Below are 137888 nucleotides of genomic sequence, written 5' to 3'. Positions count from 1 at the left end.
TTGCTCCTAGACGTTTCCACTTCACAATAACAGTGCTGACAGTTGACCGGGGCAGATCTAGCAGGGCAGAAATTTGATGAACTGACTTGTTGGAAAGGTGGCATCCCATGACAGTGCCACGTTGAAAGTCACTGAGCTCTTCAGTAAAGCCATTCTACTGCCAATGTTTGTCTATGGAGATTGCAGAGCTGTGTGTTCGATTTTATACAACTGTCAGCAACAGGTATGACTGAAATAGCTGAATCCACTAATTTGAAGGGGTGTCCACATACTTTTGTCTATATAGTTTATCACTCTCGCCACCGAAATAGCCAAATGGTAGAGGAATGTAACTTGAGGAGTGATTGCGGTCCTAAAATAACCTTAAAGGGGACTCACTAATTATAGACAATTTTATTTAGAAAACACTCTAATATAATATCTAATGTAATATCTTGTCATATGTTTTATACTGGTTTGAGTGGAATTTGCAAGGTAATGTTTGGTTTGATTGGAATTTGCAAGGTAAGGATATGGCATGATTGACCCGGTGTTATTTTGACCCCAACGAAGTTCACCACGCGAGCCTGCTGCCCACGACTTTCCCTGTGATCACAAAGCCGTGGAAGGAACCACACCAAACCTGTCAATCAATCCCAGTCACATCTGGGAAATTATGAGTTGAAACCAGTCAATGATATTCCAAACATTTTAACCAGTTTTGCCTGCTGGAGACAAATTACCTGGAAATACCAGGACTAAGGGTACAGGTGTCAAATGCTATGTACGTAAAACACATTGATAGTCATTATGAACTGCAATCTAAGTTTATATCCAAATCACCTGAGAAACATTTTCAATCTGTTCCCCTCTTTTGCTCAGTCAACTCCAGGGGACACTGGAATCCAACAAGAAGAGGATGTTAGACCTCAAACAGATGTCCATTCAGCTGGATCAGAAATGCCAAGATCCCTGCAAGGATACTGTGGAAATCAAACCCACTACAGGGAAAGGTAAAATCAACAGCGTTCTGCAGGTCGATCCCCATTTCATCAGAGGTTGCTCAACCCTGCTCCTGGAGAATTCACTCTACATAACAGTCATTTGTCCTTGTTGCGTGTTTAGTCAGAAGCGAATCAAAGGCATCAATCAATAGAGGCTGAGCAGATTTGTCCCAATACAGTTATTTGGATGTACTTTGTGTCACGGCTGTCGAAAGGAGCAGACCAAAGTGCAGCGTGGTTGTAGTTCCACATTTTATTAAATCCATGAAACTTTGCAATACATAAATAACTGAATTGACAAAACAACAAACCGTGACGCAGAGAGAAACAAACACTACTCAAAATATAATAACACACAAAACCCAGGAAGAAAAACCCCTACTTAAATATGATCTCCAATTAGAGACAACGAGGACCAGCTGCCTCCAATTGGAGATCAACCCAAAAAAAAAACATAGAAATAGAAAACTAGAACTAAACATAGATATAGAAAACATAGAACATAAAACAAAACACAAAACACCCCCTGTCATGCCCTGACCTACTCTACCATAGTAAATAACATCTTACTATGGTCAGGACGTGACACTTTGGAAATGGTTAATGAATTCATTTGTTAATATCATGTGTTGGCATTTATAAGTGATATTCTTTATGCAAGGGGTATCAATCCAGTTATATGGATGCACTTTAGATTAGTTCAATTCATTTGTTTATATAATTTATTGGCATTTATAAATTATTCCATAAATAGGTATAGCTTTAATTTAAATGATCAAAAAACGGCTGTTAATAAATACCACAGAGTATTACCAGGGACAAGGGACAATAATCAACAATGTGCAAGATCATAAGAACATAATCAACACAATCAGCAAGGTAATAGAGCTAGAGCTCATTTTCATCTGGAACAGGCTAAAAGCAGAATCAAAACACTACAAAACCGTTGTGCATAACGCATTGCCTTATGGGAACAGTAGTCTTTGTTATTAACATGTAACAACATGATCATGACATGTTGTTTTTCTCGTATTAGATTGCCAGGATATTGCCAACAAGGGTGCCAAAACCAGCGGTCTATACTACGTGAAGCCACTGATGGCTAAGGAGCAGTTCCTGGTCTATTGCGAGATCGACAGCTTCGGCCGCGGCTTTACCGTCCTGCAGAGGGTACGTGTGTTCATTATGATTGGCTCATGCAGGGTTCAAACCCCCAACCCCACCATGCTCCAACCCACTGAGCCATTGGAAGTTGGAACCAGGGTTGGAGACAATTCTATTTCAGGAAGTAAACATTCCAATTGGAATTTCAGTTTCCGGATTGACTAAAGTGAAATGGTATTGACCCAAACCTGGTTGTAACCACATACTGTATTATTATCATAACCACCGTCCAACATATATCTCCACAGAGACGTGATGGCAGCGTAGACTTCAACAAGGACTGGGTCCAGTATAAGGAGGGCTTCGGCTACCTGAGCCCAGATGACACCACCGAGTTCTGGCTGGGCAATGAGAAGATGCACCTGCTCTCCACCCAGTCCTCCATCCCATACGTGCTGAGGATCGAGCTCACTGACTGGGTGGGCAACAAGAAGTACGTACTACTAAATTCTCTACTAAGGCTACTACTAGTGCACGCTTAGGGCCTACATTCCCCCTCCTGAATAGAAAATGGTGTTCAAAATGTAGTGGGAACAGCTCAAAGTCTTATCCCAGCAGGTAAAACTGGTTCCAAGGATGTCACTCCAACCTGTTGTAAGAATGTTATAATGACATTGCAACCAATCCAATTATGTGGTGTCTAGGTTTCATACTTTAAAAATGCTATAAATACTGTATTTCGCTATTGTCAATTCCCCCTCAAAGTTATTGGGGGCTTGGCATCATTGGTCTTGCCTATATGACACATTTACTCGCATAATTCTCTCCACTAAATTAATGAAATATATAGGGGCAAATCTTAACTTCAGCAAGTCAAATTTTCACTTTATCATTAATGTCAATAGGAGACTAAGTTGAAATTTGACTTAGGGCGAAGTTAGGATTTGCCCCTTTAATATTTTTAGTGGTGAAATATTTAGTGCTATTTAGTACCATTTTTTATGAGGAATTGTGGAAATAAGTAGCAGTAAGCTGTTTCTTGGTGAGGTGTCTAACCTCAAAATAACATGTGTTTCCACTCATCAAATCACATTTTATTTGTCACATACAACAGGTGTAGAGTCGTGGCCAAAAGTTTTGAGAATGACACAAATATTAATTTCCACAAAGTTTGCTGCTTCAGTGTCTTTAGATATTTTTGTCAGATGTTACTATGGAATACTGAAGTATAATTACATGCATTTCATAACTGTCAAGGGCTTTTATTGACAATTACATGAAGTTGATGCAAAGAGTCAATATTTGCAGTGTTGACCCTTCTTTTTCAAGACCTCTGCAATCCGCCCTGGCATGCTGTCAATTAACTTCTGGGCCACATCCTGACTGATGGCAGCCCATTCTTGCATAATCAATGCTTGGAGTTTGTCAGAATTTGTGGGGTTTTGTTTGTCCACCCGCCTCTTGAGGATTGACCACAAGTTCTCAATAGGATTAAGGTCTGGGGAGTTTCCTGGCCATGGACCCAAAATATCAACGTTTTGTTCCCCGAGCCACTTAGTTATCACTTTTGCCTTATGGCAAGGTCCTCCATCATGCTGGAAAAGGCATTGTTCGTCACCAAACTGTTCCTGGATGGTTGGGAGAAGTTGCTCTTTGAGGATGTGTTGGTACCATTCTTTTTTCATGGTTGTGTTCTTAGGCAAAATTGTGAGTGAGCCCACTCCCTCAGCTGAGAAGCAACCCCACACATGAATGGTCTCAGGATGCTTTACTGTTGGCATGACACAGGACTGATGGTAGCGCTCACCTTGTCTTCTCCGGACAAGCTTTTTTTCCGGATGCCCCAAACAATCAGAAAGGGGATTCATCAGAGAAAACGACTTTACCCCAGTCCTCAGCAGTCCAATCCCTGTACCTTTTGCAGAATATCAGTCTGTCCCTGATGTTTTTCCTGGAGAGAAGTGGCTTCTTTGCTGCCCTTCTTGACACCAGGCCATCCTCCAAAAGTCTTTGCCTCACTGTGCGTGCAGATGCATTCACACCTGCCTGCTGCCATTCCTGAGCAAGCTCTGTACTGGTGGTGCCCCGATCCCGCAGCTGAATCAACTTTAGGAGACGGTCCTGGCGCTTGCTGGACTTTCTTGGGCGCCCTGACGCCTTCTTCACAACAATTGAACCGCTCTCCTTGAAGTTCTTGATGATCCGATAAATGGTTGATTTAGGTGCAATCTTACTGGCAGCAATATCCTTGCCTGTGAAGCCCTTTTTGTGCAAAGCAATGATGACGGCACGTGTTTCCTTGCAGGTAAACATGGTTGACAGAGGAAGAACAATGATTCCAAGCACTACCCTCCTTTTGAAGCTTCCAGTCTGTTATTTGAACTCAGTCAGCATGACAGAGTGATCTCCAGCCTTGTCCTCGTCAACACTTACACCTGTGTTAATGAGAGAACCACTGACATGATGTCAGCTGGTCCTTTTGTGACAGGGCTGAAATGCAGTGGAAATGTTTTTGGGGGATTCAGTTCATTTGCATGGCAAAGAGGGACTTTGCAATTCATCTGATCATTCTTCATAACATTCTGGAGTATATGCAAATTGCCATCATACAAACTGAGAAAGCAGACTTTGTGAAAATGTATATTGGTGTCATTCTCAAAACTTTTGGCCACGACTGTAGACCTCACAGAGAACTGCTTACTTACCAGCCCTTAATAACCAACAATGCAGTTCAAGAAAGGGTTCAGAAAATATTTACTAAATAAACTAAGGTAAAAATAGTCAAATTAAAAGTGTAAACAGTAAAAATAACAATAATTGAGGCGATATAAAGGGGGTACCGAGTCAATGTGCGGCGGTACACGTTAGTCGAGTTATTTTGTGCATTTAGATAGGGGTAAAGTGACTATGCATAGATAATAATCAGCAAGTAGCAGCAATGTAAAAAGATAGGGGGGGTCGTGTCAATGTAAATACTCCGGGTGGCCATTTGATTAATTGTTCAGCAGTCTGATGGCTTGGGGGTAGAAGCTGTTAAGGAGCCTTTTGATCCTAGACTTGGTGCTCCAGTACCGCTAGCCATGCGGCAGCAGAGAGAACAGTCTATGACTTAGGTGACTGGAGTCTTAGACAATGTTTTGGGCCTTCCTCTGACACCGTCTAGTATATACAGATGAAGTCGGAAGTTTACATACACTTAGGTTGGAGTCATTAAATCTCGTTTTTCAACCACTCAACAAATGTCTTGTTTACAAACTATAGTTTTGGCAAGTCAGTTAGGACATCTACTTTGTGTAACAATTGTTTATAGACAGATTATTTCACTTTTTCCTCCAAACATAAAGATGGTCATTATGGCCAAACAGTTCTATTTTTGTTTCATCAGACCAGAGGACATTTCTCCAAAAAGTATGATCTTTGTCCCCATGTGCAGTTGCCAACTGTAGTCTGGCTTTCTTATGGCGGTTTTGGAGCAGTGGCTTCTTCCTTGCTGAGCAGCCTTTCAGGTTATGTCGATATAGGACTCGTTTTACTGTGTATATAGATACTTTTATACCTGTTTCCTCCAGCATCTTCACAAGGTCCTTTGCTACCAAATACTAATTGAGTGCATGTAAACTTCTGACCCACTGGGAGTGTGATGAAAGAAAGAAAAGCTGAAATAAATAATTCTCTCTACTATTATTCTGACATTTCACATACTTAAAATAAAGTGGTGATCCTAACTGACCTAAGACAAGGAATTTTTACTAGGATTAAATGTCAGGAATTGTGAAAAACTGAGTTTACATGTATTTGGCTAAGGCGTATGTAAACTTCCGACTTCAACTGTAGGTCTTGGATGGCAGGAAGCTTGGCCCCAGTGACATACTGGGCCATACGCACTACCATCTGTAGCGCCTAATGGTCAGATGCCGAGCAGTTGCCATACCAGGCGGTGATGCAACTGGTCAGGATGCTCTCGATGGTGCAGCTGTAGAACTTTTTGAGGATCTGGGGACCTATGCCAAATCTTTTCAGTCTCCTGAGGGGGAAAAGGTGTTGTCATGCCTTCTTCATGACTGTCTTGGTGTGTTTCGACCATGATAGTTCGTTGGTGATGTGGACACCAAGGAACTTGAAACCCTCAACCCGCTACACTACAGCCCCGTTGATGTTAATGGGGGCCTGTTCGGCTCGCCTTTTCCTGTAGTCCACGATCAGCTCCTTTGTCTTGCTCACATTGAGGGAGAGGTTGTTGTCCTGGCACCACACTGCCAGGTCTCTGACCTCCTCCCTATAGGCTGTCTCATTGTTGCCGGTTATCAGGCCTTCCACTGTTGTGTTGTCAGCAAACTTAATGATGGTTTTGGAGTCGTGTTTGGCCACGCAGTCGTGGGTGAACAGGGAGTACAGGAGGGGACTAAGCACGCACCCCTGAGGGGCCCCAGTGTTGAGGATCAGTGTTGTAGATGTGTTGTTGCCTACCCTTAACACCTGGGGGCAGCCAGTCAGGAAGTCCAGGATCCAGTTGCCTGAGGGAGGTGTTTAGTCCCAGGTTCCTTAACTTAGTGATGACCTTTGTGGGCACTATGGTGTTGAACGCTGAGCTGTAGTCAATGAACAGAATACTCACATAGGTGTTCCTTTTGTTCAGGGGGGAAAGGGCAGTGTGGAGTGCGATTGAGTCATCTGTGGATATGTTGGGACGGTATGCGAATTGGAGTGGGTCTAGGGATTCTGGGATGATGGTGTTGATGTGAACCATGACCAGCCTTTCAAGCACTTCATGCCTACCGACGTGATTTCTACGGGGCGGTAATAATTTAGGCAGGTTACCTTCGCTTCCTTGGGCACAGGGACTATGGTGGTCTGCTTGAAACATGTACTTAGGTATTACGGACTCGGTCAGGGAGAGGTTGAAAATGTCAGTGAAGACACTTGCTAGTGTGCTTTGAGTACACGTCCTGGTAATCCATCTGGCCCAGCGGCTTTGTGAATGTTGACCTGTTTAAAGGTCTTGCTCACGTTGACCTGTTTAAAGGTCTTGCTCACATCCGGAACGGCTGGTGCTCTCATGCATGCTTCAGTGTTATTGCCTCGAAGCGAGCATAAAAGGGATTTAGCTCGTCTAGTAAGCTGGCGGCTCCATTTTTAGCCCTTAATAGTTTTCAAGCCCTGCCACATCCACTGATTGAATCCTACGACATCGGCTCTGACAATCTTAGTCCTGTATTGACGCTTTGCCTGTTTGATGGTTTGTCTGAGGGCATAGCGGGATTTCTTATAAGCGTCATGATTAGTGTCCCACTCCTTGAAAGCTGCAGGTCTAGCCTTTAGCTCAGTGTGGATGTTCCCTGTAATCCATGGCTTCTGTTTGGGATATGTACATAAAGTCACTGTGGGGACGACGTCGTCAGTGCACTTATTGATGAAGTCGGTGACTGAGGTGGTATACATAAAGTCACTGTGGGGACGACGTCGTCAGTGCACTTATTGATGAAGTCGGTGACTGAGGTGGTATACATAAAGTCACTGTGGGGACGACGTCGTCAGTGCACTTATTGATGAAGTCAGTGACTGAGGTGATATACTCCTCAATGCCATTGGATGAGACCCGGAACATATTCCAGTCTGTGCTAGCAAAACAGTCCTGTAGCATAGAATCTGGTAATCTGACCACTTCCGTATTGAGCGAGTCACTGGTACTTCCTGCTTTAGTTCTTGCTTGTAAGCAGGAATCAGGAGGATATAATTATGGTAAGATTTGCCAAGTGGAGGGCAAGGGAGAGCTTTGTATGTGTCTCTGTGTGTGGAGTAAAGGTGGTCGTAACTTTTTTCCCCTCTGGTTGCACATGTGACATGCTGGTAGAAATGTAGTAAAACAGATTTAAGTTTGCCTGCATTAAAGTCCCCTCGTCTCAAACCTCTGGATTTTAGTTTGCGGAATAAATTTTCTGGTGCCAAGTTGCATAGCTGAAAGAACTGGCCTCCACAATCAAAGCAAACAACGTATTCTACTTTGTGGCACTGGTTTTGGAAGCCAATACTGAAGCCGTCAGGCTAATATGCTGCATTTTATATGAATACTTGTCTCCTGTGTGTCTAGTGTCGTGGACACAGGCATATGCACCACAGTAGGCATGGGTTCAAATCCGACCCAATGCCTTTCTGACCTGCACCGCTCCTACCTTTGTTGTCTTCTTCTCACTGTCTTATTTATTCAATAAAACCACACACATAAAAAATAGCTAATAATGAAATGTAATTTCTTTCTCTAGGTATGCCGACTACGCCATGTTCAAAGTGGGTGCGGAAGTCGACATGTACCGCCTGACCTATGCCTACTACTACGGCGGTGACGCGGGGGACGCATTCGACGGCTTTGACTTCGGAGAAGACCCCAGCGACAAGTTCTACACGTCTCACAACGGCATGCAGTTTAGTACCAGCGACAAGGACAACGACAAGTTCCAGGGTAACTGTGCTATGCAGGACGGCTCCGGTTGGTGGATGAACCGATGCCACGCTGCCCACCTCAACGGGAAATATTACCAGGGTAAGGACACACATGTGTACACTCTCACACACAGACACATGCACATTCTTGCATTTTTCTGTTAAAGAATACTACTCTCCAAATAACATGAACCATACTACAGTTTTACATGTATGCAAATCACTACCAGCCTATACCAATGTTAGTTTTGGGGGTTCTCTGACATTTTTACTGTTACCTTTCCAAGAAGGCCACATTTATGAGTAGGCCCAACACTGTGACTTTCTTTCTTGTAACAAACTTTTCATTGACACTTCTGTCTTTCCATCCCTAGGTGGGAAGTACACGGAGAAGGACGCTGGCGAGTCAGGCTACGACAATGGCATCATCTGGGCCACGTGGCACAGCCGCTGGTACTCCATGAAAGAGACTACCATGAAGATCATCCCCACCAGCAGGATCACGGCGGGGGACGGACAGCAGACCGGAGGGGTCAAACAGTTTGGAGGCCTGTAACATTACTGAAACATATACTGCAATATTGTCTTCGCTAGAACTTTCCCGGACACAGATTAAGCCAAATCCTAAGAAGCACATGGAGAATCTCTATTAAACATGTAGTCCAGGACTAACCTTAGGCATGAAATGTGTCTTGAAAAATGGCCCTCTGTCTTGTTGTATCTTTGTTTTATTGGTTCGATCAATTTCGTTTTTTGTCCTGTTGCCCAAAATATTGTCTATGATCAAATCGCTGTTGTTGGACCTTGGAAGATTGGTTTGACGTCTTCTATTTAGCACCTGCTGTTAGAACAAACTTTATCTGGTGTCTATGGAGTTTTATTAGATCTGGTTGGTTTAACCAATTAATAAATGTTGTATTTTTCTAAATGTAGATACCCCTGCTCCGACTACATGATCTAAGACAGGGTTTGAACCTGGGTGGTCTGAAGGCCATAAGACTGTGTAAGCTCTCTGAGCTAAAAACCTAGGCAATAGCTCTGGGAGCTAACGCAAGTCTTCAAGTCTCAGGCCAAGGCACTGAATCACCTCAGTTACACAAGGGTCTAGCATTTAAAAGACCATGCCCATTTCTTTATTGTACTTTCCCTGATATTCATTCCTGGTACCGCTTGTAATTGTGCTAAATATGATAATTGATACCCACATTTATATGACATACAGAGAAGGCACTGTGCTGGGAAGACTTAACTAATCTCATTCAACTATTTTTAACTATTACAGATAACGATTTTTAGAAGCTATTTTGATACATTGGGGGAAATTCTTGGAAATCACCTATTGGAAGTTCTTTGAACCAATATTCAAATAGCCTGGGTTGAATTCTGAGAGGATATGTCAACGGGTAAGAAAGTAACGCGATTAGGTAGGAATGGGAAGTAGGAATTTACCATATTAAAGAGGGTGTGTGTGTTTTTTCCCCTCTAAGACCAAAGTGCCCACCAAAGCCAGGTTCATGTTCAGTGTGGAGAAAACTTTCTGAAACAGAATGTAACTATTAAGAAGTCTGATATGTCCTATATGCTGTTCTATTACAAAATAAATACCTACCTGAACATAAGACTTAGTCAATTAATCAATCAATCAATCAAATGTATTTATAAAGCCCTTTTTACATCAGCCGATGTCGCAAAGTTCTCTACAGAAACCCAGCCTAAAACCCCAAACAGCAAGCAATGCAGAAGCACGGTGGCTAGGAAAAACTCCCTAGAAAGGATGGAACCTAGGAAGAAACCTAGAGAGGAATCAGGCTCTGAGGGGTGGCCAGTCCTCTTCTGGTTCTGCCTGGTGGAGATAACTTCTCTAGGGCAAGTGGGACGATTTTGTCCCACCTACGTAACAGCCAGTGGAATCCCGTGGCGCGTTATTCAAATACCTTAGAAATGCTATTACTTCAATTTCTCAAACATATGACTATATTACACCACTTTAAAGACAAGACTCTCGTTAATCTAACCACACTGTCCGATTTCAAAAAGGCTTTACAACGAAAGCAAAACATTAGATTATGTCAGCAGAGTACCCAGCCAGAAATAATCAGACACCCATTTTTCAAGCTAGCATATAATGTCACATAAACCCAAATCACAGCTAAATGCAGCACTAACCTTTGATGATCTTCATCAGATGACAATCTTATGACATTATGTTATACAATACATGCATGTTTTGTTCAATCAAGTTCATATTTATATCAAAAACCAGCTTTTTACATTAGCATGTGACGTTCAGAACTAGCATACCCCCCGCAAACTTCCGGTGAATTTACTAAATTACTCACGATAAACGTTCACAAAAAGCATAACAATTATTTTAAGAATTATAGATACAGAACTCCTCTATGCACTCGCTATGTCCGATTTTAAAATAGCTTTTCGGTGAAAGCACATTTTGCAATATTCTAAGTAGATAGCCCGGCATCACAGGGCTAGCTATTTAGACACCCAACAAGTTTAGCCCTCACCAAAGTCAGATTTACTATAAGAAAAATGTTATTACCTTTTTATGCAATTTATCTCGTAAAAAAGCGATAATATTCCGACCGGGAATCTCCTTTTCGGCAAACAGAGGAAAAATCACAAAGACGGGGGCAGCCAGGGCACACGCCTAAGCCCACAGTCCCTTGATCCGCCACTTGAGAAAGGCGATAATGTGTTTCAGCCTGGGGCTGGGATGACGACATTCTGTTTTTTCCCGGGCTCTGAGCGCCTATGGAAGACGTAGGAAGTGTCACGTTAGAGCAGAGATCCTTTGTAAAAGATAGAGATGGCAAAGAAGTTCAAGAAATGGTCAGACAGGCCACTTCCTGTAAAGGAATCTCTCAGGTTTTGACCTGCCATTTGAGTTCTGTTATACTCACAGACACCATTCAAACAGTTTTAGAAACTTTAGGGTGTTTTCTATCCAAAGCCAATAATTATATGCATATTCTAGTTACTGGGCAGGAGTAGTAACCAGATTAAATCGGGTACGTTTTTTATCCAGCCGTGAAAATACTGCCCCCTAGCCATAACAGGTTAAAAGTAAAACATTTGCTTACACTTCCTTACTTCTGGAACACAAGCTTCCAGGGAGGGCAATTTTGTGGCTTCACCATGTTTCATCGAAATGTACAGCTGTGTATCGTCCACATAGTAGTGAAAGTTAACATTATGTTTTCCCGAATAACATCACCAAGAGGCAAATATATAGTGACAACAATAGTGGTCCTAAAACGGAACCTTGAGGAACACCGAAATGTACAGTTGATTTGTCAGAAGACAAACCATCCACAGAGACAAACTGATATCTTTTCCAGACAGATAAGATCTATACCAGGCCAGAACTTGTCCGTGTAGACCAATTTGGGTTTCCAATCTCTCCAAAAGAATGTGGTGATTGATGGTATCAAAAGCACCACTAAGGTCTAGGAGCATGAGGACAGATGCAGAGCCTTGGTCTGACTGCAATCTCAGTGCTATGATGGGGTCTAAAACCAGACTGAAGTGTTTCGTATACATTGTTTGTCTTCAGGAAGGCAGTGAGGTGCTGCGCAACAGCTTTTTAAATTTTCTTTGAGAGGAATGGGAGATTCGATATAGGCCGATAGTTTTTATATTTTCTGGGTCAAGGTTTGGCTTTTTCAAGAGAGGCTTTATTACTGCCACTTTTAGTGAGTTTGGTACACATCCGGTGGATAGGGAGCCGTTTATTATATTCAACATAGGAGCGCCAAGCACAGGAAGCAGCTCTTTCAGTAGTTTAGTTGGAATAGGGTCCAGTATGCAGATTGAAGGTTGAGGCCAAGACTATTTTCATCAATGTGTCAAGAGATATAATATTAAAGAACGTGAGTGTCTCCCTTAATCCTTGGTCCTGGCAGTGTTGTGCAGACTCAGGACAACTGAGCTTTGGAGAAATTTGCAGATTTAAAGAGGAGTCCGTATTTTGCTTTCTAATGATCATGATCTTTTCGTCAAAGAAGTTCATGAATTTATCTCCGCTGAAGTGAAAGCCATCCTCTCTTGGGGAGTGCTGCTTTTTAGTTAGCTTTGCGACAGTATCAAAAATAGATTTTGGATTGTTCTTATTCCTCAATTAAGTTGGAAAATAGGATGATCGAGCAGCAGTGAGGGCTCTTCGATACTGCACGGTACGGTCTTTCCAAGCTAGTCGGAAGACTTCTAGTTTGGTGTAGCGCCATTTGCGTTCCAATTTTCTGGAAGCTTGCTCAGGGCTGGGGTATTTTCTGTATACCAGGGAGCTAGTTTCTTATGAAAAATGTTTTTTTGTTTTTGGGGGTGCGACTGCATCTAGGGTATTACTTAAGGTTACATTTAGTTCCTCAGTTAGGTGGTTAAATTCTTATGGCTGGAATCCCATTAGCGGGATCGATATGACAACAGCCAGTGAAAGTGCAGGGCGCCAAATTCAAAACAACTAAAATCTCATAATTAAAATTCCTCAAACATACAAGTATTATACACCATTTTAAAGCTTTACTTCTTGTTAATCCAGCCACAGTGTCTGATTTCAAAAAGGCTTTACGGCGAAAGCAAACCATATGATTATGTTAGGTCAGCGCCTATACACAAAAAAACACAGCCATTTTCCAGCCAAAGAGAGGAGTCACAAAAAAGCAGAAATAGAGATAAAACGAATCACTAACCTTTGATGACCTTCATCAGATGACACTCATAGGACTTCATGTTACACAATACATGTATGTTTTGTTCAATAAAGTTCATATTTATATCCAAAAATCTCAGTTTACATTGGCGCGTTATGTTTAGTCATGTTTTGCCTCCAAAACACACGGTGATGTTTGCAGAGAGCCATATCAATTTACAGAAATACTCATCATAAATGTTGATGAAAATACAAGTGTTATGCATAGGATTATAGATACACTTCTCCTTAATGCAATCGCTGTGTCAGATTTCAAAAAAGCTTTACCAAAAAAGCACACCATGTAATAATCTGAGTACGGCGCTTAGACACAAAAACATGCCATACAATATATCCGCCATGTTGGAGTCAACAATAGTCAGAAATAGCATTATAAATATTCACTTACCTTTGATGATCTTCATCAGGATGCACTCCCAGGAATCCCAGTTCCACACTAAATGTTTGTTTTGTTCGATAAAGTCCATCCTTTATGTCCAAATACCTCCTTTTTGTTCACGCCTTCAGTTCACAAATTCAAATTCACGACGCGCAGGTCAGACGAAAATTCCATTATAGTTCATAGAAACATGTCAAACGATGTATAGAATCAATCTTTAGGATGTTTTTATCATAAATCTGCAATAAAGTTTCAACCGGAGAAATCCTTTGTCTTCAGAAATGCAATGGAACTGAGCTACCTCTCACATGAGCGCACATGGCTGAGGCTCATGCCCTGCTGGCAGTCCTCTCACTCAATGAGCTCTTATTCTCCCCCACTTCACAGTAGAAGCCTCAAACAAGGTTCTAAAGACTGTTGACATCTAGTGGAAGCCTTAGGAAGTGCAAAATGAACCCACAGACACTGTAGTTTGGATAGGCAATCACTTGAAAAACTACAAACCACTTCCTGTTTGGATTTTTTCTCAGGTTTTTGCCTGCCATATGAGTTCTGTTATAGTCACAGACATCATTCAAACAGTTTTAGAAACTTCAGAGTGTTTTCTATCCAAATCTACTAATAATATGCATATCTTAGTTTCTGGGAGTGAGTAGAAGGCAGTTTACTCTGGGCAAATCAGTCATCCAAGCTACTCAATACTGCCACAATCCATAAGAAGTTAACCGATTTTTGTACTCTGACGTCCTTGGGTAGGTGGAGGGAGTCTGGAAGGGCATCTAGGAATCTTTGGGTTGTCCGAGAATTTATAGCACGGCTTTTGATGATCCTTGGTTGGGGTCTGAGCAGATTATTCATTGCGATTGCAAACGTAATAGAATGGTAGTCCGATAGTCCAGGATTATGAGGAAAAACATTAAGATCCACAATATTTATTCCACGGGACAAAACTAGGTCCAGAGTATGACTGTAACAGTGAGAAGGTCTGGAGACATGTTGGACAAAACCCACTGATGATGGCTCCAAAAGCCTTTTGGAGTGGGACTGTGGACTTTTCCATGTGAATATTAAAGTCACCAAAAATTTGAATATTATCTGCCATGACTACAACTCAGTCAATCCTTTATTTCCTACAATACTAACAGTACAGGAGTTAGAACCCATACTGTTGTTGTCCCATTGGTGCATGGCCTTATCAAGACAAATGTTCTCCATACATGTTTTGAGAACAACATTTGTAATCGTTGTCACATGATCTATTAGACTGTGCATGGACAAAACCATGTTTGGATGTCATTCGGTAGATGTGACACTATGACCAAAAATACTCTCTCTCTCCCAATCTCTCTCTCTTTCTCCCGTCTAATCATATTGATCTCAGAAAGGCCTTGTGTGTGAGCACGTTTACATGTGTGAGTGGGCGTGTGTGTCTGTGTGGGTCGATGCATGGGTTTCTGCTGACTGGTATGTATGCTCTGTGTGAGTGATTATTTGTCTTTGTTTGTACATTACATTGTGCAGGTCCCCTATGTAACCACTCTTTATGTCAATATTACCCAACATACATGACATTTTCCTATCAGTGTTTTTATGGGGTCAACCAAAAGCCAGAACTAGTAAATGTATGTATTTCATAACGTACTACTGCAATAGTCATCAATTGACAATCACTTTCCATCCAGTAGATAGAAAGTAGGATCAGGGAAAACTTGAATTCATCACTTTGGGATAGTAGCATTGATGTTGGTTGATTAGAAGTCCCCTGACGGACATTCCATGTTTGTATGGCAGTTACTCATATTGAGTCAAATATGTTAGCTTAATGGATAATACTCATTGCGGAAATATGATTAATCATGTTTTCCAAGTTGCATTGGACTGCAGGGAAATAACAGAAATAGGCTAGAATCTACAGGAGATATGAACAGATTTAGTTTGGTCCTTGATTGTGATCGAAATACTCATTGAAAATTGTAGAATGCAGATGTACATCTTGAATGGGGTAAACCTAACCCTAATTTAGAATTGATAGTAGTTAAATATGAATCAATGTACTTTAGTTGACAAACATGGTCCTAGTGCCGTAGTTTTCAGAGGTTTTCAAAATGCAGTGTTGTCATATTCAGGACATAAAGTCAGGATGAAATCCAAATAGACACTTTGAACTGTCCAAAAGTCTCACAAAAAAATTGAAAATAGCGGTTTTGACAGGATAGTCATCATAGCTTGTCTATCTTGAATAAAAATGTTGGGCATTATATAAACTATAAATAAGGCCTGAATGGTTATTAGTAGCACTGCACAAGTCATCATATAAAACTCAGCAAAAAAAGAAACTTCCCTTTTTCAGGACCCTGTCTTTCAAAGATAATTCGTAAATATCCAAATAACTTCACAGATCTTCATTGTAAAGGGTTTAAACACTGTTTCCCATGCTTGTTTAATGAACCATAAACAATTAATGAACATGCACCTGTGGAACAGTCATTAAGACACTAACAGCTTACAGACAGTAGGCAATTAAGGTCACAGTTATGAAAACTTAGGACACTAAAGAGGCCTTTCTACTGACTCAGAAAAACACCAAAAGAAAGATGCCCAGGGTCCCTGCTCATCTGCGTGAACGTGCCCTAGGCATGCTGCAAGGAGGCATGAGGAACTGAGATGTGGCCAGGGCAATAAATTGCAATGTCTGTACTGTGAGACGCCTAAGTGAGCGCTACAGGGAGACAGGACAGACAGCTGATCGTCCTCACAGTGGCAGACCACGTGTAACAACACCTGCACAGGATCGGTACATCCGAACATCACACCTGCCGGGACAGTTACAGGATGGCAACAACAACTGCCCGAGTTACACCAGGAACGCACAATCCCTCCATCAGTGCTCAGACTGTCCGCACTAGGCTGAGAGAGGCTGGACTGAGGGCTTGTAGGCCTGTTGTATGGCAGGTCCTCACCAGACATCACCGACAACAACGTCACCTATGGGCACAAACCCATCGTCGCTGGACCAGACAGGACTGGCAAAAAGTGCTCTTCACTGACGAGTCACGGTTCTGTCTCACCAGGGGGGATGGTCGAATTCGCGTTTATCGTCGAAGGAATGAGTGTTACACCGAGGCCTGTACTCTGGAGCGGGATCGATTTGGAGGTGGAGGGTCCATCATGGTCTGGGGCGGTGTGTCACAGCATCATCGGACTGAGCTTGTTGTCATTGCAGGCAATCTCAAAACGCTGTGCGTTACAGGGAAGACATCCTCCTCCCTCATGTGGTACCCTTCCTGCAGGCTCATCCTGACATGACCCTCCAGCATGTCAATGCCACCAGCCATACTGCTCGTTCTGTGCATGATTTCCTGCAAGACAGGAATGTCAGTGTTCTGCCATGGCCAGCGAAGAGCCCGGATCTCAATCCCATTGAGCACGTCTGGGACCTGTTGGATCAGAAGGTGAGGGCTAGGGCCATTCCCCCCAGAAATGTGAGGGAACTTGCAGGTGCCTTGTTGGAAGAGTGGGGTAACATCTCACAGCAAGAACTGGCAAATCTGGTGCAGTCCATGAGGAGGAGATGCACTGTTACTTTTGATTTTGACCCTCCCTTTGTTCAGGGACACATTATTCAATTTCTGTTACTCACATGTCTGTGGAACTTGTTCAGTTTATGTCTCAGTTGTTGAATATTGTTATGTTCATACACATATTTACACATGTTAAGTTAAATAAATTTGCTGAAAATAAACGCAGTGGACAGTGAGAGGACGTTTCTTTTTTTGCTGAGTTTACTTGTATCATAAAACTTACTAGATGTGGCCATGGGGTGGCGATAATCGTCAGCCGTAGGGGGAAATATTTGACCCGGAAATGAACTTGTGAACTGATTGTTTGTATCCGGAGCATCTGAACAGTATTTGTGCGTTTGTTTGGCAAGCGGTATCTAGTTATTCTGTTTTATCGATAGTCAAGCTATCTGGCTTAATAACATCAGAAATGACTGAGGTATGTGCTCTTTCGTGCATATTGTTGTCAGTAAAGCTGAAATAACAACAGCTGTAGCTTACGCGCCACTAGCTAACGTGATAGCTAGCTAGCAACATTAAGTTATACCTGGCCTATTTGAAATCATTCAATTTGAAAAATGAATATTAGCTAGATCAGTTGTGTAACATTATTTGCAGTTACATTCGCGAATGTGATATCGTGGAGTTGAGATGTACGTTAACGGTACTAGCTACAGTAGGTGACAGTTAGCTAGCAACGAAAATATAGTTTTTGTCGAAAGTAATATTTCCGTGTATTTCATTTTTCAGGATGTGCAGAAGCACTCTGTGCACACGCTCGTGTTCAGGTCCCTCAAGAGGACTCATGATATGTTTGTAGCTGACCATGCCAAACCAGTCTCCTTGGATGAAACAAGGTACTCATGTTTTGTATAACAATATGCTGTCGTTGTGTGAGAAAGAGAAGCTGTGTGTGGGTCCAGTCTGTCTGTGTGTTCAGCATAGACATAATAGTTAACGACCCTACACTTACTTACGGACAGGCTTCCTGTTTAAATTAAGACACCGTGACCCAGCACGGGATATGGCTCGGAAAATCTACTTTCATCCAGGGATGAGAAATGCGTTGTGCCCTGAAGTGTCCCATTATTTGTCACATGCTTCGTAAACAACCGGTGTAGTGAAATGCTTACTTACAGGTCCCTTTCCAAAACTGCAGAGTTAAATATACTATTTAAAAATATCTATATATTTGTAACTCGAGGAATTAATAAACTGAATAACAAATAAAAATAATAATATGGCTATAAACAGAGTACCAGTACCGAGTCGAATGGTGATTGAGGTAGCTATGTACATATAGGTAGGGACTAGGCAAAATGATAGATAATAGACAGTAGCAGCAGTGAATGGACTGTGAAACTGGTGTCAGTATGCATGTGTGTGTGTGTGGGCGTACGTAGTGTGTATATGTATGTGTTGGGGTGTGAGTGTGTGGATAGTCCACTGTGAGCATAGGAGAATTAGTGAAAACGTGTGTGTTGGGGTGTAAGTATGTGAATTACACTCAGTGACATCGAAGATTGAATGACACATTTGGAAGTAAACTGAAGTTTTCAACTTCATGCTAGCTAGCAGCAGCCGTTGTGGAATGGCACATCACAATTGAACAACAAAGGAGCCGATTGGCTGACACTGCCCTTCCAAAATGGCTGCGGTGGCTTCTGCTACCTAGCATGAGGACAGAAAAGGGAGTTTTCGGAAAAACTAGCAGTCGTTCAAACTTCTCAGTGTAACAGTTGGGATAATGAGACAATTGAGTACAATGCATTTCTCATCCCTGGGTTGAAGTACGTTTTCTGAGCCATATCTCGTGCAGCATCCGCATCTAAACAAGAAGCCTGTCAGATCCCAGTGCAGCTGTAAGCAAGTTTAGGGTCGGAATCTATTTTGGTTATGACTAAGGTTTAAAGGTAGGGCTGGTCAATTATATCTAATTCATTTCAATGTATGATATTCCAAATGCCTGTATCAGTCTAGTTTTTTTGTTAGCGTGTATGTCCACTTGTTGTCATGTTATCTTTTGGTCTTGTCTCCTTCGCTCCTGCTGTGACGGTGCACCTCATTTACACACACACCAAGCCCCTCGTACACCAAGCTTCTCCCCCACACGCACCAAGCTCCTGCCACTCAGAACAACAAAGATGAAAGATCACTTCTTCCTCTCTGACAAAAAGCGGATTCAACTCGCTATTTGTATTGGAGGTTTGGTCCAACAGAATTGCTCATATGAGCACTGAAACACATTGAGACATTATCTTACTGTTATAGAAAAGGTATAGTTAGAAAGTTATCCTCTATGTCTCTACTGTTGTGTGAAGAACAGACCCTACGAAAACGGGAGTGTCAATGAACATTGATTCTGGAAAATGACTGCTCAGTTTCTGTCACGCGCAACATTGCAGGACTATGCACCGCTAGCAGCATTTTAGCCACAGACTGTTACACTAGCTGTCCGGTTTGTTTTATAAATGTGCAAAGAGCTTAAAAATGCAATTGTATAATGGCAACTCATTCTGAGAAATAAGGTAGGCCACTTGATGTCAACATCTGAACGAAGTGGACAGGCTAGCGTGCTGTTCAAACAGTTGATGTACAGAAGGGTGTGTTCATCACAATTAAACTTTTCTACTTTGTTGGCTAGCAAATAGATCCAAGTTGGCTAGACCGTAAATATAAAGATTAGCTGGCTAGTCACTAGCGTGTGGGCTTGAGATTGTTTATGAGACCGGTGTTCTTTTTCCAAAATACCTGCTACAAGAGGTTGGTCATTTTTAGTGAATGCACAGTACCAGTCAAAATTTGACACCTACTCATTCCAGGATTCTTTATTTTTACTATTTTCTACATTGTAGAATCATAGTGAAGACAAACTATGAAATAACACATATGGAATCATGTAGTTACCAAAAAAGTGTTAAACAAATCAAAATACAGTTTATGTATTTTTGCCTTGATTTCAAGAAATGTGAGTTTTTTTTCAAGTGCAGTCACAAAAACCATTAAGCGTTATGATGAAACTGGCTCTCATGAAGACTGCCACAGGAAAGGAAGACCCAGAGTTACCTCTGCTGCAGAGGATAAGTTCATTAGATTTACCAGCCTTAGAAATTGCAGCCCAAATAAATGTTTCACTGAGTTCAAGTAACAGTCAGATCAGGTGAATAAGGCCTTCAAGGTTGAATTGCTGCAAAGAAACTACTACTGAAGGACACCAATAAGAAGAGCCTTGCTTGGGCCAAGAAACACAAGCAATGGACATTAGACTGGTGGAAATCTGTCCTTTTGGTCTGAGTCCAAATTTGAGATTTTTGGTTCCAACCGATGTGTCTTTGTGAGACGCAGAGTAGGTGAACGTATGATCTCCCAATGTGTGGTTCCAAGCATGGAGGAGGTGTGGGGGTGCTTTGCTGGTGACACTCTGTGATTTATTTAGAATTCATGGAACACTTAACCAGCATGGCTACCACAGAATTCTGCAGCGATACGCCGTCACATCTGGTTTGGGCTTAGTGGGACTATCATTTTTTGTTTTTCAACAGGACAATGACTCAAAACACTCCTCCAGGCTGGGTAAGGTCAATTTGACCAAAAAGCAGAGTGTTGGAGTGCTGCATCAGATGACCTGGCCTCCACAATCACCCGACCTCAACCCAATTGAGATGGTTTGGGGTGAGTTGGACCGCAGAGTGAAGGAAAAGCAGCCAACAAGTGCTCAGCATATGTGGGAGCATTCTTCATGAAGCTGGTTGAGAGAATGCCTAGAGTGTGCAAAGCTGTCATCAAGGCAAAGGGTGGCTACTTTGAAGAATCTCTAATATTAAATATATTTTGATTTAACACTTTTTTTGGTTACTACATGTTTCCATATGTTATTTCATAATTTGAATGTCTTCACTATCATTCTACAATGTGTAAAATAAAGAAAAACCCTTGAATTAGTACGTGTCCAAACTTTTGACTGGTACTGTATATTGTGAATCACCTATACATTTGAAAAGATCAAGATATCATTTTTAGGCCATATCGCCCAGCCCTACTTTCAGCCTGATGTGTTCAATTGAGTTAACTAGGGTTTCCCTTCGTAGTCACAAGGTGAAGATGGCAGCGAAGCTAAGGGCAGACTACAGTGCCGTTCTACACATGCCCGTTCTGAAAGAGGGCAAGGACAGACCACTGGGATCCAACATGCATGGCAATCAGAACTATCTCCAACCTGGTAAGAATGCCATCACGTCAACGTCAATCATTGACATATCATTATTGTTTTCATGGGCAACGAATAAGCACTATTACAAGTCAAAACTTCCAAGTATTTCTCATTACAACTCTCTGGTCTTCCAGGTGATGATCCAGAGTACTTGATCACTGGGACCCATGCATACCCCTCAGGACCTGGTAATTACAACGGTCTCACCCAGGGATCCCTTACTCTGGTTCTGGAGAGGTTCTTGGGGTGCAGGCTTTCGTTCCAGCCCTATCCTAACACACCTGATTCAGCAAATCATGGCTGAAGATCATGATTTATTTGAATCTGGCGTGTTAAATGATTGGCCGGAACCAAAACCTGCACACCCATTATCTCTCCAGGACCAGACCTGGAGAACCCTCCCTCTGCTATAACCTCAATACCCCATGCAATGCTACTGTTGCATGTAAAACCACATTCATTCATATTGTGTCCTCGGGGGGGGGGGTGTTATGTCACTTTTATAATGCTGTGTATTGTCATCCTCAGGGGTGGCTCTGACGGCGGACACTCAGATACATAGGAACCCCAGTGAGGGGGGAGTTCATGCCATGGCTCTTGCTCTGCCACCATCACAAGCCAGGTACTTACTTCAGATGATGCACGGTAGATGTTGAAGTGAAAAGACACTAGAACAAACATAATTCAGTAGTTCACGTCAGACATTCATCTGTTTGACACGATACTTCCGTAATTCTATAGCACTACAACCGCCTGTACAGACCCCCAGATGTTAGAGAAATAAGCAAAGGGTTATTGTATCCAATCAACACGAGACCCCAATCGGGGTTGCCTATCGTATGAGTGTACTTTGAGACCATCCGGCATCCATTTCGTTTTTTGGTGTAATTGCAGGCTGGACGCCAGTCGCACAGCAGCCAGTGTCGGGGACATCCACAGACACGCGGGGGGGGCAGAGAGGTCTCACGCTTCTCACTCACACGCTATGGTGGGTAACGCTCTCCGATACGCATTATTAGTACTACACCTTTTTGCGTCTGCTAACACTTCACATGTATTTCTGTGACAACAGCCTTGTATGATATAATGCCACGACTTCGAATAATCATTTTCTGTCCTCTTTCTAGTCTCTTTTGGAAGGAGGCGGCACCAAAAACTCCTCCCTCGTTGCCAGAAAAGCCCCCACTATGCCCAAGCCCCAGTGGCACGCGCCATGGAAGTTGTTTCGCGTAAGGACATTATTTTGTCACATCAAGAGCTTCTGAATACACTTACTTCCTCTCCAGTCCACATACTTTATCAATGCACTTGGCACACTTACAAAAGCTTGATGTTTTGTAAGGAACTGTCCCTAGTCCTTCAAACGTACTACCGTCATTTTAGAATATCTTTATGTAGGGCCTATGCGTTTCAGATACCTTCGGGGGTATTGACTTGCTCCCTGTTTTGTGTAGTAGCCGATACAGGTTTGCTTTATCCCTTCCAGGTCATCAGTGGTCATCTTGGCTGGGTGAGGTCCATTGCCGTAGAGCCCGGCAACCAGTGGTTTGTGACCGGCGCTGGCGACAGAACCATTAAGGTGAGTACAGAGAGAGACCGAGAGATCTATATCTTCTAAACGGCTGTTTGAAGCGGGTGTACAAAAGCAAAAGACGCAAAAATGAAACTTAAGAATGGGAAGCATAGAAATGGCGCACATAGAACAGAATACTGCTTCTTCAACTTGCTTTCAATGAGAAATCTGTAACGCGCTTTTCTATGTGCATTTGGTCAAGTCGCCCAAAAAGTTACATATTGCAGCTTTAAAGGAAGATTAAGTCCTTTGATTAATCAGTGTGTGTGATTGACAGGAGGGATGAGGGGCTAAGTTTTTACCACTATCATCACTACAGGGACTGAAGAATGTGTAGATCGTCTCTGAAAAGGTGCAACCAGTAAAAAAGATATTTGAATATTAAGTGACATCATAAGGGCATTGGGGCACCCATTTGATCTATTCAATGTCTGTCAAATGGTGGCATTTAGTCATGTATCTCTTAATAGATCAGCTATAAGTGACGTCAAATCCCCATTGTTTCTTCTTCTGACAGATCTGGGACCTGGCCAGTGGGAAGCTAAAGCTTTCCCTTACGGGACACATCAGCACGGTGCGCGGCGTGGCCGTGAGCACCCGGAGTCCCTACCTGTTCTCCTGCGGTGAGGACAAGCAGGTCAAGTGCTGGGATCTGGAGTACAACAAGGTACTGTACTAGTACCCTTTCATTTCTGCTTTACTTTATATGTTGTGTTTGAATGGACTGTAGGTCCATTATTATTTAGTTAAGTATTTAGTCTAGTTACGCCCACTCATTTCTGCTCCACTACACGTGTTTCAATGCCATATTGTTTTTTCCAATTATGATTGCTGTTTTTAGGTGATCAGGCACTACCACGGCCACCTCAGTGCCGTGTACGACTTGGACCTGCACCCAACCATCGACGTGCTGGTCACATGCAGTCGAGATGCCACGGCCAGGGTAGGTGTTGCTAATGACTAGTTGTCTTGACTTTCAAAAACGTTATTTTAGTGGAACATTTTGGAATGTATTGGGACTTCAATATACAATCTGCGCGTCTATAGGTGTGGGATATCAGGAGCAAAGCCAACGTGCACACCCTGTCCGGACACACCAACACAGTGGCCACAGTCAGATGCCAGGCCGCCGAACCTCAGATCATCACAGGTACGGATACGTTGCCAAGCTGTGTTCATATATTGGCTAGTTGACTCACTGCGAAGTACCATCAATGGCTTATTATATTGTTTTGTTCTATTATGAGCTGGCGCGAGGAGAAATCAGAATTTTGACCTTTTCTCCTGGGTCATGTTCCGTAGGGAGAAAATAGGAGATACCGCTTGAACTTGTCCAATAAGACCACAGCGTTTTGTTCGTTTCAAGATGTTTTGCTACGGCGTGACCTTCTGAACACGACCCTGCCCTTTTCTGTTCCAGGGAGCCACGACTCCACCATCAGGCTATGGGATCTGATAGCTGGGAAGACCAGAGCCACTCTCACCAACCACAAGAAGTCTGTCAGAGCACTGGCCTTACATCCCAGACAGTATGTCAATTCCTCATACGTAGCTAATAATGATGCATATGTCACACCCAAGTTGGTCAACTTCTATTAACTAGTTGTAGTAAATGATAGGATTGATAGCTGATAGGGTCGCTCACTTTATTTGTGCTTTGTATTTTGACACTGAACCATTGGTTGGCTGCACATTACAGGTATACCTTAGCCTCTGGCTCTGCCGACAACATCAAGCAGTGGACGTTCCCCGACGGCAACTTCATCCAGAACCTCTCTGGACACAACGCCATCATCAATGCAATGGCAGTCAACTCGGACGGCGTGCTGGTATCGGGAGGTATGAAAACGTCCTTCGCTTTTTCCAACTGGCCTTGTATATATGTTGCTGTTGAAAGAGACAGTTTTGAGCCTCTGTCATGATGATTGGGTCAGATTCTTTCTAATCATAGTACATTGAAGGGCATTGTTGCTTTGAAGGCGCATTACTAAAGATGGGCAACAAACAAAAGGGAAGTGATAACGGAAGAGGCTGGAAGCGAAGATATTGGAATGGCTAAGTAACAGGAAATCCTATAGGCAGCCGTGTCTAGGTCCTAGCCCTATATCTATATCCAATGTCTTGATCTACAGTACCAGTCAAAAGTTTGGACACACCTAGTCATTCTAGGGTTTTTCTTTATTACTTTTTTCTACATTGTCGAATAATAGTGAAGACATAAACTATGAAATAACACATATGGAATCATGTAGTAACCAAAATGTGTTAAACAAATCCAAATATATATTTTAGATTCTTCAAAGTAGCCACCCTTGAGGACAGCTTTGCACACTCTTGGCATTCTCTCAACCAGCTTCACCTGGAATGCTTTTCCAACATTCTTGAAGGAGTTCCCACACATACTAAGTGCTTGTTGGCTGCTTTTCCTTCACTCTGCGGTCCAACTCAACCCAATTGAGATGGTTTGGGATGAAGTCGGGTGATTGTGGAGGCCAGGTCATCTGATGCAGCACTCCGTCACTCTCCTTGGTCAAATAGCCCTTACACAGCCTGGAGGTGTATTGGGTTATTGTGCTGTTGAAAACAAATGATAGTCCCACTAAGTGCAAACCAGATGGGATGGCGTATTGCTGCAGAATGCTGTGGTAGCCATGCTGGTTAAGTGTGCGTTGAATTCTAAATAAATCGCAGACAGTGTCACCAGCAAAGCACCATCACACCACCTCTTCCATGCTTCATGGTGGGAACCATACGTGGAGATCATCCGTTCACTTACTCTGCATCTCATAAAGACACGGCGGTTGGAACTAAAAATCTCAAATTTGGACTCCAGACCAAAGGACAATTTGCACTGGTCCAATGTCCATTATTCTTGTTTCTTGACGCAAGCAAATCTCTTCTTCTTGGTGTCCTTTAGTAGTGGTTTCTTTGCAGCAATTCAACCATGAAGGCCTGATTCATGCAGTCTCCTCTGAACAGTTGATGTTGCGATGTCTGTTACTTTAACTCTGTGAAGCATTCATTTGGGCTGCAATCTGAGGTGCAGTTAATTGCTGATTTCTGAGGCTGGTAACTCTAATGAACTTAACCTCTGCAGCAGAGGTAACTCTGGGTCTTCCTTTCCTGTGGCGGGGTCCTCATGAGAGCCAATTTCAATGTAGCGCTTGATGGTTTTTGCGACTGCACTTGAAGAAACGTTCAAAGTTCTTAAAGTTTTCCCTGTTGACTGACCTTCATGTCTTGAAGTAATGCTGGATGTTTCTCTTTGCTTATTTGAGCTGTTCTTGCTATAATATGGACTTGGTCTTTTACGAAATATGGCTGTTTTCTGTATACCACCTCTACCATGTCACAACACAACTGATTGGCTCAAACCCATTAAGAAGGAAATAAATTCCCCAAATTAACTCTTAACAAGGCACACCTGTTAATTGAAATGCATTCCAGGATACAGCTAAACCTTACAGCTTTTTATTGTCTCCGTTAGCTGACAACGGCACCATTCACCTGTGGGACTGGCGGACGGGCTACAACTTCCAGCGTATCCACGCCGCCGTGCAGCCCGGCTCGCTGGACAGCGAATCGGGGATCTTCGCCTGCATGTTCGACCACTCAGAGAGCAGGCTGATCACGGCCGAGGCTGACAAGACCATCAAGGTGTACAAAGAGGACGACACTGCGGTAAGAGATACTTTCATCATGTGCTGTATATCTACATCAGTTTTTGTTTTGAGATGTAATTCAATAGTGAATTATTTTTTTTTTTTTTTTTTTTTTTTTTTTACTACCTCATCCAAAGTGGATGTTTATTCAATCAGGGAAAATGACGGTCACTAAAACATTGCTAAGCTAATGAAACTGAAGTATTCCATTGAATACTTCATAAGTTCTTGTTTCTGACTAGGGTGGGATTTTATTTTTATTTCTTTCAGACCGAGGAAAGCCACCCAATCAACTGGAAACCGGAGATTCTCAAGAGGAAGAGATTCTAGTTTTGGCCAAAGAAGTTATTACATTCATTCATTTCTGTTGTCAATATTCCCATCAATAGAAGCCCATAATTTTTGTAACAAGAATATTCACACAAAACATACTTTGAACAAGTTGGCTTTTATTTCCACTTGAATCTTTTTTGTGTTCAATGTACTCATTATTCTAAGTACCATTTTCAGTCTTCAGTGTACGATGTTAGTCCAACAAAGCAGCCGTTATGGACAGCCTTTAACCTTCCAGAATGTTTGTTCTTGATGATGACCTCTCTCGTAGCTCTGGTCATTCTCGTCCACCATGAGAAGCCACTCCTCAGCTCCGTAAGGGCTCTCCTTAGTGTGCACACAGTCCCCACTGAGATCAAATCCGATTCATGTGTAGAAAATTCAAGATTTTCTCAACTGCAGTTTGAAAAGGTCAGGTTTTATTTTTTTGTATTGATCCAACAGAATCACTGACTGCAGAACAAATTCACGTTTCTCTTGTATATACAATCTGGTGTATGAAATAAATCACTGTATGATCAACAGAACCATTAAAAAAAAAAAACATGTTGCTTCTCATTTTGAAGTTCAGCGACGCGTAACCATTGGTGACAACATTCCGGTAGTCTTTGCAACTGTTTCCCTTGATCTCCTCCCACTATCCATTGTCTCCTGGGTAGTCCTGGAGCTCCACCGTATTCCTGGTTTCACTGATAATGTGAGACTTCTGCTCACCTGTTAGACAAAGTGAAGGTACACTGTAACGTAAAACGAATTCATACGGCAATTTGGGGTATTAACTGTAAACTGCTCAAACGTTTTACTGCAGCATACTGTAAATTGTGGGGGGAAGTTTTGGGTGGGGAAATATTTGCTGTATTTTGAATGGTACTGTAATTCCACCCCACAGAATATCGTACTGTATTTTTGGGAGTGCCAACATTTTTGTTTCTGGCTTATTAACATATTTTCAGGCGTGCCTTGTAAGAGGCTATAGTGCACCTGTGAGTGAGAGCGCTGTACCAATTTAACTCCTATGTGGTTATAGTGCCCCATCAATTTAAAATGTATAGGGGACAGGTTGGAGTGGGGCAAGTCTTAAACGGTTGATTATTTTGCCATGTCCTTTTGGTCTGTTTTCCCCTGTAGTCGTTGCCAGTTTGGAAGTTTCCAGAAGTGCAAGTGTTATAAGACACCAAAAATGAATTATATGCTGTAATGTGTAAAAACCTTACCTAGCAGCCAACCTGCCTGCACCAATTCCTTGTATTTACTGTAAAATATTTTTTCCATTCATTACGATTACGGTAGGATTCACTTTTTACAGTATAATGATCAATGTTACGTATAGTACTGTCATTACACAGTACTTGCTTTGAGACTATTACAGTAGATGTACTGTAATATGAAATACAGAATGACTTGCCACAGCTGCCTGTAAGTTAGTCAAATTCTTGGCAAACCCTTTACAGTGTAAGTTAACTAGTCTGTGCATTAAAGGGGAAATCTGCGGTTTCTACATCATATGTTACACATATCCATTAATTCTTGAAGAATATAACTTATAAATGCCTTGTGAGTTTAGTTCAACTGTCATACCTGATCAGAATACAGTAAAAGTTCACATACACCTCAGCCAAATACATTTAAACTCAGTTTTTCACAATTCCTGATATTTAATCCTAGTAAAAATTCCCTGTCTTAGGTCAGTTAGGATCACTTTATTTTAAGAATGTGAAATGTCATAATAGTAGAGAGAATGATTTCAGCTTTTTTTTCATCACATTCCCAGTGGGTCAGAAGTTTACATGCACTCAATTTGTATTTGGTAGCATTACCTTTAAATTGTTTAACTTGGGTCAAATGTTTCAGGTAGCCTTCCACAAGCTTCCCACAATAAGTTGGGTGAGTTTTGGCCCATTCCTCCTGACAGAGCTGGTGTAACTGAGTCAGGTTTGTAGGCCTCTTTGCTCGCTCATGCTTTTTCAGTTCTGCCCACAAAGGATTGAGATCAGGGCTTTGTGATGGCCACTCCCAATACCTTGACTTTGTTGTCCTTAAGCCATTTTGACACAATTTTGGAAGTATGCTTGGGGTCATTGTCCATTTGGAAGACCCATTTGCGATCAAGCTTTAACTTCCTGACTGATGTCTTGAGATGTTACTTCAATATATCCACATAATTTTCCTCCCTTGTGATGCCATCTATTTTGTGAAGTGCACCAGTCCCTCCTGCAGCAAGCACCCCCGTGCTTCACGGTTGGGATGGTGCTCTTTGGCTTCCAAGCCTCTCCCTTTTTCCTCCAAAGATAACGATGGTCATTATGGCCAAACAGTTCTATTTTTGTTTCATCAGACCAGAGGACATTTCTCCAAAAGGTACGATCTTTGTCCCCATGTGCAGTTGCAAACTGTAGTGTGGCTTTTTTGGAGCAGTGGCTTCTTCCTTGCTGAGCGGCCTTTCAGGTTATGTCGATATAGGACTCGTTTACTGTGGATAAAGATATTTTATACCTGTTTCCTCCAGCATCTTCACAAGGTCCTTTGCTGTTGTTCTGGGATTGATTTATGCTTTTCACACCAAAGTACGTTCATCTCTAGGAGACAGAACGTGTCTCCTTCCTGAGTGGTAAAACGGCTGCGTGGTCCCATGGTGTTTAAACTTGCGTACTATTGTTTGTACAGATGAATGTGGTACCTTCAGGCGTTTGGAAATTGCTCCCAAGGATGAACCAGACTTGTGGAGTTAAAAAAAAAAATGTCTGAGGTCCTGGCTGATTTCATTTGATTTTCCCATGATGTCAAGCAAAGAGGCACTGAGTTTGAAGGTAGGCCTTGAAATACATCCACAGGTACACTTCTAATTGACTGAAATGATGTCAATTAGCCTATCAGAAGCTTCTAATGGCATTTTCTGGAATTTTCCAAGCTGTTTAAAGGAACAGTGAACTTAGTGCATGTAAACTTCTGACCCACTGGAATTGTGATACAGAACAAGAGCAAAATACCTTGTGAATATGTTGGAGGAAACAGGTGTAAAAGTATCTATACACAGTAAAACGAGTCCTATATCGACATAACCTGAAAGGCTGCTCAGCAAGGAAGAAGCCACTGCTCCAAAACCGCCATAAGAAAGCCAGACTACAGTTTGCAACTGCACATGGGGACAAAGATCATACTTTTTGGAGAAATGTCCTCTTTTCTGATGAAACAAAACTAAAACTGTTTGGCCATAATGACCATCGTCATGTTTGGAGGAAAAAGTGAAATAATCTGTCTATAAACAATTGTTGGAAAAATTACTTGTGTCATGCACAAAGTAGATGTCCTAACCGACTTGCCAAAACTATAGTTTGTTAACAAGACATTTGTTAAGTGGTTGAAAAACGAGATTTAATGACTCCAACCTAAGTGTATGTAAACTTCCGACTTCAACTGTATATACTAGGCGGTGTCAGAGGAAGGCCCTAAAAATTGTCTAAGACTCCAGTCACCCAAGTCATAGACTGTTCTCTCTGCTGCCGCATGGCAAGTGGTACTGGAGCACCAAGTCTAGAATCAAAAGGCTCCTTAACAGCTTCTACCCCCAAGCCATCAGACTGCTGAACAATTAATCAAATGGCCACCCGGACTATTTACATTGACACGCCCCCCCCCCCCCCTTTCTTTTTACACTGCTGCTACTTGCTGTTTATTATCTATGCATAGTCACTTTACCCCTATCTAAATGTACAAAATAACTCGACTAACGTGTACCCCCGCACATTGACTCGGTACCCCCTTTATATAGCCTCGTTATTGTTATTTTTACTGTTTTTACTTTTAATTTTACTAATTCTTACTTTAGTTTATTTAGTAAATATTTTCTGAACCCTTTCTTGAACTGCATTGTTGGTTATTAAGGGCTGGTAAGTAAGCATTTCACTGTGAGGTCTACAGTCGTGGCCAAAAGTTTTGAGAATGACACAAATGTACATTTTCACAAAGTTTGCTTTCTCAGTTTGTATGATGGCAATTTGCATGTACTCCAGAATGTTATGAAGAGTGATCAGATGAATTGCAATTAATTGCAAAATCCCTCTTTGCCATGCAAATGAACTGAATCCCCAAAAAACATTTCAACTGCATTTCAGCCCTGTCACAAAAGGACCAGCTGACATCATGTCAGTGATTCTCTCATTAACACAGGTGTAAGTGTTGACAAGGACAAGGCTGGAGATCACTCTGTCAGGCTGATTGAGTTCGAATAACAGACTGGAAGCTTCAAAAGGAGGGTAGTGCTTGGAATCATTGTTCTTCCTCTGTCAACCATGTTTACCTGCAAGGAAACACGTGCCGTCATCTTTGCTTTGCACAAAAAGGGCTTCTCAGGCAAGGATATTGCTGCCAGTAATATTGCACCTAAATCAACCATTTATCGGATCATCAAGAACTTCAAGGAGAGCGGTTCAATTGTTGTGAAGAAGGCTTCAGGGCGCCCAAGAAAGTCCAGCAAGCGCCAGGACCGTCTCCTAAAGTTGATTCAGCTGCGGGATCGGGGCACCACCAGTACAGAGCTTGCTCAGGAATGGCAGCAGGCAGGTGTGAATGCATCTGCACGCACAGTGAGGCAAAGACTTTTGGAGGGTGGCCTGGTGTCAAGAAGGGCAGCAAAGAAGCCACTTCTCTCCATGAAAAACATCAGGGACAGACTGATATTCTGCAAAAGGTACAGGGATTGGACTGCTGAGGACTGGGGTAAAGTCATTTTCTCTGATGAATCCCCTTTCCGATTGTTTGGGGCATCCGAAAAAAAGCTTGTCCGGAGAAGACAAGGTGAGCGCTATCATCAGTCCTATGTCATGCCAACAGTAAAGCATCCTGAGACCATTCATGTGTGGGGTTGCTTCTCAGCCAAGGGAGTGGGCTCACTCACAATTTTGCCTAATAACACAGCCATGAATAAAGAATAGTACCAACACATCCTCAAAGAGCAACTTCTCCCAACCATCCAGGAACAGTTTGGTGACGAACAATGCCTTTTCCAGCATGATGGAGGACCTTGCCATAAGGCAAAAGTGATAACTAAGTGGCTCAGGGAACAAAACGTCGATATTTTGGGTCCATGGCCAGGAAACTCCCCAGACCTTAATCCCATTGAGAACTTGTGGTCAATCCTCAAGAGGCGGGTGGACAAACAAAAACCCACAAATTCTGACAAACTCCAAGCATTGATTATGCAAGAATGGGCTGCCATCAGTCAGGATGTGGCCCAGAAGTTAATTGACAGCATGCCAGGGCGGATTGCAGAGGTCTTGAAAAAGAAGGGTCAACACTGCAAATATTGACTCTTTGCGTCTACTTCATGTAATTGTCAATAAAAGCCCTTGACACTTATGAAATGCTTGTAATTATACTTCAGTATTCCCTAGTAACATCTGACAAAATAATCTAAAGACACTGAAGCAGCAAACTTTGTGGAAATTAATATTTGTGTCATTCTCAAAACTTTTGGCCACGACTGTACATATGAATATACTGAGTTCACAAAACATTAGGAACAAAACACTCCTCCCCTTCATCCACATTGCTTGAAGTAGATTTAATAAGTTATATCAATAAGGGATCATAGATTTTCACCTACCCATATTGTTGACCTTCTTTGACAGAAGGAAAACTATCCCTCAAAGGGGAGCTGAACCAAAAACACGTATTCTCTGGTTGAAAGCGGCCTGTGACATTTATTATTCCAAAATGAACTAGGGTACATAAGATAATTTGTCATATAGTCAGTATCTTTCAAAACAGATTTGCGAGATTCTGTGAAATGTATGACGTTCCTTGGATATTTGACGGTTGAGTATGATTTCAATCATGCCCAGTCATGCCCACTTGGCCTCTAACACGGGATGGTAACGCCTATGGAGAATTGCAATACGGGAAGGTTGAATGGAAAAAAAGGTGTGCTGAGTGTGCTCTATCTAATCGTAGCATCAGTGTCAACCTACAGCCTGCTTATCTCTTTACAGACAGCAGAGAACTAAACATTAGCATGGCATGCCCCAGACTTGTTTACATGCATATCAGACATCGTCGCAATGGGACTCCCAAGTGGCGCAGCTGTCTGAGGCACTACATCTCAGTGCTAGAGTTGTCACTACACACACCCTGGTTTGAATCCAGGTTGTATCACAACCAGCCGTGATTGGGAGTCCCATAGGGCGGCGCACAATTGGCCAGCGTTGGCTGGGTTTGGCCGGTGTAGGCCGTCATTGTAAATAAGAATTTGTTCTTAACTGACCTGCCTAGTTAAATAAAGGTTAATTCAAAAAATGTTGAAAGAACGAGACTTGTTCATAATAAACGGCTTAGGGTTTACCACCTCAAACATCCTCACATTTGTGAGATAATGTTAGCATCACAACCACAGTTTATCGAAGCTACTCTAGAAAGGAGGCAATGTATGATTCGATTTGCGATTCTTGAACATTCATGTTCACATTGTCATGCTGCGTCACGCGGTTGCTAAGCCAATAGTCACTTCATTCAACTCAAATGAAATTAAAAAGTAATCCAAGTTATGTTGCTGTAATTCATCAAATCAAATTGTGTTTGTCACATACACGTGTTTAGCAGATGTTATTGCGGGTGTAGCGAAATGCTTGTGTTTCTAGCTCCAACAGTGCAGTAATATCTAATCATTTGACAACAACACACACAATACACACATCTAAAGGAATGGAATTAAGAATACATAAATATTTGGGCGAGCAATGTCAGAGCGGCATAGACTAAGATACAGTAGAATATGATAGAAAACAGTGTGTGTATATATATACTGCTCAAAAAAATAAAGGGAACACTTAAACAACACATCCTAGATCTGAATGAAAGAAATAATATTATTAAATACTTTTTTCTTTACATAGTTGAATGTGCTGACAACAAAATCACACAAAAATAATAAATGGAAATCCAATTTATCAACCCATGGAGGTCTGGATTTGGAGTCACACTCAAAATTAAAGTGGAAAACCACACTACAGGCTGATCCAACTTTGACGTAATGTCCTTAAAACAAGTCAACATGAGGCTCAGTAGTGTGTGTGGCCTCCATGTGCCTGTATGACCTCCCTACAACGCCTGGGCATGCTCCTGATGAGGTGGCGGATGGTCTCCTGAGGGATCTCCTCCCAGACCTGGACTAAAGCATCCGCCAACTCCTGGACAGTCTGTGGTGCAACGTGGCGTTGGTGGATGGAGCGAGACATGATGTCCCAGATGTGCTCAATTGGATTCAGGTCTGTGGAACGGGCGGGCCAGTCCATAGCATCAATGCCTTCCACTTGCAGGAACTGCTGACACACTCCAGCCACATGAGGCCTAGCATTGTCTTGCATTAGGAGGAACCCAGGGCCAACCACACCAGCATATGATCTCACAAGGGGTCTGAGAATCTCATCTCGGTACCTAATGGCAGTCAGGCTACCTCTGGCGAGCACATGGAGGGCTGTGCGGCCCCCCAAAGAAATGCCACCCCACACCATGACTGACCCACCGCCAAACCGGTCATGCTGGAGGATGTTGCAGGCAGCAGAACGTTCTCCACGGCGTCTCCAGACTCTGTCACGTCTGTCACGTGCTCAGTGTGAACCTGCTTTCATCTGTGAAGAGCACAGGGCACCAGTGGAGAATTTGCCAATCTTGGTGTTCTCTGGCAAATGTTCACAGAAGTGTGATTGACTTGGAGTTACATTGTGTTGTTTAAGTGTTCCCTTTATTTTTTTGAGCAGTGTATATATGAGATGAGTAATGCAACATATGTAAACATTATTAAAGTGACTAGTGTTCCATTACTAAAGTGGCCAATGATTTCAAGTATGTGTATATAGGGCAGCAGCTTCTAAGGTGCTAGTGATGGCTATTTAACAGTCTGATGGCCTTGAGATAGAAGCTGTTTTTCAGTCTCTCGGGTCCCAGCTTTGACGCACCCATACTGACCTTGCCTTCTGGATGATAGCGGGGTGAACAGGCAGTGGCTCGGGTGGTTGATGTCCTTGATGATCTTTTTGGCCTTCCTGTGACATCGGGTGCTGTAGGTGTCCTGGAGGGCAGGTAGTTTTCCCCCGGTGATGCGTTGAACAGACTGCACCACCCTCTGGAAAGCCCTGCGGTTGCGGGAGGTGCAGTTGCCGTACTAGGTGGTGATACAGCCCAACAGGATGCTCTCAGCATTTGCATGAATGCTGCCATCTATCCACAGTTTCTGGTTGGGGTAGGTTTTAATAGTCACAGTGGGTATAACATCTCTTATACACTTCCTGATAAACTCAGTCACTGTATAAGTGTGTTAGTCGATGTTATTCTCGGAGTCTACCCGGAACGTATCCGAGTCCGCATGATCAAAACAATCTTGAAGCGTGGATTCCGATTGGTCAGATCCTTAGCCTTTGAGAAGGAAGTGCATGTACTGTAGGTGAATGTGATAAAGGACGTACTTTTCCTTTGAGCTGGTTGTGGCTCTAGGTGAGGATGGCCACGGTACCCAGGTGGAAGTCGACCAGTCGTAGCATAGAGAACAGAATGGGGGTCATGGTCAGCTGGGATTTATTCCTGATATCCACCACAGGTTGGAGGAAAATGGAGTTAGGAAATAGTCAAACTGATACAAGACAGACCTGGATTCAAATAGTATTTGTTTTCTGTCAGATACTTTGAGCATTTGATTGAGCCTGTATATAGAGTACCAGACATAGACATTTATTAATTCCATTTATATGGTGCCAGATTGGTGGGGTTGTACTTTTGGGACTATTCTATTGGTTATAATGCACCACGTTATCAATCAAGTGCAGCTAACTTATTTGACAGAAGAAAAAATACACTTTGAACCCTGGTCTGATACAGGGTAATTTCCATTTCACCACATCCCAATCACAAGCATTTAATTTAATTCAATGTATTGTTTTATTGTTGGGTATAACATTATTGTTTTTATATTTGGGAATATTGTTTTATTGTTTCTCCATCTTATTGGATATCTTAGTGACATGCAGACACAAACAAATGTCCAAGATTGTCAGAGCTGTGGGGCAAGAGAATCAGTTCAAAGACAAGAGGACATTGATTGTTTCCTTGTATTAATCTGCATAAAAATGTTATAACAGTTCTGTGTCATAACACAAACTCATGAAGGGAATAGAGATACAGTCATAGGGAATCCCTTATTCTATGGATAGAGTACTACAAACTTAGTAAGCAGTAATGACTCAATGTTGCCAAAATTTTGGGATTGTCAGTTAAGGTCATGCATTGCCTCTGACATAAGACAACTTCAGTATTTCTAGGACCTGTATTTCATACATTAAAGTAATAGAAAACTTTCTTATTAAAGTAAATAGCTATTTCATATTTGATCCACAGTAGTAACACGATCCTGTTAACAGGCGAGGGAGAACACCTTGCACAAATTTAGAAAAAAACAATCACAAACTTTCCAAAAATGTCCGTGCTAGTCAGTTGTATTTGTCAAGGAGGAATACACCACAAGTAGCAACCATGATCATCAATCCCACAATGCAAAAAGACATTGATATGCAAACAGTAGTATTGATTAAAAAAAATAACAGTAATGACATTGAACACATTTGAATAATCTCTCACGATAACTTCACCCACAAGAGGCTAAACAAAACCAAAACTCTACAACATGTAGAATAGCACCAAACTACAATAACAGTCCCAAAAGATTTGGCATGTCAGCAGTCAAGTCTTCAAGATATTGGACTTTCAAGAAGCAAATTAGCAAAGTGTCACCTGCCACATCATGATGATGCAAAACATTCTGGGACTGTATCAACAGTGGACTAATGACAAAAATACAAAAAGATAGTTGAGTGGATTTTCCCATTTAGGCTTATATGGATAGGGCTAAATTCGAAATGTTTCTTAAAGAAGAAAAATGTTATGCATTAGCAAACGCATGGTAGCAATTGAAAAGGAAGAGTTTGGAGATTATGGGAAAATGTATTAGGCCAAAGTTGAGGACGCAACAGATCACCTGACAAGACTAAATCCAAACATTACGCTGCTGATTTTATGTGCATTTTACATGTACTGTATTTTTATCAGCATCATCATTGTGGGTATATGACTCTAGGTTATGGAGGTAAATCAATGTATTCTCTGTTGGAAAAGTTTTGTTAACTCTCACCACCGTCTCCATCTGCCTCGGGACGATTCCTTCTCGCCATTTTCTTACTGTTCTCTACAAACTCCAACAGAGAGAGGTAGAGGGAGAAAGAAGAAAGAGCATAAATGTGTGTGTTGGGTGTTGAGACAATAGGGGGCAGGTATCGCGAGTGTGGTGTAAAATGTGCATAAACGCCATTCACAATATAGAAATGGATTAAAGTGGTACTCCGTAAAACCATTCAGGTACGTTAGACACTTCTTCAGGCACCACAAGCAGCAGATGCAGGCTTTCAGCATACAGCGAGCACAGGCATTTTCCTACATTCCCATTGTCTGGCATGACTTGACGAACTGGTAGTTTGTATGAGCGAAACTGAGTATGTTTCTAGGCATAATCTGGGATATTTCGTGCTGCTTATGTACCCCGTTCCTGCAGTCAAATGACCTAGTGGCCTCATGGGTGGAATGTTATGAATATGTTCCATATTTTCATAATTAATAAAAACAATTATAAATAATTAAACAGTCGAAAATCCGGTGTTGCTATGTCAAACAGTTTTGTTATATTTCAGTCTTCTGTGATGTATATAAAGTGTAATATCGGGATGGAAACTCAAAACTGAATACATTTCAACTCTATATCTGACATGGTACAGGTGTATTCTTTTATTAAGCCCATAACCATGTGTGTGAGGTGTACACTTTTGTTTCAAGGTAGATTTGTTTAAGACTAACAAGAAACACACTGTGTGACCCTGACTTAGCCTACTGCAGTAAAATATAAATTAATGATAAAATCTAACTAGACTGACAGTATTTGTTCATCCCCTGTGAATTCTATTGTAGTCAATGTCTTTAGAAAACCTTCAATACATCTGCAGTAACTCCTGAATTAACATTTCGGATTCACACTGTTGTATCAAGAATGTATCATGAATGAAGAGAGAGATCAGACATGTGAAGGGTTAACTCTGTTCCAGAGCACAGAGCAGCACTGGGTGGGGAGCAGCATGTCAACGTCACTTGACTTCAGAGAAACTGAAGTGTATAGACATACTGTATGTTGCACACACAAGCAAACAGTCTCAAACTCTTCTGAAAAGTCTTTAAGACAGCTACGCAGTCTGTTTTTTTTTTTGTTATACTACCGTATATAGTTCCGATAAGTCTGACAACGCGCCCAAACTCTTTCACTCACACATAGATACAGGTGAGTAGAGATTTACAAGGGATGGTGAAGATACATTCTACTTTTTGAATTCTTGTATTCTTCTGTTTTATTTATCGGTTACAGTACCTATGTTTAACTTTATTTTGCAGATTGACAAATTTATACTGTATGTTGTATGCAGGTTTGGGGAGTAACGGATTACATGTAATCTGTTCAATGTAAGGGATTACAAAAAAAGGGTAACTGTTACGTTACCAGCAAAAAGATTGTAATCAGATTACCGATGCTTTTGAAAAACAAATTGATTACTTCAAGGATTACTTAGAAATTCAGAAAGGATGTTTGCAAAAAAAATCTTTGACATTCAAATCAGCATTGAAAAAAAGGCGCAAGTTTTAAGTTTGTTCTACCTGAGCGAGTCTGACCACAAGTCAGAGACCAGCTATGATGACACACCAAATGTGTTTGAAGGATCACGGGAAAAGAGCAGGAATAGGCTTTTGTAGGCTACAGTCCAATATATGTCTTCCAATGGTACGACTGCTGTTGGCATCCAAAGATTATCCAACTTGAATAAACTCTTGGAGGTAAGGATGACAGTAGTGGTGTAGTCTACGGCGATACAGATATCACTTATTATTGATATCTACATAGCGCATTGCTGTGAATCACACTGCTGCTCTCTCATTTAGCTATTTGCGTTTACGGATTGTGGTTGTTGTGGATGGCTGTTCACAAATCTAAATGTGTATTTGAATTCAAGAAGATTAAGCTGCCTATCAATCATTGTTTTTGAAACCAGTGGACAGCCAGTGAAAAATGCACTCTTGCAACAGCTGCATAGTGCAGATCCCAGCCTATGGAATAAAAGGGGGGCTTTTATTGCTCAATCTAATTCATGCTGATACAAAAAAGTTATCTATAGGCCTAATGGACACATGCTCAAACTTGTACACTTTTGAGAGACTTAAAGGGGCAATCTGTAGTTGTTACATCCATTTTTTTTCTACTGGTTTCAAAAACAATGATTCTTGAAGAATATAACTTATAAATTATATATATATATCCATATATATATCCATTGATTATTGAAGAATATAACTTATAAATGCCTCATGAGCTTAGTTCAACTGTCACACCCCATGAGAACCGAACATATAAGCTTGTTTTTCTCCAATGTTTGTGAACATTGTAAATGTAAACAAACACTGTATAGCCTCATAACATGGTTAAACAATCATTTTGATATCATGGATGGTTGGTCCTTGCATCCACAGCTCTGTCTATTAATCTGAGTGGTTACATTTCTCCAGGCCCATCCCTCAGCTTTTTACCAAAACAGAGTCGGGCAGAACGTTTCGTTATTGTTTCATCTCTGGATTTTCCCTTTAAACAGCTGCATAGTATCTAGATATCAAAGTGTCACCAACAAAAAGGTAAACAATAGGCCTATAGCAAATGCAGCATATGGCATTTGTTTTTCACATGTAAATAGCACCTTTCAGTAGTGCTCAAAGCATGCCATTCCATGAGCGCAGCATTTTTTTCCCCAACTCGAATCAATGAGCCCAATCAGTCCTCCATGACAACAAAATCATAAACAACAAAGTAGGGCTGGCTAATAAGTCCTTCGTTTTGGGGTCATGCTCAGGTAAAACAATTTGGCTAATCTCTACAAGTCCTATTCCTGACGATCAAGGGGTATAACATTTATTGGAATGACTGGAATTCTGATAGACTTTGGTTTTTAATTGTAAAGATATAATTTAATAGTATTATTATATGTAGTTGAAAGCAATGGGTTAGAAGAAGCCTACATAACCAACCCATAATGTAAATGTAACATCCATATATTGCCAGCTATGTAAATTTGAACATTGATTTGTCCTGCAATAGATGTCGTTCAATTGGTAACATACATTTTTGTTTTCTTCTAATGCCGCTTAAAATGGGGAAAGTAATCTAAAAGTAACGGAATGCAATCAGATACCGTTACTGATTTGGGGTAATCCAAAAGTTATGTAACTGATTACAATTTCGGACAGGTAACTATTAACTGTAACGGATTACATTTAGAAAGTAACCTACCCAACCCTGGTTGTATGGTTAAACAACTTTAATCAATGTGGCTTAGTGTCTCTAAATGCCGTGTTGACAATAGCACTGAAACAATCGAGAGCTGACTCATTCCAGGAAATAATTTATAGTTCTGCCTTCTTTCTAGATATGGCTTCCTCCAGCAGTCTCCTGTCTGAAGAGCAGTTCCTGTGCTCTATCTGTTTGGATGTGTTCACTGAGCCAGTCTCCACTTCATGTGGACACAACTTCTGCATGACCTGTGTCACAAAGTACTGGAATGGCAAGAACATGTGTCACTGTCCACTGTGTCAGGAGAAATTCTCGAGACGACCTAAGCTTCATATCAACACGACCTTCAGAGAAGTTGTAGAGAATTTTAAAAAGACGAGAGACAGACGTAGAGATGGGTCCCCTTCCAAACCGGAAATAGTTCCCTGTGACGTCTGTACTGGGATGAAGCACAAAGCCCTGAAGTCCTGCCTGGTGTGTCAGACGTCTTACTGTGAGACTCACCTTGAGCCTCATCAGATAGCCTCACCCTTAAAGAGACACAAACTGATCGAGCCTGTGGTGAACCTAGAAGACAGGATGTGTAAGAAGCATGACAGACTCCTGGAGCTGTTCTGTAGGACTGACCAGCTCTGTGTGTGTCAGTTCTGCACTGAGGCAGACCACAAGACTCATGACACTGTTCCTATAGAGGAAGAGTGTGGAGAGAGGATGGTTCAGCTGGGGAAAACTGAGGTAGAAGTGCAGCGGATTATCCAGGGGCGACTGAAGAAGGTTAAAGATATCAAATTCTCAGTAGATCTCAGCAAGAGAGATGCAGAGAGAGAGATCGCAGACAGCGTGCAGGTTTTCACTGCTCTGGTGCGCTCCATTGAGAAAAGCCAGGCAGAGCTAATTGAGGTAGTTGAGGAGAAGCAGAAAGCAGTAGAGAGGCAGGCTGAAGGGCTCATTAAAGAACTGGAGCAGGAAATCACTGAGCTAAAGAGGAGACGCACTGAGCTGAAGCAGCTCTCACACACTGAGGACCACCTCCAACTTCTCCAGAGCTTCCTATCCCTAGTGTGCAAACCTCCACCCACCAAGGACTGGTCTGAGATTAGTGTTCACAGTGATCTCTGTGTGGGGACTGTGAGGAGAGCTGTGTCTCAGCTGGAGGAGATACTGAATAAAGAGATGGAGAAGCTGCCTGAAGTCAAACTGAAGAGGATTCAGCAGTATGCAGTGGATGTGACTCTGGACCCTGATACAGCACATCTATATCTCATCATGTCTGAAGATGGAAAACAAGTAAGATGTGGAGACACACCACAGAATCTTCCTCCCAACTCAAAAAGGTTTTATCAGTATCCCATTGTCCTTGGAAAGGATGGCTTTTCCTCAGGGAGATTTTACTATGAGGTGACGGTTAAGCGGAAAACTGACTGGGATGTAGGTGTGGCCAGACAGCCCAAAGACAGGAAGGTTAATATCTCATCTAGCTCTGCATATAGACTCTGGACTGTGTCTCTAAGGGATGGGAATAGTTACAAAGCCTGTACCTTCCCCCCTGTCTTCCTTTCCTTGAGAGAGAAGCCCCAGAAGGTGGGGGTGTTTGTTGATTATGAGGAGGGTCAGGTCTCCTTTTATGATGTGGAGACCAGGTCTCATATCTACTCTTTCACTGGCTGCAACTTTACAGACAAGCTCTATCCATTCTTCAGCCCCTGTATGAATGCTGGTGGTAAAAACTCAGCCCCACTCATCATCTCTCCTGTCATTCACACACACTAATTTCAACAATGGAGGGACATTTTCATCTTAACATAGATAATAAATGTTTTTATTTGCTGAAAAGACTATCAACTGAAATTAACATAAAGGTGTAGTTGGTTCAACATATTAAAAAAAACCAAATACATGTACAGTACCAGTCAAATGTTTGGACACCTACTCATTCAAGGGTTTTGTTTCTTTTTACATTTTTTTTTCATTGTAGAATAATAGTGAAGACATCAAAACTATGAAATAAGAAATAGTAGTAAACAAAAAAGTGTTAAACAAATCAAAATATATTTTAGATTCTTCAAAGTAGCCACCCTTTGCCTTGATGACAGCTTTGCACACTCTAGGACCACATTTTATTTTCTTCAGGCGTTTGGAAATTGCTCCCAAGGATGAACCAGACTTGTGGAGTTCAATTTTTTTTTCTTCTGAGGTTTTGGCTGATATCTTTTGATTTTCCCATGATGTTAAGCAAAGAGGCACTGAGTTTGAAGGTAGGCCTTGAAATACATCTACAGGTACACCTCCAATTGACTCAAATTATGTCAATTAGTCTATCAGAAGCTTCTAAAGCCATAACATAATTTTCCAAACGCCTGAAGGTACCACGTTCATCTGTACAAACAATAGTACTCAAGTATAAACACCATGGGACCACGCAGTCGTCATACCGCTCAGGAAGGAGACGCGTTCTGTCTCCTAGAGATGAACGTACTTTGGTGCGAAAAGTGCAAATCAATCCCAGAACAACAGCAAAGGACCTTGTGAAGATGCTGCAGGAAACTGGTACAGAAGTATCTGTATCCACAGTAAAACGTGTCCTATATCGACATAACCTGAAAGGCCGCTCAGCAAGGAAGAAGCCACTGCTCCAAAACTGCCATAAAAAAGCCAGACTACGGTTTGCAACAGCACATAGGGACAAAGATTGTACTTCTTGGAGAAATGTCCTCTGGTCTGATGAAACAAAAATAGAACTGTTTGGCCATAATGACCATTGCTATGTTTGGAGGAAAAAGGGGGAGGCTTGCAAGCCGAAGAACACCATCCAAACTGTGAAGCACAGGGGTGGCAGAATCAAACTGAGTTACAACAGCGTATTTTAATAATAAAATCACCGTAAACAGAATAAACAATACAATAGGTACAAAACCCGTTGCACACCAGCATAACGTGCACAAGCACTTACAGTAAACAATTCCAGACAAGGACATGGGGGGAACAGAGGGTTAAATGCACAACATGTAATGATGAAATTGAAACTAGGTGTGTGGGAAGACAAGACAAAACAAATGGAAAATGAAAAGTGGATCGGCGATGGCTAGAAGACCGGTGATGTTGACCGCCAAACGCCGCCCGAACAAGGAGAGGGACCGACTTCAGCGGAAGTCGTGACACCAGCATACAAAGGTATTAAGCGAAAACAAGCATAGAAAACAGCATTGGCATTAATTAAACATTTTATAAAACGTAAGGATACTATTATATTATAAGTATTTCGGTGATAACCTGGTTAATTAACAATACTGGGTTGTTAACACATTTGTTTTTCATATAAATAAATGTGGAACACAAAAAAGGCAGTGTAGAACACCATTGCCCAAAATGCATTGCTCCAATAACTTTTAAAAGATTGTTCCGAAGTCCCCCCCCCACATTTTTTTTTTTACTTTCCTATGATTGAAGTAACACAAAAATGTGTGTATTTTCCTACGAATGAAGTCGGACAACACAATATATTTCCACACGAATTAAGTCAAACTAAAACGCACAAAATCTGCTGAATTACTTTTTGTACAGATTTGCACGAATTGAGTGTGAGATTGTGTTGCCACGGATCTCCTCTGAAATATTATAATGAAATTAAAATTAAAACCTTTCTGTACATCTTAATATACTGAGTGCACAAAATATGTTGACTCCAATGCTTCCCACAATTGTGTCAAGTTGGCTGGATGTCCTTTGGGTGGTAACCATTCTTGATAAGCGTGAAAGGCCCTGCAGCATTGCAGTTCTTAACACATTCAAACCGGTGCACCACGCACCTACTACCATACACCACTTAAAGGCACTTCAATCTTGTGTCTTGTGCATTCACCCACTGAATGGCACATATACACAATCCATGTCTCAACTGTCTCAAGGCTTAAAAATCCTTCTTTAACTTGTCTCCTCCCCTGCATCCACATTGATGAAGTGGATTTAATAAGTGATATCAATAAGGGATCATAGCTTTTCACCTACCCATAATGCTGACCTTCTTTGACAGAAGGAAAACTATCCCTCAAAAGGGAGCTGGCATTTATTATTATTCCAAAATAGTCAATTAGGGTAAATAGGATAATTTGTCATAAAGTCAGTACCTTTCAAAACAGAGATTTGCGAGATTCTGTGAAATGTATGATGTTCCTTGGATATTTGAGGGTTGAGTATGATTTCAATCATGTCCAGTCATGCCCACTTGGCCTCTAACACGGGGTGGTAATGCCTCAGACTTGTTTACATGCATACCAGACATCGTCGCCAATAAAATGTTGAAAAAATGAGACTTCTTAATTTTTGGTTTTTCCACCTCAAACATCCTCACATTTGTGAGATAACATTGGCATTAAAAACCCAACTGCCATCAAAGCTACTCTAGAAAGAAGGAGGAAATGCATAATGCAATTTGGGATTCTTGAACATTCATGTTCACTTTGTCACGCTGCGTCACGCGGTTGCTAAGCCAATATTCACTTCATTCAACTCAAATGAACTTGAACCTAATACAAGTTATGTTGCTTTAATTTAACATAATTTATGTCTAATGCTGACCTTTGACAGAAAGTTATACTATTTTTCTCTCTTAACCTCTTATTCTCTCTCAAAGACAATCTAATGATATGGCACATCCTTAGCCTTTTACCTGGTTGTGGGTGTAGATGAGGATGGCCACAGTGCCCAGGTGGAAGCGGGCCAGTCGCTGCATAGAGGAAAGGGAAAGGGGGATACCATTCAACTGAAATGTATCTTCCGCATTTAACCCAACACCTCTGAATCAGAGAAGTGCAGGGGGCTGCCTTAATTGACATCCACGTCATCGGCGACCAGGGAACAGTGGGTTAAACCTGTTAAGGTATAGGGGGCAGTATTTTACATTTACATTTACATTTAAGTCATTTAGCAGACGCTCTTATCCAGAGCGACTTACAAATTGGTGCATTCACCTTATGATATCCAGTGGAACAACCACTTTACAATAGTGCATCTAAATCTTTTAAGGGGGGGGGGGGGGGGTTAGAAGGATTACTTTATCCTATCCTAGGTATTCCTTAAAGAGGTGGGGTTTCAGGTGTCTCCGGAAGGTGGTGACTGACTCCGCTGTCCTGGCGTCGTGAGGGAGCTTGTTCCACCATTGGGGTGCCAGAGCAGCGAACAGTTTTGACTGGGCTGAGCGGGAACTGTGCTTCCTCAGAGGTAGGGGGGCCAGCAGGCCAGAGGTGGATGAACGCAGTGCCCTTGTTTGGGTGTAGGGCCTGATCAGAGCCTGAAGGTATGGAGGTGCCGTTCCCTTCACAGCTCCGTAGGCAATCACCATGGTCTTGTAGCGGATGCGAGCTTCAACTGGAAGCCAGTGGAGAAAGCGGAGGAGCGGGGTGACGTGAGAGAACTTGGGAAGGTTGAACACCAGACGGGCTGCGGCGTTCTGGATGAGTTGTAGGGGTTTAATGGCACAGGCAGGGAGCCCAGCCAACAGCGAGTTGCAGTAATCCAGACGGGAGATGACAAGTGCCTGGATTAGGACCTGCGCCGCTTCCTGTGTGAGGCAGGGTCGTACTCTGCGAATGTTGTAGAGCATGAACCTACAGGATCGGGTCACCGCCTTGATGTTAGTGGAGAATGACAGGGTGTTGTCCAGGATCACGCCAAGGTTCTTAGCACTCTGGGAGGAGGACACAAGGGAGTTGTCAACCGTGATGGCGAGATCATGGAACGGGCAGTCCTTCCCCGGGAGGAAGAGCAGCTCCGTCTTGCCGAGGTTTAGCTTGAGCTGGTGATCTGTCATCCAGACTGATATGTCTGACAGACATGCAGAGATGCGATTCGCCGCCTGGTTATCAGAAGGGGGAAAGGAGAAGATTAATTGTGTGTCGTCTGCATAGCAATGATAGGAGAGACCATGTGAAGATATGACAGAGCCAAGTGACTTGGTGTATAGCGAGAATAGGAGAGGGCCTAGAACAGAGCCCTGGGGGACACCAGTGGTGAGAGCGCATGGTGCGGAGACAGATTCTCGCCACGCCATCTGGTAGGAGCGACCTGTCAGGTAGGACGCAATCCAAGCGTGGGCCGCGCCGGAGATGCCCAACTCGGAGAGGGTGGAGAGGAGGATCTGATGGTTCACAGTATCAAAGGCAGCAGATAGGTCTACAAGGATGAGAGCAGAGGAGAGAGAGTTAGCTTTAGCAGTGCGGAGAGCCTCCGTGACACAGAGAAGAGCAGTCTCAGTTGAATGCCCAGTCTTGAAACCTGACTGATTAGGATCAAGAAGGTCATTCTGAGAGAGATAGCAGGAGAGCTGGCCAAGGACGGCACGTTCAAAAGTTTTGGAGAGAAAAGAAAGAAGGGATACTGGTCTGTAGTTGTTGACATCGGAGGGATCGAGTGTAGGTTTTTTCAGAAGGGGTGCAACTCTCGCTCTCTTGAAGACGGAAGGGACGTAGCCAGCGGTCAAGGATGAGTTGATGAGCAAGGTGAGGAAGGGGAGAAGGTCTCCGGTAATGGTCTGGAGAAGAGAGGAGGGGATAGGGTCAAGTGGGCAGGTTGTTGGGCGGCCGGCCGTCACAAGACGCAAGATTTCATCTGGAGAGAGAGGGGAGAAAGAGGTCAAAGCACAGGGTAGGGCAGTGTGAGCAGGACCAGCGGTGTCGTTTGACTTAGCAAACGAGGATCGGATATCGTCAACCTTCTTTTCAAAATGGTTGACGAAGTCATCCGCAGAGAGGGAGGAGGGGGGGGGAGGGGGAGGAGGATTCAGGAGGGAGGAGAAGGTAGCAAAGAGCTTCCTAGGGTTAGAGGCAGATGCTTGGAATTTAGAGTGGTAGAAAGTGGCTTTAGCAGCAGAGACAGAAGAGGAGAATGTAGAGAGGAGGGAGTGAAAGGATGCCAGGTCCGCGGGGAGGCGAGTTTTCCTCCATTTCCGCTCGGCTGCCCGGAGCCCTGTTCTGTGAGCTCGTAGTGAGTCGTCGAGCGACGGAGCAGGAGGGGAGGACCGAGCCGGCCTGGAGGATAGGGGACAGAGAAAATCAAAGGATGCAGAAAGGGAGGAGAGGAGGGTTGAGGAGGCAGAATCAGGAGATAGGTTGGAGAAGGTTTGAGCAGAGGGAAGAGATGATAGGATGGAAGAGGAGAGAGTAGCGGGAGAGAGAGAGCGAAGGTTGGGACGGCGCAATACCATCCGAGTAGGGGCAGAGTGAGAAGTGTTGGATGAGAGCAAGAGGGAAAAGGATACAAGGTAGTGGTCGGAGATTTGGAGGGGAGTTGCAATGAGATTAGTGGAAGAACAGCATCTAGTAAAGATGAGGTCAAGCGTATTGCCTGCCTTGTGAGTAGGGGGGGGAAGGTGAGAGGGTGAGGTCAAAGAGGAGAGGAGTGGAAAGAAGGAGGCAGAGAGGAATGAGTCAAAGGTAGACGTGGGGAGATTAAAGTCACCCAGACCTGTGAGAGGTGAGCCATCCTCAGGAAAGGAACTTATCAAGGCGTCAAGCTCATTGATGAACTCTCCAAGGGAACCTGGTGGGCGATAAATGATAAGGATGTTAACCTGTTAGGGCTAGGGGGCAGTATTGACACGGCTGGATAAAAAACATACCCGATTTAATCTGGTTACCACTCCTACCCAGTAACTAGAATATGCATATACTTATTACATATGGATAGAAAACACCCTAAATTTTCTAAAACTGTTTGAATGGTGTTTGTGAGTATAACAGAACTCAAATGGCAGGTCAAAACCTGAGAGATTCCTTTACAGGAAGTGGCCTGTCTGACCATTTCTTGAACTTCTTTTCCATCTCTATCATTTACTAAGGATCTCTGCTCTAACGTGACACTTCCCACGTCGTCCATAGGCGCTCAGAGCCCGGGAAAAAACAGAATGTCGTCATTCCAGCCCCAGGCTGAAACACATTATCGCCTTTCTCAAGTGGCCGATCAAGGGACACTGGCCTTATGCGCGTGACCCCGACCGCCCCCGCCTTTGGGATTTTTTCATCTGTTTGCCGAAAAGGAGATTCCCTGTCGGAATATTATCGCTTTTCTACGAGAAAAGTGTCATAAAAATTGATTTTAAACAGCGGTTGACATGCTTCGAAGTACGGTAATGGAATATTTAGAATTTTATTGTCACGAATTGCGCCATGCGCGCGACATTTCTTTACTATTTCGGATAGTGTCTGGAACGCACGAACAAAACGCCGCTATTCGGATATAACGATGGATTATTTTGGACCAAACCAACATTTGTTATTGAAGTAGCAGTCCTGGGTGTTTTTTCTGATGAAGACAACAAAAGGTAATCAAACTTTTATAATAGTAAATATGATTATGGTGAGTGCTAAACTTGCCGGGTGTCTAAATAGCGAGCCCGTGATGCCTGGGCTATGTACTGAGAATATTGCAAAATGTGCTTTCACCAAAAAGCTATTTTAAAATCGGACATATCGAGTGCATAGAGGAGGTCTGTATCTATAATTCTTAAAATAATTGTTATGCTTTTTGTGAACGTTTATCGTGAGTAATTTAGTAAAATGTTAGCGAATTCCCCGGAAGTTTGCGGGGGGTATGCTAGTTCTGAAAGTCACATGCTAATGTAAAAAGCTGGTTTTTGATATAAATATGAACTTGATTGAACAAAACATGCATGTATTGTATAACATAATGTCCTAGGGTTGTCATCTGATGAAGATCATCAAAGGTGAGTGCTGCATTTAGCTGTCTTCTGGGTTTTGGTGACATTATATGCTGGCTTGAAAAATGGGTGTCTGATTATTTCTGGCTTGGTACTCTGCTGACATAATCTAATGTTTTGCTTTCGTTGTAAAGCCTTTTTGAAATCGGACAGTGTGGTTAGATTAACGAGAGTCTTGTCTTTAAATGGCTGTAAAATAGTCATATGATTGAGAAATTGAAGTAATAGGATTTTTAAGGTTTTGAAAATCGCGCCACAGGCTGGCAGTGGCTGTTACGTAGGTGGGACGCAAGCGTCCCACCTAGCCCATAGAGGTTAAGCTTGAAAGGGCTGGTAACTGTGACAGCATGGAATTCAAATGAGGAGATAGACAGATGGGTCAGGGGAGAAAGAGAGAATGTCCACTTGGGAGAGATGAGGATTCCATTGCCACCACCCCGCTGGCTCGATGCTCTAGGGGTATGCGAGAACACGTGGGCAGACGAAGAGAGAGCAGTAGGAGTAGCAGTGTTATCTGTGGTAATCCATGATTCCGTCAGCGCCAGGAAGTCTAGGGACTGGAGGGTAGCATAGGCTGAGATGAACTCAGCCTTGTTGGCTGCAGACCGGCAGTTCCAGAGGCTGCCGGAGACCTGGAACTCCACGTGAGTCGTGCGTGCTGGGACCACCAGGTTAGAGTGGCAGCGGCCACGCGGTGTGAAGCGTTTGTATGGCCTGTGCAGAGAGGAGAGAACAGGGATAGACAGACACATAGTTGACAAGCTACAGAAGTGTTGTTTCTTGTATTATTGTCTCTTGTGTCTTTAGAGAACTGTTTCACTTTGATATCCTTTTTCTTCTGTCCTGATTTTCTCTTTCTTTTCTTCTGTTAACTAGATATTCTTTGTTGTTCTTCGTTAGCTAGCTAGCTTCTTCCAAAAGAGTCCCTAGCAACTGCTTAGCAACTGGTAAACAATTCAGCTAGCTAAGATAACTACAATTTTATGAAAAATAGTTATTTTTCAAAAGCCTATCTTCTTTGTTTGTTGCTTGTTTTTTCTCCTATTCAGTCTTGCAGTTTTCTTTTGCTTTTTCCGATGTACTTCACTCTAAAAACCATGTAAATTTCAATATTTGTAGGAGCTCATTTTTTCAGCTGCTGCTGCTCAAATTGGAGTTCCGGAACAAAATTTTCACGGCCTGATGAAAAACGTACCCAAATTAAACTGCCTACTGCTCGGGCCCAGAAATGAGAATATGCATATTATTAGTAGATTTGGACAGAAAACACTCTGACGTTTCTAAAACTGTTTTGAATGATGTCTGTGAGTATAACAGAACTCATATGGCAGGCAAAAACCTGAGAAAAATCCAACCAGGAAGTGGGAAGTCTGAGACTTGTAGTCTTTCAAACCATTGTCTATTGAAACTACAATGTCTGTGGGGTCATTTTGCACTTCCTAAGGCTTCCACTAGATGTCAACAGTCTTTAGAAAGTTGTTTGAGGCTTCTATGGTGAATTTTGAGGGAATAACAGCCGGTTCAAGCAGTGGACTGTCTGAGGTCATGTAGTTACTTCATGCGCATTCACTCATGGCTAGCATTTTTTATTTTTCTTCTGTAATGAATTCGCTATTGTCTGGTTGGAATAATATCAATTATTTATGTTAAAAACACCCTAAGGATTGATTGTAAACATCGTTTGACATGTTTCTACAAACGGTAATGGAACTTTTGAGCTTTTCGGCTATTGATTTGCGCTCCCGCATCGTGCCTCAGAATTACAGATTTTTACCTCGTCAGCTCGGGGATTCGATCCAGCAACGTTTTGGTTACTGGCCCAACACTCAAATCTCTGAAAGCTGAACCGTGAGGTGGACTATTGTTACAAGTATTGTTTTAGGAAATTAGGCTAAAACCTCCCCAAAAATAGGCTATAAAGTTTTGCATACGCTACACATCGAAACACAATAAATAGTGTTTTTGTAATTTGTTATAGGCTGGTTATAAGGACACGGAAATGTGGCTTATTTAGCCAACTTTCCTCATTTATTGTTGGCGCTGGCTGCGCCATGTTGCATCTGAATGCATATGGATGTCCATTACATTTCTCAAATGTCAGGTAAATTCATGTTGTATGGCGCCAATTGTTTTTGACGATTTTTTGAATATTCACATGAAAATCTGCCACCAATTGGATGCAAACCTAGCTACAGACACCCTAAAGACTCTGGCAAGTGCACTAGTCTAGTGTCACTTTGATTTTGTTTGCACATCATGGTTCACCAGCAGCCCAAAACATCTAAAGAATAAGCTACCAGCCAAACAAGCTAATAAGAACGCATCACCGAGGGCAAACTACCTGCCCTCCAGGACACCTACAGCACCCGATGTCACAGGAAGACCAAAAAGATCATCAAGGACAACAACCACCTGACCCACTGCCTGTTCACTCCGCTATCATCCAGAAGGCGAGGTCAGTACAGGTGCATCAAAGCTGGGACCGAGAGTTTGAAAAACAGCTTCTATCTCAAAGCCATCAGACTGCTAAATAGCCATCACTTGGCGACTTCCACCCAGTTATGTAACCCTGCACCTTAGTGGTTGCTGCACCATATACATAGACTTGAAATCACTGACCACTTTAATAACGGAGCACTAGTCACTTATGTTTACATATTTTTGCTTTACTCATCTCATGTGTATATACTGTATTCTATTCAACGGTATTTAGTATATGCTACTCTGACATTGCTCATCCTAATATTTATATTTTCCTTAATTCCATTCTTTTACTTTTAGGTTGTATGTCTTGTGTGTATTGTTGTGAATTGTTAGGTATTACTCCAGTGTTGGAGCTAGAAACACAAGCATTTCTCTACACCCGCAATAACATCTGCTGAACATGTGGATGTGACAAATAAAATGGGATTTGATTTGACTTAAACTCCCCCTTCATACTCATCTGGAGGTTGAGCCTTTTCCGTCTCTATCTCTGTAATTTGTCTGTAATGAATCATTCTAATTATGTATGTATTTATGTAAAAAAATAGGGACCATAATGGAAATACGTCTCTAACTTTATTGTGCAATCCCTGTCACTTACATTTTTTGGGGGTGTATTTGGTTTTTTTTACAGACAAATAAAAGCAATCAATGAATCCAAACTGTGCAGTGGCCAATTTGATGAATGGAAAGAGACATCTGTTACAAAACACCAAGAAGTTTAATGACATTCAGAGATTGTCAAGCCAAGCCTTCGATACTGGGTAAGCCCACAAGGTAGCCTCATATTCTCTCCACTTATTCTCAGATTTTAGACAGGTAGAATAGGTGAAGGTGATAAATGACCTACTTTTCCTTTGAGCTGGTTGTGGATGTGGGTTAGGATGAGGCGAGGGGTCTCCACCAGGGTGATGATGAAGGAGCCTTTGGCCACGGTTCCCAGGCGGAATCGGGCCAGACGCAGCATAGACAACCGGATGGGGTCAGGCCAGCAGAGATGTATTCCCGATGTCCATTAAAGGGTAGAGGAAAAGAGGAGTTGGAAATAGTCAGACTCATTCAGAACAGGGTTCCTGGGTTCACATATTTGTTTTCTAAAACAATACTTTGAGTGTTTGATTGAGCCGAATATGCACCGATTGCATTTTACACACATTTTTGGACAATATCACTTACGACTGACTGCATTATATATTATTGATTGATCCAAAGGGCAGTATTTACACGTCATTGATGTTCCCTGTCACCCCTCCTTCAATATCCATCCACACTGGCAGTCCGTCTTCTTAGGGATGATCGTCCCACTGGTATGACAGCATCACATGAGATGGCATCTTCTCCCCTCCAGAGAGAATGTAGTTGACACAAGCAAAGTTAGCACATTCTGGCAACGTTGGATGTAGCTCCTGATGGTTGTCTTTTAAGAGGGAGGTAGTATGAGAATGTGGCTTAGACAACGCATCCGCTTTGTGTGGCTTTGGTTTCTCAGGTAGCACAGCTCAGGTTTCATCTGTTGCCAGGTTACAGTAGGCCTACTTAGACCAATGGGAGGAGGGACACCTGCTTACTCTAGACATGCACAGTGTGTGAAATATGTATCTTTCACCTAAAGCACATTACATTTGAACATTCTCTGTGATGCCTCAACAGCATGTTAACTGATGATGGTAATGTGCACCGCAAAGGGGGAATTTGTGGCTTAGACATCCCTTTTTCTATGGAAACAGTAATACAAACTCAATAAGCAGTAATTTTGTAAATTATTTGTATTTATTTCACCTTTATTTAATTGAGTAATGACCCAATGCTGCCACAATTTAGGGATTTACTGGCCTATACAGGTCCGGAACGATGCACCCATTTGATTGTATTTTAGATCACAATGTTGATATTGTAAAGGACCAAAACTGTATTACTATTATTGCTCTTTGTTTTTGTTGTCAATTGTTTGTCGGTGTTGTTTTATCTGTTGGTGTTTATGGATGCCGTGTGGGTTGTCTGCCACCAAGTGGCATGTTTTGTGATGTCCTGCACATTTTTTTTTTTTTAACTCCAAGAAATATATGAAAGAGACAAACTTAGTAAGCAGTAATGACCCAATGTTGCCACATTTTAGAGATTGTCAGTTACGATCATGCATTGCCTTTAACATAAGACATCTTCAATATTTGTAGGACCTGCATTTCATTAGACACTTCTTCAGGCACCACAAGGAGCAGATGCAGGCTTTCAACATACAGCCAGCACAGGCATTTTCCTACAAGCAGTAAAGACATTTTCTCCTTTCACCCATTGTCTGGCTTGCCACATTTTAGGGATTGTCTGGTAGTTGGTATAAGTCAAAGTGAGTATGTTTAAAGGCACAATCTGGGATATTTCTTGCTTCTTAATTAATGGTCAAAACTTCTAAAACTGACACTACTTTTTCATTCCATGTGGAATTTTAACTGTTGTTGTTGTCTGAAAACCTTCCATACACCTGCAATAGGTCTTTATTTAACATTTCTGATTCACACTTCTTCTACCTAGATCAGTAAAACAATGAACACCCCTGTTTAAACTCCTGCTTAAACGTTGTTTGATTTTAGATGGTAAAAGAATGTCTCAAGAATGAAGAGAGATATCAGCCATGTGAAGGGTTAATTATGTCACAGAGCACAGAGCACAGAGCACAGAGCAGCACTGGGTGGGGAGGAGAATGTTCTTGTCACTTTGCTAATGTGAAACTAAGGTTGCTAGACATGCTGTATGTTGTACACATGAATAAACTCTCTTAAACTCTTCGGAAATCTATCTTAAACTGCTACACAGTCTGCTGTGTTTTTTTTAACTATGGTATATACTAGAGAAGAATCTGAGAACACGCCCACACTCTTTTACACAGACACAGGTGAGTAGAGATTTACAAGGATCGGTGAAGAAATATTACTGTGTACATTTATTTTATGGTAATATCCTGTTCTTTATCTACAGTACCTATGTTGAACTGTATTTATTAAATTGACAAATTTATACTGTATGTAGTACGGTTAAACAACTTTAAGCAAGATTGTTAATATCACTTAATGCCGTGTTGACAATGTCGCTGAAACAATCGAGAACTGACTCATTCCAGGAAATGGAAAATGATCCGTTAAAAAAACATATATATTGTATTATTGACTAATTGATTATAATCTGGAGCTGGAGTCTTACTCTTTTGATCTGAAGGTTTGCTGCAATTTTCTAAATAAAAACATTGAACTTTAACTATGCTTTACAGTTTCGACTTTGCTCTCTCTATTATATATATATATATATATATATATATATATATATGGCTTCCTCCAGCAGTCTCCTGTCTGAAGAGCAGTTCCTGTGCTCTATCTGTCTGGATGTGTTCAATGAGCCGGTCTCCACTTCCTGTGGACACAACTTCTGTATGGCCTGTGTCACAAAGTACTGGAATAGCCAGGATCTGTGTCAGTGTCCACTGTGTAAGGAGAAATTCTCCAATCAACCTAAGCTTTGTGTTAACACAACCTTCAGAGAGGTTCTAAATAACTTTAAAAGTATGAGAGACAGAGGTAAAGATAAGTCCCCTGCCAAACCTGGAAAAGTGCACCGTGATGTCTGCACTGGGACGAAGCACAAGGCCCTGAAGTCCTGCCTGGTGTGTCTGACCTCTTGAAGCCCCAGCCTTCAAGAGACACAAGCTGATCGACCCTGCTGAGAACCTGGAAGACAGGATCTGTAAGAAGCACGACAGACTCCTGGAGCTGTTCTGTAGGACTGACCAGACATGTGTGTGTCTGTTCTGCACTGAGGCAGACCACAAGACTCATGACACTGTCCCTATAGAGCAGGGGTGGGCAATTCAAGTCCTCGAGGGCCTGATTGGCAGTTTTGCCCCAGCCCCAGCTAACACACCTGACTCCAATAATCACGTAATTATGATCTTCAGTTTAGAATGCAATTTGATTAATCAGCTGTGTTTGCTAGGGATGGAGAAAAAGTGGGACACAAATCAAGCCCTCGAGGACTGGAGTTGCCCACCCCTGCTAAAGAGCAGGTATTCCCAAACTGGGGTACGTGTAACGTGTAATGCCGTCGGGGGTACGTCAAATATAAACGTGATTCACAATTTTCAACAAACAAAAAATCTTCACGTATTCAAACAGTCCATTTATATTTTCCAACGGGCTATACATTTGGGTGAGGTTTTTTTCTCGCCTGAGTAGCTTCATTTCACTGCCAAAAATCAAATTAAACCATCTAGTGTTCAGCGAAATAACAACACAATGTCAAATACAGGTAGCCTAGTCAAATAATTAACATCCAATCATATTAACCATTACTCTCTCGTGGGAATTCCACTAACGGTCCGTATGTAGCCAAACGTAGCTGCTGCTCATTCCGTTTGCTCAAAAATTGATAAATGGTTAAAAAAGTAAGGCCCGAGTCCATAGAGACACTTACCAGCTCTATTGATAGTACTGCTACTACCAGCAGTACTACACCTGCACCTGTCGACGACACAAGTTGTTCTGCTTCCACGAGCACATCCAATGCTAGCATCAGTAATTCTACATTTGTTTGGGGTTCACTTATATTGAGAGTAGTGCCTTTCCTCAGCCACAGTGTGTTATATGTGCAAAAGTACTATCTCACAACTCAATGAAACCTTCACTCATATTTAGAAACAAAACATGCCAATTTGAAAAATAAGCCACAGGTGTTTTTTGAGCGAGAATTAAGAAAACTTTTGAGTGGTAAGACATATATAAAAGCAACAGATACCATTAATAAGAAGGGGCTAGAAGCATCTTATATGGTGAGCTACTGAGTGGCTAGGACAGGCAAGCCCCATACTATTGTGGAAGACTTAATTCTTGCTGCTGCTACGGATATGGCTGGGACAATGCTGGGAGAAAATAAAAAAAATATATACAGACAATGCCTTCATCAAACAACATTGTTTCACGACGCATCAGTGACATGGCAGGAGATGCTTTGAAACAATTACTGCTTCGCATACAAGCCAGTGAATTCTATGCGTTACAGCTGGATGAGTCAACAAACGTGGCGGGCCTGGCACAGCTCCTGGTATATGTCCGTTACTTTTATGGGGTGTCAATTAAGGAAGACATCCTCTTCTGCAAACCACTGGAAACCAGGACAACAGGAGAGGATATTTTTAAAGTACTGGACAGCTTTGTGACATTAAATGGACTTTGGTGGTCAAGATGTGTTGGTATCTGTACTAATGGTGCAAAAGCCATGACAGGGAGACATAGTGGAGTGGTAAGGCACATGCAAGCAGTTGCTCCCAACGCCACTTGGGTACACTGCAGCATACACCTTGCTGCCAAGAGAATGCCTGACAGCTTGAAAGATGGTTTTGGACAGTGAAAATGGTTAACTTTGTTAAAGCAAGGCCCCTGAACTCTCATGTATTTTCTGCACTATGCAATGATATGGGCAGCGACCATGTCACGCTTTTACAACATACAGAAGTGTGCTGGTTATCAAGGGGCAAAGTTGACATGTTTTTTTAATTGAGAGACAAGCTTAAAGTTTTCTTTACTGGCCATAATTGTCACTTGTCTGACCGGTTGCATGATGACGAGTTTCTTACATGATTGGCTTATCTGCGTGATGTTTTTTCTGGCCTGAATGATCTGAATCTAGGATTACAGGGATTCTCCACAATTATATTCAATGTGCGGGACAAAATTGAGGCTATGATTATGAAGTTGGAGCTCTTCTCTGTCTGCATTAACAAGGACAACACACAGGTCTTTCCATCATTGTCTGATTTTGTGTGTGCAAATGAACTCAAGCTTACGGACAATGTCAAATGTGATATAGCGGAGCACCTGTGTAACAGTCGTCGTACGTAGTGGACCAAGGCGCAGCGGGTTGAGTGCTCATCTTAACTTTATTCGAACACGTAACAAACAAAACAAGAAAACGATCGAACGAACAGTGTTGCAGGCTAACACTCAGCAGTACAACAACAACTTCCTACAAAGGGACAGGTGAAAACAGGCTACCTAAGTATGACTCCCAATCAGAAACAACGATGTACAGCTGTTCCTGATTGAGAGCCATACCAGGCCAACAAAGAAATACACAACATAGAAAACCATAGAAATAAAAAACAAGAACATTACCCAAAAACCCGGAACACATAAATCAAACACCCCTCTTACATAAATACATATCCCATTAACCTGTTTGGGATAGGGGGCAGTATTTTCACGGCCGGATAAAAAACGTACCCGATTTAATCTGGTTACTACTCTTTCCCAGAAACTAGAATATGCATATAATTAGTAGATTTGGATAGAAAACACTCTAAAGTTTCTAAAACTATTTGAATGGTGTCTGTGAGTATAACAGAACTCATATGGCAGGCAAAAACCTGAGAAGATTCCAGGCAGGAAGTGGCCTGTCTGACAATTTGTAGTCCTTCTGTTGCATCTCTATCAAAATTACAGCATCTGAGCTGTTATGTGACACTTTCCAAGGCTTCCATTGGCTCTCTAAAGCCTTTAGAAAGCGAAATGATGCGTCTCCTGTCTCTGGGCAAAGTATAGGAGCAGAGTTTGCCAGTGGCCTGCCTGGGGACAGTGAGTCTGGAGATGCGCGTTCACGAGACCTCACCATTTTTTTCTTTCAGTCTTTGAATGAATTCAACGGTGCCCGGTTGGAATATTATCGCTATTTTACGAGAAAAATAGCATAAAAATGTATTTTAAACAGCGTTTGACATGCTTCTAAGTACGGTAATGGAATATTTTGAAAAAAAAATTGTCACGAAATGCGCTCGCGCGTTACCCTTCGGATAGTGACCTGAACGCACGAACAAAACGGAGGTATTTGGATATATCTATGGATTATTTCAAACCAAAAGAACATTTGCTGTTGAAGTAGAAGTCCTGGGAGTGCATTCTGACGAAGAACAGCAAAGGTAATCCAATTTTTCTAATAGTAATTCTGAGTTTACTGAGCCCCGACGTTGGCGGATGTCAAAATAGCTAGCCGTGATGGCCGAGCTATGTACTCAGAGTATTGCAAAATGTGCTTTCGCCGAAAAGCTATTTTAAAATCGGACATAGCGATTGCATAAAGGAGTTCTGTATCTATAATTCTTAAAAAATTGTTATGTATTTTGTCAACGTTTATCATGAGTAATTTAGTAAATTCACCGGAAGTTTTCAGTGGGTTTGCTAGTTCTGAACATCACATGGTAATGTAAAAAGCTGTTTTTTGATATAAATATGAACTTGATTGAACAAAACATGCATGTATTGTATAACATAATGTCCTAGGAGTGTCATCTGATGAAGATCATCAAAGGTTAGTGCTGCATTTAGCTGTTGTTTGGGTTTATGTGACATATATGCTTGCTTGGAAAATGGCTGTGTGATTATTTGTGTCTATGTACTCTCCTAACATAATCTAATGTTTTGCTTTCACTGTAAAGCCTTTTGGAAATTGGACAACGTGGTTCGATTCAGGAGAAGTGTATCTATAAAATGGTGTAAAATAGTCCTATGTGTCACGTCCTGACCAGTATAAGGGTTATTTGTTATTGTAGTTTGGTCAGGACGTGGCAGAGGGTATTTGTTTTATGTGGTTCGGGGTGGTGTTTTTGGTAGAGGGGTATTTGATTTATGTATTCCGGGGTTTTTGGGCACTGTTCCTTGTTTATGTATTTCTATGTTTAGTCTAGTTAGTTGTATATCTATGTTTAGGTTAATGGGGGGTTGGACTCTCAATTGGAGGCAGGTGCTTTCTCGTTGTTTCTGATTGAGAGTCCTATAATTGGGTATGTGTTTGGTTTAGTGTTTGTGGGAGATTGTCTCTTGTTTTGTGTGTGTGAGCCTTACAAGACTGTTTGGTTGTTCGTGAGTTCTTCGTCGTTTGTTATTTTGGTGTTTTCTTGGTTTCAATAAATATCAAGATGAGCATCCACATTCCTGCTGCGTTTTGGTCCTCCTTTCCCGACGACAACCGTGACAGAATCTCCCACCACAAATGGACCAAGCAGCGGAGGAAGGAGCAACAGGTGGACGTTAAGGAGCAAAGGGATTTCGAGATGGATGGGTGGGAGAAATGGACCTGGGAGGAAATTCTGGACGGGCTGGACCTGGGCACCAGGCTGGGGAATACCGTCGCCCAAGGGAGGAAATCGAGGCTGCCAAGGCGGAGAGGCGGATGTACGAGGCCTTGTACGCGCAGAGGGAGAAGCACGAGAGGCACCCCCAATAATTATTTTGGGGGGGGCACACAGGTAGTTTGGCTGGGCCAAGGGTGAGCCCTAAGCCAGCTCCCCGTGTTTATATGGAGGACCGTATGGAGTGGAGGGCGCCGTGTTTTGCTGAAGTGCACACAATCTCGCCCATACGCACGCACAGTCCAGTGCGAGTTATTCCAGCCCCTCGCAGATGCCGTGCTAGAGTGGGCATCCAGCCTGGTAGGAGGATGCCTGCGCAGCGCGTTTGGTCACCGGTGCGCCTCCTAGGACCAGGCTACCCTACACCCGCTCTACGCACGGCAACCATCAGGCCCCTGCACAGCCCAGTTCGCCCTGTACTAGCACCCTGCTCGTACAGGGCTACTAGTTCCATCCAGCCAGGACGGGTTGTGCAGGAGGTGAGATCAAGACCGCCTGTGCGCCTCCATGGCCCGGTGTTTCCAGTTCCTGTCTCTCGTGCGGACCCGGAAGAGCGAAACCCTGGTCTGGCACGTCCAGTACCAGCACCACGCACCAGGCTTCCAGTGCGTCAGCCCAGTCCGACTCGTCCTGTTCCCGCTCCCCGCACTAGCCCTGAGGTGAGTGATCCCAGGCTGATACCTCCAGTACCAGCACCACGCATCAGGCTTCCAGTGCGTCAGCCCAGTCCGACTCGTCCTGTTCCCGCTCCCCGCACTAGCCATGAGGTGCGTGTTCCCAGGCTGATACCTACAGTACCAGCACCACGCATTAGGCATCTAGTGCGTCAGCCACTCGCCAGTCAGGAGTCGCCAGAGCCGCCCGCCAGTCAGGAGTCGCCAGAGCCGCCCGCCAGTCAGGAGCTGCCAGAGTGGCCCGTCTGCCCGGATCAGCCAGAGTGGCCCGTCTGCCCGGATCAGCCAGAGTGGCCCGTCTGCCCGGATCTGCCAGAGTGGCCCGTCTGCCCAGATCTGCCAGAGTGGCCCGCCGCGCCGGATCTGCCAGAGTGGCCCGCCGCGCCGGATCTGCCAGAGTGGCCCGCCGCGCCGGATCTGCCAGAGTGGCCCGCCGCGCCGGATCTGCCAGAGTGGCCCGCCGCGCCGGATCTGCCAGAGTGGCCCGCCGCGCCGTATCTGCCAGAGTGGCCCGCCGCGCCATATCTGCCAGAGTGGCCCGCCGACCCGGATCTGCCAGAGGGGCCCGCCGACCCGGAACCGAGGGGGTCTGCCTGTGACCCGGAACCGAAGGGGTCTGCCTGTGACCCAGAACCAGGTGAGTCTGCCTATGACCCGGAACCAAAGGAGTCTAGCAGCAACCCGGAACTGAGTAAGTCTATTAATGATCCAGAACTAAATATAAGTAACTGTGTTTCAAATGAGTCTGCCGACAGTGTGGAATGGAAGAGCCTACGATCCGGAATGAGGGGAGTCTGCCTATGGCCTGCATTCTGGAGGACAGTAGGCCGGAGCCTGAACCACCACCTGTATAGGTGGGTTGGGGAGGGGGGGTGTAGCACAAGTGCCGTCGGTGACGGCAGCCACCCTCCCTTCCCTCCCTTTAGTTTAGGGGGATTTTTTTTGGTGGGGGGGGGACGTTTGTTTATTTATGAGGTGCATCCGGGATCTGCACCTTTGGGGGGGGGGGTACTGTCACGTCCTGACCAGTACAAGGGTTATTTGTTATTGTAGTTTGGTCAGGATGTGGCAGAGGGTATTTGTTTTATGTGGTTCGGGGTGGTGTTTTTGGTAGAGGGGTATTTGATTTATGTATTCCGGGGTTTTTGGGCACTGTTCCTTGTTTATGTATTTCTATGTTTAGTCTAGTTAGTTGTATATCTATGTTTAGGTTAATGGGGGGTTGGACTCTCAATTGGAGGCAGGTGCTTTCTCGTTGCCTCTGATTGAGAGTCCTATAATTGGGTATGTGTTTGGTTTAGTGTTTGTGGGAGATTGTCTCTTGTTTTGCGTGTGTGAGCATTACAAGACTGTTTGGTTGTTCGTGAGTTCTTCGTCGTTTGTTATTTTGGTGTTTTCTTGGTTTCAATAAATATCAAGATGAGCATCCACATTAGGATCTAATCAGGAAGAGGTAAACTGTACAGGGATGGGGTTGGCCAGATTAAAGAGCGCAGCCAATCCACCTCAGTTCACTCTAACTCCTGGAGAGTATCAGTGTTATAGACACAGGAATGGTGGTAGGGACTTAGGAGATTTTAATGGATGTAAGAAAGTAGTGAATGTGACAGACTTAGATTGGGAAGTGCAGGAGAAGATTCTTAACCTCACAGCACCTATAACTGATGTATGGTGGGCATGTTCCGACCAAGGACGCATAAGGCAGATGTTACCAAAAGGGTGGGTAGGTACTTGCGCCCCAGTGTTATTGGTCCAACCAGTGAGGATTAGTCATCAACGGCCAGTGGTGAGTAAAATAGTAAGAAATAAGAGAAGTCTGGTCCTAGATGAAGGTAGCCCCATATGGATGGATTCCATTGGGATCCCTAGAGGAGTACCAGATGAATACAAGGCGTTGAATCAAATAGGTGAAGGGTTCACAACTACTTTCTTTTGGTGGGTCACGATAAATAAGAATGTGGATTGGATAAACTATATCTATTATAATCAACAAAGATTTGTAAATCAGACTAGAGATGCAGTGAAGGGAATCTCTGACCAATTATCCGCCACCTCCCTCATGACTTGGCAAAATAGGTTGGCTCTTGATATGTTATTGGCAGAGAAGGGCAGGGTTTGTAGAATGGTGGGGGGTCATTGCTGTACTTTTATTCCAAATAATACATCACCAGAGGGGACTGTAACTAGAGCCTTGGCTGGGTTGACCGCACTAAGTGAAGAATGGGCTGAGAACTCAGGGGTTAATACATCTTTGACAGGGTGATTTGATGAAATGTTTGGCAAATGGAAAACCATAGTAGCTACTATTGTGGGGGCTGCTTTTGTTTGTATGGGTATGCTGGTATTATGTGGTTGTTGTTTTATTCCCTGTGTCCGAGGTTTGGTGGGTAAGGCGTTGGAGAATGCAGTGACTCAGCAGATGGTGAGGTACGGGCCTATGCCATAGTCTGATCAATGGAATGAACAATATACAGATCCAGACCTGATGGACACCGTGGAAACATAAGGTGAATGCACCAATTTGTAAGTCACTCTGGATAAGAGCGTCTGCTAAATGACGTAAATGTAAATGTAATACATTCAATCCTGAGGAGCCGGAACTTCATGAGACTATATTCAATGTTTAGAGACTGTTTATTCAATGAAGATCATGATAAGAATCCTGAACAGAAGAGTTATGATTGGAAGTAGTATTAAACAGCCATCGATGAGTAGATGATGTATATACATGTAATGGTTTGATTGGGTATGATTTTATTTTCTAATACAAAATGTATGTATCAGTGTGTAACATTTAGTCAAAGGTTGGATTGTTAGAATAATGTGTATGTGATGACTAAATTGTTCCACTCTGATATTGTAGGATAGGGGGAAATGTTTGAGAATCATGGGAAGATTAAATCAGGATGTGGGTAGATTTGGTAGTATGGTAATACTTGGATGTTATATTCTTTAGTAGGGATGTAAACAGAGTAAAGTTGTATAGTAGGTAATAGGAAATCATTAGAGGGTTTCAACCCAAGAGGGTCTCAACGGGGGAGGGGAGGTGAAAGCCTTGAAGAATGTGGCATGTTTTTATGGTTCTTTGTGGTGAGTGGAAAAGTACTGGTTGTTGAAGAAGGGAGTGGTCTAAAGATAAGAATGTGTTTGTATTATAAAAGGACTGAGTCTTGATTTTTGACTTTAGAACGTTCTCTGAATAAACTGTACAGACCTTTTGCAGAAAGCTGAGTCCTTGTCTAATTATTCTTAACCCAGTGTCTTACAAACCTTGGGGATTGGTCAAGGCTTATTGATTGTTAATTTTTATCATTGGGATTCGAAAATTCCCGTGACAGCCTCCAACTGCTCTTAAACACTAGCAAAACCAAATGCGTGCTTTTCAACCATTCGCTGCCCGCTGCCCGCTGCCCGCACCCGCCCGATTAGCATCACTACTCTGGACGGTTCTGACCTAGAATACGTGGACAACTACAAATACCTAGGTGTCTGGCTAGACTGTAGACTCTCCTTCCAGACTCATATCAAACATCTCCAATCCAAAATCAAATCTAGAATCTGCTTTCTATTTCGCAACAAAGCCTCCTTCACTCACGCCGCCAAACTTACCCAAGTAAAACTGACTATCCTACCAATCCTCGACTTTGGCGATGTCATCTACAAAATAGCTTCTAATACTCTACTCAGCAAATTGGATGCAGTCTATCACAGTGCCATCCGTTTTGTTACCAAAGGGCCTTATACCACCCACCACTGCGACCTGTATGCTCTAGTCGGCTGGCCCTCGCTACATATTCGTCGCCAGACCCACTGGCTCCAGGTCATCTACAAGTCTCTGCTAGGTAAAGCTCCGCCTTATCTCAGCTCACTGGTCATGATAACAACACCCACCCGTAGCATGTGCTCCAGCAGGTATATCTCACTGGTCATCCCCAAAGCCAACACCCCCTTTGGCCGCCTTTCCTTCCAGTTCTCTGCTGCCAGTGACTGGAACGAATTGCAAAAATCGGTGAAGCTGGAGACTTACATTTCCCTCACTAACTTTAAACATCAGCTATCTGAGCAGCTAACCGATCGCTGCAGCTGTACATAGTCCATCTGTAAATAGCCCACCCAATCTACCTACCTCATCCCCATATTGTTTTTATTTACTTTGCTGCTCTTTTGCACACCAGTATCACTACTTACACACCATCATCTGCTCATCATCATCTGCTCATCTATCACTCCAGTGTTAATCAGCTAAATTGTAATTACTTTGCTACTATGGCCTATTTATTGCCATACCTCCTCATGCCATTTGCGCACACTGTATATAGACTTAATTTTTTTCTATTGTATTGACTGTACGCTTGTTTATTCCATGTAACTCTCTGTTGTTGTTTCTGTCGCACTGCTTTGCTTTATCTTGGCCAGGTCGCAGTTGTAAATGAGAACATGTTCTCAACTAGCTTACCTGGTTAAATAAAGGTGAAATAAAAAATAAAAAAAATAAACTATATCCCAGGACAGGCTTTGCAGTCTTGCCATGCTGTCCATTGAAAGTCAGTTAGCTAGAAAGCTGGACTTCAAAGACTTGATCAGTGACTTTGCTAGCAAGAAGGCTCGGCAGTGGGCTCTTGGTGAGTAAGGCTGAGCAAGGGCCAGTGATAACTGTTAAATGGCATGGCTATGGATATTGGATCACTACACACATGATGCCAACAGGCTGAGAACAAGACTGAGAACAGACTGAGAACAAGATATATCTCAAAGTAATGGCTGGATTGCCATAAAATTTGTTGTGCACAATCAAGACCCCAAGTGGAAGAAACCTATTTATTTGGTGACCACTTGACCTTTCCTCTAGCGCCACCATTAGGCCTTTTAATTTCCATTTGGTTTTCCATTTCTACTTTTTTAGCTGCTTATTTTCTGGTATGTATACTTAGTTCAAAAATCGGCTGCTGATTTTATTATTTTGTTTGTTATATCATTCTATAGATGATAATGTTAATTTATTTTAATTGAAGAGGTTAATGAATATTTAAGTTATATTTATTTTAAGTTATTCATTAATGTTAAGATAATTTTCCATTCCAGAATTTTACCATTAAAATTACATTTAGACTGTAAAAGATGGCCTTTAGCACATTTCTTATAGAGGGTATCAGTCTTGCATCAAATAGTGAATTCCACTGTATGCAGAATGTTGCATGCATGTCTGCACAGTGTTATATTTTCACAGCTCACTGTCAGTAAATATTGCACGGTAAATATTGGACTACAAGAGAGTTTTAAGCCTGCAAAGGTAGAGCTATTTAAAGCTTTGAATGGGTCGATTGGGTTCTGGAGGTGTGTGGTTACAGCAAAAGCGCAGGGTTGATGTGGCCTGTGGTGGTGGGGCCCAATGTGACATCTTTTCATGGGGCCCAAAATCCATGTGGTGCCCCTGTCGCCACCTATTGTCTGACTTGATGGCAGCATTCGTGCAAAACTGAAAGCGCAAACCACTGCATTTAACCATGGCAAGGTGACTGGGAATATGGCCTAATACAAAAAGTCTAGATATTCCCTCTGTAAGGCAATCAAAGAGGAAAAACCTCAGTACAGAGACACGGTGGATCCCAATTCAACGGCTCAGACACAAGACGTATGTGGCAGGGTCTACAGACAATCACGCACTCCCTAGCCGTGTCCTCAGAGCATGTGCAGGCCAGCTGGCTGGAGTGTTTACGGACATATTCAATCTCCCCCTATCCCAGTCTGCTGTCCCCACATGCTTCAAGATGTCCACCATTGTTCCTGAACCCAAGAAAGCAAAGGTAACTGACCTAAATGTCTATCGCCCTGTAGCACTGACTTATTTGATCATGAAGTGCTTTGAGAGACTTGTCAAGGATCATATCACCTCTACCTTACCTGAGACACTAAACCCACTTCAATTTGCTTACCAACCCAATAGATCCACAGACGATGTAATCGCCATCGCACTGCACACTGCCCTATCCCATCTGGACAAGAGGAATACCTATGTAAGAATGCTGTTCATTGACTATAGCTCAGCATTCAACACCATAGTACCCTCCAAGCTCATCATTAAGCTCGGGGCCCTGGGTCTGAACCCCGCCCTGTGCAACTGGGTCCTGGACTTCCTGGTGGGCCGCCCCCAGGTGGTGAAGGTAGGGGAAAAAAACTCCACTTCGCTGACCCTTAACACATGGGCCCCAGAAGGGTGTTTGCTCAGCCCCCTACTGTACTCCCTGTTCACCCATGACAACGTGGCCATGCACGCCTCCAACTCAATCATCAAGTTTGCAGACGACACAACAGTAGTATGCCTGATTACCAACAATGACGAGACAGCCTACAGCGAGGAGGTGAGGGCCCTGGGAATGTGGTGCCAGGAAAATAACATCTCATTCAACGTCACCGTCAACAAAGGAGCTGATCGTGGACTTCAGGAAACAGCAGCGGGAGCACCCCCCTATCCACATCAACGGGACAGCAGTGGAGAAAGTGGAAAGCTTCAACTTTCTCTGCATACACATCACTGACAAACTGAAATAGTCCACCCACACAGACAGTATGGTGAAGAAGGCGCAACAGCACCTCTTCAACCTCAGGATGCTGAAGAAATTTGGATTGGCACCTAAAACCCTCACAAACTTTTACAGATGCACAATTGAGAGCATCCTGTCGGGCTGTATCACCGCCTGTTACGGCAGCTGCACCGCTCGCAACTGCAGGGCTTTCCAGAGGGTGGTGCAGTCTGCCCAACGCATCATCGGGGGCAACTACCTGCCCTCCAGGACACCTACAGTGTCCAATGTCACAGGAAGGCTAAAAAGATCATCAAGGACAACAATCACCCAAGCCACTGCCTGTTCACCATACTATCAACCAGAAGGCAAGGTCAGAAGGCAAGGTCAGAAGGCAAGGTGCATCAAAGCTGGGACCGAGAGACTGAAAAACAGTTTCTATCTCAAGGCCATCAGACTGTTAAATAGCCATCACTAGCACCTTAGAGGCTGCTGCCCTATATACATAGACTTGAAATCACTGGCCACTTTAAAATGGAACACTAGCCACTTTAATAATGTTTACATATTTGCATTACTCATCTCATATGTATATACTGCATTCTATTCTATTCTAATGTATTTTAGTCAATGCTGCTCCGACATTGGTCGTCCAAATATTTATATATTCTTAATTCCTTTACTTTAGATTTGTGTGTTTTGTGTGTATCGTTGTGAAATTGCTAGATCATTCTTTTTAGATATTACTGCACTGTTGGAGCTAGAAACACAAGCATTTCGCTACACCCACAATAACATCTGCTAAACACGTGTATGTGACCAATACAATGTGATTTTGATTTGACTTGACAAACTGGTGGTCGGTATGAGCGAAAGTGAGTATGTTTAAATGTCTTTTCTGTAATACTTCTTGCTGCTAACGGTCAAATCTTGCCTGGCTACCCAGACCCATTGCCATGGCTAAACGTCACACCCACGAACTTTGTTTCTTATCAATAGAGCAGCGGAAGAATTCTGTGTGAGTCATCAGGCAAGTTCAAATCTACCTAGACTGTGTTTATTTGTTCATCCCCATGAACTTAAATTCTTTTTTTTTATGTCTTTGGAAAACTTTCCATATATCTGCAATAATTCTTTGTTTAACATTTCTGATTCACACTTTTTTTACCTTCCTGTTTAAAGATGTTCAACCTTGTTTGATTTTAGATGGTGAAACAATGTATCAAGATAGAAGAGAGAGATCAGCAACGTGAAGGGTTAATTATGTTACAGAGCACGAGCAGCACTGGGTGGGGAGGAGCATGTTGATGTCAAGTTGCTAAAGTGAAACTTAAGTGGGTAGACGTATAAACCGCAAATGAGCAAACTATCTCAAACACTCTCAAACTCCTCAGAAATCTTTATTAGACAGCTAAGCTGAGTCTCCGGGGCTTTTTTGATACCACAGTCAGAAAGCTCAGAGAGAACCCACACTCTCTCTCACACACAGGTGAGTAGAGATTTACCAGGGCAGGTGAAGATAAATTATATTGTGTAATTATTATATTCTCCTGTTTTCTTTTCTACAGTACCTATGTTAAACTACATTTGGTAAATGTATTAATGTGTACTGAATGTTGTATGGTTAAACAGGATTGGTTTGTATCCCTTAATGCCATGTTGATGGCACTGAAACTATCAAGAGCTGGCTCATTCCAGGAAATCATTTATAGTTCCTCCTTCTCTTTCTAGATATGGCTTCCTCCAGCAGTCTCCTGTCTGAAGAGCAGTTCCTGTGCTCTATCTGTCTGGATGTGTTCGATGAGCCGGTCTCCACTTCGTGTGGACACAACTTCTGCATGACCTGTATAACAAAGTACTGGAATAGCAACAACCTGTGTCAATGTCCACTGTGTAAGGAGAAATTCTCCAGACAAACTAAGCTTTGTGTTAACACAACCTTCAGAGAGGTTATAGAGAATTATAATAGGTTGAGAGACACAGGTAAAGATGAGACCCCTGCCAAACCTGGAAAAGTGCGCTGTGACGTCTGCACTGGGACGAAGCGCAAGGCCCTGAAGTCATGCCAGGTGTGTCTGGCATCTTACTGTGAGACTCACCTGGAGCCTCATCAGAGAGCCCCAGCCTTCAAGAGACACAAGCTGATCGATCCTGTGGAGAACCTGGAAGACAGGATCTGTAAGAAGCATGACAGACTCCTGAATCTGTTCTGTAGGACTGACCAGACGTGTGTGTGTCAGTTCTGCACTGAAACAGACCACAAGACTCATGACACTGTTCCTATAGAGGAAGAGTGTGGAGAGAGGAAGGTTCAGCTGGGGAAAACTGAGGCAGAAGTGCAGCGGATTATCCAGGAGCGACTGCAGAAAGTTAAAGAGATCAAACTCTCAGTACATCTCAGCAAAAGAGAGATGCAGAGAGAGAGATCGCAGACAGCGTGCAGGTTTTCACTGCTCTGGTGCGCTCCATTGAGAAAAGCCAGGCAGAGCTAATTGAGGTAATTGAGGAGAAGCAGAAAGCAGTAGAGAGGCAGGCTGAAGGGCTCATTAAAGAACTGGAGCAGGAAATCACTGAGCTAAAGAGGAGAAGCACTGAGCTGAAGCAGCTCTCACACACTGAGAACCACCTCCAACTTCTCCAGGGCTTCTCATCCCTAGTGTGCACCCCTCCACCCACCAAGGACTGGTCTGAGATCAGTGTTCACAGGACTGTGAGGAGAGCTGTGTCTCAGCTGGAGGAGACATTGAATAAAGAGATGGAGAAGCTGCCTGATGTCAAACTGAAGAGGATTCAGCAGTATGCAGTGGATGTGACTCTGGACCCTGATACAGCAAATCTCTTTCTCATCCTGTCAGACAATGGGAAACAAGTGAGAACTGGAACTGAATCTTCCGGACAATCCAAAAAGGTTTGATCGTTTTACCGTTCTCCTTGGAAAGGATGGCTTCTCCTCAGGGAGATTTTACTATGAAGTGACGGTTAAGGGTAAGACTAGGTGGGATTTAGGAGTCGCCAGAGAGTCCACTGACAGGAAGGGGAATATCAGACTGAGCCCCGAACATGGAGTTTGGACTGTGATGCTAAGGGATGGGAATGAGTACACAGCCTGTGCCTCACCGCAAGTCTGTCTCTCCCTGAGCGAGAAGCCCCAGAAGGTGGGGGTGTTTGTGGATTATGAGGAGGGTGTGGTCTCTTTTTATAATGTGGAGGCCAGGTCTCATATCTACTCTTTCACTTGCTGCACCTTTACAGAGAAAATCTACCCATTCTTCAGTCCCTGTAGTGATGATAATGGTAAAAACGCAGCCCCTCTCATCATCTCTCCTGTCAATCACAAACACTGATTAAACAAAGAACTTACTCTTTCTTAAAGCTGCAATATGTCACTTTTTTGGGCGACCCGACCAAATTCACATAGAAATGTGAGTTATAGATCTGTCATTCTCATTCAAAGCAAGTATAAGAAGCGGTAGATCTGTTGTATGTGCATTATTTCTATGCTTCCCGTTATTACATTTCATTTTTGCATCTTTTACTTTTAGGTTTTGTACACCAGCTTCAAACAGCTGAAAATACAATATTTTGGGATGTGGAAAATATATTTCACAGTGGTTTAGATGGTACAATGATTCTCAACACTATACTTGCTTTTTTTGTCAAAAACTGAAATTAGGCGAGCTATTAGAATTTTAGCAACCAGGAAACGGCAGAGTTATTTCTTTATTGTGCATCTTTAAGCTGGTTGTTGATACTGTATAAGTGAATGTGATAAAATACTTACTTTTCCTTTGATCTTGTTGTGGATGTAGGTTATTGTGAAAAAAGGACTTTAAGCTGGTTGTTGATACTGCATAAGTGAATGTGGTAAAGGACATACTCAGCCTTTGAGCTGGTTCCACAGTACTGTACTTCGATAAAAGACATACTTTTCCTTTGAGCTGGCTGTGGATCTAAGACAGTGTGTGATAAGGGAAATAATGTGCCTATAAGCTGGTTGTTGGTTTAGGAAAGTGACTGAAAAGTGACTGAATATGATAAAATACATACTTTCCTTTTGAGCTGTTTGTACAGTCCCTTCAGAAAGTACTCATACCCCTTGACTTATTCCAGATGTTGTTGTGTTACAGCCCGAATTCAAAATATATATTTTTACACACAGTACCCGATAATAACAAAGTAAACATTTTTTAATATATGCTACCATTCAAAAGTTTGTGGTCACTTAGACATGTCCTTGTTTTTGAAAGAAAAACATTTTTTTTTGTCCATTAAAATAACATCAAATTGATCAGAAATACAGTGTAGACATTGTTAATGTTGTAAATGACTATTTTAGCTGGAAATTGTAGATTTTTTATGGAATATCTACATAGGCTTACCGAGGCCCATTATCAACAACCGTCACTCATGTATTCCAATGGCACGTTGTGTTAGCTAATCCAAGCTTATCATTTTAAAAGGCTAATTGATAATTAAAAAACCCTTTTGCAATTATGTTAGCACAGCTTAAAAGGGTTGTTCTGATTAAAGAAGCAATAAAACTGGCCTTCTTTAGACTAGTTGAGTATCTGGAGCATTAGCATTTGTGGGTTCGATTACAGGCTCAAAATGGTCAGAAACAAAGAACTTTCTTCTGAAACTCGTCAGTCTATTCTTGTTCTGAGAAATTAAATCTATTCCATGCGAGAAATTGATCTCGTACAACGCTGTGTACTACTCCATTCACATAACAGCGCAAACTGGCTGTAACCAGAATAGAAAGAGGAGGCATCGGTGCACAACTGAGCAAGAGGACAAGTACATTAAAGTGTCTAGTTTGCGAAACAGATGCCTCACAAGTCCTCAACTGGCAGTTTCATTAAATAGTATCCGCAAAACACCAGTCTCAACGTCAACAGTGAAGAGGCGACTCTGGGATGCTGGCCTTCTAGGCAGAGTTCCTCTGTCCAGTGTTCTTTTGCCCATCTTAATCTTTTCTTTTTATTGGCCAGTCTGAGATATGGCTTTTTCTTTGCAACTCTGCCTAGAAGGCCAGCTTCCCAGAGTCGCCTCTTCACACTGGCTTCCTTTTAAGGCAAGGGCTGATTTCAAGGTTTTACGGCAGGACCAAATCGGAAAGATAGGTAGGAGCAAGCCCATGTAATGCTCTGTAGGTTAGCATCAATTTTGTACAGAAAGGTAAAGATTTTTGCAATGTTACGTAGATGGAAAAAAGCTGTCCTTGAAACAGTCTTGATATGTTCATCAGAAGAGAGATCAAGGTCCAGAGTAACGGTGAGGTCCTTCACAGTTTTATTTGAGACAACTGTACAACCATCAAGATTAATTGTCAGATTCAACAGAAGATCCCTTTGTTTCTTGGTAACTAGAACTAGCATCTCTGTTTTGTCCGAGTTTAAAAGTAGAACATTTTCCGCCATCCACTTCCTTACATCTGAAACACAGGCTTCCAGGGAGGGCAATTTTGGGGCTTCACCATGTTTCATCGAAATGTACAGCTGTGTGTCGTCCGCATAGCAGTGAAAGTTAACCTGTTGGGGCTAGGGGGCAGTATTTTCACGGCTGGATAAAAAAACGTACCCGATTTAATCTGGTTACTAATCCTACCCAGTAACTAGAATATGCATATACTTATTATATATGGATAGAAAACACCCTAAAGTTTCTAAAACTGTTTGAATGGTGTCTGTGAGTATAACAGAACTCATTTGGCAGGCAAAACCCTGAGACATTTTCTGACAGGAAGTGGATACCTGATGTGTTGAATTACCTTTAAGCCTATGCCATTGAAACACACAGGGGTTGATTAATGTTTTGGCACTTCCTATTGCTTCCACTAGATGTCACCAGCCTTTACAAAGTGTTTTGAGTCTTTTACTGTGAGATCTGACCGAACAAGAGCTTTGGAACGGTGATGGCCGATTAGACTCTGGCGCGCGAGTTCATGTTGGGTACCCTCGTTCCAATACGTTATAAAAGAGAATGCATTCGTCCACCTTGAATATTATTCATGTTCTGGTTAAAAAAAGGCACTAATGATTTATGCTATACAACGTTTGACATGTTTGAACGAACGTAAATATATTTTTTCCCCTCGTTCATGACGAGAAGTCCGGCTGGCTTAGATCATGTGCTAACAACACGGAGCTTTTTGGACATAAATGATGAGCTTTTTTGAACAAAACTACATTCGTTATGGACCTGGGATTCCTGGAAGTGACATCTGGTGAAGAGAATCAAAGGTAATGGATTATTTACATAGTATTTTCGATTTTAGATCTCTCCAACATGGCCGTTTGTCTGTATAGCAAAGCGTATTTTTCTGGGCGCAGTGCTCAGATTATTGCAAAGTGTGATTTCCCAGTAAGGTTATTTTTAAATCTGGCAAGTTGATTGCGTTCAAGAGATGTAAATCTATAATTCTTTAAATGACAATATAATATTTTACCAATGTTTTCTAATTTTAATTATTTAATTTGTGGTGCTGACTTGACTGCCGGTTATTGGAGGGAAACGATTTCCTGAACATCAACGCCATAGTAAACCGCTGTTTTTGGATATAAATATGAACTTGATAGAACTAAAAATGCATTTATTGTCTAACATAATGTCCTAGGAGTGTCATCTGATGGAGATTGTTAAAGGTTAGTGCATCATTTTAGCTGGTTTTATGGTTTTGGTGACGCCTGTCTTTGAATTGACAAAACATTACACACAGCTATTGTCAATGTACTCTCCTAACATAATCTAACTTTATGCTTTCGCCGTAAAACCTTTTTGAAATCGGACAACGTGGTTAGATTAAGGAGATGTTTATCTTTCAAAGGGTGTAAGATAGTTGTATGTTTGAAAAATTTGAATTTTGACATTTATTTGGTTTCAAATTTGCCGCTCTTGAAATGCACCTGCTGTTGATAGGGTGCACCACGGGTGGCACGCTAGCGTCCCACATAGCCCCAAGAGGTTAACATTATGTTTCCGAATGACATCACCAAGAGGTAAAATATATAGTGAAAACAATAGTGGTCCTAAAATGGAGCCTTGAGGAACACCGACATTTACAGTTGATTTGTCAGAGGACAAACCATCTACAGAGACAAACTGATATCTTTCCGACAGATAAGATTCTAAACCAGGCCAGAACTTGTCCGTGTAGACCAATTCGGGTTTCCAATCTCTCCAAAAGAATGTGGTGATCGATGGTATCAAAAGCAGCACTAAGGTCTAGGAGTATGAGGACAGATGCAGAGCCTCGGTCTGACGCCATTAAAAGGTAATTTACCACCTTCACAAGTGCAATATCAGTGCTATGACGGGGTCTAAAACCAGACTGAAGTGTTTCGTATACATTGTTTGTCTTCAGGAAGGCAGTGAGTTACTGAGTTTTAGAAACAACTTTTTCTAAAATATTTGATGTCTTCACTATTATTCTATACTATACATGTATTCTAAAATGTAGAAAGTAGTATAATTAAAGAAAACACTTGAATGAGTAGGTGTGTCCAAACGTTTGACTGGTACTGTACTTAACAAAAAAAGTCCCCTTTTCTGGACCCTGTCTTTCAAAGATAATTCGTAAAAATCCAAATAACTTCACAGATCTTCTTTGTAAAGGGTTTAAACACTGTTTCCCATGCTTGTTCAATGAACCATAAACAATTCATGAACATGTACCTGTGGAACGTTTGTTAAGACATTAACAGCTTACAGACGGGAGGCAATTAAGGTCACAGTTATGAAAACTTAGGACACTAAAGAGGCCTTTCTACTGGCTCTGAAAAATACCAAAAGAAAGAGGCCCAGGGTCCCTGCTCATCTGTGTGAATGTGCCTTAGGCATGCTGCAAGGAGGCATGAGGACTGCAGATGTGGCCAGGGCAATAAATTGCAATGTCCGTACTGTGAGACGCCTAAGACAGCGCTACAGGGAGACAAGACGGACAGCTGATCGTCCTCGCAGTGGCAGACCATGTGTAACAACACCTGCACAGGATCAGTACATCCGAACATCACACCTGTGGGACAGGCACAGGATGGCAACAACAACTGCCTGAGTTACACCAGGAACGCACAATCCCTCCATCAGTGCTCAGACTGTCCGCAATAGGCTGAGAGAGGCTGGACTGAGCGCTTGTAGGCCTTGTTGTAAGGCAGGTCCTCATCAGACATCACCGGCAACAACGTCGCCTATGGGCGCAAACCCACCGTCGCTGGACCAGACAGGACTGGCAAAAAGTGCTCTTCACTGACGAGTCGCGGTTTTGTCTCACCAGGGGTGATGGTCGGATTTGCGTTTATCGTTGAAGGAATGAGTGTTACACCGAAACCTGTACTCTGGAGCGGGATCGATTTGGAGGTGGAGGGTCCGTCATGGTCTGGGGCGGTGTGTCACAGCATCATCAGACTGAGCTTGTTGTCATTGCAGGCAATCTCAAAGCTGTGTGTTACAGGGAAGACATCCTCCTCCCTCATGTGGTACCCTTCCTGCAGGCTCATCCTGACTTGACCCTCCAGCATGACAATGCCACCAGCCATACTGCTCGTTCTGTGCATGATTTCCTGCAAGACAGGAATGTCAGTGTTCTGCCATGGCCAGCGAAGAGACCGGATCTCAATCCCATTGAGCATGTCTGGGACCTGTTGGATCGGAAGGGTGAGGGCTAGGGCCATTTCCCCCAGAAATGTCCGGGAACTTGCGGGTGCCTTGGTGGAAGAGTGGGGAAACATCTCACAGCAAGACCTGGCAAATCTGGTGCAGTCCATGAGGATGAGATCCCCTGCAGTACTTAATGCAGCTGGTGGCCACACCAGATACTGACTGTTACTTTGATTTTGACCCACCCTTTTTGACCCACTCATTTATGTTAGTCACATGTCTGTGGAACTTGTTCAGTTTATGTCTCAGTTGTTGAATCTTATGTTCATACAAATATTTACACGTTACGATTGCTGAAAATAAACGCAGTTGACAGTGAGAGGACATTTCTTTTTTTGCTGAGTTTATATATTGTATTTATTATTGGGTATTTTGTTTTAATGTTTCTTCCTGAGTGGATATCTTTATGACATCCAGACACAAACCCATGTCCCTACTAGAACTGATCCACTCTTGCCCACAGCTCTCACAAACACAAGTGGACATTGCTTCTTTTTGTTGTTTTATTTCTCTGCATAAAAATGTTATCCAAAATATTCTGGGATAAAACTCTGTTTGCATGCACGAATAGAGATACAGTAATAGGGAATTGCTTTTTCTATGGATACAGTATTCCAAATTTAATCAGGAGTAATGACTCAACGTTGCCACAATATAGGGATTTTCCATTATGGTAATGCATTGCTTTTGACATAACACAACCTCAGTACTTGTAGGACCTGCATTCAAAATACTATTAACTAATATTAACATCCTTATCATAGTACATAGCACTGGCTATTTCATATTTGATCTACAACAGTAAAATGCTCCATTGGGAGCTGGCTTTTCACTGATCCTGTTAAAAAAATTAATCTAAATGCAGAATTAGTTTTGTCTTCTATTCCATGAAGGAAATCTTTCAACAGGGTCAAAAGACATTGGGGTTGGAGTTTTCCACAGAGAAAAGTGCCTGTTGATCATCTGTTATGCTAGTTATTTGTCACAATCGAATTAGTGCAGCGTAAGTAGAGACCATGATCATCATTACCGCAATGTAAAAAGACATTGATATACAAACACTTGCAGTGTACAATATTAGTAGTTAAAAAATAACAGTGATGACATGCTGCATTTGAATAATCTCTCACACAATACTTCCACACACAAGAAGCTAAACTAAAAAACACCAACGCTACAGCCTGTACAATAGCACAAAACTACACTAACAATATTATTGACGGATGTGCTACAAAAAGACATTGTGCTTTAAAAGAAAACTAAGCTTTCATGTATAGTGTGCCATAAATTAATAAACAGGTTATCAAAAATATTGTCGTCCCTGGGACTGGAGTGATATCCTGGAAACGTTTGGAATGCCTTTTGGTTTCCGTCTTCTGGTTTGGTTTGGTCAAGCAAAAGTCCCTCCTCCATGAGTCTACAACAATAAACAAATGGAGTGTTAATCTTTACTATTGTCTTCATCAGCATCATCATTTTGGGTGTATGACTCTAGATTATGGAAGTAAGTGAATGTATTCTGTTGGAAAAGTTTTGTTAACTCACTATGGGCTTCATCTCACGACTGTCTCCATCTGCCCCGGCCCGATCCCTTCCCGCCATTTTTTTACTGTTTTCTACAAACTCCTAAAGAGAGAGGTAGAAGGAGAAAGAAGAGAGAGGGTGAATGTGTGTGTTGGGTGTTGAGATAACAAGGCGAGTTCGGTGTAATACGTACATAAACACTATTCACCATTTAGAAATGGATTAAAAAGCGGCACTCTGTAAATAACAAAAGGCTACATTCCATTATCCACACTAGCATACCAGTTAGAATGTATTGCCTGATACATTGGAATGTTAGTGTGGATAATGGAACAGAGAGATATGTAAGGCTACGTCCCTATTCTCCACCTTCTACCAAAGAATTGAACAATGGCGGAAACTCCCTCTAGCCAACGATTACAGCAGAGAGGAAAAGGCGACGTGAGGGATAACAGGGCCCAAAATGTGTCTTCTCCAGCAGATGTCGTTTTTAAAAAGTTTTTGTATGGAGGTCAATGAGGGTCAAATTTGTTTAGCAAAAAATGGTATGGTTTAATTACTACATGAGGGTTATCTGATCGAATAGAAGTCTCGTAATGCTTAGGTTGTTTCAGTTGTACTGACATAAGTAGAACACGTGAAATCCTGGCAACTTTGAGAAAAAACACTTTATATCGGAGTTGTGCCTGTTGTTCACACGCATATCTGCCCTCTCATTGGCTAGAATGGTCCCACCAGATCTTGCCACGTCACGATTTCTTTTCATTGTTAGAGCGGCCACTTGAGTATCTGGTCAATATAATGCATTATCTGTGATTACACCAATCCATTGCTTTTAATCCATGACTGGTGGAGAATCGGGACCCAGCCAGTCTCCCACCCAGCCTCGCCTCCCTTCCCCTCACCATGAGGGCTTTGTCCATGTAGAACTCTCGGCCGGGGCTGCCGTCGTTGTGCTTGGTGTCCACGGCGAAGCAGAGGAAGAGCACGTCCACCACAATCTCAAAGACAGACAGGAAGCAGTGGGCCACCAGCCAGGAGAACAGGCAGACGATGAGCAGGGGCAGCACCCACACCGTGTAGTCCTGCTGGTAGTTGAGCGACAGTACACCGACGAATGCTGTGCAGGAGACGATCAGTACCTGGACACACACACACACGCACACACACACACGCACACACACACAGAGGGAAAGATGGAGAAAAATGGGGGTGGGAAAGGGAGAAAAAAGAAAAAGAGAGAGAGGGTGATAGATTGAATAGTATTATTATGCTTGAAAAATCCTAAAATGGCGTCGCTATGTGGCCGTTACCTTTCCCAGGAAGAGGACAAAGTCCCCCACGGTGTTGATGGTGGCCACTCTGAGGGCATTCTCTACCAGGATGACAAAGGCATCGCACGCCGACGTACAGAAACTGGTGCTGTTGATCGCTGTGGCTGTGTACGCGTTCTGTGGTGAAAACAGACAGACAGGAGTATCATCAGTAACAATGTGTTATCTTGGAATGAGTCTCCCTTGTAAAATAGATTGTTGTCAATGATATAATGTGTGTAATAGTGAGAATAATCAACACCTTAGATGACAATCAATCTGATAGGACACTTACTTGATTCAGGTACGTTAGACACTTCTTCAGGCACCACAAGCAGCAGATGCAGGCTTTCAGCATACAGCGAGCACAGGCATTTTCCTACAAACAGAAAACACATTCAGTTTAAGTTCTCCACCCATTGTCTGACTTGACAAACTGGTAATTGGTATAAGTGAAAGAGAGAATGTTTAAGAACACAATCTGGGATATGACTTGCTTCTTAATTAATTGTAAAATCTGCCAAGACTGCCACTATTTTTTCCATCCCAATGTGGAATTGTAAGTGTTGTTGTTGTCTGAAAACCTTCCATACACCTGCAATAGGTATTTATATTTAACATTTCTGATTCACACTTTTTCTACCTAAATCAGTCCCAAAAAAATAGAATACTCCTGTTTAAACTGTTCAACCTTGTTTGATTTTAAAATGGTAAAACAATGTATCAAGAATGAAGACAGAAATCAGCCATGTGAAGGGTTAATTCTGTTCCAGAGCACAGAGCAGCACTGGGTGGGATACACCAACTACTGTATGTTGCACACACGAGTTAACACCCTCAAACTCTTCAGAAAAGTCTCTTCACGATGCTGACTCTCCGGTGTTTTTTTGATACTATAGTCCAGAAAATAAAATCATAGAACACACCCAGACTCTTTTACACAGACAGGTGAGTAGAGATTTACAAGGCTGGGTGAAGAAATGTTACCTGTGTAAAGTTTATGGTAATATCCTGTTTTCTTTATCTACAGTAGCTATGTTTAACTATATTTAGAAAATTGACTCATTTCTACTGTCATTAGAGGAAATAGAAAATTCTCTGTAATATATATATATATATACACTGCTCAAAAAAATAAAGGGAACACTTAAACAACACAATGTAACTCCAAGTCAATCACACTTCTGTGAAATCAAACTGTCCACTTAGGAAGCAACACTGATTGACAATAAATTTCACATGCTGTTGTGCAAATGGAATAGACAACAGGTGGAAATTATAGGCAATTAGCAAGACACCCCCAATAAAGGAGTGGTTCTGCAGGTGGGGACCACAGACCACTTCTCAGTTCCTATGCTTCCTGGCTGATGTTTTGGTCACTTTTGAATGCTGGCGGTGCTTTCACTCTAGTGGTAGCATGAGACGGAGTCTACAACCCACACAAGTGGCTCAGGTAGTGCAGCTCATCCAGGATGGCACATCAATGCGAGCTGTGGCAAGAAGGTTTGCTGTGTCTGTCAGCATAGTGTCCGGAGCATGGAGGCGCTACCAGGAGACAGGCCAGTACATCAGGAGACGTGGAGGAGGCCGTAGGAGGGCAACAACCCAGCAGCAGGACCGCTACCTCCGCCTTTGTGCAAGGAGGAGCAGGAGAAGCACTGCCAGAGCCCTGCAAAATAACCTCCAGCAGGCCACAGATGTGCATGTGTCTGCTCAAACGGTCAGAAACAGACTCCATGAGGGTGGTATGAGGGCCCGACGTCCACAGGTGGGGGTTGTGCTTACAGCCCAACACCGTGCAGGACGTTTGGCATTTGTCAGAGAACACCAAGATTGGCAAATTTGCCACTGGCGCCCTGTGCTCTTCACAGATGAAAGCAGGTTCACACTGAGCACGTGACAGACGTGACAGAGTCTGGAGACGCCGTGGAGAACGTTCTGCTGCCTGCAACATCCTCCAGCAGGACCGATTTGGCGGTGGGTCAGTCATGGTGTGGGGTGGCATTTCTTTGGGGGGACGCACAGCCCTCCATGTGCTCGCCAGAGGTAGCCTGACTGCCATTAGGTCCCGAGATGAGATCCTCAGACCCCTTGTGAGACCATATGCTGGTGCGGATGGCCCTGGGTTCCTCCTAATGCAAGACAATGCTAGACCTCATGTGGCTGGAGTGTGTCAGCAGTTCCTGCAAGAGGAAGGCATTGATGCTATGGACTGGCCCGCCCGTTCCCCAGACCTGAATCCAATTGAGCACATCTGGGACATCATGTCTCGCTCCATCCACCAATGCCACGTTGCACCAGACTGTCCAGGAGTTGGCGGATGCTTTAGTCCAGGTCTGGGAGGAGATCCCTCAGGAGACCATCCGCCACCTCATCAGGAGCATGCCCAGGCGTTGTAGGGAGGTCATACAGGCACGTGGAGGCCACACACACTACCGAGCCTCATTTTGACTTGTTTTAAGGACATTACATCAAAGTTGGATCAGCCTGTAGTGTGGTTTTCCACTTTAATTTTGAGTGTGACTCCAAATCCAGACCTCCATGGGTTGATAAATTGGATTTCCATTGATTATTTTTGTGTGATTTTGTTGTCAGCACATTCAACTATGTAAAGAAAAAAGTATTTAATAATATTATTTCTTTCATTCAGATCTAGGATGTGTTGTTTAAGTTTTCCCTTAATTTTTTTGAGCAGTATATATATATATATATATATATATATATATATATATATATGTACAGTTTAAGTCAAAAGTTTACATACACTTAGGTTGGAGTCATTAAAACTCGTTTTTCAACCACTACACAAATTTCTTGTTAACAAACTAAAGTTTTGGCAAGTCGGTTAGGACATCTACTTTGTGCATGACACAAGTCATTTTTCCAACAATTGTTTACAGATTATTTCACTTACAATTCACTGTATCACAATTCCAGTGGGTCAGAAGTTTACATACACTAAGTTGACTGTGCCTTTAAACAGCTTGGAAAATTCCAAAAAAGGATGTCATGACTTTAGAAGCTTCTGATAGGCTAATTGACATCATTTGAGTCAATTGGAGGTGTACCTGTGGATGAAGTTCAAGGCCTACCTTCAAACTCAGTGCCTCTTTGCTTGACATCATGGGAAAATCAAATGAAATCAGCCAAGACCTTAGAACAAAAAATTGTTGACCTCCAAAGGTCTGGTTCATCCTTGGGAGAAAGTTCCAAACACATGAAGGTACCACGTTCATCTATACAAACAATAGCATGCAAGTATAAACACCATGGGACCATGCAGCCGTCACACCGCTCAGGAAGGAGACGCGTTCTGTCTCCTCGAGATGAACGTACTTTGATGCGAAAAGTGCAAATCAATCCCAGAACAACAGAAAAAGGACCTTGTGAAGATGCTGGAGGAAACAGGTACAAAAATATCTATATCCACAGTAAAACGAGTCCTATATCGACATAACCTGAAAGGCCGCTCAGCAAGTTATATCCTGCCTGTTTGGCCCTATCTGGGGGTATCATCGGATGGGGCCACAGTGTCTCCTGACCCCTCCTGTCTCAGCCTCCAGTATTTATGCTGCAGTAGTTTGTGTCGGGGGCCTAGGGTCAGTCTGTTATATCTGGAGTATTTTTCCAGTGTCCTGTGTGAATTTAAGTATGCTCTCTCTAATTCTCTCTTGGGGGACCTGAGCCCTAGGACCATGCCTCAGGCCTACCTGGCATGATGACTCCTTGCTGTCCCCAGTCCACCTGGCTGTGCTGCTGCTCCAGTTTCAACTGTTCTGCCTGTGGCTATGGAACCCTGACCTGTTCACCGGATGTGCTACCTGTCCCAGACCTGCTGATTTCAACTCTCTAGAGACAGCAGGAGCGGTAGAGATACTCTCAATGATCGACTATGAAAAGCCAACTGACATTTACTCCTGAGGTGCTGACCTGTTGCACCCTCGACAACTACTGTGATTATTATTATTTGACCATGCTGGTCATTTATGAACATTTGAACATCTTGGCCATGTTCTGTTATAATCTCCACCCGGCACAGCCAGAAAAGGACTGGCCACCCCTCATAGCCTGGTTCCTCTCTAGGTTTCTTCCTAGGTTTTGGCCTTTCAAGGGAGTTTTTCCTAGCCACCGTGCTCCTACACCTGCATTTCTTGCTGTTTGGGGTTTTAGGCTGGGTTTCTGTACAGCACTTTGAGATATCAGCTGATGTAAGAAGGGCTATATAAATACATTTGATTTGATGGAGAACCTGTCTCTGGACCATGATACAGCACATCCCAGTCTGATCCTGTCTGAAGATGGGAAACAAGTAAGACTTGGAAACACACCACAGAATCTTCCTGACAATCCAAAAAGGTTTGATTATTATGCCATGACCCTTGGAAAGGATGGCTTATCCTCGGGGAGATGTTACTATGGGAATCCCACTCGAGTGGCGACAGAGCCCATTGACAGGAATGGGAAAAATCACACTGAGCCCTCAGAATGGACTCTGGACTGTGTTCCACAGTCCTCCTCTCCCTGAGAGAGAAGCCCCAGAAGGTGAGGTTGTTTGTGGACTATGAGGAGGGTCAGGTCTCCTTTTATGATGTGGAGGTCAGGTCTCATATCTACTCTTCCACTGTCTGCACCTTTACAGAGAAACTCTTTCCATTCTTTGAATCCTGATGGCAAAAACTCAGCCCCTATCATCATCTCTAATGTCAATCACACAGACTGGTTAAACAATGAGGGAACTGTTGTTTTGCAACAGACAATTTACAAGTCATCAAAATTAGTGTATTTAGTCAGATTGACATTTATTTATTTTACCAGGTAAGATGACTGAGAACACATTCTCATTTACAGCAACGACCTGTGGAATAGTTACAGGGGAGAGGAGGGGGATGAATGAGCCAATTGTAAACTGGGGATGATTGGGTGACCATGATGGTGTGAAGGACAGCTTGGGAATTTAGCCAGGACACCAGGGTTAAAACCCCTACGACAAGTGCCATGGGATCTTTAATGACCTCAGAGAGTCAGGACACCTGTTTAACATCCCATCCGAAAGACGGCACCCTACACAGTGTCACTGCCCTGGGGCATTGGGATATTTTATTTTTTTTTTAGACCAGAGGAAAGAGTGCCTCCTACTGGCCCTCCAACACCACTTCCAGCAGCATCTGGTCTCTCATCCAGGGACTGACCAGGACCAAACCTGCTTAGCTTCAGAAGCAAGCCAACAGTGGGATGCAGGGAGGTATGCTGCTGGAAAGTCACATGATTAGATTGTTCACAGGTTTCCTCTGAAATGTCATCATCAAATGAAAATGGAAGCTGTTCTGTACATCTTAATATGGATAATAAATGCTTGTATTTACTGGAAATGAAAACTTAACTGGAATTAACTTAAATAAGTAATAAAAGTTATGTTGCTTTGATTATTCATATATACATACAGCACGCCTTCAGAAAATATTCATACCCCTTGACTTACTTCACATTTTGTTGTGTTACAGCCTGAATTGAAATGGATTAAATATATTATTTTGTTCACCCATCTACACACAATTCCCCATAATGCAAAGTGAAAACACGTTCTTAGATTCTTTTGCAAATTTGTTCAAAATGAAATATAGGAATATCTCATTTACATAAGTATTCACGCCCCTTTGCAATGACACTACAAATTGAGCTCAGACGCATCCAATTTCCTTTGATCGTCCTTGAGATGTCACAACAACTTGATTGGACACCTGTGGCTTGTTTGTACATGATTTATAAAGAAACACACCTGTCTATATAAAGGTCCCACAGGTGACAGGGCATGTCAGAGCAGAAACAACAGTAAACCATGAAGTCTAAGGAACTGTCCGTAGATCTCCCGAGATAGAATTGTGATGAGGCATATCTGGGAAGGGTATAAAACAATTTCTAGAGTGTTGAAACCAACTGAGCAAGCGGGCAAGAAGGACCTTAGTCAGGGAGGTGACAAAGAATTCAATGACCACTCTGACAGAACTACAGAGTTCCTTGGCTGAGATGGGAGAACCTGCCAGAAGGACAACAGTCTCTACAGCACTTCACCAATATGGGCTTGATGGGAGAGCGACCAGACGAAAACCACCCCTGAGAGAAATGCACATGATAGCACGCCTGGGGTTTGCAAAAAGGCAAATGAAAGACAGAGCAGAAGGCAAAAGATTATGTGGTCTGATGAGACAAAAATGTAACTATTTGGCGTGACTGCAAAGCACTATGTCTGGAGAAAACCAGCACAACTCATCACCCGTCTAACACCATCCCTACCGTGAAGCATGGTGGTGGTAGTATCATGCTATGGGGATGCTTTTCAGTGGCAGAGACTGGTAAGGACAGAGGGAACAATGAATGGAGCCAAATACAGGCAAATCCTTGATGAAAACCTGCTTCACAAACAACCTTATACTGGGGTGAAGCTGTAAGCTCCAACAAGACAATGGCCCCAAGCCTACAGCCAAGGCAATGCTGGAATGGCTTCAGAACAAGAATGTGAAAGTCCTTAAGTGGCCCAGCCAAAGCTCAGGCTTGAAACACATTGAAAATCCGTGGAAAGACTTGAAGATTGCTGTTCACCACCACTCCCCAATTAAACTTAACAGAGCTTGAGAAAATCTGCAAGGAAGAATGGGAGAAAATCCCCAAATCCAGATGTGCAAAGCTGATACAGACATATCCAAGACCACTCAAAGCTGTTATTGCCACCAAAAGTGTTTCTACAAAGTATTGACTCAGGGGTATGAATACTTACGTAAATTTGATATTTCTGTATTTCAATATATTATCAAAAAAACATGTTTTCACTTTGTCATTGTTGTGTATGTGTGTAGATGGTGAGAAAAACAATCAATTGAATCGATTTTGAATTCAAGCTGTAACACAGCAAAATGTGGAATAAGTCAAGGGATATGAATACTTTCTGAAGGCACTGTATTTACCCAAAATTATTTTAGTCTCTTATTAGCTCTATAAGTTAATATCATGTTGATACTGTATAAGTGAATACAATAAAGGATGTACTCAGCCCTCCAGACTTCGATGTAGATGTGGATGAATAATGTGTTCTCGTTTTGACCCAATGGTTCGTCCGACAAACAAAGAACTTTGTGTCCTGCGGGCCCAGGCATGGATCAAAGCCTACTTTGTTCCAATATTTCTGTCATTCAGTGATATTTATTCCCATAGTAATTCGTTATGGATCCATAATGAAATAAACACCTGCATTTTGAAAGACTATTTTTATCATTATTTTATTAACAAAAGCATAAACATGTTGATGAAGAAGCCACATTTGCCTCGGGGTCCATCCCAGTTGGTATTCTGTGGAACCATGCGTTTTTTTGGTGCGGCCTGTTGTCCAGCCCTTTCTCCACGGATGTTTTTATTTTTTAAACATTTTATTTCACCTTTATTTAACCAGGTAGGCCAGTTGAGAACAAGTTCTCATTTACAACTGCGACCTGGCCAAGATAAAGCAAAGCAGTGCGACAAAAACAACAACACAGAGTTACTCATGGGGTAAACAAATGTACAGTCAATAATACAATACAAAAATCTATATACAGTGTGTGAAAATGTAGTAAGATTAGGGAGGTAAGGCAATAAATAGGCCATAGTGGCGAAATCATTATAATTTAGCATTAACACTTGAGTGATAGATGTGCAGATGATGTGCAAGTAGAGATACTGGGGTGCAAAAAGAGCAAAAATAAATAACAATTTGGGGAATGAGGTAGTTGGGTGGACTATTTACAGATGGGCTGTGTAGAGGTGCAGTGATCGGTAAGCTGCTCTGACAGCTGATGCTTAAAGTTTGTGAGGGAAATATAAGTCTCCAGCTTCAGTGATTTTTGCAATTCATTCCAGTCATTAGCAGCAGAGAACTGGAAGGAAAGGCGGCCAAAGAAGGAGTTGGCTTTGGGCATGACCAGGGAAATATACCTGCGGGAGCGCATGCTACGGGTGGGTGTTGCTATGGTGACCAGTAAGCTGAGATTAGGCGGGGCTTTACCTAGCAAAGACTTATAGATGACCTGGAGCCAGTGGGTATGGCGACGAATATGAAGCGAGGGCCAGCCAATGAGAGCATACAGGTCGCAGTAGTGGGTAGTATATGGGGCTTTGGTGACAAAATGGATGGCACTGTGATAGACTACATCTAATTTGCTGAGTAGAGTGTTTTTGGCTATTTTGTAAATGACATCGCCGAAGTCAAGGATCGGTAGGATAGTCAGTTTTACGAGGGTGTTTAGCTGCATGAGTGAAGGAGGCTTTGTTGCGAAATAGGAAGCTGATTCTAGATTTAATTTTGGATTGGAGATGCTTCATGTGAGTCTGGAAGGAGAGTTTATAGTCTAACCCGACACCTAGGTATTTGTAGTTGTCCACATATTCTAAGTCAGAACCGTCCAGAGTAGTAATGCTAGTCGGGCGGACGGGTGCGGGCAGTGATCGGTTGAAGAGCCTGCATTTAGTTTTACTAGCATTTGAGCGCAGTTGTAGGCCACGGAAGGAGTGTTGTATGGCATTGAAGCTTGTCTGGAGGTTTGTTAACACAATGTCCAAAGAAGGGCCAGAAGTATACAGAATGGTGTCATCTGCGTAGAGGTGGATCAGAGAATGACCAGCAGCAAGAGCGACATCATTGATGTATACAGAGAAAAGAGTCGGCCCGAGAATTGAACCCTGTGGCACCCCCATAGAGACTGCCAGAGGTCCGGACAACAGGCCCTCCGATTTGACACACTGAACTCTATCTGAGAAGTAGTTGGTGAATCAGACGAGGCAGTCATTTGAGGTTGTCGGCATGGTTGTATGCTCTGCAAAAACACATTGATGTTTTTAGTACACAATTATCAATTTTATTACACAGTATGTCTACACATTGATAGGCTATATACATATAAAAAAATTTTAAATGTACTGAAACCAAAATACCTTTAGTTTTGTTGATCCTCCCAGCACCGACTCATTTTCAGGTCCTCTGGTGGATACAGTCCCAACCCTGGAACGGGTAGCACCATAGAAATAAGCTGGCTTGATGAAAAGTGTTTGTAAGCCGGAAAAGGGTCTGCTCGGACCAAAACACACTGCCACCCGGGTTTGCATTGCAAATGAGGGAAAAACCTGGGTCAAGATGCCAGCAGAGTAAGCAGACCTTTATGTAGTAAAAACAAGTTTAAATAAAATACCTACAGTATATCTAAAAAAAAAAAAAAAAACATTCTCATCTCTCCATATAGGTCTCCTGATTTAAACCCGATCTAACTTGTTTGGCATCAACTGAAAACATTCATCCGTAACTCTACAAGCAAAGATGAACTGGTGGAGACCATCAAGACGTTTTGGCTTGAGAAATTGACGATACAATTCTATAGTCCTGCTAGTAGCCTATAATGGGTGGATGGATGGCTTCTTTTGTATTCCAATGTATTGAATGAATGTATTAATTAAAGTCATTTACCATTCTCATTCTCGTACTGGAAACGTTGTTTGCAGAGTTCATCATCTCATTTTTCAAGTCCTTGTTTAAAATAGAACTATATTTTGGAGATGATTTCGTTTTCAAATAACCGAAAGTGGAGTGGTTGTAAACTTAATAAAGGGCCATTCTTGAACATGGGGTGAGACAATAGGTCCTTTTAATTTTGTCTGGCTTGCATTTCCAAATAAAATGTAATATTTTTTGCTGATATAATTTAAACAGGTCGCTGTTTAAATTATCTCTCTGAAAGGATGCATTATGAAAGGAAAATGACATGTGCAAGAGACGGTGATAAAATGTTTCCTTTTAGAGACTATAATACATAATCATAATCCAGGTCAGGTTAACCAATAATATACACAATGCACTAACCCTGACTCTCATTTTTTAAGGGTTCATAGGTCTAGGTCTATATATTCCTGGTGTTTTTTTTTTTTTAACAAAATTGCTTATTTTAATTAAACGCTATTCACAGACCGTGCTTATTTGAGACCAAAACTAGCGTTCAATTGTAGAGTCATGACTTTTATAATCACTTCTATTTTCTATTTTTCACTTCTAGACTATCAGAAGAATTTTGGTACTTATTTATTTTTCATCCAAAGCCATGAATGAGTGAGTCACTCAGCTTTATGTAGGTGCCGAGGCTATATGACTGCACCATCAACTTGATTCTTTAGCAAACATCACTTGTTGCTTATATTCAGCCAACACATATATCTTAAGAATATCATGGAATATATATTTTTTTAAATGTATAGCTTCCAAAAGCATAATCAGTGCTCTAACTCCCCTGTGCGGTGGTCTGAAGCAATGAAGCAGTGACGCAGGGTAACGTACTAAACCACAAATTACCTCTAAGTCCCGCGGCATAATCTCAAAACTTTTAATTGAGGAACCACTGTTTTTTTTAATTAAATAACTGCTCAACCACCTGAGTCAATATGTGTTAGAATCATCTTTGGCAGCGATTACAGCTGTTAGTCTTTATGGGTAAGTCCCAAAGAGCTTTGAAAACCTGGATTGTACAATATTTGCCATTATTCTTGAAAAATATCTTCAAGCTCTTTCAAGTTAGTTGTTGATCATTGCTAAACAGCCATTTTCAAGTCTTGCCATAGATTTTCAAGCCAATTTAAGCCAAAACTGTAACTAGGCCACTTAGGAACATTCAATGCTGTCTTGGTAAGTAACTCCAGTGTATATTTGGCCTTGCATTTTAGGTTATTGTCCTGTTGAAAGGTGGATTTGTCTACCTGTGTCTGTTGGAAAGCAGACTGAACCAGGTTTTCCTCTAGGACTTTGCTTGTGCTTAGCTCTATTTATTTTCTTTTTATCCCCCCCAAAAAATCACTAGTGCTTGCCGATGACAAGCATACCCATAACATGATGCAGCCACCACCATGCTTGAAAATATGAAGAGTGGTACTCTGTTGTGTTGGATTTGCCGCAAACATAATGCTTTGTATTCAGGACAAAAAGTTCAATTACTTTAGTACTTTATTAGTATTGCATACAGGCTTCCTTCTTTTCACTCTGTCATTTAGGTTAGTATTGTGGAGTAACTACAATGTTGTTGATCCATCCTCAGTTTTCTCCTATCACAGCCATTTAACTCTAACTGGTTTAAAAATCGCCATTGGCCTCATGGTGAAATCCCTGAGTGATTTCTTTCCCCTCCGTCAACTTTATAGTAACTGGGTGTATTGATACACCATCCACAGTGTAATTAATAACTTCACCATGCTCAAAGGGATATTCAATGTCTGCTTTGTGTGCCCTTTGTGAGGCATTGGAAAACCTCTGTACATGTAGTCTTTGTTGTTGAATCTGTGCTTGAAATTCACTGCTCGACTGAGGGACCTTACAAATAATTGTATGTGTGGGGTACAGACATGGGCTAGTGATTCAAAAATCATATTTAACACCATTTTGCCATGGGGTGTAGAGAAAATGTTGCCATTTTAAAGCAAGTTTGCTGCAATTATACACATTTTGCCATGGGGTGGAGAGAAGATTTAGCAATTTTATAACTAATTACATGCAATTCAACAAATTATGCCATGGGGCAGAGAGGAAAATTAGCCATTTTACATCTAATTTCCTGCAATTCTACACATTTTGCCATAGGGTGCAGAGAAATGTTTGCAGTTTGTAATATGATATCTGAGTGAGACTAACAAAATCAGAAATGGGGGCCCCCCAGCTGGTAATTCGACCATGATAACAATTTTAGATAGCTAGCTGCTAAACTAACTTAGCAATCAAAAAAAATGTTAGCTGACATGGGCTAATTCAAGTGGAACTGATAGCGTTTTAACTACTTTGCATATATGAAACAAACAGACAATAAGAGGTTTAAAAATAGATTATATTTGACTCCAAATTCTATGACGCAGAATATGGCATTGTTGGCAAAATAGATGGATGCGGTTCAATGCATGATTAATATAATTCACCAATACATTTATTGGTAGTAAAAAAATATATTGCTATCTGGCTGTAAATCACAGCTGCCCTGGTTGTATTTGCTGCCTCCACCCATTCGGGATGCACTGTTTCAGTTTCAATGACTCAATATTGTGGACAAAAACTGACAAAACTAAGGCAGGGAACTTCAATACAATAAAACTGGCAAGGGCAATGATCACAAGTCAGTCATAACGTGCCTAATAGGCTAGAGTATCTATTTATTTAGCAAGCTAAAAACAAGGAGCGTAACATTAGCTAGCAAGCTAGCTAGCTGCTGGGAGGCTGTCATGTCATTGCACGAGTGGGTGAGTGATTGACTTTTCCCCGTCATATCATTTTTTGGTGGCTACAGCTAGAGGTGCAGGTGTCACTTTCTACTTGAACAACTTATCCACAGTTAGCATGCATATCTCTTAGTTGTCAATGAAATGTATTTGGCATCGATCAAATGGAGCAGGCTACTATTCACCATCGTTTATCAGTGCAATTTTGACGGCCAACTACAAACTGAGAAAGTTTGATAGGGTTTATCTACTCTTGCTTTGTTAGATTTTAGCTCATCTTGCTCTGGCTAACATTAGTTGTTGATCTCAGGGAGGGAGAGATCGCCTACCTGTTTGTTGATGGTTGCTTGATCAATAGGACTGTACATTTCCCAAATGTAAGTAGTAGTGTGCAACTGCAGACTGCAATTCTGGGCGTTCCTGCATGTTGACATTCCTACATCTGCAGGAAAGCCCCCCCTCGAGCATTCCATTGGTTCCTGCATGAATGCCCTCCCTCGGGCACAACATCTTCGTGCTTGTGTGACACTTTTGAATGTGGGTCAAACGGAAAATAAAAGTATTATTCCGTATTATTTTTCACCCCCGCCTGCTGTGTACTGGAGTCAGTAGACAGTGTCCTTCGCTCCCACCTGCTAAACACATGCCCTCAACATCATTAACAGAACTGCGTGAAAACAGTGCCCAACAGGCAGTGGCGAAGGACACGGTCTACTGGTAGTCACCGCTAGCACAGCAGGCGGGAGGCTGGGGCGACACTGTGTGCTAGCTTACTACTGTAGTTAGCTGGCTAGCACACGATGACGCCCCCGCCTGCTGTGTACCAGAGTCCTCCTTAGGACAAGCTGGCTAAGCTAGCACACAGTGTCCTTCGCTCCCGCCTGCTGAACACCTGTTCTCGCTGTCATTTACAGAACTGTGGGAAAACAGTACCCGACAGGCAGGGGTGAAGGACACTACCGGTGTGTAGCAAATAGCTTATTTCCATATAGGCCTTTTGTAGCTCTGATTGGCTATGGTGCATCGGTCTGTGTAGAGTCCGGTCCTGAACAAGATTGACACATTTTTGTTAGGTTTTATGCAGTGTCTATTAAATTGTCCAAATGCACGGTCGCTTTACCACAATCAAATTTTCACAAATACCTTACTCTACGTCCTTCCCAAACATTCTATGAAACTGTGAAAGTATTTCAAAAACCATATCTAAGTGTTTGCTTGTCAGAAAATGTAAACAAAAGAAAACATATTCTTCCGGGGGGTGTATATGAACAGATTTTTATAAGATTTCATGTTGCTAAAACGCTGTCACTTCCTCTTTAAGTGACTGACAACAAGAGAAAAACTGCTGATGCAGGACCAAATTTCGAAACTGCACCTTGTGTATTCTACTATTCTAACTCGGAACAGTAAGATGAGACCTCGACTGAGTTCCAAAAAATGTATCCAAGGGCCTTCAACAACAACAACAAAAAAGGGGGGGGGGGGGGGGGGGGGGGGGGGTTCGCGGCCACCAGTTACCCATCTTTTTTCAAGGGTGTTCACCCAAAAATGATTAATTAATTCAAGGTTTATACATATATGTCCATTCAATATAGAATTGTTTCAGAAAAACAATAGTTCAAACTACTATATTGTTCAAAAGTTACGGACTATGTACTTTGAGAATTGTCCATGTTTAGAGTGATTGGAATGCTGTAACGGGCATGATTAAAAAGTAGTCACTGCTCAATACAAGGCAATTGTCCAGACCACTTTTATGCCTATTTTAGATTATGGGGATATTATCTATATGCATGCAGCAGCATTTACACTTCAACCACTAGATGCTGTTTTCCATTGTGCCCTTTGTTTTATTACTGGTCTTGGTTATAGAACTCACCATTGCGTTTTGTATCAAAAAGTGGTTTTGGTCTCTTTGTATATAAGGAGAGAGCAGCATTTGCTTGTGTTTATCTACAAAGCACTCATGCAGAAACTTCCTATGTATCTATCATCATGAATTGAATTTAGATTTACAAATGACCAAAACCCGGTCTCAGGCTTGGAGAACCCCGGATGCCCCTTTGGTCTCCACAGAGATGGGTAAAGCTGCTTTTAGGGTTTTTTTGCACCCTTTATGTGGAACAACTTCCAGAGCTTTCTGGAATGAGATGTTCCCCTTGGTCAGTTCAGAGTAATGACCAGAGACCTCTTATGTTGATAAATGTGTCAGTTTTTTCTTCATGTTTTGTCATTTTGTATATTGTATGTGTTTGATGTATTTATGCAGGGCTCATCTGTAGAAGAGATCCTAGTCTCAGTATGACTTCCCTATCAATATAAAGGTTAAATCAAATAATAAGTACAAGTATATTAAGGTTATACTGTTGTAGAGAACAATTGAATTATTCATTATATGAGATTTATAATGACATAGGGCAAAGAAAAGTACGTTTTGACATGAATTTCGTAGTACTCTCATGAATTGCCCCGTTTTTCTCAACATTCTAGAGCAGTGTGTGAACACCCTACATACTCTGCCTTTGAACTGATTGTGGATGTAAGTGATATATACACCTGTTGTATTCGGCGCATGTGACAAATACACATTTGATTTGATATAGCTGAATGAGATAAAGTACGTACTTTTCCTTTCAGCTGGTTGTGGATGTAGGTGAGGATGAGGCGAGGGATCTCCACCAAGGTGATAATGAAGGAGCCTTTGGCCACGGTGCCCAGATGGTAGCGGGCCAGACGCAGCATAGACGACACGATGGGGGTTATTGGCAGTTGAGATTTATTTCTGATGTCCACCACAGGATAGAGGACAAGAAGAAGAGTTGGAAATAGTCAAATTAACTGATACAGGACTGACTTGGGTTTAAATAGTATTATCTGTACTAATGGACCAATAAAGCAGGTATTGTGCTGTAGCTTTGCACTTTTGGGACAATACCATTGGTTCAAATGCACCAGGCAAGCTCAATCAAGTACAGCTAATGTATTTGACAGAAAAAAAAATATTTTGTACCCAGGTCTGATACAGGATATTTCCAAGTGAACACACCATAAGCATGCCATTACTTTTATTACATTTCATCACATAGCATTTCATTACAACACTCTCGCCTGACCTGGTGAAGTAGTAGGTGACCACAGCTCCGGCCACCGTCATCTGCTGGCAGGCAAGGATGAACTGACTGATCCAGATGAGGCCCACAGCGTGGTACCACACCATGTACTGGAGTGGACCTGACATACGAAACTCCACCAGCCCTGTCTCCTCACTCTGCACTGGGCTACCTGTAGGGGTTACACACAGACAGGGTTCGAGGTCGCTCTGCACAGGGGTGCCTGTAGGGGCACACAGCTAAGGTTAGGGGTCAATCTTCTCGTTCTTTACAGGGTTCCCTACAGCCAAGATTGGGGGTAGGCTGATCTCCTCTGATCTGCAAGGCATTCAAGGATCATGATTTCGTGCCCGGAAAGCTTTTTTTGTGCTGGGAAAATATTTTCATTCAAATATAATACAGCAAGATGGCACCATTTTTCAACAACAAACACTGCAGCTCGGATGAGTTTGATGGACTCTCTTTTTTAACGTTATCTATTTTATCGAACTCTAATCTGAATAAAATCCAGGAACAGCTAAAAGGCAGACAAAGGGAAATAGTAGGCAGACAAATTCTACAAAAACACGACGCTTTGTTGTATTGGAGGTTGCTCTGGTGTTGTTGTTGATGAGGGAGAACATGATGCAGTGGGTAGATTTCAGAGACCTTTTCTTTGACTGTGTGCCCGAGCTGCCACCCACAGCACCAGACCGACCCAAGAATCTAAATAAGAGTGGGCGTCGGAGTCATGCCACTCTAGCCATGCGCTTTCAGTTCCAAAATGTCACATGAGTGTGTTAATTACATAGAATTAGGAATTAGCATACTAAAATGGACATGAACCATCCTATGATGGTCCTAAGGTCACCCATGTTGGTCAGCCATGGTTTGCCAGTGCTGTCATAAGATAGTGTGTAAAATAATGAATGTGAAGAATTTATCTGCACTGTATGTGTGTAGGTAGGTAGAGGAATGTTTCCATAAATGTTTCTAATTAACTGACAATATGCCAACATTCCATTCAAACAATGCAGTCAATACACAGTCCTACACTGGCTCAAATCAGTTGAGCGGGCTGGCGTGGTTACACATGGTCTGCGGTTGTGAAGCCGGTTGGACGTACTGCCAAATTCTCTAAAACGACGTTGGAGGCGGGTTATGGTAGAGAAATTAACATTAAATTCTCTGGCAACAGCTCTGGTGGACATTCATGCAGTCAGCATGTCAATTGCACGCTCCATCAAAACCTGAGACATCTGTGGCATTGTGTTATGTGACAAAACTGCACATTTTAGAGTGGCCTTTTATTGTCCCCAGTACAAGGTGTACCTGTGTAATGATCATGCTATTTAATCAGCTTCTTGATATGCCACAACTGTCAGGTGGATAGATTATCTTGGCAAAGGAGAAATGCTCACTAACAGGGATGTAAACAAATTTGTGCACAACACTTGAGAAATAACCTTTTTTTGCATATGGAACATTTCTGGGCTCTTTATTTCAGCTCATGAAACATGGGAACGACAACTTACATGTTGCGTTTATATTTTTGTTCTGTATATAATAGTTTGTTTAAAACGTTTACATGCTTTGCAAGAATAATGATTTCCCTAATAATCCTGTTTACATGGACACATCTGAAATCAGGCTACCTGATGGGACTTAAATAAATGCAGAAAATCACCAATGAAAATAAACGTTCCACCAGTGACCAAGTCATTTTTGCGAAGCCTATTTGATTCTGAGTTCGGACATATAACATTTGTGTGTGAAAACTATTTCTAAAATGCATATTTTCAGTTTTTCCGAACTCACTTCACTCGCGCATAAGCGGAAGGTTTACGCTACTGGTTCTGGCACATATGCAAATACACTGCTGGAATGCTGATTATACTGTTTACATGTCCTAATAATTCGAAAGATAGCTCAGAAAACCAGGTGTTTTAATCGGCGTATGCTTACTTCGATTTTGACCTCACGCCAATAAAGATAAGCAGAGTAAGGTGTTAACATGACTATTTCCATACTCTGCCATAATCAGTTTAATATCCAATTATTAGTGTGCATGTAAATGTACTCATATAATAGCACTCAAGGCTTTCTAAGAAAACAAAATCTGAGATATTTATGGTCCGTTTACATATATTTGAGAGGCTATTTATACAGATAATGTGTGTAAAACACGTATAAACTGTATTTATATGACAATATTTGATATTGACTATAATTCCATTACACAATTTCTAATGCATCACATACCTTATTTGTATTTTCCTGCATAAGTAAAGGCAGGAAATGCATCACGTGCCTCTACTGTCATTTATTCTAATTAAACTGGTTTTGGATTTGTCCCTGACCAAGATGGCTGCCATTTTCACCCCATTATGGAACTTCGTGGGTTTATGACATAGCCCACTTTGTAATTTAATAGGATCTCTATGATTAATCATCACATCACGAGCAGGATGAAATGAACCAAACAGTCCATACGTACAGTATCCAAACTTTCCATAGTGACGCAAGTCCACTACCTTATTATTTTTCGGGGCATAAAACAATTGGAACAAATCTGTAAAAAAAAAAAAATGGTATCCTCGCCAAAATGGTTTATTTAGACATAAATATCTTGTTGAAAGGGGAAAATAAAGACATTAACAAAAATGTCTGTTTCACAATGCGACAAAGTTGTATTCCATTCTGACCTGTGGTTCCGAGGAAGAGGAACACACTGAGCCAGGATACCCAGAAGAGCATGAGGCTGAGGAAGGTCCAGAAGGGCTGCAGGGCCAGCAGGGGCAGGTGAGTGAACACCTTGCCCGCTACGTGGAACAGGGTGATGGTCAGTGCCACGCGCTTCCTCATGAAGAACAGCAGCAGCAGCAGGATCACCTGAAAATGGGATACAGGATATGAAGTATTCGGAAAGTATTCAGACCCCTTCACTTTTTCCACATTGTTACGTTACAGCCCTATTCTAAAATGGATTAAATAAAAAATCCTCATCAATCTACACACAAAACCCCATGGTGACAAAGCGAAAACACGTTTTTAGAAATGTTTGCAAATTTATATAAAAAAAAAACCCAGAAACACCTTGATTACATAGGTATTCAGACCCTTTGCTATGAGATTAGAAATTGAGCTCAGGTGCATCCTGTTTCCAGTGATCATCCTTGAGATGTTTCTACAACTTGATTGGAGATTATTTGGAAAGGCACACACCTGTCTATATAAAGTCCCACACTTGACAGCGCAAAAACCAAGCCATGAGGTCGAGAAAATTGTTTGTGGAACTCTGAGACGGGATTGTGTTGAGGCACAGAACTGTGGAAGGGTACCAAAACATTTCTGCAGCATTGAAGGTCCCCAAGAACACAGTGGCTTCCATCATTCTTAAATGGAAAAGGTTTGGAACCACCAAGACTCTTCCTACAGCTGGCCACCTGGCCAAACTGAGCAATCGGGGAGAAGGGCCTTGATCAAGGAGGTGACCAAGAACCCGATGGTCACTCTGACAGAGCTCCAGAGTTCCTCTGTGGAGAAGGGAGAACCTTCCAGGAGGACAACCATCTCTGCAGCACTCTACCAATCAGGCCTTTATGGTAGAGTGGCCAGACGGAAGAAACTCCTCAGTAAAAGGCACATGACAGCTTGTTTAAAGTTCGCCAAAAGGCACATAAAGACTCTCAGACCATGAGAAACAAGATTCTCTGGTCTGATGAAACCAAGATTGAACTCTTTGGCCTGAATGCCAAGTGTCACGTCTGGAGGAAACCTGGCACCATCCCTATGGTGAAGCATGGTGGTGGCAGCATCATGCTGTGGGGATGTTTTTCAGCGGCAGGGACTGGGAGACTAGTCAGGATCAAGGGAAAGATGAACGGAGCAAAGTACAGAGAGATCCTTGTTGAAAACCTGCTCCAGAGCGCTCAGAACCTTAGCCAACGACACAAAGCACACAGTCAAAAAAACCCAGGAGTGGCTTCAGGACAAGTCTCTGAATGTCCTTGAGTGGCCCAGCCAGGGTCCGGACTTGAACCCGATCAAACATCTCTGGAGAGACCTGAAAATAGCTGTGCAGCGATGCTCCCCATCCAACCTGACAGATCTTGAGAGGATCTGCAGAGAAGAATGGGAGAAACTCCCCAAATACAGGTGTGCCAAGGTTGTAGCCTCATACCCAAGAAGACTCAAGGCTGTATTTGCTGCCAAAGGTGCTTAAACAAAGTACTCAGTAAAGGGTCTGAATACTTATGTAAATGCAGTGCTTAATTTGAGCCAGATCTCTCCATTTTGGACTATTTTGTTCCGGAACCTATTTAGCCAGATCACGTACATCTCGTGGCATGAAAAACTATTTTCACTTTTTGCAATGTAAAAATTATAATAAAAGCGATCAACGTTAATTTGAGTTGCTTATTCATTTATTCTTCTGCCCCCACAAAAAAAACGTAACGAGAAAAAGTTGATTTTCAGCTCAGGCCTAATATTCTAAGAGTTGATTCGGGTTGGGCCGGTCCAGGTTTATGGTTTGACCAACATTGTAACCTGTTTGAGACCAAAGCGTGGCTGTGTGAGAAGCACGCCAGTATCCCTCACAAAACTAGAATGAAATTAACATTTTATGATATCTCCCTCTCTATTTGTTCTGATAGACTTGAGCCTGCAACTCTCATCTCTCCAGAATTGCACTTCATCATTCATTTCCTTATAGAATCAAAGCCGCGCGAAGGGTTCTGGAGGAGCTGCAGCACCCTTGATAAATTGAAATAAATTAGCCAAAGTTACAGAATTACTGCTGTCTGTCAGAAATAAAGGAAATCATTCAGAATAGCCTACTACAACATGAAACAGGCTATAATTTAGCCACAGAGGATCAATTGTTTTTTTAATAGTCTAGCTGTGGATTGTAGCCCAATAACTAGGAATAGCCTACAGTCGTGAACGCGCAGCAAATCTGTCAGTGAAAAAACAGCATGCAGACAAAACAGGCCTTTCGCAGTATTTCAAATACAATCGAGAGAAAACAAAGGTTTGGAAGGAAACGGCTGTTGCTGAAAAGAGAATACTATGCTGTAGGCTACGAACATACTTTGGTCAACTTCCAAATATTGTTTTGAGTGAGAGAGAGAGACCTTTGGCACGAGCGCATCTGCCATCACCAGCAAGTGAGCTGCGCATCATTGGGTGAGTCAGTGAAACTGAAAAGCATTTTTAGGACTATAATTTCCTCCTCACATTGTAGCCTACAATATGTCTCCACACACCTAGGCTAATAATGGATTCAATACAAGGTCGTTTCTATTGATCTCAGATTCTCCGTTTTTTCAGTGTCAAAGTAGCCTGCCATTTCAATTATTTGTGTGGTATTAAAAATGATTCTACCAAAGTCTCCAGTCATGTAAAATGACGTAGAATTGCATGAAATGCGTTTATAAAAGGCAGATTTTTCCCGGACCCTAGGCTACTAAACTTTTTCCTAATCTGTGCACCTTCTATAAGTACTTCTACTCTACTGCTCCATGCCACTACGCAAATACGATGATATGCATGCAATGCTTTATTATAAAAGTATTGCACCCCCCTCTTGCGCTCACTTTTTGTTCAGGCACCTCACGATTTACAAATTAAGCACTGTGTAAATGTGATAGGTAGCCTCGCTGTTAGGGTTGCACATTTTGGGGAATATTCAGAGGTGGAAACTTTCCGTGGGAATTAACGGAAATATATGCAAATTAATATTAATACCATTTAAATGTAGATGTTTTTTACATTGGACATATTTACCATACCGTATGGAGACAGAAACAAACCTTTTAGCTTATCATGAGTAGACATAATTGCAAATGATTAAATCCTTCCAATAGAAATAAAAAAAACAATTTAGTTAAGAATTGAACTTTAATTAAATGAGTTGGCTCTTCATGGGATGATTTCACTGAACAACAAAATAAAGTGAATATTGAATGATCCCCAATGATCCATCACATCTCCCAAAAACATTTTCAAAATATATCTGTAAAATGATAGTCTAGAAACTAAAGGTTTGTTTGTCTTCCTCTCAGGCTTCCATGTCTTCTCCCTGGACCTCCTCAATGTCCACCTCTTGAACATCAGACTCTGAGGCTTCATCTTCACTGTCACTTTCCAACCTTGTTGAGGATGGCTCATTGTCAGGCTCAAATAGCCTCAAATTTGCCAGGATGGCCACCAATTTTTCAACCCTTGTATTGGTCAGCCTGTTGCGTGCTTTGGTGTGTGTGTTCCCAAACAAGGACCAGTTGCGCTCTGAGGCGGCTGATGTTGGTGGGATTTGGAGGATGATGGAGGCAACAGGGGAAAGAGCCTCAGAGCCACAAAGTCCCTTCCACCAGGTGGCTGATGAGTTATGTTGGCATGACTGCCATATTGCATCTTCATCCCAAAGCCCTTGCTTGGAAGTGTACTTCGCCAGACTGCCAAGAACCTTGCCCTCATCCAGGCCAAGGTGGCGAGAAACAGTGGTGGTGAAACCATAGGCCTTGTTGATCTCCGCACCAGACTGGGTGCCAGCTTACTTGGCGTCCAACATGTACGCTTTTTGATATATTTCAGAACGGCAGTTTCCTCTGCTTGGAGCAACAGTGAAGTAGGCAGGGCAGTATGGATTTCTTCTCTTACATCTGCAAGCAGAGTCTGAACATCAGACAGGATGGCATTGTCTCCCTCAAACCGAGCAATGGCTACTGCTATAGGTTTCAGGAGTTTCAGGCTGCTTACCACTCTCTCCCAAAATACATCATCCAGGAGGATCCTCTTGATGGGGCTTGTCCATATCGGCAGACTATGATATGGCCATTTCTTGGAGAGACTCGTTCCCCTCCAGGAGATTGTCAAACATGACGACAACACCACCCCAACGGGTGTTGCTGGGCAGCTTCAATGTGGTGCTCTTATTCTTCTCACTTTGCTTGGTGAGGTAGATTGCTGCTATAACTTGATGACCCTTCACATACCTAACCATTTCCTTGGCTCTCTTGTAGAGTGTATCCATTGCTTTCAGTGCCATGATGTCCTTGAGGAGCAGATTCAATGCATGAGCAGCACAGCCAATGGGTGTGATGTGAGGGTAGGACTCCTCCACTTTAGACCAAGCAGCCTTCATGTTCGCAGCATTGTCTGTCACCAGTGCAAATACCTTCTGTGGTCCAAGGTCATTGATGACTGCCTTCAGCTCATCTGCAATGTAGAGACCGGTGTGTCTGTTGTCCCTTGTGTCTGTGCTCTTGTAGAATACTGGTTGAGGGGTAGAGATGATGTAGTTAATTATTCAACCACCCATCAGAGATGATTGCAATACAGGCTGCTTTCTCTATGATTTGCTTTACCTTCACTTGAACTCGAACTCTGCATCCAGCAAATGAGTAGATAAAGCATGTCTGGTTGGAGGGGTGTATGCTGGGCAAAGAACATTCAGAAATCTCTTCCAATACACATTGCTTGTGAGCATCAGAGGTGAACCAGTTGCATACACAGCTCGAGCAAGAAATTCATCAGCATTTCTCTGACTATGTTCCACCATTGAGTCAAAAACACTTCTGATTCCAGGAGGACCATGAGCCGTTGCTATCAATACGGTGTCTGATTCCTAATTTTCCCCTCGAATAGAAGTAGAGGGACTTCTGTCAGAGGTTGCTTGTTGTGAGCGCTGTGGGAACTTTATGCACTTGGCCAGATGATTCTCCAGCTTTGTTGCATTCTTTACATATGATTTGGCACAGTATTTGCAAATGTACACAGCTTTTCCTTCTACATTAGCTGCAGTGAAATGTCTCCACACATCAGATAGTGTCCGTGGCATTTTCCTGTAAAGATTAGAAAAAACGACAAAAAAACCCCAACAAATCCAATTCCATGTACAGATAAATAGTTAAGCAGTTAGATTAAACAACTCCTTTGTAAGATAATTGTTTTAAAATTAAACATGTGTGGAACAGGTGAATTAACACTCCTCGGTTAGCAGGCTCAAGGAACCTAAAACCCACATGGTAGCAAACACTAACTAGCAGAAATTGTTAACAAGTTAGAAATTATTTAAACACACTTTGCTATAGGCTACTATTTACTAGTTAAAATAAAATCATGTATCTCATAAAATACATTCACCCCACCCAGCATTGTAATCAAAACTGACCAGAAAGCATGTAGTCCTTGGCTCAGACAGTGTAGTAGTGTGGGCTCAATAGCATCTCATTAGTGAGCTAGATCTTGAGAATCAGCTGTACATGTGATGGCAGAGTGCACTGCACATGTGATGGAAGAATGCACTGTGCATGCAGAGGGTTGCAATTCTATTGAACTGGGGATAGTTTAAACAAAATATGCCACAAGACCTAGAATTGCCTTATGTGTATCCCACAAAAAAGGTTCACTGTTATAAGCTAACTGTTTTGATAAATTTAAGCAAAATTCCCCAAATTCCAGTGCTTAACTTCCCACCGGAACCCTACTCATGGTTAAGGGCGTTGGGCCAGTAACCGAAAGGTCACTGGTTCAATATCCCTGAGCCGACTAGGTGAAAAATCTGTAAGAGCAGCTGCTAAAAGTCTAAAATGTAAATGTGGGTCAGGCCATTTCTGTCTTTTTCTTGTTGCTTAAACATTTACATTTTAGTCATTTAGCAGACGCTCTTATCCAGAGCGACTTACAGTAGTGAATGCATACATTTAAAAAAATATATATATAATTCCGTACTGGTCCCCAGTGGGAAACGAACCCACAACCCTGGCGTTGCAAACACCATGCTCTACCAACTGAGCCACACAGTTGGTAGAGCATAAACAAATCTGTTCTTGAAGAGCAAATACTTGAAAACACACTACAGTATAAACACACGGTACCCATATAAAACAAAGGAATCACAACACATGACAACACAAGCACGCATGCACACACACATACAGTGAAGATGGTGGCAATGACAGCGTAGACCAGCAGAGCCTGGACGTTGCCTGTGGCCAACTGCTGTTGGGGTGTTGGGGTGGTACCAGTCTGGTCGGTCAGATTCATCCTGTGGTCCACGTAGAGCCACCACAGAACCCCGGTCCCACCTGAAACGCACAAGGACGAAGCCATTAGGCTACCATTGGGTCCAGGCTAATACTGGGTAAAATGTCATTCTCTGGTTATACACTGGTTTCTGGATGGATATCAGAGAAGAACCAGGTAAAGACTAGTGATGGGTTGTTCGAGAACGGCCGGCTCTTTTCGAACAGCGGAAATTGAATTGCACCTGTGAAAGAGCTGTTCATTTGGCTTCCTGATTTGCATAATGCTACTACTGCTTTTTGAGCTCCCAACAACAATTATCTGGAGATCAGATATAAAAACATTATCCGGAGATCAGATATAAAAACATTATCCGGAGATCAGATATAAAAACATTATCTGGAGATCAGATATAAAAACATTTATAAAAACATGATCCGGAGATCAGTTATAAAAACATGATCCGGAGATCAGTTATAAAAACATTATCCGGAGATCAGTTGTAAAAACATTATCTGGAGATGGTAATTCCTTACAGCAGGGACAGTAGATAGTGAGGAGAGAGCCTCATTCTGGTCCATGCTCAATTTTTGCTCAATCTAATTTCGTGAGGTAACATTCATTTGAACTCACATTTCACAATCTGACATAATGGTAGGCGACCGTTTAGGCTTTACAATAGAAATGTGTTTTTTCATACATTTTTTAAGCACTACAGAATGAAGGAAGAGACTTTTGGGAGCCAAATGAACGGCTCGTTTTAGGTGAGCGGAGCCAAAAGATCCGGCTCACCGAAAAGACTCGGAATGCCCATCACTAGTAAAGACGTCTCTTTCATGACATTACTGAGACGTCGGTAAGAGGGAAGCTTACCTAAAGAGCCCAGAACCACGAGGGCTGTGAGCATCCAGACCAGCACGACAGAGATGTAGCGAATCACTACCATCAGGATTATGGAGAGGACTACAGACAGAGGTGATAGAAATAAGAGGGATGAAACGATGCTATTGTCATGACAAAAAAATGCCTTATTATTGTACAAAGCTATGATTCTTGCTGCTATATTTATTGAAACATAAAGCATAATTGTGTGATATTTCATGTAAATTTAAAGGGGGGACTACTTATTTTGGATGCCAGCGCTCTACAGTGCGACCTTTTTACTCGCATATGCGCTTAAATATTTTGCTGTGCGACCTGGAATTTTTATTTAGGAGCACCAGTGCGCCTAGAATGAAAATCACCCAGATGATAATTGTTGCAATGACTAGGCGACTTCACTGTACTGCAGCCCGAGTGCCATGGGGAATACACTGAGCGCAGATTCACGACTGGCATGCTTCCACTATTACTACAAAGAAAACGGCTTGTTACCTCAAATATTCTCCACTGTGCTCCGAATTTCTTTGTGTGCTCCTAAATGTTTCTACTTTTAAAAGCCGGCATGGAGCCCTGGATGCCGTCAGATCTCCAGGAGACATTTCCTGTTATCATTTCCTGACCCAATCTCAGAAAAGGCAACTTTCTAGGGGGAGAGCAGAGGCCTCTGAGGCACGATCAAATCAAGCAGTATACAGAGAGCGAGAGAAGTTATTTAGGATATACACTATTATGTTTTAGGAGGCTATACGGACAGCTAGAACATAAAACGCCACTTTAGAATGCACAGTACCTAGAGCCAGCACACAGAGGCCCATGATAATCTCCTTGCTGGCCATCACCCCGGCGATGACCCTGTGCAACATGTTGTTGTCACTGACGAAGGTGACGAAAGCCTCAGCGAACTGGGCATAGCAGGAGATGTCCATGGGAGTGCAGCGGTGGAACACCGGGAGAGACTTACTGCACAAAGGGAGAGGATGGGGAAAATGGTATCGTCAACATAGCCTCGCTAGTGTCATTATATTTACTCGCTGTTGACTTGACACTGGTAAAAGGACTGTACCTTGGTGGCACGGGGAGTTTGGGGCACTTTTTGGATCTCTCTCCGTGGCTTGGATACTTGAAGACTGGAATGTCGTATGAGCAGAGCTCAGATCCTATGTAAAAGTGGAGAAATAGGAAATAAACTTTGTGCAATTCATTTTCACCGTTTACCAATGAATAAATGCATACAGTACGGATTAGAGCAGGAAGAACTCTCACCATTTTGCAGTGCAAACTTTTTGACGTCAGTGTACGTCTTGAGCTCTCTGTCTGGACACCTGGACACACAGAGGGCCATGGACTTGATCTTCCTGTTCAGAATGTCAATGTTGCAGGGGTCCAGGAAGAAGACATACCTGGAAAAGGTCAAAGAACAGGACTTCAATAAGGATGGAGGGAAGTATAAAAACGTCCTGAAAAGAGTGAGATGGAGTGTATTTGCCAATGGCCCAAGTCAAGTAAGACAGAACTAAACATCTGCACATTTGAGTAACATCCTTGAATGTTGCAAAATGTACTGTTCCATCTTTCAATACAATAAATTGCATATTTTCCTAAGTATATTTTCATAGTAGACTTTTTGACGTAGGTCGTGTAAAATGTGATGTGGGATAGAGCTTAACAAACAGTCAAATCTCTGTAGCCAAAACACCCCTGCTGCCCCTCAGTCAAAACGTCAATGGGCAACCGGCCCAGTTTAAGAAACAAAGCCCATTGTCTCATTGAAACGGTTCCTAGAGACTGCTAGAACGGAAACTTACTGGACGAGCAGCACAACAAAAAGTTGAATCGTGTCTCAATCACTTATTAGAATATCTTCCAAAAAAAGAACATGGACATGAATTAATGCAAAACATTGTTGCACTCAGGCTACATGTGAAATGGCACCCTATTCCCTAGTGGACTATTATTGACCCCAGCTCTGGTCAAAAAGAGTGCATTATATAGAGAATAGGGTGCCATTTCAGACCCACATCAGTCTTTTCTGACCACAGGTAACAAGAAGTGAGTATAGTAAGATTTAAAGTGTCTTACAGTAATGCCCTGTGCTGGCAAGCTAATTAAGCAACAAGGCATGGGGGGGGGTGTGGTAAATGGCCAATATACCACGGCTAAGGGCTGTTCTATCGCATGGCACAACGAGGAGTGTCTAGATACAGCCCTTAGCTGTGGTATATTGGCCATGTACCACAAACCCCTGTGGTGCCTTATTGCTATTATAAACTGATTACCAATGTAATTAGAGCAGTAAAAATTACTTTTGTCATACCCGTGGTACACGGTCTGATATACCACGGCTGTCAGCCAATCAGCATTCAGGGCTCGAACCTCCCAGTTTATAATCCTCTGTAACCCAATGATCTCACTGGTTAAGCCAGCAACAGAACAAAATGAGCATCGAGGCTTTAACAGGCCTTGCATCAGATGAGCCTTGCAAGAGAGTATAAGTGGCAAACTGGATTACCAAATTATGAAATCCATGTTTGTGCACCGGTAATGTTAAAGGGCGTGTGTTAAAATACCACAACAAAGGCTTGTGGATTGTGGGGAGGAAGGGGGAGAGAGCTAGCCTGGTTAAAATCACACTGAACAATTGTGAAGGCCATGTTCTGTCTGGTTTAACCAGGCTAGGAGAGAGGAGTCAAACTGCTGAGCCTACATTGTCATGGGAGTGGAAATCTCAACCAAAACATTGTTATTACTTTGCTATTACATGATAGGTTAATAACTGGTAAGCATCCATCTCGAGATGGTCCACATTTCCAACGCGACTTACTTGTTGTCGGTCTGATCCCGGCCACTGAGTTCGACCCCCTCGATCTTCTCGTTCTTCTGACCGCAGGTGTTACCGTAGCTGTCATAGCCAGAGATGAGCCTGGCTGCAGCTCCCGTGGAAATGGAGAAACCAGCGATACAGGCCTACAGGGGAAGCAGCTTCCATTAATAACAACATTATTATCATCACCACCATCATCATGATGACAATGCACAAAACAATATCAGGGTAGAGCTGAACTATGCTGGTAAATACAATAATCAGTATAAAACTCCATGTACTAAATGACCCATCGAATAACCTTCGCGAGCCATAAACAGTGTTATTATATTCAATACATGCAATCGAACAGAATAGGCGCCAAACAATGTACCACTATGCTTCATGTGGTTGGATTGACCAGTGTGCTTCATATTATCATATGTCATTACAGTAAACAGTGCCAGTCCTATATAATGTCCACTTACTGAAAAAAAAAGAGATCAATAGGATCTGCATGTGCTCAATGTAAGCCAGTGTAAAGTGTCGCACACTCAGCATGGGGCGCGTTTGAGTGGCAAGGCGAAAGTAGCCGTCTGTAGACTGAATAAATTCTGAGGAGGTACATATGCACCGACAGAAAGTTTTTTTTTTGTTGCAGCGTATGGGACATGCTCTGTTTGCCATTACTTCATACCTTCCTCATTATTATTTGTGATTGTGCAACATGGACTTGTAACAGATGTGACTAAATGGAGTCCAAGGTTCTTGCTGCATGGTAATAGATTGCAGGTCAGCATCAGTAGAGACCGCAGTGTGTTTCTTTCATTCTCAACCTTTATGTTGCTTGTCAGTAAGCAGAATTTGATTAAATCGCATGAAGGACGAAATGCTCACTGTACAGAAACGTATTAGACTATACATGTACATCAGTTCAAATAAGTTACTCTATAATGCGTCGGTGTGTAGCTGGTGTAGATGAGTCCCTGAACAAGGAGAGGGACCGACTTCGGCGATCTGGATGACCCGGAGGACGACCCGGAGGACGAGGCGCAGGGCGATCTGGATGGAGACGGTGGAACTCCCGCAGCAACGAAGGGTCCAAGACGTCCTCCACCAGCACCCAGCATCTCTCCTCCGGACCGTACCCCTCACACTCCACGAGGTACTGAAGGCCCCTCGCCCAACGCCTCGAGTCCAGGATGGCTCGAACAGCATACGCCGGGGGGCCCCCTCGATATCCAGAGGGGGCGGAGGAACCTCCCGCACCTCAGACTCCTGGAGTGGACCAGCCACCACCGGCCTGAAGAGAGACACATGGAACGAGGGATTAATACGGTAATCTGGGGGAAACTGTAACCTGTAGCATACCTCGTTCAGTCTCCTCAGGACTTTGAAAGGCCCCACAAACCGCGGGCCCAGCTTCCGGCAGGGCAGGTGGAGGGGCAGGCGGAGGGGCAGGTTTCGGGTCGAAAGCCAGACCCGGTCCCCCGGTGCGAACACCGGGGCCTCACTGCGGTGGCGGTCGGCGCTTGCCTTCTGCCGCCTCACGGCCCGTTGCAGGTGCACATGGGGGGTGTCCCAGGTCTCCTCCGAGTGCTTAAACCATTCGTACACCGCAGGAGCTTCGATCTGGCTGATGCCAGGGTGCCAGAACCAGCTGATACCCCAGTACGCACTGGAAGGGGGAGAGGTAAGTAGATGAGTGGCCGATCAGAGACTATCAGAGACCCCGATCAGAGAATATGTCCTCAGGCACCCTGTAGTGCCGGAAGACGTGAGTGAACAGGGCCTCCGCAGTCTGTAGGGCCGTAGGGAGACCGGGCAGAGGGAGGAGACGGCAGGACTTAGAAAACCGATCCACAACGACCAGGATCGTGGTGTTGCCCTGTGAGGGAGGAAGATCTGTCAGGAAGTCCACCGACAAGTGCGACCACCGCCGTTGTGGAACGGGTAGGGGTTGTAACTTCCCTCTGGGCAGGTGCCTGGGAGCCCTGCACTGGGCGCACACCGAGCAGGAGGAAACAAAACCCTCACGTCCTTGGCCAAGGGGGACCACCAATACTTCCCACTAAGGCAACCGATGCCAGGATGACCAGAGAAGGGTGACGTGTGGGCCCAATAGATCAAACGGTCGCAGACAGCAGACAGAACGTACAGACGCCCGGCTGGACACTGGGTGGGAGTGGGCTCTGTGCGTAACGCCCGCTCGATGTCCGCGTCCAGCTCCCACACCACCGGTGCCACTAGGCAAGATGCCGGAAATATGGGAGTGTGATCCATGGACCGCTCCTCTGTGTCATACAGTGCGTCTTCCTTAGCGTTCTGGGAACCTGGTCTGTAGGACAGAGTGAAAACAAAACGGGTAAAAAAAACATGGCCCACCTTGCCTGGCGAGGGTTCAGTCTCCTCAAGCCAATGTCTCCACGCCTCAGAGCCTTGACAACAGCCAACAGCTCCCGGTCCCCCACATCATAGTTTCGCTCCGCCGGGCTGAGCTTCTTCGAAAAGAAAGCACAAGGGCGGAGCTTTGGTGGCGTGCCCGAGCACTGAGAGAGCGCGTCCACCTCCACTATGAACGCCAAAGAGGGATCCGGATGAGCCAGCACGGGAGCCGAGGTAAACAGAGCCTTCAGGTGACCAAAAGCCCTGTCCGCCTCAGCCAACCACTGCAGTCGCACCTGTCCCCCCTTCAGCAGTGAGGTAATGGGAGCCGCTACCTGACCAAAACCCCGGATAAACCTCCGGTAGTAGTTGGCAAACCCTAGAAACCGCTGCACTTCCTTTACCGTGGTGGGAGTCGGCCAATTACGCACGGCTGAAATGCGGTCACTCTCCATCTCCACCCCTGAAGTGGAAATGCGGTACCCTAGGAAGGAGACGGACTGTTGGAAGAACAGACATTTCTCAGCCTTGACGTACAGGTCATGCTCCAACAGTCGACCAAGCACCCTGCGCACCAGGGACACATGCTCGGCGCATGTAGCGGAGTACATCAGAATGTCGTCGATATACACCACTACACCCTGCCCGTGCAGGTGCCCTGAGGTGGTACTAAATGCCGTCTTCCACTCGTCCCCCTCCCGGATACTTTTAAAAAGGGGGAGATCCAACTCTTTCAAATAATTATAGGCCAATCTCAAAGCTGTCACCCCTGGTGAAAATACTTGAAACCCTTGTGAGTGAACAGCTAAAATAGTAAATAAAAACGAACTCTATTTTATCAATGAACAAATCGGGTTTCAGGAAGAAGCATAGCACAATTACAGCAGCCATGAAGGTTTTAAATGATATCACTGAAGCTCTTGACAAAAAACAGCATTGTGTCTCACTTTTTATTGATCTCTCTAAGGCTTTTGATACAGTTGATCATGCTATACTAAGGCAGAGATTCTCGAGTGTAGGTCTTTCAGAGCATGCAGTTGCATGGTTTGTTAACTATCTGTCTGATAGAACTCAGTGCACTCAATGATGGGCTTATGTCTGTTAAATTGTCTGTCTTTAATGGTGTGCCCCAAGGCTCTGTACTTGGCCCCCTCTTATTCACTATTTATATAAATAATTTAGACAAAAATGTCCAAAATGCGCAACTTCATTTTGATGCTGATGATACTGTTATTTACTGTTGTGCCTCGTCTCTTACAAAAGCTTTCCAGAACTTGCAAACTGCTTTTTATACTGTTCAACATACCTTGTGTCAATTGAAGCTTATTCTCAATACTGACAAAACTAAATAAATGGTGTTTTCTAAAGCAAGAAATAGACCTGTGAACCTTTCACCTATTACTACCTGTCAGGGCAAGGAGATTGAGGTTGTAACCTCATAAATATCTTGGAATTTTGATTGATGATGGCCTCTTTTTTTAAATGCATATTCAACAACTTACAAAAAAATTGAAGCTGAAATTGGGATTTTATTTTAAGAATAAGGGCTGTTTTTCTTTTGAAGCCAGAAGGAGGCTAGTATCAGCTAGATTTATGCCTTTACTAGACTATGGGGATATTTTATATATGAATGCTTCCGCTCAGTGTTTGAGATCAATTGACACCCTTTACCATGGCACTTTCAGATTTATTTTAAACTGCAAAACCCTTACACACCACTGCACTTTGTATACAAGGTTTGGCTGGCCTTTTCTAGTCACTCGTAGGCTCAGTCACTGGTATACTTTTATTTACAAAGCCATTTTGGGTTTACTACCTTTTTATTTGGGCATTTTTATTGTTCAGAAATGTGGTGGGTACTCTCTTCGTTCGCTGGACTTTATCCTGCTAACTGTTCCAAATGTCCGAACTGAATTTGGTAAAAGGGCTTTTATGTACTCTGCACCATCGTCTTGTAACGCCTTACAAAATACTTTTAAACTGGAAGAACTTGTCCCGATTGGTATTTTTAAATCACTGATGAATGATCTTGAGACTGATTTTCTGACATGTCAATGTTTTTAATTTGCTGTTTTGATTTTGTTATACTCTTGTGAATGCTATGGTTTTTACTAGATTACTTGTAGTTTTTCATGTTGTTTGTCTGTAATTTTTGTAATGACTTGGTGCTGCCTATCTTGGCCAGGACGCTCTTGAAAAAGAGATTTTAAATCTCAATGAGCCTTTCCTGGTTAAATAAAGGTTAAATAAAATAAAATAAATAAAATAATACGCACCAGATTGTAAGTGCTCCTGAGATCCAATTTTGTGAAGAAGCACGCCCCGTGCGTTGACTCGATCGCACTGGCGATGAGAGGCAGCGGGTAGCTGTACCTCACAGTGATCTGATTGATACCCCGATAGTCAATACACGGGCGCAGACCTCCATCCTTCTTCACAAAAAAGAAACTTGAGGAGGCAGGTGAAGTGATGGCCGAATGTATCCCTGCCCCAGGGATTCGGAGACATTTGTTTCCATACCTGCTATCTCCTCCTGAGACAGAGGATACACGTGACTCCTGGGAAGTGCGGCGTCTACCAGGAGATTTATCGCACAATCCCCCCGTCGATGGGGAGGTAATTGAGTCGCCGCCTTCTTACAGAAGGCGAGAGCCAAATCGGCATATTCAGAGGGGATGCGCACGGTGGAGACCTGGTCTGGACTTTCCACCATAGTAGCACCGACGGAAACCCCTAAACACCTCCCCGAGCACTTACGTGACCACCCCTTGAGAGCCCTCTGTTGCCACGAAATAGTGGGGTCATGACAGGCCAACCAGGGTAGGCCCAGCACCACGAGAAACGCAGGAGAATCAATAAGGAAGAGGCTGATTCTCTCCTTGTGACCCTACTGCGTAACCATGCCTAGTGGAGCGGTGGCCTCCCTAATCAGCCCTGACCCTAATGGTCGACTATCTAGGGCGTGCACAGGGAAGGGCATAGCCACAGGAACAAGGGGGATCCCTAAACTATGGGCAAATGAACGGTCAATAAAATTCCCAGCTGCGCCTGAATCTACGAGCGCCTTATGCTGGGCATGCGGGGAAAACTCAGGAAATGTAATAAACACATACATTTGAGCAACAGAGAGCTCTGGGTGGGCCTGGTGCCGACTCACCTGGGGTGACACGATAGTGCCCAGCCTGCTGCCTCGACTCCCTGAGGAACCTCCCCAGCACCGACCAGCAGTGTGCCCTCTGCGGCCACAGATGGTGCAGGGAATGGAATTGACAGGCCCCGATCCGGATGTCCGCGGGCAGTCAGCAGGTTGTCCAGCCAGATGGACAGGTCCACTAACTGGTCCAATGTGAGGGTGGTGTCTCGGCAGGCCAACTCCCGACGGACGTCCTCGCGCAGACTGCACCGGTAGTGATCGATCAGGGCCCTGTCGCTCCATCCCACGCTGGTGGCCAGGGTCTGGCCGCCAAGCAAAATCCTGCTCGCTCCTCGTCCCCTGCCTCAGGTGGAACAGACGTTCACCCGCCGCCCTCAGGCAGGTGGTCGAAAACTGCCCGAAAACGGCGGGTGAACTCTGCGTAATGGTCCAACGCCGCGTCTCCTTCACACCATACGGCGTTGGCCCACTCCAGGGCTTCGCCTGAGAGGCAGGAGACGAGGGCGGACACACTCTCACGTCCCGAAGGGGCCGGGTGGACGGTCGCCAGGTAGAGTTCGAGCCGGAGTAGGAACCCCTGGCATCCGGCAGCCGTCCCATCATACTCCCTCGGGAGCGCGAGCCAAATCCCGCTGGGACCGGGTGAAGGAGTGTGGGGCCTGCTGTAGTGGGGCTGGTGGAGGCACTGGAAGACCTCCTCCTCTCTCCCAACGATCCATCATCTGCAGCACGCGATCCATGGCGGTACCCAGATGTTGCAACATGGTCGCGTGCTGCTGGATGCGCTCCTCTATCGCCACAGGGAGGGCGTCTGCTCCTGCTGACTCCATTACAGGGTGAGTGATTCTGTAATGCGTCGGTGTGTAGCTGGTGTAGATGAGTCAGGCGCAGGACAGCAGATATGAGTAAAGAACGCAATTTACTCAACAATAATAACAATACAAGTCAAAAAAATACAAGGCCACAATAACGGACCGCAATACAATAAACAATCACTCACAAACAAACATGGAGGAACAGAGGGTTAAATAATGAACAAGTAATTGGGGGATTGAAACCAGGTGTGTAAGACAAACACAAAACAAATGGAAAATGAAAAGTGGATCGGCGATGGCTAGAAGGCCGGTGACGTCGACCGCCGTTCGAACAAGGAGAGGGACCGACTTCGGCAGAAGTCGTGACATACTCGGGTAAACAATATGCCTAGCAATATCCCAAGCAGTCATATGCACTTGGTATTGACCCCATGACTGATATCTGGGGTACTTGCTTATTAAGGGACAGTTTCCCGGACACACATAAATTGCCAGTGTAGAAATACCCTACAATAACCCATGTGTAGGCCTACAATACGTATTCAATTGTATTCACACTCAATATACAACTAACAAATACTAATTCTAATACAATATATACTGTGAACCATCAGATCCTCCTCTCCACCCTCTCCGAGTTGGGCATTTCCGGCGCGGCCCACGCTTGGATTGCGTCCTACCTGACAGGTCGCTCCTACCAGGTGGCGTGGCGAGAATCTGTCTCCGCACCATTCGCTCTCACCACTGGTGTCCCCCAGGGCTCTGTTCTAGGCCCTCTCCTATTCTCGCTATACACCAAGTCACTTGGCTCTGTCATATCCTCACATGGTCTCTCCTATCATTGCTATGCAGACGACACACAATTAATCTTCTCCTTTCCCCCTTCTGATAACCAGGCGGCGAATCGCATCTCTGCATGTCTGTCAGACATATCAGTGTGGATGACGGATCACCACCTCAAGCTGAACCTCGGCAAGACGGAGCTGCTCTTCCTCCCGGGGAAGGACTGCCCGTTCCATGATCTCACCATCACGGTTGACAACTCCCTTGTGTCCTCCTCCCAGAGTGCTAAGAACCTTGGCGTGACCCTGGACAACACCCTGTCGTTCTCCACTAACATCAAGGCGGTGACCCGATCCTGTAGGTTCATGCTCTACAACATTCGCAGAGTACGACCCTGCCTCACACAGGAAGCGGCGCAGGTCCTAATCCAGGCACTTGTCATCTCCCGTCTGGATTACTGCAACTCGCTGTTGGCTGGGCTCCCTGCCTGTGCCATTAAACCCCTACAACTCATCCAGAACGCCGCAGCCCGTCTGGTGTTCAACCTTCCCAAGTTCTCTCACGTCACCCCGCTCCTCCGCTCTCTCCACTGGCTTCCAGTTGAAGCTCGCATCCGCTACAAGACCATGGTGATTGCCTACGGAGCTGTGAAGGGAACGGCACCTCCATACCTTCAGGCTCTGATCAGGCCCTACACCCAAACAAGGGCACTGCGTTCATCCACCTCTGGCCTGCTGGCCCCCCTACCTCTGAGGAAGCACAGTTCCCGCTCAGCCCAGTCAAAACTGTTTGCTGCTCTGGCACCCCAATGGTGGAACAAGCTCCCTCACGACGCCAGGACAGCGGAGTCAATCACCACCTTCCGGAGACACCCGAAACCCCACCTCTTTAAGGAATACCTAGGATAGGATAAAGTAATCCTTCTAACCCCCCCCCCTTAAAAGATTTAGATGCACTATTGTAAAGTGGTTGTTCCACTGGATATCATAAGGTGAATGCACCAATTTGTAAGTCGCTCTGGATAAGAGCGTCTGCTAAATGACTTAAATGTAAATGTAAATGTAAACAAATTTGAATTTGTTTGGTGACAACAATATTACAGACGAGACAAATTGTAGGCTATAACATGGGACTCAACATTACAGTAATATTTAAATAAATCCATTAGCTATATTGTCAGCAAGTAGGATATTTAATTTGTTTATATTAGAAATGTGGATCACGTGTAGGCCTATGCAATTAGATTGTAAGGATTTAAGGATAAAGATCTATTTAAGCTCTAAATAGTCATCCACCCAAAATAGTACACATGTATTGATTATAACCAATGATAAGTGGCAACATCAACAATTTAATAGCATGTAGTGCCTTTTGCTTCCAACAAAACAGTAGGTTGTCTCCCACAATGCTTTGGTTCAAGTTGCAGTTGGTGAGGATAGAGAGGAAGAGGCAAAGCGAGAGGGATAACTGGTCCCAAAGTATGTCCTCTCAAGCAGGTGGCGTTTTGTAGTGGTTAATGAGTGTCACATTTCATTTAAAAAAATGTATGGTTTATTTGCTCTAATAGAATTTTCATAATGATTAGGTTGTTATTTATCTAGGCAAGTCAATTAAGAACAAACTCTTCTTTACAATGACAGCCTAGGAACAGTGGGTTAACTGCCTTGTTCTGGGGCAGAACGACAGATTTTTACATTGTCAACTCAGGCATTCGATCTAGAAACCTTTCGTTTACTGGCCCAACGCTCTAGGCTACCTGCCGCTGATACTGCTATAAGTAGGACACGTTACATCCCAGCAACTTTGAGAACAAACTATCAGTCATGCCTGTCGTCACTAGTTAACACAGCCACAAAGTCATAAACCCTGCCTATTTCTACAATTTAACTTCTCCAAATGTGATTTTAAACCTAACCACACTGCTAACATTATGCTTAACCCTAAACCTTACATTTTGACCAAAATGCTAATGTTTGTTTTCATGAATTTTTACGATACACTTTGTGGCTGTGGTAACTAGTGAAAACCGTTGTGCCTGGTCACACGCGTATCTGCCCTCTCATTGGCTAGAATGGTCCCACCTGATTTTGCCTCCTCCTGACTGCTTTCCAGATTATCTGGTCAATATAACTGATAATCTGTGGTGAGGAGCAACTGCAGTCGAAAGTTCATGACCTTTGATCACATGGTTGTTGCAGTCTACATGTAGTCCCAAATCAAACAATGTTTATAATAACGCTACACACTTTGAAAGGCGGTGACCAAAATTAGTCAACGTCTTGATGAAAGTGATCATCTCGAACGCGCCCACAGTCATCTACAAAGAAACCACAGCAAACTCACCATTCCGATACAGAACAATGTGAATATGATGAGCCATGGAATATCCGTGCAGCTTCGATCCTCCAATGGTTTCCACTCGCGCTGCTTTTGCTAATAAATAAAAGTTGGAAACAATCAAATTCGTCATCTGTGAACACCCGGTGCATGCACAACACTGGTTTGACCTGGCGTGCTTTTTTCCCCCTCAGTCAGTGCTAACACACATAAATACTGCATAGTATTTGACTAAATAACTTACTTTCACCTAAATTAACATTAAAGCGTTTTTTTAGACACGGAAGTAGTCCGTTGTAAACAATGTAAACAACTATAGCTAACTACATACAGTGCAGACAACGCCGCGAAAGATCTGCAGACAGTCGACAACAACTTGTTCGTTTTTGTAGCTAAATGGGTAAATTATCCCAAACAGATAATGTTAGCAACTAGTTTGGCAAATCTAAAAAATTACTAGCTAGCTAGTAACAGACGTTTTGGCTTAAATATCCCTAAACCCGATTACCTCTGAACTGCCACAGCATCCCATTGTTGACAGGCGATTTAGGGAGTGACTGGAACTTCCAAAACACAGAAAGTACCCGCAAAACTTCCTTTCCTGTAACACTGCGCTTGTAAACAGATTAGATGCAAGGATGCGTATGCATATGCGATGAACTTTTTCCTTATGAACGAGGCGAAAGTGTCCCTGCAATCATACGTTTTTTTCTAATATTATTTTATGGCACTGATACGCTTTCACTGTAGGCTAAACGTTGGGTGCAATGGTGCCCCTGCTGAAAACCCATAGACATTAGAACAGTGAAAACCCCAAAGAGTTTACTGCAGTCATTCACCTATTGTCAGATAAAAGGTTATGGAAATAAATGTTTGTATTAAAATGTTAATGTTATTTTGACATGAATGCAAGTTGCAGAATTTGCTAACTGCTTTAAATAAAACATGCTTTGTTTTATTGTATTTTGAAGTGTTGGTGGACACAGTAGACTTTTGTTATCCAAGAAACAAATGTGCTTTTGTTTGTCTTGGAACATAAAAACCTTCAGCTACTACAGAGAATAAAAAAAGCACCATCTACAGTGACAATGGCACATTCTCTGACCCTCCAGAGCCATTTGTAATGAGCATATCAAAATCAGATGACAATTCAGTGTGAAAAGAAATTCTAATCCCACTGCCCTGAGTGATGCCAGCATCTCATGATTTGATTCTGAAGCATAGCACTCTAATCTGTGATGATTCACACACACAAACACTGCCCGGTTGCTGTCTTCTGCTATTAGAATGTTATTATTTTAATATTTATTTTCTCTTTGGCAAATGACAGGAGTGCCAAGGAGTGGAATGTAAGCTAAAAAGACCCCCCCCCCCCCCCCCCTTTTCTAAAATACTTTATATATATATATATATATATATATATATAATTTTTTATTATTATTCATTATACAAAATTATCAACAACATACATCCTACATCTGACATGTTTAACAAAACAAAACAAGTATAAACAAGAAAATATTAAATATTAAAAAAATATAAGTGAAATTGTATTCATTCAGAAAAAAATCTCATAATGAATCAGGAAGATGTTATTCTTTTGTTATTTACTATGGATAATGTCTTAACAAGATTATTCAATTCAATCCATAATATTTGTAATTTTGGTATAGAATTCTGGCATTTTTGTTTGTGTATAAAGTATTTGGCAACAAAACATTTTTTTAAATCACAATTTCAATGGTCTTGTTATCATTGCAATAGTAACATACTATATCCTTCATGTCAAAAACATGAGTAGTGTTCAAAAAGGTAAATAAGTATTCTGCGAGGTTTTCCCAAAACTCTATCACAGGTTTACGTTTATAGAACAAGTGAGTCACTTTCTTTTTCGCAGAATATGCAGATATCATTAATATAAACAAATTTGGACAAAATATAATTACATGGATATATCTTATGTAGAATCTTAAAGTGTACTTCCTTAAATTAGTTTGGTATACAATATTCGTAAGGCATCAACCAAGCTTTTTTCCAGACCATGTTAGGAATAAGCATGTTTTACTCTAGGCGTAAATTGGTTCCGTGAATGGACAATTTGTCTTATGTATTTGTTACAATAAGATTTCTCAAGTAAGCCCACGCCTTCCAAACTGAGTTCTGGATCATCTCTCTGATCATCACCAAAGCTAAGACAAGTTTTCATTAGTGTAGTTAGACCACTGGGAATGGCTTTGATCACAGAAATAAACTCTCTGAAAGGTATTGGAAACTCATTCAATGTTATAAATTGTTAATATGAAAGAATATTACCCCTGTTGTTCTTGATGTTTTTGACAAAGTCAATATTCCTCTCATGCTAGCTAGGGTAGAACAATGATTTATTCCTTACAGTTACAGTGCATTCGGAAAGTATTCAGACACCTTTACTTTTTCCACATTTTGCTACGTTACAGCTTTATTATAAAATTGATTCAATTATATTTTTTCCTTAACAATCTACACAATACCCTATAATACCCCATAAAGTCAAACAGAAATACCTTATTTACATAAGTATACAGACCCTTTGCTATGAGACTCAAAATTGAGCTCAGGTGCATCCTGTTTCCATTGATCATCCTTGAGATTTTTCTACAACTTGATTGGAGTCCACCTGTGTTAAATTCAATTGATTGTACATTATTTGGAAAGGCACACAATTGTCAATGTAAGGTCCCACAGTTGACAGTGCATGTCAGAGCAAAAACCAAGCCATTAGGTCGAAGGAATGGTTCATAGAGCTCAGAGTCAGGATTGTATCAAGGCACAGATCTGGGGAAGGGTACCAACAAATGTCTGCAGCATTGAAGGTCCCCAAGAACACAGTGGCCTCCATCATTCTTAAATGGAGTTTGGAACCACCAAGCCTATTCCTAGAGCTGGCCGCCCGGCCAAACTGAGCAATCGGGGGAGAAGTTCCTTGGTCAGGGAGGTGACCAAGAACCCGGTGGTCACTCTGACAAAGCTCCAGAGTTCCTCTGTGGAGATGGGAGAACCTTCCAGAAGGACAACCATCTCTGCAGCACCCCACCAATTAGGCCTTTATAGTAGAGTGGCCAGACAGAAGCAACTCCTCAGTAAAAGGCAGATGACAGCCCACATGGAGTTCGCCAAAAGGCACCTAAAGGACTCTCAGATCATGAGAAACAAGATTCTCTGGTCTGATGAAACCTTTGGCCTGAATACCAAGCGTCATGTCTGGAAGAAACTTGGCACCATCCCTACTTTGAAGCATGGTGGTGGCAGCATCATGCTGTGGGCATGTTTTGCAGCGGCAGGGACTGGTAGACTAGTCAGGATCGAGGGAAAGATGAATGGAGCAAAGTACAGAGAGATCCTTGATGAAAACCTGCTCCAGAGCACTCAGAACCTCAGACTGGGGTGACAGTCTAAGCACCCTAAGCACACAGCCAAGACAACGCAGGAGTGGCTTCGGGACAAGTCTTTGAATGTCCTTGTGGGACCAACCAGAGCCTGGACTTGAACCCAATTGAACGTCTCTGGAGAGACCTGAAGATAGCTGTGCAGCGGCCCTCCCCATACAATCTGACAGTGCTTGAGAAGATCTGCAGAGAAGAATGGGAGAAACTCCGCAAATACAGCTGTGCCAAGTTTGTAGCGTCATACCCAAGAAGACTCAAGGCTGTAATCGCTGCCAAAGGTGCTTAAACAAAGTACTTAGTAAAGGGTCTGAATACTTATGTAAATGTTATTTTTCAGTTACATTTTCTTTGTAAAATTAGAAAGATTTCTACAAATATGTTTTTGCTTCGTCATTATGGGTGTAGATTGATGAGGAAAATTGTTTTTGTAATACATTTTATAATAAGGCTGTAACATAACAAAATGTGGAAAAAGTCAAGGGGTCTGAATACTTTTCCGAATGTACTGTATGTCTGAATTACTCCACGAAAGAGCATTATGTGGGGAAAAGTTGTGCAGGAAACATATTTTCCAGGACATCAAAGCTTCTTGGTGAAACCTAGCCAATTTAGCAGGTAATCTTTCAGGAATATCTTTACATTTCAGTAAAAATTGTTGACCTTCCAACTTATTGAACACACTGTTTGGAAGGAAATACCAAATTGATTCTGTATTGACCGAACATCTTTTCAACCAATTGATCTTGAAAGTGTTATGTCAACAAAATCCAACACTTCCAGACCTCCTTCAGATTTTTTATTTGAGAGGACTGAATTTTTTCATTTGTGAGACTTGTTTTTCCAAATGAAAACAAGAAATGTCTTGTTGATCTCTTTACAGATAGAGGGATTAGATAGATCCCTTTGTAGCCAATTATTAACTATATTATTGGTTTTCTTAATTTTAGGAGAGAAATTCATATTTTGTCTGACTAAGTGTTTTTTTGATAGATGTATTCCTAAATATTTAACACAGTCCTTTACAGGAATATGTTCTATTTCTTTATCATCAGAGTCATATAAACATAATATTTAACATTTAGCATTAAGGGCATGGGCGACCTGGTCTTTGTCTTTTAAAAAAAGAGTAGTATGGTCAGCCAGTCTGGAAATGTTGATTTCTCTGTTAAAAATGGATAAGCCATGCAGGTTTGCATTATTCAGAATATCTAGAGATAGAACTTCCACTACCAAAATGAATAAAAAGGACAAAATTGGGCATACCTGTCGTACACTTCTGCTGATACTGAATCTTTTTTAAGGTTTAGTATCACATAACTATTTATATCTTTGTAAAAACATGCAAATAACTTTGATAACATTTTCACCGAAACCAAAAAGTGATTGCTCTCCAATTGTTAATGAGAGAAGGGTCTTTATCGGGCCTCGAAATCAGTGAAACAAGGCCCTGTTTCATAGTGCAGACCATTTCACAATTTTTCATGCAGTCTTAAAACATTAAAAATAGGGTCTTCTAGTAACTCCCAAAACTGCCTATGGAATTCAACTGACAGGCCATTAGGGCCAGATGATTTCCCTTTTTTCATTGAATTCAAAGGCTCTCTAATTTCTTCGATTGACACAGGTGATTGGTAAATGCAGCTTTCATAACCATCTTCCTGAAAATGTGAGTTGTAAAGGTTTTCATAAAAGGAATTGATAAATGTTTATATTGTAATGAGATCTTTGCATAACACGTCATTCATTTGAGTGCTGTTGTAACCGATGTGAAATGGCTAGTTAGTTAGCGGTGGTGCGCGCTAATAGCGTTTCAATCAGTGACGTCACTCGCTCTGAGACTTGAAGTAGGGTTTCCCCTTGCGTTGCAAGGGCCGCGGCCTTTGTGGCGCGATGGGTAACGATGCTTCGGTGGGTGTCAGTTGTTGATGTGTGCAAGGGTCCCTGGTTTGAGCCCGGGTTGGGGCGAAGAGAGGGACGGAACCTACACTGTTACATTGGTGCCGTGACCCGGATCATTGGTTGCTGTGGGAAAAGGAGGAGGTCAAAGGGGGGGTGAGTGTAACCGATGTGAAATGGCTAGTTAGTTAGCGGTGGTGCGCGCTAATAGCGATGCTTCGGTGGGTGTCAGTTGTTGATGTGTGCAAGGGTCCCTGGTTTGAGCCCGGGTTGGGGCGAAGAGAGGGACGGAACCTACACTGTTATAGATGTAATTTTTTTTTCTCTTTTCAAGTGCAAAGAAATAACTGGTTGTCACGTCCTGACCAGCAGGTGGAGTAGGTGTATAAGTTTTGGTCAGGTCGTGGCAGAAGAAGTTGTGTTTTCTATGTTCTGTCTAGGTTGGGTGTTTCTATGTAGAGTTAATTGGGGTGGACTTCCAATTGAAGGCAGCTGTGTGGTGTTGCCTTTGATTGGAAGTCCTATATTAGTTGGGTGTGTTTCTGGGGAATTATTTTTGCACTGTGTTTTTGTATAGCCTGCAAAACTGTTGTGAGTCGTGAGTACTGTTTATTGTTTTGTTTTTGTTCTGTGGATGCTTTACATTTTTTCATTAAAAGAATGAGTATCCATATACCCGCTGCATTTTGATCTTCCCTGCAACACCACGACGAATTTCGTGACACTGGTGTTTCTTTCCTCCTCTTTAATCCATTTTGCTCTTTATCTGCAAAAGGCACCCAGATCCTTGTAAAACTGTTGTAAAGATTTAAATACAGACTTTTCTTCTTGAGATAGATTATCTTTCCTTAGAAAACTGTCAAGCTTGCTCATCAAATATTTTTCTCTAAGGTTCTTCAGCTCTACTTCGTCTTTAATGGCTACAACTCTGACCATCTACTTTCATGACCCAAGTCTTTTTGTGCAAAATTATATTTGAGGTTTCCAATGAAAATAGGATCTTTGTTTAATTTCCAATATCCTGGAATACCTTTGATTTTTTACTAGCTTGTAACGAATAGCTAAAAAGACTGGGACCCAGACTAACACAAACATGGTGACATCGCCAAATAGAATACAAACTGACACTCAACCTACTAGCTCAATATATCCATCTCTTATTCACAGATCTAGAACCGGATATAAGATTTTGCAATGACCTGTAGTGGCAAGGCCTGAAAAATGTTGAGATACCTGAGGCATAACAAAACACAACCATGTTTTTCCACATCTATAATGTCTCTCATTCATGAAATGCATGGTTGTATAGAAATATTCTACTGCAAGTGGTGACACACACCCTAAACTCAAAGATTGCAGGTAATGCCTGCCTGGGACCACATAAACTCATGTAACCCAATATTGCAAGTAAAATCTGGAATACAAGTAGTCAGTTGTCTGCCCTACATACACAAACAAACAGCATTAGGATAATGCATCTTGGCAATATAGACATGTAAACTCAGGAATACTATAGGTGGGAAAAACTGAATATTTATGATAAATGTAAGTACTGTCCTGGCTGGAATAATGCTATTGATTAATGTAATTGGAGTAATAGGGTCATTCTATGAAAATGGTGGCTTTCTGTGCCTTATTCACCAGGAAAAACCCTTAAAAAATATATAGATTTTTGGTTTTAATTGAAGTGTTTTATTAATAAAACATATGTAAGACAGTTATATTGCAAAAACATTCAGTACCATGAAATTGGCTTGTCCCTCGGGTCAGGGGTCATGATTTAGTGACATATTTTGAGTTTAAAAATATATTTTTCTCCCTCTTTAAATGTCATAATACAAAGGAAAGTATTATAGTTAGTTATTTAGTGGACTATTTAAAATACTAAAATATCAAATAAATATTACAAATCATTTGCAAGTAATAGCTGTCCCTCAATTTCATGTCACTGGTGTTAAAATGTATAAAAACTACCAGTTTGAAAAAAATGTAACATCCTTGCCAAATTCTTCCTGGGTCAAAGATTCATTGGAGACGGGACTGTTTTGAAAAGCACATGGGTGATGAATATTCTCTCTTCACTCTCTCTTCATATGTTAACAATTTGATGATTTAACTTGGTAATTTCATGCGATGACTTAAGATGTGTCACTGGTGTTATACAGTTTATAGTAAGGGGAAAGGAAATTAGATCAAAATTATTGATAAAATTGCATGATTAAATGATTTATTTACAATTTAAGAAGTGTAGTTTGAGCGGCCGCCATCTTAGATATGCCATCTTGTCTGCAGATTTGTCGCTGGTGCTATCTTCACTGGTGTTACTGTTCCTGCTGGTAACACCTGTGACATGATGATAAAGCCAGTGACAATCAATAACGCCACAAACTTTTTTCTCAACGCAATGTTTTATAAAACCCTCAACAATTATACACTGCTCCAAAAAATTAAGGGAACACTTAAACAACACAATGTAACTCCAAGTCAATCACACTTCTGTGAAATCAAACTGTCCACTTAGGAAGCAACACTGATTGACAATAAATTTCACATGCTGTTGTGCAAATGGAATAGACAACAGGTGGAAATTATAGGCAATTAGCAAGACACCCCCAATAAAGGAGTGGTTCTGCAGGTGGGGACCACAGACCACTTCTCAGTTCCTATGCTTCCTGGCTGATGTTTTGGTCACTTTTGAATGCTGGCGGTGCTTTCACTCTAGTGGTAGCATGAGAGTCTACAACCCACACAAGTGGCTCAGGAAGTGCAGCTCATCCAGGATGGCACATCAACGCGAGCTGTGGCAAGAAGGTTTGCTGTGTCTGTCAGCGTAGTGTCCAGAGCATGGAGGCACTACCAGGAGACAGGCCAGTACATCAGGAGACGTGGAGGAGGCCGTAGGAGGGCAACAACCCAGCAGCAGGACCGCTACCTCCGCCTTTGTGCAAGGAGGAGCAGGAGAAGCACTGCCAGAGCCCTGCAAAATGACCTCCAGCAGGCCACAAATGTGCATGTGTCTGCTCAAAAGGTCAGAAACAGACTCCATGAGGGTGGTATGAGGGCCAGACGTCCACAGGTGGGGGTTGTGCTTACAGCCCAACACCGTGCAGGACATTTGGCATTTGCCAGAGAACACCAAGATTGGCAAATTCGCCACTGGCGCCCTGTGCTCTTCACAGATGAAAGCAGGTTCACACTGAGCACGTGACAGACGTGACAGAGTCTGGAGACGCCGTGGAGAACATTCTGCTGCCTGCAACATCCTCCAGCATGACCGGTTTGGCGGTGGGTCAGTCATGGTGTAGGGTGGCATTTCTTTGGGGGGCCGCACAGCCCTCCATGTGCTCGCCAGAGGTAGCCTGACTGCCATTAGGTACCGAGATGAGATCCTCAGACCCCTTGTGAGACCATATGCTGGTGCAGTTGGCCCTGGGTTCCTCCTAATGCAAGACAATGCTAGACCTCATGTGGCTGGAGTGTGTCAGCAGTTCCTGCAAGAGGAAGGCATTGATGCTATGGACTGGCCTGCCCGTTCCCCAGACCTGAATCCAATTGAGCACATCTGGGACATCATGTCTTGCTCCATCCACCAACGCCACGTTGCACCACAGACTGTCCAGGAGTTGGCGGATGCTTTAGTCCAGGTCTGGGAGGAGATCCCTCAGGAGACCGTCCGCCACCTCATCAGGAGCATGCCCAGGCGTTGTAGGGAGGTCATATAGGCACGTGGAGGCCACACACACTAATGAGCCTCATTTTGACTTGTTTTAAGGACATTACATCAAAGTTGGATCAGCCTGTAGTGTGGTTTTCCACTTTATTTTTGAGTGTGACTCCAAATCCAGACCTCCATGGGTTGATAAATTGGATTTCCATTGATTATTTTTGTGTGATTTTGTTGTCAGCACATTCAACTATGTAAAGAAAAAAGTATTTAATAAGATTATTTATTTCATTCAGATCTAGGATGTGTTGTTTAAGTGTTCCCTTTATTTTTTTGAGCAGTATATATGACTCCCAATCAGGAACAACGATCCCCAGCTGTTCCTGATCAGGAGTCACAAGACTAACACAGAAAGAGACATACTAGACAACACATACAGACTTCTGCCACGTCCTGACAAAAATACTACACCACTACTCCCTCTGCTGGTCAGGACGTGACAGTACCCCCCCTAAAGGTGCAGACCCCGGAATGCACCTTTAAAGAAAGCACAAAAATCCCCAATACCACAACAAAAAAATAATACCCCCTAAACAAACAAGGGAGGGAAGGGAGGGTGGCTGCCGTCAACGACGGCACTGTGCTACACCCTCCCTCCCCAACCCACCTATCCTGGAGGTGGCTCTGGTTCCGGCCTCCTGCCCTCCAGGTTGTAGGCAGACTCATTGGGGTCCGGGTCGTAGACAGACTCAATTTGTTGTGGCTCGTTGGCAGGTTCCCTCATTTCCACGTTGTAGGCAGACTCATTTACACCACAGTTAGTCACATTCAGTTCCGGGTCGCAGGCAGGCCCCCTCTGGTTCCGGGCCGCAGGCAGACTCCCTCGGTTCCGGACTAGACACTGGTGCCGGATACTCTGGACTGCACACTGGTGCCGGGCTCTTGAGGCTGGGCCGACGCACTGGAAGCCTGGTGCGTGGGGCTGGTAGAGGTGGTACCAGGCTGAAGACACGCACCCTAGGGCTAATGCGAGGAGCGGGAACAGGCTGAATAGGACTAGGCCGACTCATGGGAAGCTTGGTCCGGGTTGCTGGTACTGGTCGTGCCATACTGGAGGTACTCACTTCCGGGATAGCACGAGAGGCGGGAACCGGAAAGACTGGGCCATGGAGGCGCACAGGTGGCCTTGACCGCACCGCCTGCACAACCCGTCCTGGCTGGATGGAACTAGCAGCCCTGCACGAGCGGGGTGCTGGTACAGGGCGAACTGGGCTGTGCAGGGGCCTGATGGTTGCCGTGCATAGAGCGGGAGTAGGGTAGCCTGGTCCTAGGAGGTGTACCGGCGACCAGATGCGCTGCGCAGGCATCCTCCTACCAGGCTGGATGCCCACTCTAGCACGGCATCTGTGAGGGGCTGGAATGGCACGCACCGGACTGTGCGTGCGTATGGGTGAGAGTGCGCACCTCAGCAAAACACGGCGCCCTCCACATAATCACAGGTAGCTGGCTTATGGCTCTTCCTTGGCCTAGCCAAACTACCCGTGTGCCCCCCCCCAATTTTTTTTTATTGGGGGTGCCTCTCCGGCTTCCTCGCCAGTCGTGTACCCCAGTAGCGTTCCCGGTCCTCACCAGCCTTTCTCCATGGGCCCTCTCCGGCCAGAATCTGGTCCCAAGTCCATTTCTCACGAGTGTCCATGTCGAAGTCTATTTCCTCAGAATAGTCCATATATTCAGCGTCCTGCTCCTTTTTCCGCTGCTTGGTCTTGTGGTGGGTGGTTCTGTCATAAATGTTGAAGCCGTGTTGAATGGACCAAACTGCAGGCGGAATGTGGATACTCATCTTTTAATGTAAAGAATAATAAATTAAAGCAAAGTATACACAGGAAAACTAAACAAAAAATGCTAACTACAAACAAAAAACGCTAACTACAAACAAAACGCTAACTACAAACAAAAAACGCTTACTACAAACAAAAAACGCTTACTACAAACAAAAAACGCTAACAGGCTTACTACAAACAAAAACGCTAACAGGCTTACTACAAACAAAAACGCTAACAGGCTTACTACAAACAAAAACGCTAACAGGCTTACTACAAACAAAAACGCTAGCAGTGTTAGCACAACCACCCACAAACCCAAGTGACAAACATACTCCTAAATATATGACTCCCAATCAGGAACAACGAGACTAACACAGAAACAGACATACTAGATAACACATACAGACTTCTTCTGCCACGTCCTGACCAAAATACTACACCACTACTCCCTCTGCTGGTCAGGACGTGACAATAACATGGCAAAGACAAACATATCTGAAGTAAAAGTGAAGAACAATACAGGAAAGATTCCATGAACATGTTTTACTGCATACAAAATGTTCATATCAGTGTGGTTAGGAAAACAGTTTTAGTTTATGTTCAATGTTAGTGTTTCTAATGTTCTAGTGGACATGTTTTCGTATGACAATGTTGTGATATGAAAGACACATTTTAGCCAATAGGCTTCATCCTTTGGTCTTAATCTTTGACCAATAACCCTCATTTTATTGTTCATATTAAATCAACCCATCTTATGAAATCTGAAATGATTTGTAATTAAAAATATTACCAATAAATGTATCAAATTTGTTTGAAATAATCTTGTGTTTGTCATTGGTTTCACATTGTGTCACTGGTGTTACATTGTGTCACTGGTATTACTGTATGGCATATTGGTGTTCTGGCATCAGAGTTAACCAATTTAATTGAATATGGTTTTTGTATCTACCTAACTGTTGCTACATTCATTAGTAAACCTTTTAAGGATATGATGCTTCAATTTTGATGACTCAACCTCAATTATTTCTAATGTTACAAAAAACAATAGTATAAACGGAAAAATGTCAGACAATAGAACTTTACACATACATGTTTAAAGTACATTATTACTAATCAAAACAATTTCTTAGTATTACCATTAACCTTTTCTGTCTTAGATTTTATATGCAAATTAAAGACGGAAATTACATTCTAGAAAGCCTTAATTGTCATCTAAAATATAGGTAACACCAGTGACAAAAAGGCAGCACAAGCATTTTTTTATGTAATGTAGTAAAAATATAAAAATATGTTAAGCTGTCGTTGATTTATAATGTTAAGGGGTTAACTATTATCTGACAAAGTTTTGATATATATTTTTTTATACAATTTGTGAAAGTTGGCTGTTCAAAAAGCCACCATTTTCATAGAATAACCCAATAACTCCACCTGGTGGTAAATTTGGAGAACACCATGACAGCAGATAAGAGTCGGCTAGATTAATGAGACTGTGGGTCGGTTTCCAGCAAGATCTGGGGCCTGTTGCACAAAACTAGGATAAGGGATTAAGCCAGGATATCTTGGTGATCCTGGCTCAATTGATCCGTAATCCGGTTGCACTAAAGATGGATAGGGGGCAGGAGGATATGTTATGGTATAAATTACCATGGAGATTTATTCTGTGGAGCTAGCCTGCTCCAGACCAGGCTAAATTCCAGGATCTATTTAATCTCATCCCTAATGTCAGTCAGCAGTCACCACAAATGGAAACCAATAGTTATTTCACTGCTCACTATACATTGTTATCACATAACTAGACCCACTGTCATTATTTAAACGTTTGTGATCATTAATTTCAATGATTTTGGATAAAAAATAATTTTTAGATTATGTTGCTATCATTAGATAATTTACAGTTTCCCATAGACTATAAGGCTATATATAAAATGATAGAATATTAGGGCCACAGAGGGGAAAAAAACACAAGTAATAATATTGTAACCGGTTGTTTTAAAGGAGGACAGTTGTTAAAATGACAGATGTGGGGCATTTCGTGAAATTGTACTTCAGTATGGTTTCATAAACAAAGACATGCTGATGTGCCAGAATATTAAGTATCACATTGTCATAAGTATCAAAACTGTAAAAACAATATGTAGCTTTTCTGCAGAAAGAACCAGCCTCATAAATTTATGACTTTATCCTTTTTCTTCAGTGTGGCCCTAGTACTCTGTCATATAAACAAATACACATTCCATATGAATATAAAAACACAATGTGTAACATTATGTTCCTTTATTGAATAAGGACAAAACAAAGCAGGTAAACCATCAGCTCCTTTCGAAACTGAAGTCACAGTGACTACAAGATGGAAAGCACAGAATCCAAGCATATTATACAAAATGATACATACGCATTCAAAGGTCTGTATATAACACACCCTGCATGTCTGCACACTAAAATAAATGCAGGACAAATCCATACACATCAACTGAACAGACAAATGAATGGATGCAGTAGCCTCCCTGCAGCCTTGTATTACACACAGTATACCGCACAAACATCATAAGAGGCCAAATTCGTAAAAAAACGAACCCAAAAAAAACCCAATTCCTCTGCCACCGCAGGACATATTTAACCAAAATTGAAAGCACACATACTAACTAAAATAATTCAACACATATTGGTCCCTCAGCAGCCGACCACTGTCGTCATCAGGGAAGATTGCCGGATTGTCCCAGTCCATGGCTGGTGGCACTCTGGGGGCCCTCTCCTTCCTCAGGCAGGCCACATTGTGGAGGACAGCACAAGCCACAGTAATATCACATGCCCTAACAGGGCTGACCCTTAATTTGTGAAGGCAGTGAAAGCGTGCCTTCAGGAGGCCAAAGGTCATTTCAACTCTGGCCCTGGTCCTGGCATGGGCATGGTTGTAGGCCTGCTGTGCTTCCTGGGGGTCTGTGAAAGGTGTCAGGAGAAAAGGCTGGCAGCCATACCCCCTGTCTCCCAGCAGCACACCAGAGAATTCACCTGTCAACACAAAATCTCATCATTACTACCTCATAAACACAGTGATATTCTTGACACAGCCATGATGGTTATAAATAGGGGTTGTGTGGCTTACCTTGTGATAGGCACTGATAGATTTCAGAGGCCCGAAAGATTCTGGAGTCATGGACTGAGCCAGGCCATTTTGCCACAACATTGCTGATCACACAGTCAGCATTGCAGACCATCTGAAATCATAAGATGAGGAATATTACACCAATCAATGCACATCACTGGCAATGCAGAGTGTTCGTCAATGGACAATATCAAAAAGTTATGTTCACCTGAACATTAATGCTGTGAAAGGATTTCCTATTCACAAAATCGGCCTCATGGGCACCTGAGGGGGCTTTTATCCTTATGTGTGTGCAGTCCACTGCACCAATGACATTGGGGAAACCTGTCACACAAAGTAATGAGTATCCTACTATGTGTTAACAGTTGTCCTGTAATTTGTAGATCCTCTTACCTGCAATCCTATAGAACTCCTCTTTGATGTCACAGAGTCTTCTGTGGCCAGGGAAGGAGATGAAGACATCTGCTAATGCTTTGATAGCCAGACACACACTCCTTATTGTGCGGCAAATTGTGGCCTTGTTCAGCTGTTCTGCATCCCCCACTGAGTACAGGAAGGCTCCACTAGAAAAAAAGCGCAAGGCCACACAAACCATTTGCTCCACACTCAGTGCATGGCTCCGTGCAGTGCGGTGCTTAATCCTGGGACCCAGTAGTCTGCATAGATACCTGATGCCATCTGCAGAAAACCTGTATCTTTCATATAGATGGTCATCAGGGAAGGCCAGTGGGTCCAACCGGTCCCTGAAGACCCTTTCTCGCCTGAAGGCTCTCCTCAGCACAAGTGCTTCTTCATCCACCACATCTCGCACGAATGGGCATGCCATTGTCAGAGCAGAAAGGAACACACAATTTTGGGCCTTCATATAGGCTAGTGGCCACACCTGGTGCTGGGGGGGTGGGCAAAAGAGGGCGATGCCTTATAACGATGACTTGGTTGTACTGATTGCTGGGAAAATAAAAAAAACCTTAGAAAGATGCCACCGTCCTGTGTGCTCACAATAAGAGCTCATATGTCATGGCTCACTTGACTTTACGAGAATATACCTAATTTTTATTTTGAGCTGTGTCATCTTCTTGGAGCTGGGGGAGGAAAGAAAAATAATGATTAATACATTTGTGTTACAGTTAGCATACAGTGTACATTGAAGGCATATCTCACCTCCCTCTCAAGTTTTTTTATTTCAAGGTCCAGTTTCCTAATTGTCCTCTTTTTTATTTCGGACTCCAGTGCAAGATTTTCCATCTTTTTCTTCTTGTACTGAATGTCTATGTCTGCCAGTTCTATTTGGCGCCGGAGGTGGTTGCCATACAACTTTCTGATAGCTTGTGAGCTCTGTGAACACAATACAATTAGCGCAGCTGGAATTTGGCAGGATGTGGTGTCCTTTTATTAATACGCACTATGTTGCCAGGCTGGTTTTCCCACTGTATAGCATCTGGGTCCTGTAAAAGAAATTAGATTTTTTGATTTTGATGAGGACTCCTCACCATTGTAGAGTAAATAGTACTTTCACAGTCTTAACATGATACCTCATGCCTTCTGGAATCCAGAGAGATGGTCTCCTCCTCATCATCGTCTCCATCATGTGCTGTTGCTGCTGCACTGGGGCCTTCACCCTATCACATTTAATCGGATTCATATTGAAGCTAGTAGACAAGACATGCCAGGCCTACAGTATGCCTTTGATGGAGTACTCACTGGATCAGCATCGTCTGGTGCTTGTGCTGGTGGCTCTAACAGGAACACAGTGCTGCCAGACACTGCAAGGCAATAGGTAAACCAAAGTCAGACAGTCCAAATTGATTCAATATGAATGTGGTTGTATCCCATGTAGAGATGGAAGGACATACCTTGAATGAAGCGGGTGGCATCTTGGGAGGAACCTATGCTCGTCTCTTTCCCCCCAGGGATCCCCTCTAAGACGGGCCTGCCTTTATTTAGCTCCAAGGCCATGTCCTCTGCTGGGGTAAGGTCAGCCTTTGGTGACCCACCACCCGTGCCTTGTCTGTGGGTATTCTTTTTCACTGCTAAAACAGTACAGACAATGTGTGAGCAGGCACCTTCTGGGTACAATATATGCTTGTGCTTTGTTAAATATTAGTCAGGGACCATACCATTCTGCAGAATGTTCTTGTATTTGATTTTGACCTGCTGCCATGTCCGTTTTGGCCCGTTCATGTTTAATCTACACACACACACACACACATTTAATGGAGTCACACTGCAAAAAATTACTTGGTATTTTTGTCTTGTTTTCAGTAAAAATATCAAAAAATCTATCATAGCTTTATACAGTGTGATGGAGTTACTTTACACAATTTCACTCATATCTGCAGTGCATTTCAATTAAAAATTTAACCGTTTCATAATTACAGTACAACTGCATTTTTGGAGATGTGAATTAAATATTTGAATTGTAATTGTGATGTTTCAGCGGAGCGGTGACTGTGTAATTGTGCACTACTTACGCATTCAGGCGGTCTGCAATACTTTGCCACGCTTTTTCTCTTTGCTTTATCACTGTGGCGGTGTTGCCTTTCTTCTTAATTATATATTTTACCTCCTCGTATGCCTCCATGAGGATTTGTGCTTCCGACGGGGAAAAGTACGCGGCTCTAGTTGCCATGGTAAATCAGTTAATCTGTGATCTGTGGCGGGGTCTATTTGAGTGAGCCGTGAGCGCGCACCTATCCAGGATTGGTTTCACCTGGCTTAATGAATCCGTGTCTGCTCATCCTGGCTTGGTCTTTGTGCAACCAATTAAGCCTGGACGCACATGTTTTGGCTTCATTGAGCTCAGCTGAGTCATTTATCCCGGATGTCTTAATTCTACTTTTGTGCAACAGGCCCCTGCTCTTGATGTGAAGTCGCAGTTCAGCTGACGTTTTAAGTTTTAGTGAACATTAATATGCATTACGCAATTGTCAGCTGAATACTTACAAAAATTGTTTTAAAAAAGTACTTTCTATTCTATTGTATGATTGTGTTGTGATTGTATTGTGTAGTTGTTCCTTTCTGTTGTGTAGCTGTTCCTGCTTGGAGAGATGTTCCTGTTGTATGATTATATACAGTAGTAATGTGTAGCTGTCCCTATTGTGTGGTGCCATAGCTCTCTCTGTTGTTGTTGTTGTGGCAGCTATTGTTTAGCTCCTGTTATCGTCCCACAGTCAGCGTTGGGCCCTCCCATGACTCTGAGCATGGGCACCAGGTCCTGGGGTAGCAACACATGGGGCCAGGCTGCTGCCCTGAGGCTGGGGGGAACTGACCCTCATTGGATACTATAGCTACAGAGAGAGAGAGAGGACAGGGTCAGTATAACACACACACACACACACACACACACACACACACACACACACACACACACACACACACACACACACACACACACACACACACACACACAGGTATGCAAGAACACATAGACATTCTTGACCTTCACAAATCCGCACTATTCCAGTCTACAATGAGCCCATCCTCCTATAACTCCACCCACCAGCCTCCTATGACGTACACGCACATACAGTATATACAGTACATACACATACGACTTTAATCAAGACATGATCAATCAAAAATCAAAACATGAAATAATTTAGGATGAATTTAGGATGCTTATTGGTATGTTTATTCTCATAAACTGCACTGTAAAGATTGTATAGGAAAGTATAGCACTTTTCCAGATGCTCAAAGCGCTTTACATAGTAAAATGGCAAAAGTAGTGTACCATATAGGGAATAGGGTGCCATTTGGGATGTTACCTGTTCTGATTACAGTGACTTTTATATAGGTAGGCCTAAAGCAATGTCCCTTCCCTGGCCGAACGTGGCCCCGGCATGGCCCCCAGCCACTATATTGTCTATGTTCTAAATGTATGTAAATCCCTCTTGCAACCGAGATACCGGCTAAACATTTTTACATTTACATTTTAGTCATTTAGCAGACGCTCTTATCCAGAGCAACTTACAGTAGTGAATGCATACATTTCATACATTTTTTTTTCATACTGGTCCCCCGTGGGAATCGAACCCACAACCCTGGCGTTGCAAACACCATGCTCAACCAACTGAGCCACACTTTGTGTGTGTCTCAAATGGCCCTATTTGTTTTTTGTACTTTCTTAACACTTTTTTTCTTAAAACTGCATTGTTGGTTAAGGGCTTGTAAATAAGCACTTCACTGTAAGGTCTACACCTGTTGTATTCGGTGCATGTGACAAATACAATTTGATTTGATATTCCCATAGGACTCTGGTCAAAAGTAGTGCACTATATAGGGAATAGGGTGCCTTTTGGGATGCAGAGCCACCTGAGTATACAACACATTATGAACACCTGCTTTTTCCATGAAATACACTGACCAGGTGAATCCAGGTGAAAGCTTTGATCCCTTATTGATGTCACTTGTTAAATCCACTTCAATCAGTGTAGATGAAGGGACATGGGTGCCAGTCACAGGGTGAATGAGCATGACAAAATATTTAAATGCCTTTCAACAAAGTATGGTAGTAGGTGCCAGGCGCACCGGTTTGTGTCAAGAACTGCAACACTGCTGAGTTTTTTACATTCAACAGTTTCTTGTGTGCATCACGAATGGTCCACCACCCAAAGGACTTCCTGCCAACTTGACACAACTGTGGGAAGCATTGGAGTCAACATGGGCCAGCATCTCTGTGGAACGCTTTTGGCACCTTGTAGAGTCTATGCCCCGACGAACTGAGGCTGTTCTGAGGGCCATATTAGGAAGGTGTTCTTCATGTTTCGTACACTCAGTGTATATCCACTGTGTTCTTGTGACATGCTGTACTTGAAAACACACTCTTTTATATGAAATACTCATTCAATAGCCTAATGTATTCAAGCAGGCCTAGGCCTAGAGTAATACACTAACGGGCCATTTACAATAGGAAGCTCTGTGAAACATTGAAAGCAATTAACTTTCAATAGAAGGAAAGTAAGAGAAGTGGAATGGGCCATTGAGCGATGCGAGCATGGGCAAGGGAGCTGAACAGGGCCGGACTAAAGTTCGGGAAAGCTGAACTTGATTCGAATCCTCTACAATATTAAGACACGAGTGACCAATCGAAGCTCACTATAGCTTCCAACCCTTACTGGATTGGCTGGCATTGGCTGTCGATACGTAGCACTATCTAGCATGGCTTGTTAGCACCCATACGAGGGCGAGGCTAGCATGGCTAGGCGAGTGCCGCTAGCATAGTGTAAATGGCCGGTCTCGCCGTCAAATCTTGTGGGCGAGCCGAATCGCGAGAACCGCTAAAAGTCAAAGTGGGTTGGTGATTGGTGGGAGCCTCCTCGCCGACCTGTCAGCTCCCCGCCACGGCGCCACGAGCAACTGGAAGACGGCAAACTGCATCCCCACGAGCCCTCGCAGAACCCAAGCCAGGAACTGTTCGAACCGGGTCAGCGCCCGGTACTACCGATACCGAAAGATGGCATATTTCGACATGAGATCTCATGTGCCAGAAATTGCTGTCCACTTTAAAAAATAAAACAGTAATTGCATGTTTGGAGGATTCCGGATATCTTGCTTATTCCCTCCTGACTCCGGGAAACCTCCAACAGGGATTTCAGAAAAATCTGGGAATTTATTGAAAGTTCCCAGAATTTTGCAAACCTAAATTGAATCATTAAATTCCTAAATTGAACTTGTATTTCATGATTTTGAACTGAATTGAATGAATATTGCATTCTGTTTTAAAGTTACATTTAATAAAATATTCAAATTGAATATGTATATATTCAGTTTCAATATAATTAAATATCTTAACACAAATAAAAATTTAGTTGGCACTGAAATCGCTCCATATTACGGTGCTTGTTTACTGAAAACGGACAGAGACGTACATGTACTAATTATCTATCTGCGTCTGCTAACACCTGTGTAAACAGAAGACAGGCCACAAACATGTCACTGAAAAATACTGTCGGCTGCAACTGTGTTAAAACCCGGTTTTAAGTGTACAGTAAGTGTATATTTTGCATTTTTGAAATGATTTTGATGTGATATGAAAGTAGGGTGCTTTACGTTAATAGAACCTTAATGCGTTTGGCTGTTTTGGCTTCTAGAGCCAATTCACCACAAAACAGAACGAGGTCCTTGGACTATAAGAAGTAACGTTAGGCTCCTTTAGTCCATTATTGGGCTAACACACACCCAGCATGAGCCGTAATAAAATGTACCTCTGCCTCGGAGGGTTGTTATGTCAGCCACTGTTTGTAGTGAATAATCAGAAAAGCTCTTATTCTTATCCGTAATTTTTTTTAACTGCATTTTTGGTTAGGGGCTCGTAAGTAAGCATTTCACTGTAAGGTCTACACCTGTTGTATTCGGCGCGTGTGACTAATACAACTTTATTTGATTTGAACTGTTTATAATCATCACTGTGATAATGACAACATCATGAACCTAGGCTACTTTATGAACGTTATCCAGTATTCCCTTTGGCGTCCCCATACTATCAGATATCTTGCAATAAAGCCGAGACTACATTAACTTGATTATTTCCCTGAATCTGCAGTGATACAATTACCTAAATGTTATTACATTGTATCAGAAAGTCTTCTGTAGCGATCGTGTGACGATTCTGTTTTTTTACCACAAGATGACAGCAAAAACAGGAATCCAATGCTCTAGCAGGCACCTGCACTGACACCTTGATCCAAACCATGGGTCTGTATTTCTTCAAAAGTGGAATAGATCAAATAAATTGCAGACGTTGTTTTATGCATGTATTTTTAATGCATATTGTTTATCTTCTAATATAAAGTTATGTATTGGAGCAATTGGTGAACACAGACAGAATCTTTTTACTTTGTGTGCCCTGCTCGTGTGTGTCTATGCATGAGTGTATTCATCAGTGTATTAACACACTGAGGTTTATCTTTCCTTCACCGGCGTGTGGAAGCATTGCTTTGCCATGTCCATCCCCTCTGTTGTCTTTACTCTCTGTGCCAACTACCAAAGGGTTTACAGTACACTCTCTTTCTCTCTCACACCACACACACACACACACACACCCTCTCGTTGTACCACACACCATTAGAAATCACTTGTCATCCCCATGTCAGCCACCTATGTCAGTGTTTCCCCTATATTCATTTACCAGTATCTATCATTTTTGGGATAGTAAAGTTTTCCGTATCAACTTAAATGACTAACACCAGATATAAATTATGTAGAAAAGATAATCGAGCTGTAAATATGTTTTTATTAGATCATCTTTGAGAACTAACAACCACCAGAAAAAAACTACACAGTCAGGGAGAATCTAAAGTAAAAAAAAATGTCATGGCATTGGTCCCCATTGGTTTTGTTATAATGTTTGAGTCACTCAGATAGCATAAGAACACGACATAACCATTGCAAAATGTGTAGAATTGCAGGAAATTAGGTTTTAATGTAACTGCCAAGTGAAAATCGAACTTTTAATAGTTCGTATTCGGTTAACTCATACCCAAACAATGTTGTTGACTCGCCCTATACTTGTATTTGTGGCCAAAGCATAAATTTAACAACAAAAAAAACACTTCAAAAACCCCACCTCAAACAAAAATGCGTGCTATTTCTTCATAGAGTATGATGTAATACTCATAGACATTAAAACCAGTCGATCGTGATAGTGCTGACGTCATCCACATATTTCTATTGAAATCTACAGATGGTGCATGAAGCCGGAAGTATTTTAAATTGAAGCGCGCCATATTGCTGAATGGGGCTAAATTCCACCCAAAAAATCACTAATGATCCGTAAGTGTCTGTAACTAGCAAAGGATCATGGTTGATGTAGTCGTTTTCATCCTGCCTGAGAGAGTCAACCCAATGTTGCTAGATGATATCGACATCAATACCAGATACCAAGTGCAAAGAGCGTACAAGAGGGTGCGAGTCTCCTCATAGCCTACCCATCGTGATTGGTCACACATGGTCCTGTGTGATGACAAATTTAATAGTCAGAATGGATCACTATCTAATTAATTATCTCTAATTTTTTTGT

General features: G+C 42.7%; 4 protein-coding genes and 2 pseudogenes across 5 annotated transcripts in view; 5 read left to right on the top strand and 1 right to left on the bottom strand.

The window, feature by feature from the left end:
• The window catches only part of LOC106609923 (fibrinogen gamma chain-like), a 35330-nt gene extending 25880 nt beyond the window's left edge, over positions 1 to 9450 (top strand). The window contains exons 4-8 of the mRNA XM_045722609.2: positions 862 to 992; positions 2020 to 2153; positions 2396 to 2580; positions 8348 to 8625; positions 8900 to 9450. Coding sequence (XP_045578565.2) covers positions 862 to 992; positions 2020 to 2153; positions 2396 to 2580; positions 8348 to 8625; positions 8900 to 9081 — 910 coding nt within the window. The 3' untranslated portion in view covers positions 9082 to 9450. The remainder of the gene's footprint in view (positions 1 to 861; positions 993 to 2019; positions 2154 to 2395; positions 2581 to 8347; positions 8626 to 8899) is intronic.
• An 8042-nt stretch (positions 9451 to 17492) lies between these two features.
• Positions 17493 to 27516, top strand: LOC106609911 (pleiotropic regulator 1). Its single transcript, XM_014208956.2, has 15 exons — positions 17493 to 17629; positions 17941 to 18047; positions 21279 to 21409; positions 21535 to 21588; positions 21929 to 22022; positions 22295 to 22388; positions 22528 to 22629; positions 22887 to 22979; positions 23491 to 23640; positions 23815 to 23916; positions 24021 to 24123; positions 24394 to 24502; positions 24673 to 24812; positions 26461 to 26654; positions 26906 to 27516. Exons 1-15 carry the CDS (start codon positions 17621 to 17623, stop codon positions 26963 to 26965), a joined length of 1542 nt encoding a protein of 513 aa, XP_014064431.1. The 5' UTR covers positions 17493 to 17620; the 3' UTR covers positions 26966 to 27516.
• Positions 27517 to 40517: 13001 nt separating this feature from the next.
• On the top strand, positions 40518 to 42432 carry LOC106609922 (E3 ubiquitin-protein ligase TRIM21-like). The gene has a single exon (XM_014208963.3). It carries the CDS (start codon positions 40518 to 40520, stop codon positions 42147 to 42149), a length of 1632 nt encoding a protein of 543 aa, XP_014064438.1. The 3' UTR covers positions 42150 to 42432.
• A 12457-nt stretch (positions 42433 to 54889) lies between these two features.
• LOC123744165 (E3 ubiquitin/ISG15 ligase TRIM25-like) lies at positions 54890 to 63293 on the top strand (annotated as a pseudogene).
• A 4963-nt stretch (positions 63294 to 68256) lies between these two features.
• On the top strand, positions 68257 to 70724 carry LOC106609921 (E3 ubiquitin-protein ligase TRIM39-like; annotated as a pseudogene). The gene is made up of 2 exons (XR_014393048.1): positions 68257 to 68421; positions 68664 to 70724. The product of XR_014393048.1 is annotated as an E3 ubiquitin-protein ligase TRIM39-like (transcript).
• A 5352-nt stretch (positions 70725 to 76076) lies between these two features.
• LOC106609909 (choline transporter-like protein 1) lies at positions 76077 to 116738 on the bottom strand. Its single transcript, XM_014208954.3, has 16 exons — positions 116469 to 116738; positions 115967 to 116056; positions 106508 to 106650; positions 104950 to 105086; positions 104750 to 104843; positions 104477 to 104646; positions 103678 to 103767; positions 102718 to 102866; positions 96480 to 96666; positions 93799 to 93967; positions 93311 to 93467; positions 78720 to 78803; positions 78425 to 78562; positions 78017 to 78253; positions 77133 to 77213; positions 76077 to 77004 (listed from the first exon to the last, which is right to left on the bottom strand). Exons 1-16 carry the CDS (start codon positions 116490 to 116492, stop codon positions 76978 to 76980), a joined length of 1977 nt encoding a protein of 658 aa, XP_014064429.1. The 5' UTR covers positions 116493 to 116738; the 3' UTR covers positions 76077 to 76977.
• Positions 116739 to 137888: the final 21150 nt, after the last annotated feature.

This window comes from Salmo salar, chromosome 08, assembly GCF_965601325.2.
Source record: "Salmo salar chromosome 08, fSalSal1, whole genome shotgun sequence".
NCBI lineage: Eukaryota > Metazoa > Chordata > Actinopteri > Salmoniformes > Salmonidae > Salmo > Salmo salar.
Note: the sequence above shows the minus strand (reverse complement) of the source record. Positions and strands in the feature narration are given on the sequence as shown.

Excerpts from the sequence above, each read along its gene's own strand:
- LOC106609911 (XM_014208956.2), top strand. Across the intron at positions 22,023-22,294 it reads CTGCCACCATCACAAGCCAG|GCTGGACGCCAGTCGCACAG; the intron begins GTACTTACTTCA and ends GTGTAATTGCAG. Across the intron at positions 26,655-26,905 it reads ACAAAGAGGACGACACTGCG|ACCGAGGAAAGCCACCCAAT; the intron begins GTAAGAGATACT and ends TATTTCTTTCAG.
- LOC106609922 (XM_014208963.3), top strand. The coding sequence starts at position 40,518 with ATGGCTTCCTCCAGCAGTCTCCTGTCTGAAGAGCAGTTCCTGTGCTCT.
- LOC106609909 (XM_014208954.3), bottom strand. The coding sequence starts at position 116,492 with ATGGGATGCTGTGGCAGTTCAGAG. Across the intron at positions 78,254-78,424 it reads TTGTCCTCTTCCTGGGAAAG|GTACTGATCGTCTCCTGCAC; the intron begins GTAACGGCCACA and ends GTGTGTGTCCAG. Across the intron at positions 77,005-77,132 it reads GTCGTGAGATGAAGCCCATA|ACTCATGGAGGAGGGACTTT; the intron begins GTGAGTTAACAA and ends TTATTGTTGTAG.